This window comes from Anomaloglossus baeobatrachus, chromosome 4 (genome assembly GCF_048569485.1).
Source record: "Anomaloglossus baeobatrachus isolate aAnoBae1 chromosome 4, aAnoBae1.hap1, whole genome shotgun sequence".
Lineage (NCBI taxonomy): Eukaryota > Metazoa > Chordata > Amphibia > Anura > Aromobatidae > Anomaloglossus > Anomaloglossus baeobatrachus.
The window spans coordinates 455994856-456139034 of record NC_134356.1 but is presented as its reverse complement, the minus strand read 5'-3'; the positions used below and the strand labels follow the sequence as shown (position 1 = coordinate 456139034).

General features: G+C 46.6%; 1 protein-coding gene across 1 annotated transcript; it reads right to left on the bottom strand.

The window, feature by feature from the left end:
- Positions 1–32782: 32782 nt before the first annotated feature.
- On the bottom strand, positions 32783–127649 carry TERB2 (telomere repeat binding bouquet formation protein 2). The gene is made up of 7 exons (XM_075342688.1): positions 127576–127649; positions 124486–124570; positions 122134–122273; positions 64152–64213; positions 60449–60492; positions 50844–50923; positions 32783–33018 (listed from the first exon to the last, which is right to left on the bottom strand). Exons 1-7 carry the CDS (start codon positions 127637–127639, stop codon positions 32876–32878), a joined length of 618 nt encoding a protein of 205 aa, XP_075198803.1. The 5' UTR covers positions 127640–127649; the 3' UTR covers positions 32783–32875.
- Positions 127650–144179: the final 16530 nt, after the last annotated feature.

Here is a 144179-nt window from a genome sequence, read left to right as displayed (position 1 = left end):
GGGACGTCAGCATTTTTCTGGAAGATTTCCTGGATCACTGCTGGAGTTCCCCATTGACTTCCATTATAGTCGGGTACTCGAGTCGAACCCATTGGACCACCAACTGCTAATTGCGAGTACCGAGCACCCGAGCCTGGTAGTGCCCGCTCATTACTAGCCATGGCCCCTGGGGGCCCTCTTGAAGGAATGGTCCGGTCTCCTTGTCTGTGTGCGGACATGGCTTGGGGCATGGTGCACGGCACTTGCTGCTTCGGGCTGGTACTCCTCGCCCCCTGCTTTCAGTCATCGATGCCGTCGGGTAGTTAGACACTCAACACCAAAGTTTACTTGGTCAACCAGTTTCTGTTTGCCTTTATTCTTCACACCGCTATGGCAGACATGGCTTTCCTCTCTCTGTGGGGTACTGCTCTTCATTCTGTGCCCATTATTTCAGACCTAGTCCACAATACTCCAGGGTCTGCACCTCCTTCACCTAATACCACACACCTTCATCCGCTTCTGGGCCCTGATGACTTTTCTAGCCGGACGACTTTCAAAGCCCACCAGGGTGAGCCGTAGGTTAGCTTGCGGTTCCCTTACTGACCCTAGCACCGGGGCCTCGTGTTCTCATTCTGAACCCACTTCTTCCACTGGCTTCCTCTGGAGCTCCGTCTCCTAACCATACCCCCCTGCCATCTCTCACTCATCCCTTTTGCTACTTTTATCATGTGTTTGCTATCTTCTCTTCTAAAACTCGCTTCATCGCTGGCTAACACTAGATGGCAGCATTTTGTAACCTGATACAGTCCTAAGTCTGCTACATCTGGAACCTATTGTTCTCGAAATACACTTACATATCAAAACATACATTTGTAATATTCAACATTAGATAGTAAATACATAAGGCATAGCACAGATATATAATAGATGCACTGCCCACCTATTACAGATCTCCCCACATAAATATGGTCGTCTCCGAACATAACTCTCTAAAACACATCAAACGAATATGATTCTCAGGCAGTCCATTAAAAATCCACACACCTTGTGATCTGTAGGCCAGAATCCGCACATTTGCTCGAAAACTGCAGGGCGCACGCACCAGTTCTTGACCCGGCTGACACTTCGGGTCCTACTCACCTCTATGTAGTTGACAGTCCATTGTTTCACAAAGCATTGCCCAGGAACAATTCCTGGAGACACGGGGCAAGGACACAGTGTCTGGGGCAAAGGGCAGTGTCCATGGTGCAAAAAATAAAAGTCCATGGGGTAACAGGGCAATGTGTGAAGTCTTTGTGAAGGAATAGAGTCCATGGCAGAGGGTGGGAAGCTCTCCCACTGCTCACAGTCCTGCAATCCAGCCACGGGTTGCACACCATGAGCAGATCAACTTAACAGGTAAGAACAAAATTAAACTTTGGCTACTCCAAGCCAACTTCTTCGGGGAGTCAAGCCTCCTGACCCGCCTCCCTCTTTTTAAGACGCGGAACAGTCTTGATGGGCTCTATGCAACTGGCATAACTGGGATGGCACAGTGGAGCCAGCTCCTAGGTATAAGTACTACAGTGATCTTCCTGCGGCCACACTTTAACATATTCCACCTAGCGGGGGTTCAGATAACAACAGTCCGCAACACGATTACCTTCATTATATTGGAATGTCCACAATCCTGACCCTTCCGTCGACTGCGAGCCCGGTGCTGGTGCTATGGAAGCAGAAGACATGGCCTCCGAAGGTGAACGCTCTATCATAATGCTGGCCGTGTACAATCCCTGGGTGCCCTCTAGCCTTAAAAAAGCAACCTGGAAACCCTCCATGAAGGGGTTCTTCTGTCACAGCAGATGTCCTTGGTCCATTGCATTCTGCTCCACAAACACCCAGTCCTGGGTCCCGGACACCAGGATATACCCGGGTCTGCGCAGTAAGTCAAAGTAAATTACTTTACTTGTCAGCTAATGATATCTCGCCGGGAGCGAGATGCTTGGCTCCACTCCCGGTCTGTCTTTGGCCCACTAGCATTCAGCCTCCGCGAGACTGCAACCTACCAAGTCGCTCACTAGTCGTTGTAACTGAGCTTGCTGATCCCCATCTTCACGACAACCCGGCTCGGCACCGGCCGCTTCACCCATCAATTGCTAATAAGCCATGGTGCAGTCATTCTCCCTTCTTTAACCTTGGTTCAAGAGCAGTTCCTTACGGCATCTGCTTTTGAACTGGTGCCGGCCAGTACTGTTGAGGGAGACTCCATCTTCTGGATTGCATCCATCATTGTGGGGCCTCTTCCAGCTCCCTCGCCCTTTTTTTCAGACCTGCCACCCATTCTCCATCAGCTTCCTTGGAGGGACGGGCTCTGTCTCTCTATTCGGTAAACTCACCGAAGGCGAACACCACTAAACACTCAACGTTTCTTAAGCCCCAGCTTCTGAGCAAACAGCGTTCGACTTAGTGCTTTTTCACTGTACCACCCACGATGGTTGGGGCTCTTTTTCTGTCCCAGGCCATGTCCTGCCATCTTTGTTTTTGCGGCCATTAGTAGTTGCTTAAGCATCTTCCCAGCAGTCTTGTTTTTCAGGTTGTGTGAGGAAAGACCCTGCTCGTGGCGCCACTTGAAGGAATGAGCCGGCCCGGTGCCGTATGGGCACTACTCTCCCTCGCCAAAGATCTTCAGAGTGGGGACATGACTTTGCGTTGTGCACAACACTTTCTTGCTGCTTCAGGCTCTTGCTCATCACACATGCTTCCAGTCGTCAAGGCGTGAAGTAAGAGATGCAACACTAGAGTTCACTTGGTCAACCAGTTTTTGTTTGCTTTTATTCTTCACACCATTTTTGCAGACTTGGCCGTCCCCTCTCTCTGTGGTGAACTACTATTCATTTTGTCCCCCACTATTTCAGTCCTCAATACTCCAGGATGTGCGCCTTTCCTTCCCCCTAATTCCGCACACCTTCATCCGCTTCTGGGCCCCGATGGCTTCTCTTGCCGGATAACTCTCTAAGCCCACTGGGGTGAGCCGTAGGCTCTGGACCTCCAGAGGTTAACTCGGGGTTCCCTGACTGCCCCTAGCACCGAGGCCACGTCTTCTCACTTTGAACCCACTTCTTCGACTGACTTTGTCTAGAGCTCCCTCTCCTAACCATACCCCTCTGCCATCTGTCACTTCTCCCTTTTACTAATTTTATCATATGTTTACTATCTTTTCTTCTAAAACTCGCTTCATCGCTGGCTAACACTAGATGGCAGCATTTGGTAACCTGATAGACAGTCCTAAAGCCTGCTTTACACCTTACGATTTTGCATACGATAAAACTCGCTTCAAAACCGGCAGATCCAACAACTAGATGGCAGCATTTTGTAATCTGATAGACAGTCCTAACTCTGCTACATTTGGAACTTATTCTTCTCTAAAATCACATATCATCACATACATTTATAATATTCAACAGTAGATAGTAAATACATAAGGAATAGCACAGTTATATCATAGGGGTACTGCCCACCTATTGCACTATTGTCTGCTCTGTTCTTGTCTTCACTGTGGGCATATATGGCCAGGACATACCCATCAGCAGTATCTGGATGAATGTGGTTGGTGGGTCTCTGTGAGCGCACCCTGGTTAGCTAATAACAGTATCATTCTTAGAATATGTTCATCTTTCTTTTGCATAAGAGTATTCATTTCTTTACAGTAAAAAAAATTGTAAGCAGATGCATACCTGGGGAACTGAGGCCGGAGAGCAAATGTTAGGCTGTTATTACTGGTCCATGAGGGCTTTGTCTTCAGAAGACGTTTCGGCTGTATACGTCAGACTCGGTGCACACAGGCACAAACTGCTATTAGATTTTGGAACAAATTATGCTCCAAAAGCCATATCAAAAACGGCTTCCTTGAAGAAGCTACCCATTAATTTCAATGAGAAAACATATAAGGTGTACATGGCTTTGCTTTTTTTCATTTTTTTTTCCACGTGCAAAAAGAGCAACATGAATTTTTGGGGTGTTTTTGCGTGGAAACAAAAAGGATCCAAATTTGGCCGCCAATTCAAAATCCTCATAAAAAACATTTTTTTTTATGTTGCTCTTGATGTTGATTTTTCAGCCGAAAAATCCATGTAAAAAAATCCAAAATGTGAACATAGCCTTAAAAGAGTTGGCCACTACTTTTTTTATTGATGGGCTAGTTTTAAGATTGGTTATAAATATTTGATTGGTGGGCTTGCGCAATCCAGCCCCTCTCCGAACAGCTGTTACCAGCAGCGGCTGGAAGTTCTCAGATGCTAACAGATCGCAGAAGCTCCATCAAACAATGGTTGCCGCGGCCGGAGACTGCAGATGCACCTCTTATTCAAATAAATAATGGATCTGCAGTTGTTGGCAGTGGATATGATGGGGCCTCTATGATCGAGCAGCACCTGTGAACGTCCACCTGATTGGTGGGGGTGCTGGATATCGCACCCCCATTGATCAGATAGTGAAGGCCTATTCTAAAGGCCCCGTCACACACAACGAGATCGCTCACGAGATCGCTGCTGAGTCACAGTTTCGGTGACGCAGTAACGATCCCGTTAGCGATCTCGTTATGTGTGACACCTACCAGCGATTAGGCCCCTGCTGCAGGTTGCCTGTCGTTGCCGAATTGTCGGCCCATATTCTTCAAAGGCGATGTCCTGCTGGGCAGGACACATCGCTGTGTTTGACACTGTGTGACAGGGTCCCAGTGACTGCCGAGATCGTTGTACAGGTCGCTACTGCGACCTGTATCGTTACTGCGTCGTTGGTAAGGTCTGACTGTGTGACATCTCACCAGCGACCTCCCAGCGACTTACCAGCGATCCCTATCAGGACGTATCGTTGTCGGGATCGCTGGTAAGTCGTTGTGTGTGACTGGGCCTTAAGGATAGGCCATCAATAAAAAAAATAGTGGCCAACTTCTTTAAGGTTTTGGGTTTTTTTTAAAGCAGCCATAAAACAATCCACATAAAAAACCTCTTCAAACCTGCTTGTATCAAACGTCTTATTCATTTGGATGATACCACAGCCTACAGTGTACATGCTGAGTCTTTTCCCATTTGTTTTTTAACTCATCAAAGGAGAAATCATCATGCCAATTCTTTGGCCCATTTTCTGTGCATAGTCGTGCTAAACCACGTCTTTTTGCAACTTTTATTGCTTTATTTTAGAAAGATTTTTTGCAGGGAAACTACCAAAGAATACACCATTGCTACACCAAAAATAAAGTTCACCGATCATTAATACGATGAGTGTCCAAGTACAATGTATTCACAGAAAATACACTATAATAAAACATGACTTATTAATACCATTAAAATCCAAATAATAAGATAATTCACACTTATCCCCAAAATTGGTGGTCCAGTGGTAATACAGTTGAAGGTGTTCACCCTGCAAGTTCCCAGCTGTACGCCCTACCTAACCACGTAGGTTGGCATCCTATTAAATATATGGAGGGAGGCACTAACCACCCAAGGGATCACCTTAGGCACACTAGCACAGACGTAATAGGGAGAAGAAGAATGTGCCATACAAAAGAGATCACGCAAAAAAATAATTATAAATGTACAAATTTTATTAGACAAATTTGGACAAACAATTGAAGCCATATATTTTAAAAACACTTAAATAGCCAAAAGTGGCTAAGAACACACATCATCCCCAAAATCAAGGCTTATAATAAAGCTCACAAATACCAGAACTCCACCTCCCCATATAATATGTAAAAGCCACAATTATAGGATTATTAATCCAACAGTGTAAGAAAAAATGAAAAAATACAAATAACTTTATTAGACCATAACACCGGCTCCCTTCCTTCTATGGCTAAAAAAGCACAAGAAACATGCATGCATGTGTACCACCCCGTGCTCGGCAGACGAGCCGCTCGGATCCGGACCTTCAGTGGGTGGCTCGAGGGTCTCCGGTCCCGGGGATCCTGCAGTCACTTCAATCAAAAGGGGGTTTGTGGTTTGGGGACGTAGATGTACGGCCGGAGCCGTGTTAAGTTCGTGACGCCACCCACGGGATGTGGTGAAGGTGGACACTACCGCTGCAGTTACGGGGCACCTGGGGGAGATGTTTGGCAGCAAGTTGTTAACCCCTCCGTGGGCAGGGATGGTGGCCCCGGGACCCGTTGGGGTTGGTTGGCGGTGCAGGGAGATGGGCGACCGGAGGGTGCTGATGTACTCACTATTAGTAAACACGTGAGTCTCTGGTAAACCAAGGTGATGGTGGTCGGTGCCCGCAGTCTGGTCCCCCAGCCGGCTGGTGGTCTCTGTCTTTCTCCCGCACCTGTGTTGGATGGTGGACTGCCTGTGCTTGCAACTTCAGGAGTCCGCTCCCGGCTTGTGGTTGCCTAAGGAGCCCTTTGCCCGCAGACGCTGGCCCGTGGGATCTCTGAGCCGTGGCGGTGGCTGCTTATCCCCCTCGTTGGGCTGTTGCCTTCAGTCGGGACTTTGGGTGGGACAGGACCTCTAGTCCTGGCCGCAATCAGTTAATTAGCTAGCCCCCAGTAGCTTCTGGACCTAGCTTCAGGGTCTGAGTACCCACCTTTGTGCTCCAGGTTTCTGAGTCGGTTCCCCGGGTCGGTACCCGCGGGCCACTACCCTGTCCCAGTCCACCATGGTTCCACCGAGCCGTCTTCCTGGCTCCTGCAGACGGAGACCGCCGTCTGCCTCCTAGCCAGAGGTACCAGGGCTCCTACCACGGCACCTGCTCAGTTTGGGTTCTTGCCTATGCTGGAGCTGCACACAGTTCCAGCCCACACACCTCTCCACTTGAACTCTAGACTTGAACTGTCCTGTTTACTTTCCCATCTCAGGCTGTCTGAGACTCCTCGGTGGGTGTCTTCCAACCACCTGGTTCCGCCCCCTGGTGTGTCCATCAAGCTCTGAGGGGGGTGACTAGGGTTTTATGTGTTTGGCTGTGTGTTACCTATGAGGGTCAGGTGTAATGTGGAGCCCTATCTATGACTACTTGGCCCGGCGAGGGCGTCACACATGTAATACCCCGCAGTTTGCAACCTGGAAGGAGATGTTACACACTCATGTCTTCCTAAAGGGCTTTATTTTGCTCTTGAGGAAGACACAATTCAGTGTCGATATGCATGGGGCTTCATCCCCTTTTCTCCTCCCCGTCTTTTCTTCCCCCTTTAGCTGGATCTATGAAGGGATTTGATCACATATAGGCTTGCACCCTTACATGTCCTATGGACTTGCTAGCTGTGTAGGTATACAAAAAATATTATTTTTTCCATGATAAGTGTGTAACATCTCCTTCCAGGTTACAAACTGCGGGGTATTTCATGCATGTTTCTAGTTATTTGTATTTTTTCATTTTGTCTAACACTGTTGAATTAATAATCATCCTATAATTGTGGCTTTTACATGTTATATGCGGTGATCTCTTTTGGGCAGGTGAAGTTCTGGTATTTGTGAGCTTTGTGAGCTTTATTATAAAGCTTGATTTTGGGGATGATGTGTGTTCTTAGCCACTTTTGGCTTTTTTTAAGTGTTTTTAAAATATATGGCTTCAATTGTTTGGCATCCTATTAAACACAAGTGGCGCCGCTACTAATCCTTATTAGCCCTGTTATGCCCTGATGTGTGATGAAAGGGGAGGAGGATATTTAGCAGTGTTATCCCAAACATAAGTTAAACACCACAAAAAATGTACCAAAAAAACACATATATTCCAGCCAGAGGAGGCACGCACTGTGACCATAGGCAAATCAAATAGAAACCGGTATTATTTATGAGGCAGATTGTAAAGAATGCAAAAAAGTTATATTGGATGTACTACTAGAACTTTAAAAAAAATGCATTTCTGAACACATAGGTGCAGTAATTAATAAAAATACTAGAACCAACAAAGGTTTATCAGGTTTATCTAGACACTTCATTGAGAAACATCAAGGAAATTTATCAGCGTTATTCATTACGGGCATTGAAAAAGTTTTTAACCCCATCCGTGGGGGGGATTGGAGAAAAAAACTCCTACTGAGAAAGGCTCAGTGGATATTGCTCCTAAAATCCCGTGCCCCAGATGGACTTAATTACCGGAATGACCTACAATTCATTTTCTAGTGAAACCTCTGTATGCCCCCAGCCCCCCCACCAGATCTGTATGCCCTCAGCCCCCCCACCAGATCTGTTTGCCCCCAGCCCCCACCACCAGAACTGTATGCCTCCAACCCCCCCACCAGATCTGTATGCCTCCAGGCCACCCACCAGATCTGTATGCCCCCAGCCCCCCACCAGATGTGTATGCCCCAAGCTCACCTCCCATCAGATCTGTATGCCCCCAGCCCCCCCACCAGATCTGTATGCCCCCAGCCCCCCACCAGATCTTTATGCCCCTAGCTCTCCCACTAGAACTGTATGCCCCTAACCCCCCACCAGATCTGTATGTCTCTAGCCCCCCACCAGATCTGTATGCCCCCAGCGCCCCCACCAGATCTGTATGCCCCCAGCCCCCCACCAGATCTGTATGCCCCAAGACCCCCCACCAGAACTGTATGCCTCCAGCCCCCCACCAAAAATGTATGCCTCCAGCCCCCCACCAGAACTGTATGTCCCCAGCCCCCCCACCAGATCTGTATGCCTCCAGCTCCCCTGCCAGATCTGTATGCCCCAGCCCCCCCTCACCAGAACTGTATGCCTCCTGCCCCCCCTTCACCAAATCTATATGCCCCCAGCTCCCCTCACCAGAACTGTATGTCCACAGCCCCCCTCACCAGATCTGTATGCCTACAGCCCCCCACCAAATATGTATGCCCCCAGCCCCAGTCACCACTGCTCCTGTCAGCACCACTAAGCATAGACAGATGCTCAGTTCACCGCAATCCCGATGCGATAGCATCGGGCCTATTTCTAGTAGGACATGAAAAGGAGTACAATAAGCACTAACTGGTCACATGGAGAAAGTGGAGCTAAACCTTCAAATAGACGACATACGTAGTAGAGCCGAATGTAGAAGAAATAGGTGGCCCTCACCACGATCTATAAAAGTCCTTTATTTTGTTTGCTTAAAAATCATGGATGCAGGAAGATGAAGCAGAGCTGCCCACATCCACCTGCATCTATGGTTTTTAAGCAAACAAAATAAAGGATTTTTATGGATCGGGGTGAGGGCCACCTATTTCTTCTACACTCGGCTCTCTTTTATTACAATTATGGCCCTATCTGATGTTAGAGGAACATTACCTTCAGCTCTTTACAACTCTTGGGCTGGCTGAGAACGGTGTCACTGTTCCTGCCCTGGGCATGCACAGTAACTCAATGAAGCTGGTGAACTTACAACCTGTCAGGAGCCACTGGCTTAGGGGTGCTTCACACACAGCGAGATCGTTGCTGAGATCGCTGCTGAGTCACGGTTTTTGTGACGCAGCAGTGACCTCATTAGCGATCTCGCTGTGTGTGACACTGAGCAGCGATCTGGCCCCTGCTGTGAGATCGCTGCTCGTTACACACAGCCCTGGTTCGTTTTTTTATTGTTGCTCTCCTACTGATAAGCACACATCGCTGTGTGTGACAGCGACGAAATGAAGCGAGCAGGGAGCAGGAGCCGGCATCTGGCAGCTGCGGTAAGCTGTAACCAGGGTAAACATCGGGTAACCAAGGTGGTTACCCGATATTTACCTTCGTTACCAGCCTCCGCCGCTCTCACGCTGCCACTGCCGGCTCCCTGCTCTCTGCACATGTAGCTGCAGTAAACATCGGGTTAATTAACCCGATGTGTACTGTAGCTAGGAGTGCAGGGAGCCAGCGCTAAGCAGTGTGCGCGGCTCCCTGCTCTCTGCACATGTAGCTGCAGTACACATCGGGTTAATTAACCCGATGTGTACTGTAGCTAGGAGTGCAGGGAGCCAGCGCTAAGCAGTGTGCGCGGCTCCCTGCTCTCTGCACATGTAGCTGCAGTATACATCGGGTTAATTAACCCGATGTGTACTGTAGCTAGGAGTGCAGGGAGCCAGCGCTAAGCAGTGTGCGCGGCTCCCTGCTCTCTGCACATGTAGCTGCAGTATACATCGGGTTAATTAACCCAATGTGTACTGTAGCTAGGAGAGCAGGGAGCCAGCGCTAAGCAGTGTACGCGGCTCCCTGCTCTCTGCACATGTAGCGACGTTATGATCGCTGCTGCGTCGCTGTGTTTGACAGCTAAGCAGCGATCATAACAGCGCCTTACAAGGTCGCTGTTACGTCACAGAAAATGGTGACGTAACAGCGACGTCGTTGTTGCTGTCGCTATGTGTGAACCCAGCCTTACAGTCATAGGGGTATGGACGGAGCGATAAGTCATTTTATTTTACCTTGACATTATCATATATTTGTTTACTTTAAAAGATCAAGATTAAAATATACTGACTGTTGCTGGCATTTTACATGAAACACTTCTGCTGAACATGGATACACTGCAGTTAGTTGTTAGTAACCGTTAAATAGGTAACCCACTACTTGGACACCCCTTCTGAAGCCCTATGTTCCCCCTCCCACTAAGGAAAATAATAACACCTACACTCATTTTTGGTGCTGGCACCGTTTCAGTGGTGTCAGCTCTGCCTCTCCCGGGGCTCATGACTCGCCCACCCCAGGGCTATGGGACACCCGGTGCCGGGCCGGACTAGTCCGGTGGTAGTCAGTGGTGGCTGGGCCCGGCTCCGTGGCCCTGGTGGGTGTCAGTAGAATATGTGGCTTGCTGAATAAAGGTTGTGTTCGTGACGCCACCTGTGGTATGCGGCTATTAAGCCGCCGCTGCTGTGTGAGGCCTCCGGGGTGATGATATAGCAGCAATGGTGGTACTGCTCCCCACAGGTGGAGCAATGCCCGGGGCACAGTTGGTGCTTGTGAATGTCTATGCAGCTGAAATAACAGAGACCACTCCAAGGGTGCAGTTCAAGTTCTTTACTCACAATTCTTGTCGGATCCCGGGGACCCTTGGACTGCTGGGACCACTGTCAGGGACCTCCGCCGTTTCTGAGTGATTCTGAGAGTAAAAGCCGGTACCCTTCTCTTAGTGTCTCTATCTTCTGCTGTCTTCCTTAGCCTTGCCTTTGATAGGATGAACCTGGCTTGGCCTCCACTACAGCCTCCAGGCTGGGGGGTCACCTGTCGGCTGATTACCCCTTTTCTGGAAGTTCTGCTATAAGTTCTGGCCCGGGGAGTCTACAACGTTCCCTGGGCCTCGGTTTTTACTGTTTGGAGATGATCTTTGCACTCCTCCAGTCTCTAGGGACCGTCCCCTGTCGCAGCTTGATCCCTCCACCGATGTTATTGTGGACCAGGCCACCGCAGCTCTAAACTGCCCTGGACAGCTATACAGACTACCCGTGGCCCTGCGACTCCTTCTGTTCTCTACGTGGTGTCACCTGGACCCTCCGAGTCCCAGGATCTTCACCAGGAAGCGTCTCTCTGTTTCTCTGCTCCTGTCTGACTTGGAGCTTTCTTTTCTTTCTCTTCTCCTCCTTGCCTGCCTCCGGCAGGCCTCCTCCTCCTTCACCACTCTCCCTCTAACTTCGACTACATGCTGGCTCCTCACTCTCTCACTCCCTGAGGTAGACTGACTAAACTTGACCTTCCTCTCTGTGTCTGCTCTCAGATGGCTCCTCCCACCTCCCCAATTGCCCTGTTCTACCCTATAGGAGCAGGGATGGGTCTTACGACCCCTCCCAGCATGCAGCATGGGAGGGTTGTCTGCCACTTTCCCTGGTCCCAGTGTGTTCCTAGCAATGGGTGTAGTGTGGATTTACCAGGGGACCGGAGTTCACTCTCTTCCTCTCCCAGAATGGGGCATCACACCGCTGGATGGGGTGCAATGACCTGTGGCGACGGAAGCCTCAGGGGCGCCACACTCCCCCACAGCAAATCCCAGCACGTCCTCGGGCTGAAAAACAACAAAAACATGTGGAAGAACTGCAAAACATTTTTGTTATGAATAACAGTAAAACAGTAAACATCTCTTCCCTTTATGGGAGGCACAATGATTCAAACGTTACGAACTTCTTATAAAGAAAACTCTAAGTGTGCACTTCCAGTCCATTGCACGGTTCGGGCACATGCCCCATAATTCTGGTAGGGGGCACAACGGGTGCAACTATATACATTTCTTGGCTACAACAAGTCCAGTAGCCTGGCAGTTCGTTCAGCTTCATTTTAAACGTAAGACACATAAACAACATACCAGCCACTAAGTCCAGTGGCCTGGTAAGACATGACACAAAAACATTCACCGGGGACCACATTCCAGTTCCGTGGCCCAGTACATATAAACATGGGGGTGACATCTTCGAAAAGCATGAGGGGCAGTACAGCAGGAAAGGGTGTCATCTTCGAAAAGAACATTAGGGCAGAACACAAGGGACATCTTCAAAAAGAATGAAGGGCAGACAGGGGCTATATACAGTTCAGCTTCTTTTCTTACTTCTTTACATGTAGGGATTCTTCTCCGGCTCCCCACCTGGCAGCAGGTAGACAGCGGTCAGCACAGTCTGCGTCTGCTGGTCTTGGCGGGCCGCGCCTGGCATGGCGGCGGCCTGTATTGGAGTCGCTGCTGTGACTGATTCTTGACGGGCCGCACCTGGCGTGGCTGCGGCCTGGGCTTGGCGGGCCGCATGTGCGGCGTGGATTAACGTCGCCGCTGCGGCGGAATCTTGCTTGTCCGAGCGGGGTATCGCTGCTGGGACCTGAGCTGGACAGGCCGGGCTTGGCGTCGCTGCTGCGGTGTGGATGGGCGCCGCTCCGGCGGCGAAATCTTGGCGGGCCGCACCTGGCGTAACTGCGGCCCGGATCGGCGTCGCCGTGCCGGGCGTCTCTCCAGGGACCGCAGGAATGGCAGCGGGGGTTGGGGCACTCGCGCCGGCAGGGGCAGCATGGGACTCACCCAGATCTAGGCCGGAGATGCTCTGCAGCAGGATCGGCATCGCTGGTGTGGACTCTGGATGGACGTGGGCATCACCCCCACGCAGGCCTCGCTGCACAGACATCTGCAGACTCCTCATGGCCAGCACCATCTCCTTCCCCTTAGTGAACCTTACCAGGCTCCGTTCACTTTTCAAATTCCCTTCTGTGTCGCGCGGGGTTAACAGCGCTCTGCTCTGATGGCGCGCTCCCTTCGCGCTCTTTGTCAGGCACGCCCCCCTTCTTCCTGCGCTCGGCGAGGCTAATGGCGGCGGCAGTTTGCAAACAGTAACACAGTCTTTTAAGCACAGTTTCTGCAGGCGCACAGTACCCGGTGAAACCGGGCACGAAATCCTGTTCGTGACGCCAAAGTTGACTCGCCCACCCCAGGGCTATGGGACACCCGGTGCCGGGACGGACTAGTCCGGTGGTAGTCAGTGGTGGTTGGGCCGGGCTCCGTGGCCCTGGTGGGTGTCAGTAGAATATGTTGCTTGCTGAATAAAGGTTGTGTTCGTGACGCCACCTGTGGTATGCGGCTATTAAGCCGCCGCTGCTGTGTGAGGCCTCCGGGGTGATGATATAGCAGCAATGGTGGTACTGCTCCCCACAGGTGGAGCAATGCCCGGGGCACAGTTGGTGCTTGTGAATGTCTATGCAGCTGAAATAACAGAGACCACTCCAAGGGTGCAGTTCAAGTTCTTTACTCACAATTCTTGTCGGGTCCCGGGGACCCTTGGACTGCTGGGACCACTGTCAGGGACCTCCGCCGTTTCTGAGTGATTCTGAGAGTAAAAGCCGGTACCCTTCTCTTAGTGTCTCTATCTTCTGCTGTCTTCCTTAGCCTTGCCTTTGATAGGATGAACCTGGCTTGGCCTCCACTACAGCCTCCAGGCTGGGGGGTCACCTGTCGGCTGATTACCCCTTTTCTGGAAGTTCTGCTATAAGTTCTGGCCCGGGGAGTCTACAACGTTCCCTGGGCCTCGGTTTTTACTGTTTGGAGATGATCTTTGCACTCCTCCAGTCTCTAGGGACCGTCCCCTGTCGCAGCTTGATCCCTCCACCGATGTTATTGTGGACCAGGCCACCGCAGCTCTAAACTGCCCTGGACAGCTATACAGACTACCCGTGGCCCTGCGACTCCTTCTGTTCTCTACGTGGTGTCACCTGGACCCTCCGAGTCCCAGGATCTTCACCAGGAAGCGTCTCTTTCTGTTTCTCTGCTCCTGTCTGACTTGGAGCTTTCTTTTCTTTCTCTTCTCCTCCTTGCCTGCCTCCGGCAGGCCTCCTCCTCCTTCACCACTCTCCCTCTAACTTCGACTACATGCTGGCTCCTCACTCTCTCACTCCCTGAGGTGGACTGACTAAACTTGACCTTCCTCTCTGTGTCTGCTCTCAGATGGCTCCTCCCACCTCCCCAATTGCCCTGTTCTACCCTATAGCAGCAGGGATGGGTCTTACGACCCCTCCCAGCATGCAGCATGTGAGGGTTGTCTGCCACTTTCCCTGGTCCCAGTGTGTTCCTAGCAATGGGTGTAGTGTGGATTTACCAGGGGACCGGAGTTCACTCTCTTCCTCTCCCAGAATGGGGCATCACACCGCTGGATGGGGTGCAATGACCTGTGGTGACGGAAGCCTCAGGGGCGCCACACTCACATGACATTATGTCACAAAATCCCTGTGGAAAATCAGCGCTAGCTTCACTTTATCCCCTGTCGGAAAAATCAATACATCCAGTGGAAGTAAGAGTTGCTGCTCTCTCATTTCCTTCCAATGTCAATTACATCTGTAGGAGAAAAGAATAAAGCCAGCGCTGATTGGTCGCAGGGATTGTGTAACATAAAAATAGCACGTGAGCCCTGGGAGAGGCAGAGCTGGCACCACTGAAATGGTGGTATTTTTCCTGGGGTGTGTGAAAACAGGGATTCAGAAAAGATTGCCTGAGTAGTGAGGAACAGTTTTAAGAAGAATAGAAATGTGGTGAGAATGCTCTAAAAAATTCACTGGACTTGGCAAGTTATAGGTGTTATCCATTACCTGCCTTTTTCAAATAAGGTTGCCTCCCGTGTAAAATTATGACTATACTCATGTTGTACAGAGAGAGACAGACAGGGAATGAGAGAGACAAACAGGGAATGAGAGAGACAAACACGGAATGAGAGAGACAGAGAGGGAATGAGAGAGACAGACTGACGGGGAATGAGAGAGACAGACTGACAGGGAATGAGAGAGACTAACAGGGAATGAGACAGACTGAAAGGGAAAGAGAGAGACAGACTGACAGGGAATGAGAGAGACTGACAGGGAATGAGACAGACTGACAGGGAATGAGAGAGACAGACAGGGAATGAGTGAGACAGACAGGGAATAAGAGAGACAGAGAGGGAATGCGATAGACTGATAGGGAATGGGAGAGACTGATAGGGAAGGAGAGAGACTGACAGGGAATGGGAGAGACAGACAGAGAATGAGAGAGACTAACAGGGAATGAGACAGACTGAAAGGGAAAGAGAGAGACAGACTGACAGGGAATGAAAGAGACTGACAGGGAATGAGAGAGACTGCAGGGAATGAGAGAGACTGACAGGGAATGAGAGAGACTGACAGATAGACTACATGCACAGTTACACACACTATACATTACCACATCTTGCAGTTCCTGATCGGTGCAGAGCAGGAGAGGAGCCACTGGGACCTGCACAGAGGCTGTAGCAGCTACAGGACCTGCCACTTCACCGATCATGTGATCAGGCACATGATTAGTCAGATGACCTGAGAGGTCCTTCACCTTAGCCTCCGTTCTGGTCTAGTACATTTCCTCCCCTGCTCTGCGCCGATCACATAGATCAGTGCAGAAAGAGAGAAGGTAGCTGTCTGTGAGTGACCCGTCGGCAGGACTTGAGGCACACATCAGATGCTGTCTTCCCCTGTTCCAGCCCGGAAGCTGCGTAGTGTCATCAACAGCTGCGGCCTCACAAAGGCATAGTGCAGGTGGACTGCAACTAAAGGAGCCGGCGGCCCTGCAATCTTAGATAGCTGCTGGAGGACCGGCCCCGGAGGAAAATGCCATGCTGGCCCAGTCCGCCTCTGATAAAAGATCTGCATGTGCATCCTTGGAGTGAATGAGCGAGTGTCCCACTGCAGGCACCGGTCCATCTGGCATTTGCCAGAACTGCCCTATGGCCAGTCCGGCCCTGCAGCCAGTCATTGCAAACTGGAATGTTAGGCTGCCAGTTAAGTAAAGTTTGTCAGATAATTAAGGAACTTAGCACCAGGTGCCAGATTAACACCAATAACTTGCAGGTATCTGAATGTGTTCTCTAATTTTGATCAATGTTCTTTTTCATTTATCTCATTTACATTTTTATTATGTGCTTTACAAGAAATTTAATTTATGAACTAAGCTTAAAAAGCTGCTAGTTTACTCATGTTAAGATACAATCACATGGCACTACACAATGACCTTAACAGTTAGGAAATTGTGTTTTGTTATCTAATTTTGATCTCCAGTGTATATGTATAACATAGGAAACACTGGGACTGGTATGTATACATCACATAGAAGACACTGGGGACTGCTGTATATACATTACAAATACTACACTGGGAATGCTGTATATGCATCACATTGGATGAAATAAATAAATGAAAAAAAAATAATAACAAATGAAGTAAATAAAATGTAAAAAAAAGAGACACTGCTAGTTTGAATTGCTGTTTCTAGCCCAGCTTCCATCAGACAAAAAAAAAAATATGTCCAATATGTAAAAATATTTTCTTCGGAAAGAGGAACACAATATATGCTTTATAGCAGGCCTTTGTGGTCGTAAAAAAAATGTAAATTATTTTGTCACTGGTCTTGATGGGGCGTGGTGGAGTAGATGCTCCTGATTCATGAAGGGCTGCCTGCCTTTTCATGAATAAGTAGTGGTGTGCTGCGTGCACCTCTGTGCGCTATGCCAGAAATCTTACTCCAGTCAGGGATTAGAGAGAGATTATGGAATGCCACGGCTCATCATGAATTAGAAGAGCTGTGGCATCATACCCCGTCGTGCCCAAGCTCCACCCATTTCAGCAGAACTTCGAGAAACTAGCATGAAATCTAAAGCCTGCTTTACACGTTGCAATTAGTTGTACAATCGCATTTGCGATGTGACACGCCCAGGTTGCATACGGGATCTTATGAGATTGCACATAGGTCGTTCATTTGCTGTCACACGAGCGTTAGTAGTCTATGTTAAATTGATCAATTTTGTGTGCGATCCTTTAGATCATGTGTTCTGTGACGTATGCATTGGGCACCTTTTTTTTTTTTTTTTTTTTTATTTATTGACTTGACAAGCGTGTGTAATGTGTAGGGATGCGTTTTTACTGTCATCTGCCATTCAGCTCTGCTACATGGCCGCTGACAGCAGACACAGACAGCCATGTAGCAGAGGTGAATGGCAGATGACAGCAGACACAGACAGAGCCGCACTGTCAGAATGAACTCGGGTGAACTTCCCCTGACTTCATTGTCATGCTGCGGCTCTGTCTGTGTCGCGTCCTGATTAGCGGTCACCAGTGAAGGACTCACCGGTGACCACTAATCTCCTGAGTAACTGAATTGAGCAGCCCTCTCTCATATACTCACCAATCACCGATCTCCGGCGCTGCACGGCATTCACACTGCTCCGGCGGCTTTTACTATTTCGAAAAAGCCAGCCGCTCATTAAACAATCTCGTATTCCCTGCTTTCCCCGCCCACCGGCGCCTATGATTGGTTACAGTGAGACACGCCCCCACGCTAAGTGACAGGTGTCACACTGCACCCAATCACAGCAGCCGGTGGGCGTGTCTATACTGTGCAGTGAAATAAATAATTAAATAATTTTAAAAAACGGCGTGCGGTCCCCCCCAATTTTAAAACCAGCCAGATAAAGCCATACGACTGAAGGCTGGTATTCTCAGGATGGGGAGCTCCACGTTATGGGGAGCCCCCCAGCCTAACAATATCAGCCAACAGCCGCCCAGAATTGCCGCATACATTATATGCGACAGTTCTGGGACTGTACCCGGCTCTTCCCGATTTGCCCTGGTGCATTGGCAAATCGGGGTAATAAGGAGTTATTGGCAGCCCATAGCTGCCAATAAGTCCTAGATTAATCATGTCAGGCGTCTATGAGACACCTTCCATGATTAATCTGTAAATTACAGTAATTAAACACACACACCCGAAAAATCATTTATTAGAAATAAAAACACAAACATATACCCTGGTTAGCCACTTTAATCAGCCCAAAAAAGCCCTCCATGTCCGGCGTAATCCAGGATGCTCCAGCGTCGCTTCCAGCGCTGCTGCATGGAGGTGACCGGAGCTGCAGAATACACCGCCGTTGCTCCGGTCACCTCCACACAGCAACTGAAGACAGCCGTGCGATCAGCTGAGCTGTCACTGAGGTTACCCGCTGTCACTGGATCCAGCGGTGGCTGCAGGTAACCTCAGTGACAGCTCAGCTGATCGCGCTACTCACCTCAGTTGCTGCGTGGAGGTGAGAGGAGCGGCGGTGAGTATCGCGATCAGCTGAGCTGTCACTGAGGTTACCCGCGGCCACCGCTGGATCCAGTGACAGCGGGTAACCTCAGTGACAGCTCAGCTGATCGCACGGCTGTCTTCAGTTGCTGTGTGGAGGTGACCGGAGCAGCGGCGGTGTATTCTGCAGCTCCGGTCACCTCCATGCAGCAGCGCTGGAAGCGACGCTGGACCATCCTGGATTACGCCGGACATGGAGGGCTTTTTTGGGCTGATTAAAGTGGTTAACCAGGGTATATGTTTGTGTTTTTATTTCTAATAAATGATTTTTCGGGTGTGTGTGTTTAATTACTGTAATTTACAGATTAATCATGGAAGGTGTCTCATAGACGCCTGACATGATTAATCTAGGACTTATTGGCAGCTATGGGCTGCCAATAACTCCTTATTACCCCGATTTGCCAACGCACCAGGGCAAATCGGGAAGAGCCGGGTACAGTCCCAGAACTGTCGCATATAATGTATGCGGCAATTCTGGGCAGCTGTTGGCTGATATTGTTAGGCTGGGGGGCTCCCCATAACGTGGAGCTCCCCATCCTGAGAATACCAGCCTTCAGTCGTATGGCTTTATCTGGCTGGTTTTAAAATTGGGGGGGACCGCACGCCGTTTTTTTTAATTATTTAATTATTTATTTCACTACACAGTATAGACACGCCCACTGGCTGCTGTGATTGGGTGCAGTGTAACACCTGTCACTCAGCGTGGGGGCGTGTCTCACTGTAACCAATCATAGGCGCCGGTGGGCGGGGATAGCCGAGATTGTTTAATGGGCGGCCGGCTTTTTCAAAACAGTAAAAGCCGCCGGAGCAGTGTGAACGCCATGCAGTGCCGGGGATCGGGGATCGGTGACTATATGAGAGAGGGGGATAGACTGACATGGACAGAGAGAGAGGGACAGAGATAGTGACCGACTGACAGAGATTAGTGAATGACAGACATTGTGAGGCGCTTCAGAACGCAGCTTTTCAGCTGCGCTCTGAAGCAGACCTTTTTTAAGCTGCGGTGCAGAGCGCACACCTGCGCACATAGCATCAGACACCAAAATCGTATGAGGGATGTCACACGTTACAATTGACTAGGTTCGTGCAACAAAACGCTCAATTCTAGACAAAGATACGATGTGTTTGCGATCAACGGTTTTGCGTTCAATCCTGATCGCACGTAGATGTCACACGCAGATACCTCACAAACGATGCCGGATGTGCGTCACTTACAACTTGACCCCAACGACGGATTGTGAGATATATTGAAGCGTGTGTAGCGGGCTTAAAACCTGCGGGAAATGTTTGACATTTTTCAAAGCTTTCATGTCAGAATGGCGTAAAAGCTTTGATGAATCGGGACTAATGACATCAGACACTATAGTGTTCATTTTCTGACGTTACACGAGTGAAAATGTTTTCTAAAGAACCAAATTGTTTTTAAGACTTTCTAACTAGATTTAAATTAAGACTTTGTGTATGAAATGTTTGAACATGTAGTTAAATATTAGTTTTGTATTCATTATATTCAGGAACAAAGTCCTCATTTCCTACTTTTAAATCACCATTTTTATTATATAAGTAACTCATTATAACAGTATTCCCTTCCAAGATGAAAGCAGGGCTAAAGAATCAACACAGGTTAAAGAAAAAGTAAGCAAAAACTGTCTGCGAAAACTCAAGCCAGTCAAGTTTTATTGTATTTTATTGCTATATTCAAGGTGAATAAAGGGGTTTGCGGATTTTTACCTTTTCACAACACATGATGTACTGGGTACGTCATGGATTGTGTGAGGTTAATCCCTGCGGGCCTGCTGTGGGCAGGCCGTGGCGATCCGCACACATAGCTGTTTTCAACAGCTGACATGTGTGCTTGCTAGTCGCCAGTAGAATCGCGTTCCACCCGTGCCAATAAACCCCTTACATTTCGCTGCCAAAATCTGGCGTGCCGCCATTATGATAACTTACCCCGCCCCATCGGAAGTCACGTGACGTAATCACGTGACTTCCGGTGGTTGCCATGGTAGCACAGGGTCATGTGATGATGTGTCAGAAGCCGGGCTGCTCGGATCCGAATCCGCGGTGGCTCGAGAGGGCTCCGGACCCAGGGAGTCGTATGGCTCCTCAAACCAAGATGGGTTATGTACAAGGGATAGTGTGGAAAGTTTGTGACGCCACCCGTGGTGCGTGGTAAGGTGGCGTACCACCACTGCAATTGTGAGTACCCGGTGGCGATGGTGTGGGTAGCTAGATGTTTAACCCCTCCACGGGTAGGGGGATGCCCCGGGACTCGGTGAAGGTGATAGGGATGTGCCATTGGGACGGTAAGCGTCACTTGCGTACTCACTCAGTCCAATAACGCTGACACCGACAACTGTAGTAAACCAAAGTTCTGGACACCGCTGCTGCTTAGAGGGAGCACGCCAGGGTCCTGTGCCCGTTGGTGTTGCCTGCTGGCCTGTGACCTTTTCCCGTGGCACCTTGTCTTCTAGTTGGTCCCTTTAGTCTGAAACTAATCGGTTCCCTCTCCCCAGTATGGCTACCTGGGTGAGCTTGCTCTCAGGGTTCACGCTTGGGATTTTCTGGACTGTGTAGTGGAATGTCCTGTCCCCCTTGTTGCGTTAGTACCACGATTTTGGAGCGGGTGTAGAACGGATCTTGAAGGCTATTGTTCTTGTCGCGTAAATTGTGAGGATGCCTGAAGCTACTCCCTGACCTTGGGTCCACGTGCCCCATCGTGCCCTGGCCCCTGCCCGGTGATGGCACAAGGCCGCCGGCTGTCCTCCTCGACAGTCCGTGCCCCTTGTCACGATCCCCTGCGACCGGGGTCCAGCTCCAACCAGGTCCAGACCAACGTCTGCCACCTAGTAGTTTCAAGGAGCCCAGCTCCTGACCTCTCCTCTTGAGAGTCACCACTTAACTCACTTGTGACCTCTCCTCTTGAGAGTCACTGCTTAACTAACTGTGTCCTGACCCCCCTTACCAACCCCCCAAGTGGGCGACCCTATTCCACTCAGGCCGTCCACTGGTGTGTCTGGTGGGTGTGGTGCAGAGTGTTCCTAGGATTTTGATTAGCCTGTTCTTGGCAACACCAAAGGTGAGGGACCCGTAACCAAGGAGGAGATGGATATTGCACAGAAGGAAAGATTGCACAATACCCTGTGACGACCTGATAGGCCAGGGTGTCACAATGACGCCTGTAGCTATCATGAGCCACTTTTACACCCGGCAGAGTAGAGCTACTTTTCTCCAGATCTCAGCTGTGTAGCTGTAATCTGGAGATATGGCAGAGCGATCACAATCACATTGCTGATGGTTATAGTTCCCTAGGGGGACTAGCAAAATAAAAAAAAATGTTTTAAAAAATAAAAAAACCTAAAAATTCAAATCACCCCCCATTCACCCCGTATGAAAATTAAAGGGTTAAAAAAAATAAAAAATATACACATATTTGGTATCAACACGTTCAGAAATGCCCGATCTATCAAAATATAAAATCAATTAATCTGATCGGTAAACGGCGTAACAGCAAAAAAATTCCAAACGCCAAAATTTCATTTTTTGGTTGCTGCAAATTTTGCATAAAATGCAATAACAGGCGTTCAAAATGTAGCATCTGCGCAAACATGGCACCGTTAAAAACATCAGCTCAAGACACAAAAAATAAGCCATCACTGAGCTATAGATCCCGAAAAATGAGAACTGTACGACTTTCGGAAAATGGCGCAAAACGTGCGCCACTTTTTTTGGATAAGCTTGTGAATTTTTTTAACCCCTTAGATACAAGTAACCCTATAAATGTTTGGTGTCTACAAACTCGCACCGACCTCAGGCATCACATCATCTCATCAGTTTTACCATATAGAGAACATGGTGAATAAAATATCACAATAACTATTGAGCAATTGCACTTTTTTTTTCAGTTTTTCCACACTTGAAATTTTTTTGCTGTTTTCCGGTACACTATATGGTAAAACTTATGGATTAATTTAAAAGTACAACTCGTCCTGCAAAAACAAGCCTTCATATGGTAAGACTGATGGAAAAATAAAAAAGTGGAAGTAAGAGAGGAAAGAGAGGGAAATAAAATGGAAAAACTCCTGAGGGTGAAAGGGTTAAAAAGTTCTATACCAACAGCTCTCCTACTCTGTTGGCCTCCACCAGTCTGCGTTGAGTTATCCTGCATAAATGAGGTATTTGTGCATGTGACCGCGGCAGCCAAAAACATGGATCGGTGGTGTTGTGTGTAGACATGCAGTGATCACCGCTGAGATCAGAGATAGGCTGCAGCGTTCACCTGACATCCTAGATCCTGAGAAAGTAGGCAACCATGTGGATGACTTATATAATTTTATATAATTGTTACCTATTTTTTTAATGGCTTTGCAAACTCTATGAGCTCAGAAACATTGAATGTGAAGAGGTATTTGTTGTCTGACGATTAAATACTTCAAGTTCCTGTATTAAAGGCTGTCCCATGAGCAAAGTTAATTTTAATCAATAGATCTTGGCAAAATAATAAATTCCACGGTTGGATGTGTTTAAAAAAAATTGTTCCTGTGTCTGATCATACCACGTCTCTTGGGCAGGGGAGGCGCTAATAAAGTAAACAGACATGACAACAAAGTGTTATTTGGGTCGAGCCCACGTGGTGGCAATGGATCTACTAAGCCTGCTGATCAGGGCTGAAACCGCGTGTGCCAATGCAGCAGTCAAGGGGTCAAATGATACGCAGGTGTAACAAAAAACAAAATACCAATCAGACGACTGTTCCGTTTGTCCTGATCAGTTCCTGTTTTTTTGCGGAACTGCTGACAAAACCATCTTTTCAATGTCTTTTGTGTAGGTTCGTGTGGCACACGGAAGCACTTCCGTGTGCCATCAGTTCCTACAAAAAACATATCGGATGCCATATGTCCATTCCGTTATTATGGAACATGTCCTATTCTGTTCCGTAATTGCAGACCATAACACAACACAAGTCAACGGGTCAGTAAAATCCCTGGAAACCACACGAAAGCACTTCCGTGTGGCTTCAATCTATCGGGTGCCCCTGCAGTCTAATCTCACTCCCCACCAGCCCTGCAGCTACTCGCACAGCAGTGTGTCAGCATCTGCTCACACAGCAGTGTGCAAGCAGCTTCGGGGATGACAAGTGCTGCCGTCAGGAGGTTAGCTAAGTTCATTACCTGCGGTGATGACGTTCACTGCACTCCTGACGTCAGCGCTCGTCAATGACTTCAATGCCCGCCGCGTTCTCACATCAATCTTGCAAGCAGCCTGAGACTGTGACTAGCAGTGACGTCATGGGCTCCCGCGATACTTTCTTTGTGAACGCGGCGGACAATATTCATCACTGCAGGAAATTATCTGAGCTAACCTCTTGATGGCAGCACTTGTCATCCCTTGCGATGACCTGGGCTGACCTATTGATGTTAGCTCAGGTCACTGCACTGCTCTCCCAGCCAATGGGGAACATTCTGTTCTTCATTAACTGGGACAGGGAGTATGGATCGTCGTGGGACCCCCTTATTGGATTACGCCGGACCCAGATTTGAATTTTCATTCCAATAAATTGGTGAAAAAGGGAATGTTTTGGGGAGAGTTTTTTTAAATAAAAATTTCTTTTTCATCTATTTTTTTTTATTACAGACTGGGTTAGTGATGTCGGGTATCTGATAGATGCCTTGAGATCACTAACCCCAGAGCTTCATGCCAGGTGATATTACACAGCTGGTATCAACACCATATATTACCCCATTTGCCACTACCCCCGGGCAATGGGATGAGTTGGTGCAAAGAGCCAGGATTGGTGCATCTAATGGATGCACTACTTTTTAGGTGGCTTCGGCCTGCTATAGTTAGGCTGGAGAGTGTCCAATAACCTTGGACTTCCCTAGTCTGAGAATACCAGATCACAGCTGTCCGCTTTGCCTTGGCTGGTGATCAAATTTGGGGGGTCCTCACGTTTTTTGTTCTAAATTATTTTATTTAATATAACAGCTTGGGGTGCACTATGTCTTGGATTACCAGCCAAGGTAAAGCTGCCAGCTATGGTCTGCAGGCTGCAGCCATCTGCTTTACCCTAGCTGGCTACAAAAAACTGGGGGGGACTCCATGTAATTTGTTTAATTATTTAGTTATTCTTTGGCGAAGTACAAGGCTAAACACCCTTTAGTGTTACATCAAAGGCACTAAAGGGTGCAAGATTACAAGATGCAGGGAATGGTACATTATATATGTCTTTCTCATCTATCTATGATAATATATCTAGGCGCCGACATCATGAGGTTTTCTAAGTTCATTACCTGCAGTGATGAGCTCCGCTGAACTCATGACGTCAGCGCTCGTCTGTGACTAGCAGTGACGTCGCTCAGATGATGTGCGGTCACAGCTGGAGTCCTCCACCTGTGACCAGAAATCACCTGGTTGACGTCTCCGCTGACTGCGTGGCTCGCTTCACTTGCGGCTTGAATCTCACAGCAGACGATCATGTTCTATGCTCTCGCTGTGAGATTCAGATGTAGCAGGACTGGAAGCATCTTGAGACCTTGTGTGGATTACGTCTGACCTGGAGGGGTGTTTTTGGGGTTAATATATTGGTAAAAGAGGGTGCTTTTTTTGTCTTTTATTTCAAATAAAGGATTTTTTAGGTGTTTGTGTTTATTTACTTTCACTTACAGATTAGTGATGAGGGGGTGTTTCATAAATGCCTGCCATCACTAATCTAGGACATAGTGGCAGCTATGGGCTGCTATTAACTCCTTATTACCCTGATTGCTATCGCACCAGGGCAGTCGGCAAGAGCCGGGTAAAATCCCAGAACTGTCGAATCTAATAGATGCAGCAATTCCGGGCAGCTGCTGGCTGATATTTTTAGGCTTGGGGTCTTTCAATAACGTGGGTCTCCCCAGCCTGAGAATACCACTTTCCAGCTGTGAGCATTTATCTTGGCTGAGTATAACAATTGGGGGGACCACACATTTTTTTTTAAATGATTTATTTTACTGTACGATATAGACCCGCCCACCGATGGCTGTGATTGGTTGCAGTCAGACAGCTGTCACTCAGCATGGGAGTGCGTCTGACTGCAACCAATCACAGACGCCAGTGAGAGAGGGAAGTAGTGAATATGTATGAGCCTAATTAGCGGCCAGCTAGGGAAGAAGAAAGAGCTGCTGCAGCAGCAGTGTGAGCCGCCCTGGTGATCGTTGAGTATGTAGCGCTTGCTCCTACTCCTTTGCACCGGAATCTGTTTCCCATAGACTTTATATGGGGACCAGAATCTGGCCAGATATCGTGGACTGTATGTAACACTCCTTCCTTTTTTTTTGCGGTCCACAAAAAAAACGGAAGTCACACAGACCGTATATGGTATGCAATGGATGCGGTTGTCACACGGATGCATCCGTGGAAAAACAGAACTGTTTTTGCGGACCGCAAAAACTGAACGGTCGTGTGAATGTAGCCTAATAGAGAGTCAAGCAAATAATAAACAGAAAATGGACAGGAACAGAATGGCAGAACAAAATAAAGAGAAAACCTGAGAAGAAGCTGCAGGGGTACAGGCTTTTTTAACCAGGTAGCTGGAAGCCACTGTCAAACAGGTAACAGGATTGCTGATGGGCAGAATCTGGCAACAGGTAGACAGATAACTGCTGGCAGACAGGTGACAAGATGACTAGAGACCACAAAATGACAGGCAGCAAATTTACTGAGGGGTGGTAACAGGATGACTGGAGACCTCTGACAGGCTATTTGCAGAGTTGACTGGAGACCACTGGCAGGGGTAACATGCATAAAATTCACTGGAGTGACATGGAAGTCAGATAACGATAGAACAGATGATCCAAGACCGGGGGCTTGTTACAGACAGCACTCCAGATTTCAAAGCAGCCATAATGCAGAGTAACAAAAAATGTCCAGCTCAGTCCCTTAGACCTCAAACAAGTCTTCGTCAGTCAATCAATAACAGGGCCCAGGTGAAAGTCCTCCAAGCCTTCATATAACCTTGTATGCGGCTTGATTCATACGTCCTTCGCAAAGTTTAATCTGCCCAATTCTAACCTTGCTGAAGCATCCCCAGATCAACACCAATCCTCCACCAAATTTCACAGTGGGTGCAAGACACTGTGGGTTGTACGCATCTCCAGGTCTCCGTCTAACCATCAGAAAACCAGGTGCTGGACAAAGCTGAATATTAGACTTATCAGAGAAGATTACCTTACTCTAAATATTGGGCAGATTAAACTTTGCGAAGGACATAGGAATCAAGCCGCATACAAGGTTATCTTGGAAAAACAGTTGCTTCCTTCTGCTCAGGCAATGTTCCCCAACTCTGAGGACTGTTTTTTTCCAGCAGGACAATGTGCCATGCCACACAGCTAGTTCAATCAATGTGTGGATCAAGGACCACCACATCAAAACCCTGTCATGGCCAACCCAATCTCTAGACCTGAACCCTATTGAAAACCTCTGGAATGTACCGCATTTTTCGGACTATAAGACGCACCTTTTTCCCCCAAATGTTGGGGGAAAGTGGGGGGTGCATCTTATAGTCTGAATGTAGGGCATGGCTGCGGGGAATGAGGGTGCTGCGGTGGAGCGGGTCATCGGCGGCATGAGCAGGCTGTAGCAGCGCCTGCCGTGACCACGTGGGCCCGCTCATTTCATATGCATGCATCCTCCCGCCCATCATCTCTCAGCGCTGAAGCCGGCGCTGACAGGTGGGCGGGATGATGGGCTGGGGATTCTCGCATAATTAGCAGCCGGCCCGCATCATCACCCCTGGCAATTACAGCCTGGAGTGATCATGTGTGGCTATATTCACTGCCACCCGTGCATCATCATCAGCGCGGGGGGCAGTGAATAAGTACGGTATACTCACCGTTCCCTGCAGCATCGCGATGTCATCCTGTCTGCCAGCCCGCTGATCTGTGTAGAGAGCAGTGAGCACAGCGATGACATCATTGCTGTGCGCATCGCTCTCCACACACATCAGCGGGCCAGCAGACAGGAGGACATCGCGATGCTGCAGGGAATGGTGACCGGCTCCACACAGGTCAGCGGCGCTTGAAAGAGTTCGCAGAGATGCTTAGCACTTGTTGGCCCTTTTGCCTTCACTCTGCCATCCAGCTCACAACAAACCATCTTGATTGGTTTCAGGTCTGGTGACTGTGGAGGCCAGGTCATCAAGCATAGCACCCCATCACTCTCCTTCTTAGTCAAATAGCTATTACACAGCCTGGAGGTGTGTTTGGGGTCATTGTCCTGTTGAAAAATAAATGATGGTCCAGCTAAACGCAAACCGGATTTCCATGCCGCATTAGCATGTCGCTGCAAGATGCTGTGTTAGCCATGATGGTTGGGTATGCCTTCAATTGTTAATAAATCCCCAACAGCGTCACCAGCAAAGCACCCTCACACCATCACACCTCTTCCTCCATGCTTCACGGTGGGAACCAGGCATGTAGAGTCCATCCGTTCAACTTTTCTGCGTAGCACAAAGACACGGCGGTTGGATCCAAAGATCTCAAATTTGGACTCATCAGACCAAAGCACAGATTTCCAATGGTCTAATGTCCATTCCTTGTGTTCTTTAGCCCAAACAAGTCTCTTCTGCTTGTTGCCTGTCCTTAGTAGTGGTTTCCTAGCAGCTATTTTACCATGAAGGCCTGCTGCACAAAGTCTCCTCTTAACAGTTGTTCTAGAGATGTGTCTGCTGCTAGAACTCTGTGTGGCATTGACCTGGTCTCTAATCTGAGCTGCTGTTAACCTGCGATTTCTGAGACTGGTGACTTGGATAAACTTATCCTCCGCAGCAGAGGTGACTCTTGGTCTTCCTTTCCAGGGGCGGTCCTCATGTGAGCCAGTTTCCTTGTAGCGTTTCATAGTTTTTGCCACTGCACTTGGGGACACTTTCAAAGTTTTCCCAATTTTTCAGACTGACTGACCTTCATTTCTTAAAGTAATGATGGCCACTCATTTTTCTTTACTTAGCTGCTTTTTTCTTGCCATAATACAAATTCTAACAGTTTATTCAGTAGGATTATCAGCTGTGTATCCACCAGACTTCTGCACAACACAACTGATGGTCCCAACCCCATTTATAAGGCAAGAAATCCCATTTATTAAACCTGACAGGGCACACCTGTGAAGTGAAAACCATTTCCGGTGACTACCTCTTGAAGCTCATCAAGCGAATGCCAAGAGTGTGCAAAGCAGTAATCAAAGCAAAAGGTGGCTACTTTGAAGAACCTTAAATATAGGACATATTTTCAGTTGTGTCACACTTTTTTGTTAAGTATTTCATTCCACATGTGTTAATTCATAGTTTTGATTCCTTTAATGTGAATCTACAATTTTCAGAGTCATAAAAATAAAGAAAACTCTTTGAATGAGAAGGTGTGTCCAAACTTTTGGTCTGTACTGTATGTAAACTGCTCAGTCCAGTCCAATGGGTGCCCTAATCTGTGCCTCCTGTCCCTACTTTCGCCATCCTCCCGTGCCGATTGACGTGGCTGACACCTCCAGCGCCATTCACTTAGGCGGGCAAATTCTCGTGTTAGAAGGAAGGCCACAAAGCAGTGTTTTTGCTGCATCTTGGTTAAGAAATGTACGAATCTTGGAAATATTTTTGAATTGGAGTTGGCAGGAAATGAAGAGGGCTTGGATATGTGTCTTGAAGAAGAGAGCAGAATCGAGGGTTACCCCCAGGCAGTGAATGCTTAGTACTGAGGAGAGTGAGTAGCCATCAACTTTGATGGATAGGTCGGTTTGGGGAGGTTGAGCGAGGAGGAGGAAAGACAATGAATTCAGTATTGTCCATGTTAAGTTTTAAGCGGGGTTTACACGCTGCGACATTGCTAGCATCGGCTAGCGATGTCGAGCGAGATAGCACCCGCCCCCGTCATACGTGCGATATTGTGTGATCGCTGCTGTAGCGAACATTATCGCTACGGCAGCATCATACGCATATACCTGCTCTGCGACGTCGCTCTGGCCGGCGAACCGCCTCCTTTCTAAGGGGGAGGTTCATGCGGCGTCACAGCGACGTCACACGGCAGGCGTCCAATAGAAGCAGAGGGGCGGAGATGAGCGGGACGTAACATCCCGCCCACCTCCTTCTTTCCGCATTGCCGGTGGAGGCAGGTAAGGAGATGTTCGTCGTTCCCGCAGTGACACACACTGAACGACGAACAACATCGCTAATAACCATTAAACGATTTTTTGTTTCAGGACGACCTCTCCCCGGCAAACAATTTTGACTGCTTTTGCGATCGTTTAAGGTCGCCCAAAAGTGTCACACGCTGCAATCTCGTTAATGAAGCCGGATGTGCGTCACAAACACCGTGACCCCAACGATAATTCATTAACGATATCGTACCGTGTAAACCTCGCTTTAGGGTTAACAGGAAAAATCGAAAAATCCCTTAAAATCTAAATTTTAGTTAATTTTACTAAATTAAAACCATCCAAGTGAACAAAACACCATAGCAAACAAAACTTAACCAAGGGTTATAATATGCAGGGACTACAAACCGGGAAACGGATAAAATAGGCAGTGGGTAGCAGTAGAAGCAGAATCATTATATGCAGTGGAACCTTGGTTTAAGAGTAACTTGGTTTAAGAGCGTTTTGCAAGACAAGCAAAGGTTTGTACAAATTTGGAACTTGGTTTAAGAGCAATGATTTGCAAGAAGAGCAAATACTCACCGTGCACACTTCCGGTTCCTTCTTTTCACCACGCTCTGACCCGCTGTGGAGGTAAATTTCTGTACATATCTACTGTATACAGTATACCATTGCACAGTACAGTATATACTATGTATCATGTCTATCAATTTGCATTTGTGGATATAGTATTGTACTTTCTTTCTGCTAACCAGTGCAGCACATTACTTGCACTGTACCTCTCATACACCAACAATTCTATTGTAAGTTAAACTGCAGTTTAATTTGCTTTATATGTTTTTTACTGTACTGTACAGTATTTTGTATTAGTGTATTGTAATAATTTTATATGAATACAGTAAATTATTTTGTATTACTGTAATAAGTTTGTATAAATACTGTAAATATTTTTGGGTTGAGGAACGAATTGACTGCGTTTCAATTATTTCCTATGGGAAAATTCACTTTGATATAAGAGTAACTTGGTTTAAGATCACACTCCCGGTACCAATTATGCTCGTAATCCAAGGTTCCACTGTATATGCAAACACAGAGCCTTGATTGCGGTTGTGGATAAAAATAGCCCTATCGATACCTTAGGGCTCGCTCCTACTTTTCAACGAAGGGTATGACACCCTAACTTAGCCTGGCGCCCCCGTTCCTCGTTGACTCACCCTACTTTGCCCTGGTGTACCCTATAAAATATAATATACAGTAGTGCACTTGTGACGCCCTGGCCTATCAGGTCGTCACAGGTTGTTTTCCTTTCCGTGCAGCATCCATCTCTCCCTTGGTTCCAGGTGCCACCCAGTGATGTGCTAGGACCAGCATGCAGATCTCAGTCACACACCAGTGGGGAGGTCCAGGAGAGAAGGGGCCGCCCACCTTGAAGTCAGGCAGACTGTGTGGGAGGTGACTGGGCAGTCGTCAGCAGGGGAGCAAAGAGAGCAGAGGGCTCTCAAGTAGGTCTCAGGGAGGAGAGCAGGCTGGGGAGTTGGAGCTCCCAGACAGAGTGAGAGAGTAGCCTCAGAGAGTGAGGGGCTGTGAAGTGGAGGCTCCCGGAGGGTCGGACTAGACCAAAGAACACTAGTAACATCACTGGGAACGGTCACCAGGACGTGCTCCCCTCAGCGGCAGTGGTACTGCAGGCCGTTTGGTTGAATCACTGCCTGTGTGTTCATTGACCTCACAAATCAGCACAGCCTCATCCAGTACCACAATAACCACTGTAAGTTTCTCTGCTCCCTGTCTCCCAGGCCTACAGCCCACGGCTCCCCTTCTCCGCATAACCGGGCCCCGGGACACAACCTCCTATCCACGGAGGAGTTAAACACCTTGCTGCTATACCACCGCCACTGGGCTCCCCCACCATCAGCAGCGGTGGTATCCCACATTATCACGACCCGTGGGTGGCGTCACAAACTTCTAATCCCCCTGTACATAGTCCCCCTTTCATTGAGTGGCTGCACAACCCCCGGGTCCGGAGACCCCTCGGGCAACCGCGGATCCGGATCCGAGCGGCTCGGCCGCTGGCACAGGGGCGGTACACAATGAAACCTGAAATTCACAGTGGGCACAAGGGAGGAGGAAAAAAAAAGCCAAACAATTCTCTCCAACCGAGTGCCCTATAACGGATAAAGGTCAATGTTACAATAAACAAACCAGTGCACTTCCCCGATACACAAAGCCCTTCTGGACTATTGTGACTGAACAGACCAAAGATATAAAAAAAGGGGAACAACGCATGCTGAAGTTCCCAAGTTTAAAGCAGGATTTAGCAAATTGTGCATAATGATAGTAAACAATCACTAAATACATACTGCTACAAAGATATACTTCCCTTAAGGCTGGGGCCACACGGGCACTACTGCGATCCACTTGCATGAGACTCAGCTCGTGCTGGCAGTACAGCAAAGCCGAGTGTCATGCCTGTGTCCTTGCAACTGAGGTCCGTTCGTGCGAGCAGACCTCAGCTGCGGGGGGCGGGCCGGCACTCAGGAGGGGAGGGAGGGATTTCTCTCCCTCTCGCCTGTGTAGCCGGCTATAGACATTCTCGCATTGCACTGGCAGTACACCGGTGTACCGCGAGTGCAGTGCCATTTTTCTCTCGCCCCATTCACTTGAATGGGTGCGAGAGAAAGAGACTCAGCTTACAATCGCAGCATGCTGCGATTGTTTTCTCAGTCCGATTAGGGCTGAGAAAATAATCGCCCATGTGTGCTGACACACAGGCTAGAATTGGTCCGAGGGGAATGCGATGTTTAATCGCACTCCACTCGCACCGATTTTCTCGCCGTGTGGCTTAGCCCTAATTGTGGGTGCAAATATGCACGACCTCAATCCGTTTCCCCGCCCACAAAAGATCATCAGGAGGCCAAGGGAAAAAAGGAAGAAAAGATCTAGGTATCCTCAATTTTTATGCTAAGTTTTAGAAATCGAGCAGAAAAAAAGGATGAAATAGCAGAGAGACATTGTGGGATTCTGGTTAGTAAGGAGGTGATGTCAGGTCCAGACAGGTAGACCTGCATATTGTCAGTATAGAGAGGATACTGAAAGCCATGAGACTCTATGAGCTGACCGAGGCCGAAGGTGTAGATGGAGAACAGCAGGGAATTAAACCTTATTTGGGAAAAATGCACTATAAATAATGCAGAACAAGGATAATTTACTGCTAACTCTCATTTTTATTTTTATTATGTGTTGCACAAGAAAAGAAGGAAAATCAAATACATGAATGAACATTTATCATGAAGGGAAGATAATAAACCTATTTTCTGTCGTGAACACTTTTATTCCCTGGAAAGTCGCTGCGGTCCCCATGAACATATAAAACACAATATTCTGAGGCATCAGGTATAAAGTCATGCAATTCTCCAGAAAATTTCCTCAACTGGTCAATGGAGATGTATCCTAAGAAAGACCAAAATGAAAAAGAAAAAAGTACTGAATGGTATGAAAATATTGCAGTTTATTTCACAGTGATTTTTCTTTGAAATATTGGGAGCTGACAACTTATTCTACAGTATATTATCCTTTATGGGGGGCTTTGTTTGTTTGCTTTTGTAACATGTCGAGAGGTTTTTAAGTTATCAATAGTATTTTCGTGTCATAACTCATCCTCCTCTCTATAAGGCTCTGTGCGCACTTGTGCGTTTTACCCGCGGATTTACCCGCAGATTTGCCGCGGAAATTTCTTGAGAAATGTCTGCAATCTTTGTGCAGACATTTCCCAGCAAATTCTATGAGAAAAAAAAATAGCTGTGCGCACTGTGCGGATTTTTCTCAAGAAATTTCCTTGAAGAATTTCTCGAGAAAATTTCTTGAGAAAATGAGCATGTCAATTCTTTTCCGCAGGTACCCTGCGGATTTTGGCAGTACAGCCTGCAAAATCCGCAGGGAACCACCCGCGGGAAAATCGCGGCAAATTCGCGGCTATTCCGCGGCTAATCCATGGCAAATCCGCGGCAAATCCGCATGCGGATTTGGTGCGGATTTTTTCCGGAGGTCCGGAAATCTTTCACTCCCAGAAGTTTCTCAAGAAATTTTCTTGAGAAACTTCACATTTCTAGTGCGCACATAGCCTTAGATTTCAGTTGGTCTTGGCTGGTTGCAGGGACCTTACTACAGATAGAGGGAACCTGTTTTATTAAAAAATGCTATTATCCTGTAGATATGCGGTTAATCTGCAGGATAATAGTGTTTGAAATCTGCCTGGTGCCTGCAACAGTGAACCCCGCTGCCGACAGGAAATTAACTTTAATCCTCTCGTCAGCATGTGGCTTTCAGTCACAGAGGTGGTGCTGGTGGGAGTTCAGTCATCGCTATATATTTGGATATAGACAGCTTTAACTGCGTTCCCCGCACTGACGGACATTAGGTTTAAATGTTGAGTGGCTGTCAGTCATATCGGGACTGGGCAGGTTCCAATGTCAGACAATGTTGTAGGTGCCGGGCAGGTTCCAAACGCTATTACGCCTGCTTTACACGCTTCAATAGATCTTTCAATCCGTCGTCGGGGTCAAGTTGTAAGTGACGCACATCCGGCATCGTTCGTGACGTATTTCCGTGTGACACCTACGTGCGATCAAGATTGAATGCAAATACGGTGATCGCATACACGTTGTTTATTCCTCATACATTGGACGTTTTGTTGTACGAACCTAGTCAATTGAAACGTGTGACATCCCTCATACGATTTTGATGTCTGAGGCTATGTGCGCAGGTGTGCGCTCTGCACCGCAGCTTAAAAAAGGTCCGCTTCAGAGCGCAGTCGAAAAGCTGCGTTCTGAAGCGCCTCACAATGTCTGTCATTCACTAATCTCTGTCAGTCGGTCACTATCTCTGTCCCTCTCTCTCTGTCCATGTCAGTCTATCCCTCTTACCTCCTCTCTCATACTCACCGATCCCCGATCACTGGCGCGGTGCTGCACGGCATTTACACTGCTCCGGCGGCTTTTACTATTTTGAAAAAGCCGGCCGCTCATTAAACAATCTCGTATTCCCTGCTTTCCCCGCCCACTGGCGCCTATGATTGGTTGCAGTGAGACATGCCCCCATGCTGAGTGACAGGTGTCTCACTGCACCCAATCACAGCTGTCTTCAGCTGTCAGCGTGGAGCTGACAGGAGTGGCGGTGTCTTTGGGAAGAGCCGGGTACAGTCCCAGAACTGTCGCATCTAATGTATGCGGCAATTCTGGGCGGCTGCTGCTGGCTGATATTGTTAGGCTGGGGTGCTCCCCATAACGTGGAGCTCCCCATCCTGAGAATACCAGCCTTCAGCCGTATGGCTTTATCTGGCTGGTTTAAAAATTGGGGGGGACCGCACGCCGTTTTTTTTAATTATTTAATTATTTATTTCACTGCACAGTACAGACACGCCCACCGGCTGCTGTGATTGGGTGCAGTGAGACACCTGTCTCTCAGCATGGGGGCGTGTCTCACTGCAACCAATCATAGGCGCCGGTGGGTGGGGAAAGCAGGGAATACGAGATTGTTTAATGAGCGGCCGGCTTTTTCAAAATAGTAAAAGCCGCCGGAGCAGTGTGAATGCCGTGCAGCGCCGCGCCCGTGATCAGGGATCGGTAAGCATATGAGAGAGGGCTGCTCAATTCAGTTACTCAGGAGTTTAGCGGTCACTGGTGAGTCCTTCACGGGTGACCACTAATCAGGACGCGACACAGACAGAGCCGCAGCATGACAATGAAGTCGGGTGAAGTTCACCTGGGTTCATTCTGATCGTGCGGCTCTGTCTGTGTCTGCTGTCATCTGCCATTCAGCTCTGCTACATGGCTGTCTGTGTCTGCTGTTAGCGGCCATGTAGCAGAGCTGAATGGCAGATGACATAGTAAAAACGCATCCCTACACATTATACACGCTTTTCAAGTCAATAAATAAAAAAAAAAAAGGGGTGCCCAATTCATACGTCACAGAACACATGATCTAAAGGATCGCACACAAAATTGATCAATTTAACATAGACTACTAACGCACGTGTGACAGCAAATGAACCACCTACGTGCAATCTCATTCAATCGCATATGCGACCTGGGCGTGTCACATCGCATACGAGATCGCACACCTAATTGTAAGGTGTAAATCAGGCTTTATCTGCAGGTTAATAGCATTTTTTCAAGTGATAGGTTTGACTCTTGCTCCAGTCCTATGGTACAATTCGATGTTTTAGGCGGGCTTTGCACGCTGCGACATCAGTAACAATGTGTTACCGATGCTGCAGCGATAGTCCCGCCCCCGTCGCACGTGCAATATCTAGTGAAAGCTGCCGTAGCAATTATTATTGCTACGGCAGTTTCACACGCACATACCTGCCGTGCGACGTCCCTCTGGCCGGCGACCCGCCTCCTTCCTAAGGAGGCGGGTCGTGCGGCATCACAGCGACGTCACACGGCAGGCGGCCAATTGAAGTGGAGGGGCGGAGATGAGCAGGATGTAAACATCCCGCCCACCTCCGTCCTTCTCATTTCAGCCGGCGGCAGGTAAGGTGAAGTTCCTCGCTCCTGCGGCTTCATACACAGCGATGTGCGCTGCCGCAGGAGCGAGGAACAACATCGCACCTGTCGCTGCACCGGCATTATGGAAATGTCGGAGGCTGCAGCGATGATACGATAACGACGCTTTTGCGCTCGTTCATCGTATCAAAAAGGATTTGCACGTTGCGATATCGACTGCGACGCCCGATGTGGGTCACTTTCGATTTGACCCCACCGACATCGCACGTGCAATGTCGCAACGTGCAAAGCCGCCCTTATAGTATGAGTTCCAATTCACCCAAAAAAAAAACATTAAAATCTGTCAAAGTTGTCTCAGATCTAATGGGGTTTTCTGGTCTTCTGATGAAAGACTAGTCACTGAGTGTGGCTGTAGATTTCTAAACCCTTAATTTTTTGTTAGTATTAAAGCTGGGATTTGTATTTCATGTATATTATATTATATATTGTATATTATTTTTATATATATATATACTGTATATAAAAATATATATATATATATATATATATATATACATACATATTAAATATATTATAAATTGTATTATTAATATTGTATATTATATACATTTACAATTTTTTACATTATTTACTGATCTGTAATACTTATGTATTACAGAGTAATAATAATTTTTATTTATATAGCGACAACATATCCCGCAGCACTCTATTCTTTCCGCTGTTAAGCCTACTTTACACGGGACGACCGATCGTGCGATTTCACGATTGATCGTACCCGCCCCCGTCATTTGTGCATCACGGACAATTGATTGCCCGTGGCGCACAAACTCGTTAACCCCCCCGTCACACGTACTTACCTGCTGTGCGACGTCGCTGAGGGCGGCGAACATCCACTTCCTGGAGTGGGAGGGACGTTCAGCGTCACAGCGACGTCACGCGACAACCACCCAATAGAAGCGGAGGGGCGGAGATGAGCGGGATGTAACCCACCTTCTTCCTTCCACATAGCCGGCAGGAGCCACGGGACGCAGGTAAGCGATGTTCATCGTTCCCGTGGTGTCACACGGAGGGACGTGTGCTGCCACGAGAACGATGAACACCTGGCGCCATGTTTCATAAGCGATTTTATGAAACCTAGCGACGAGTACACGACTCACGATTTGTGAGCGATACTGCGTTGCTAGGAGGTGTCACACAGGCCGACGTCGCAAGCGATGTGCGTCACAAAAAACGTGACCCCGACGATCTATCGCACAATAGATCGTCTCGTGTAAAGCACCCTTTAGTTTGACTGACAGATAGCCAATCAGGCTGTGCACCAGTGAGCTCTGATTGGCTGAGGGATATGGCAGAGGGAAGCCTGTGTCAGGCCTTCCTGTTCCCATTGCAGTCTCCGACACACCCCATCATGTTCCGGGGGTGCCCATGGGTTAACAAAGTCAGCAATCTCTATCTGTTTAAGATTGACATCAGGATGTAACTAGTTAACAGGTGCGCGTAGATCTTTGATCACCTCGCTCCTCGTAGAGACATAGGAAGGGAGCGACACAACCTATGTCGTGCCGGTACATCATAGGTCATGAAGGGGTTAAAGTGCTGAGATTAGTGGTACGTTCAGCCTTAGCTTATGTAACAGCCAGCTGCTGCTGCAAATTGCATAAGCACAAATCCCTGTGCTGGTGCCATATCTCTTACTGTAATTTGATGTACAGTTACGTCAATCACCTACCATTTTGATGTATATTTACATAATTTTGCGGGAAGGAGTTAAAGAGGCTGTCCCACAAACAAAGTTTTAATCAAAAGATCTTGGAACAAAAACAAGTTCCACAATAAGATGTGTTAGAAAAAAATGTTCCTTTCCTTAGATAATCGTAAATGTGTCTCTGCTATGTGCTGTGTAATGGCTGTGTCTGACCATGCAGGAAAATGATCAGCACATACCACAATTCCTGCCCCAGGAGGAAACAAGAGACTATACAGAATATATAGACAGGACAGCACAATTGCATAGAGTTTGTCATGGCAGCGTTGGGCTCTGCTCAGATTGCAAATTCTGACACTCCCCCTGATGGTTTCTCTGGTGTCTGGGATCAACACAGGCAGACTCGGGCGTCGACCAACTGTGTGCTGATTCATATGCAGGCTAGCAGGAGTTAATCAATGTTCGTTTGCATGCTCCTTTGATCACGTGTTGTGGGAGGTGTTACGGGGGGACCGGCAGATTAGGACCAGGGGGTATATATCCTAATCGCCAGTCGGGGCCCACCGTGCTCCAGATGACAAAGGAGCTGCTGGCACCTGAGGGTTAGGCGGAGACTATAGAGCTGGATGGCTCTGAGATAACCCAGGAACTCTGGGAACCGGTCACGTGTGTTGGGACACGTCAGACTGGACGACAACCCGATTAGCGTTTTGGTGCACCTAGCGCTACACCAACCACGTGTGCAGGAAACACGTCAGGCCGGGTGGTAACCAGGTAGCGTTGACCGGAAGATCGCCACGAAAGCGCCCTGTCGGCCACGTGCGTAGGACACGTCAGGCCGAGCGGTCCTCCGATTAGCGTTTCTGGCCACCTCTTGACTGGCCACGTGTGTGTAGGACACGTCAGGCCAGATGGGTACACCAGTAGCATTGACCGGGAAGCCGAGGAGGATAAGGAACACCCTGTTAACTCCACAGGGGTCCTGGGGTACGCTGTCCGTGCGCGTAGGGGGCACAACCGGACAGGTGGCGCAGCAGGTGCGTTGTCCGTGTGCGTAGGGGGCACAATCGGACAGGTGGCACAGCAGGTGCGTTGTCCGTGTGCGTAGGAGGCACAATCGGACAGGTGGCGCAGCAGGTGCGTTGTCCGTGTGCGTAGGGGGCACAATCGGACAGGAAGCACAGCAGCCGCAGCCCAGTTAACGCCACTGGGCTGCTATAGCAAGACTGGAACGGCAGGAGGGAAGCACGGCGCCTGACCCTGATGTGCCGAGCCACAAATCTTGGCGTGACAGGCACCGTTCGCCTAACCCTACCTACCGCTTCCCAACATAGGCTTATGCCGCAATGAGGCTCTAACATGGAGGTGTGCTCTGACTGAGCAAAAGTGAAGACTGCGCACCTCCATGTTGTCTCCAGCCCCTTTTATAACTTGGGTCCGCCCCAAACCCAGGGTGGAACCACCAAGGTCCAATAGCAGAGTGCCATGTCATCAGTGACGTCACATGCGACCTATCCGGAACCGCCACGTCATTGATGACCTCATGGCAGCCAAGCCCCAAACACTTCACCAGTCATCGTCTGACGACCAATACTGAGGTGCCAGATCATAGGGGCAGGCCTCTGCGAGCCAGTCCGGAGTTGCCACGTCATCAGGACACCTGACACCCTCTGCCCTATCAGGGCCTGCCACATCACGGACATGCTCAGTGAGGTCCTTACCGGACCTAGCCTCTGGTGCACTAAGTGCCTGAGCATGCCCAGTAGCCTGAGCAACAGGCTCAGAAAGCAGACTATCAGTTTGAGCATGCTCAGTAGGCACATCCCAGCACTTAGACACAGCACGAAGTCAAAGTACCTGTGCAAAGAGGCTGTTAGGGTTAATTGTGGGAGCATGCTCAGTAGCCTGATCTGAGGACTTAGTCTCAGACATAACACAATCAGGCTGAGCATGCTCACTAGGCAAAACACCGGGCTTAAACTCTGGCTGGGGTAAATCGGCGCACGCATGCGCACTAGCCGCCTCTCCACACTTAGACGTGGTGGAAGGAACAGCCAACTGGACGACCCGAGGCACGGCCAAGAACGGCAGCCGGCGCCTGGGCACAACAGGAACCGCAGCAGGCTGCTTGCGGCTATGGCGGCACCGGTTCGTAACAGTACCCCCACTCTAGCGGCCCTCCCACTCGAATGGTCTATAGTTGCCACAGATACCACTGAGCGACGGGCGGAAGATGGAGACATGCAGTGGGAGCTACAAGACTCGCTCCACCGCGTAATCACCCCAGACGACCAGTCGATATGTGGGGAATGCCGCTTCAACCAAAGAATACCCAGCAGAATATCATCTGCACCCTTAGGGAGAACCAGAAATGAAATGGTCTCCCTATGCCCAGATGACATGGCAAGGGTAATGGGCACTGTCCGCTGGTGAATTACCTTGGGCAACAAGGACCCATCCACCACACGGACTCTCACTGGCCTTGGCATTTGCACCAGCGGGATGGCATGCCGCCGGGCAAAAGAGGAGGAGATGAAACTATCCCCAGCACCTGTGTCCACACTTGCCCTTGTGGACCATGTTGACCCCTTAAAGGAAATGGACGCGGGAAACGTCACCCTAATGGATGACACAGAGTCCAGTCTACTTCCAGCTATGGTCACCAATTGTGGTCGCTTATCCTGACGCTTTGGGCAATGGTTGGCATAATGACCATACTGCCCACAAGCGAAACAGGAAATGCCCTTGCGACTCGAAGACCTAGCAACACCAACCCTAGAGATGTCCATAGGGACAGAGATGTCCTCTAAGGGAGGTGCAGTAGGAGAGACCACTACTGTGGCTGAACGACCCTCTGACCTGCGCTCCAGCTGACGTTAGGAGGTCCGCAGGTCAATGCGGGTAGCCAGAGTCATGAGGCCCTCAAGGGTAGTTGGTACCTCACGCGACGCTAATGCGTCCTTCACGTGCGAGGCTAATCCCCTCCAGAACAGTGGAATGAGAGTCCTCTCTGACCACCCCAGTTCTGCAGCAAGTGTCTGGAAACTCACAGCATATTGACTTGAGGAGGTACGTCCCTGCTCCAAAGTCAGTATCTGTAGGGCCGAGTCGTGAGTGACCTGAGGCCCCAGGAACACTTGTCGCAAGGACTCCAAAAACTCCTTAGAGTCCTGTACTACGGGGTCATTCCTCTCCCACAATGGTGTAGCCCACTCCAGTGCTCTATCGGAGAGCAAGGAGATGATAAACCCCACCTTCGACCTCTCTGTAGGAAACCGTGCAGCCAACAGCTCTAGATGGACTGAGCACTGGTTCACGAATCCCCTACATGCCTTGCTGTTCCCCGTAAACTTGTTGGGCAGCGAGAGGTGAGGGAGGGTTGGAGTAGGCTTGGTGACGGACACCATTGCAGCCGCTTGAGCCACCACATCATCCATATCAGCAGCAAGAGCAGACTTCTCCAGAGACCTCACTCTGGCATCAAGCTGCAGCATGAACTGACGTAGCTGCTCCATCTCCGCCATGCCAGCCAGACCCTGGCGCAGTCTTACTGTTACGGGGGGACCGGCAGATTAGGACCAGGGGGTATATATCCTAATCGCCAGTCGGGGCCCACCGTGCTCCAGATGACAAAGGAGCTGCTGGCACCTGAGGGTTAGGCAGAGACTATAGAGCTGGATGGCTCTGAGATAACCCAGGAACTCTGGGAACCGGTCACGTGTGTTGGGACACGTCAGACCGGACGACAACCCGATTAGCGTTTTGGTGCACCTAGCGCTACACCAACCACGTGTGCAGGAAACACGTCAGGCCGGGTGGTAACCAGGTAGCGTTGACCGGAAGACCGCCACGAAAGCGCCCTGTCGGCCACGTGTGTAGGACACGTCAGGCCGAGCGGTCCTCCGATTAGCGTTTCTGGCCACCTCTTGACTGGCCACGTGTGTGTAGGACACGTCAGGCCAGATGGGTACACCAGTAGCATTGACCGGGAAGCCGAGGAGGATAAGGAACACCCTGTTAACTCCACAGGGGTCCTGGGGTACGCTGTCCGTGCACGTAGGGGGCACAACCGGACAGGTGGCGCAGCAGGTGCGTTGTCCGTGTGCGTAGGGGGCACAATCGGACAGGTGGCGCAGCAGGTGCGTTGTCCGTGTGCGTAGGGGGCACAATCGGACAGGAAGCACAGCAGCCGCAGCCCAGTTAACGCCACTGGGCTGCTATAGCGAGACTGGAACGGCAGGAGGGAAGCACGGCGCCTGACCCTGATGTGCCGAGCCACAAATCTTGGCGTGGCAGGCACCGTTCGCCTAACCCTACCTACCGCTTCCCAACATAGGCTTATGCCGCAATGAGGCTCTAACATGGAGGTGTGCTCTGACTGAGCAAAAGTGAAGACTGCGCACCTCCATGTTGTCTCCAGCTCCTTTTATAACCTGGGTCCGCCCCCAAACCCAGGGTGGAACCACCAAGGTCCAATAGCAGAGTGCCATGTCATCAGTGACGTCACATGCGACCTATCCGGAACCGCCACGTCATTGATGACCTCATGGCAGCCACGCCCCAAACACTTCACCAGTCATCGTCTGACGACCAATACTGAGGTGCCAGATCATAGGGGCGGGCCTCTGCGAGCCAGTCCGGAGTTGCCACGTCATCAGGACACCTGACACCCTCTGCCCTATCAGGGCCTGCCACCTCACGGACATGCTCAGTGAGGTCCTTACCGGACCTAGCCTCTGGTGCACTAAGTGCCTGAGCATGCCCAGTAGCCTGAGCAACAGGTTCAGAAAGCAGACTATCAGTTTGAGCATGCTCAGTAGGCACATCCCAGAACTTAGACACAGCACGAAGTCCAAGTACCTGTGCAAAGAGGCTGTTAGGGTTAATTGTGGGAGCATGCTCAGTAGCCTGAACTGAGGACTTAGTCTCAGACATAACACAATCAGGCTGAGCATGCTCACTAGGCAAAACACCGGGCTTAAACTCTGGCTGGGGTAAATCAGCGCACGCATGCGCACTAGCCGCCTCTCCACACTTAGACGTGGTGGAAGGAACAGCCAACTGGACGACCCGAGGCACGGCCAAGAACGGCAGCCGGCGCCTGGGCACAACAGGAACCGCAGCAGGCTGCTTGCGGCTATGGCGGCACCGGTTCGTAACAGTACCCCCACTCTAGCGGCCCTCCCACTCGAATGGTCTATAGTCGCCACAGATACCACTGAGCGAGGGGCGGAAGATGGAGACATGCAGTGGGAGCTACAAGACTCGCTCCACCGCGTAATCACCCCAGACGACCAGTCGATATGTGGGGAATGTTGCTTCAACCAAGGAATACCCAGCAGAATATCATCTGCACCCTTAGGGAGAACCAGAAATGGAATGGTCTCCCTATGCCCAGATGACATGGCAAGGGTAATGGGCACTGTCCGCTGGTGAATTACCTTGGGCAACAAGGACCCATCCAATACATGGACTCTCACTGGCCTTGGCATTTGCACCAGTGGGATGGCATACCGCCGGGCAAAAGAGGAGGAGATGAAACTATCCCCAGCACCTGTGTCCACACTTGCCCTTGTTGACCATGTTGACCCCTTAAAGGAAATGGACGCGGGAAACGTCACCCTAATGGATGATGCAGAGTCCAGTCTACACAATCAGGCTGAGCATGCTCACTAGGCAAAACACCGGGCTTAAACTCTAGCCGCCTCTCCACACTTAGACGTGGTGGAAGGAACAGCCAACTGGACGACCCGAGGCACGGCCAAGAACGGCAGCCGGCGCCTGGGCGCAACAGGAACCGCAGCAGGCTGCTTGCGGCTATGGCGGCACCGGTTCGTAACAGGAGGCCTATCAAATCTGCTATCCTCCTATTTATACTGGTTGAATCTTTCCACCCATGCCAGCTATAGTTGTCTATGTTGGTGTCCCAGACTAAAGCCCGCTTTACACGTGTCGATATGTCGTGCAATCGCATTTGCGATCGCACCCTCCCCCATTGTTTGTGCGATACGGGCAATTTGTTGCCCGTGTCGCAGAAAGTCGTTTACCCGCGTCACACGTACTTACCTTCCAAACGACCTCGCTGTGGGCGACGAACATCCTCTTCCTGAAGGGGGAGGGACGTTCAGCGTCACAGCGACGTCACACAGCGGCCGTCCAATAGAAGTGGAGGGGCGGAGATGAGCGGGACGTAAACATCCCGCCCACCTCCTTCCTTCCGCATTGCCGGCGGCCGCAGGTAAGCTGCAGTTCATCATTCTCGGGGTGTCACACGGCGCGATGTGTGCTGCCTCGGGAACGATGAACAACCGGAGCACAGAAGGACGTTCGATTTTTTGAAAATGAGCGACGTGTCAACGAGCAATGATAAGTTGAGTATTTTTGCTTGTTAACAGTCGCTCATTTGTGTTACACGCTACGATATGTCAAACAAGGCCGGATGTGCGTCACTAACGACGTGACCCGGACGACATATCATTAGATATATCGTAGCGTGTAAAGCAGCCTTTACTGGTGAAAGTTGTGCAACTTGCTTGACGCGGTTGTGGAGTTTACCCCTGTTGTTTTGTAGCTTCCTTGCTGCTCTTGTTTTTTTCTCCTGAATTTATTTTTGTCTTAACATTTGTGTGTGCATGCTGTGTGACAGTGTTTTGGTTTTCCCCTGTCTGTCTTTATCTGTGGGTTTCATGACATGCCTGTCCCGACCCTTCCTGAGGGGAGGGGGAATCAGATCAGGACTGGTCAGGAGCAGGGACAGGAAGGAGACTCAGGCCTCTCCACCATCAGAAGTATTCCTGAGGTTAGGGATAGCATAGTACCCCCTTGCTTGATCGACAGTTTAGGAGCTCCAGGTCACTATCTCATAGTCATCATGACAAGAACAAGATCACAGCTGATTCTTTCTGTGAGGTAAAATATTTCCCTGACAGTTATTAAATATGAAAAATGTGCTAATAAGTTCTCTTTAATCCTGTACAAATCAGGTGATTTTCCTTTTTTGCGCTTTCATTTTTTCCTCCCCTTATTCCAGCCATAACTTTTTTATTTTTCTGTCTACATAGCCATGTGAGGGCTTTTGTGGAAGGAGTTGTAAAAAAAAATCCAAGTGTGGCGATATAGCAAAAACAGCGCAATTCCACAATTGTTTTTTATTTTTATTTATAGTTTTCATTTTACGGTAAAAATTACCTGGTAATATGATTCTGCAGGTCAGTACAATTATGGAGATTACCAACATGCAGTTTTGTTTTATTTAACTGGTGAAAAAAAAATCTGAATTTTGTAAAAAGAAAAAAAAATGTGCTTATTGGCACATCATTACACCATTTACAGATCAAATAAATCTATTTTACATTTTTATAGATCGGACTTTTCCTGAGGCCCCCTTCACACGTCTGTGAAAAACACGCACGTGTGTTACGGGCTGTTTTTCGGGTCCGTGTCCCGTTTCTGTGTCCGTTTTTATGGTCCGTGTGGCATCTGTGTGAATTGCGTATGCTAGCCGTGTTTGTGTGTAGAACGTCCGTGTGTGCGTGTGGAATTAACGTGTATGTGTACGTGGAATGTCCGTGTGGAATGTCCGTGTGTGTGATGCACAATGTCGTTTATAAATGTCGGCTGACAGCAGACAGAGTTGCGCGATGAGAATGAACTCGGGTGAACTTCACCCGACTTCATCCTCATACCACGGCTCTGTCTGTGTCGAGTACTGATTAGCGGTCACCTGTGAAGGATTCACCGCTGACCGCTAATCCCCCGAGTGACTGAAGTTTCCCCCCCTCTCTCATACTCACCGTTCCTCGATCCCCGGCGCGGCGCTGCACGGCATTCACACTGCTGCGGTGGCTTTTACTATTTTGAAAAAGCCGGCCGCTCATTAAACAATCTCCTATTCCCTGCTTTCCCGCCCACCGGCGCCTATGATTGGTTGCAGTGAGACACGCCCCCACACTGAGTGTGGATTTTTTATGGTGTGTGTGTGTTTATTTACTGTAATTTACAGATTAATCATGAAAGGAATCTCGGGGAGATGCCTGACATGATTAATCTAGGATTTAGTGGCAGCTATGGGCTGCCATTAACTCCTTATTACCCCGATTTGCCAAAGCACCAGGGCAAATCGGGAAGAGCCGGGTACAGTCCCAGAACTGTCGCATCTAATGTATGCGGCAATTCTGGGCGGCTGCTGACTGATATTGTTAGGGTGGGGGGCTCCCCATAACGTGGAGCTCCCCATCCTGAGAATACCAGCCTTCAGCCGTATGGCTTTATCTGGCTGGCATTAAAATTGGGGGGGACCGCACGCCGTTTTTTTTTAATTATTTATTTATTTATTTTACACCACAGTATAGACACGCCCACCGGCTGCTGTGATTGGGTGCAGTGAGGCACCTGTCACTCAGTGTGGGGGCGTGTCTCACTGCAACCAATCATAGGCGCCGGTGGGCGGGGAAAGCAGGGAATAGGAGATTGTTTAATGAGCGGCCGGCTTTTTCAAAATAGTAAAAGCCGCCGCAGCAGTGTGAATGCCGTGCAGCGCCGCGCCGGTGATCGGGGAACGGTAAGTATGAGAGAGGGGGGGAAACTGACCGACAGACTGTGAGAGAGGGACAGAGAGACCGACAGAGAGACCGACCGACGGACTCAGGGAGATTGACCGACATACACAGAAATAGAAAGAATAGAAATAGAAAGAATAGCCGACATCACTAGAAATAAAAACACCAAACGGACACGGACTATAGGTAGATGCATACGTGTTTACTAACGAGTGTGCACATACCCATAGACTTTCATTGTGTCCACGTGTGCGTGCTCCGTGCAGATAACGGACATGCATCCGTGCAAAACGCAAACACATACGGATCACGGACACGCACACACGGACATAATGAAATAACAGACGTGTGACCACAATCATAGATTAACATTGGTGCACGTTTGGCCGTGTCTCCGGTATATACGGAAACGGACCAAACACGCACGTGTATCACGCATGTGTGAAGGGGGCCTAAAGCAGCAATATCAAATATGTGTTTTTTAAAAAAATATTTTTCTTTTCTAATTTTTAATGGGAGAAAAAACAGGGTGATTTGAACTTATATATTTTTTTATTCTTGAAAATATTTTTTTTACATTTTCACTGTATTTGTTAGTCCCCTTTTGGAACTTGAACTTGCAATTATCTGATCACTTGTACTATATTCAGCATCGCCAAAGTATTGCTGTATCTAGCAAAAACTATGGTCTCCTATGAATACCAACCACAGGCTGGCTTTCACAGGAGTACTTTCATGACATGCTCAGGGGTCTTCAGCAGACACCTGGCTGTCACAGCAACCCATTGGCTTCCCGCAATTGTATTGCAGGAGCGCCGATGAGCAGAGGGAATGTCACGCCTCTCCTATCGGTGTGCTTAAAGCTGGTGTCACACACAGCGACAACGACAACGACGTTGCTGCTACGTCACCATTTTCTGTGACGTTGCAGCGACGTCCCGTCGCTGTCGCTGTGTGTGACATTCAGCAACGACCTGGCCCCTGCTGTGAGGTCGCCGGTCGTTGCTGAATGTCCAGCTTCATTTTTTCGTCGTCACTCTCCCGCTGTGACACACACATCGCTGTGTGTGACAGCGAGAGAGCGACGAAATGAAGCGATCAGGAGCCGGCACTGGCAGCTGCGGTAAGCTGTAACCAGCGTAAACATCGGGTAACCAAGGGAAAACCTTTCCCTGGTTACCCGATGTTTACGCTGGTTACCAGCCTCCGCCGCTCTTGCTGCCAGTGCCGGCTCCTGCACTGTGACATGTGGCTGCAGTATGCATCGGGTAATTAACCCGATGTATACTGTAGCAAGGAGAGCAAGGAGCCAGCGCTAAGCAGTGCGCGCGGCTCCCTGCTCTCTGAACTGTGACATGTAGCTGCAGCACACATCGGGTTAATTAACCCGATGTGTGTTGCAGGAGAGCAAGGAGCCAGCGCTAAGCGCGGCTCCCTGCTCTCTGCACATGTAGCACAGCGACGTTATGATCGCTGCTTCTGCTGTGTTTGACAGCTAAGCAGCGATCATAACAGCGACTTACAAGGTCGCTGTTACGTCACCGAAAATGGTGACGTAACAGCGACGTCGTTGTCGCTGTCGTTTAGTGTGAACCCAGCTTTAGATGCCGCTGTCACAGATTGACAGTGGCAGTTAACAGATTAATATCCTTGGGTGGAGCAAATCTGCGGGTCTTAGAGACAGATGATGGCTGATTATCACAACCATCATCTGCCGGCAAAGTTGCGGGCTTGGCTTGGCTTGCAAACCCGCAAAGTACTGCATTGTGGTTTCTGATTATAAAAACCAGGACTCAAAGTCTTACCAGTACTAATCTTAACTAGTTTTTTGCATGTCATCTCCATTTAATAATACTGCATTATCTAAGATCAAATTTTAAAGTGTAACCTTCTGTGAGTAGGGCTCACACATTCTTTGTACTCCATCACTTTATAACATGGAAACACCACTTCAACTCTTTTTTTGTTTTATAAATATATATATATAAAAAAAAATACATGTATAGTGGCTCGTAAAAGGTTGAGCACCCCTGGTCAAAATTACTGTTGTTTGAACAGCTAAGCAAGTTGAAGATAAAACGATCTCTAGAAGGCATAAAGTTAAAGATGAGACATTTCCTTTGTATTTTAGGCAAAAAAAAATATTTTCAACTTTTATGTTTGAAAATTTACAAAAATTAAAATGGGCGGATGCAAAAGTTTTGGCACCCTTGGAGATTAGGGTGCTCAGATAACTTTGAACAAGGTTTCAGACCTTAACTAGCCTGTGAGGGTTATGGCTTGTTCACTGTGATCGTTAGGAAAGGCCAAGTGATGCAAATTTCACAGCTTTATAAAAATCCAGCCTCCTCTAATCTTGTGCCAAAACGCAGCAGCCATGTGTTCTTCTAAGCAGCTGCCTAGCACTCTGAAAATGAAAATGGTGGACATCCATAAAGCAGGAGCAGGCTAAAAGAAGATAGCAAACCATTTTCAAGTTGCTCTTTTCTCAGTTTGAAATGTAATTAAGAAATGTCAGTTAACAGGAATAGTGGAGGTCAAGATAAGGTCTGGAAGACCAAGCAAAATTTCTGCGAGAGCTGCTCATAGGATTGATAGAGAGGCAAATCAGAACCCCCCGCTTGACTGCAAAAGACCTTCAGGAAGATTTTGCAGACTCAGGGGCTCTGGTAGATAGTTCTACTTCTCAGGGACACCTGCACAAATATGGCCTTCATGGAGGAGTCATCAGAAGAAAACCTCTTCTGCATCCTCACCATAAAATTCAGCATCAGACGTATGCAAAAGAACATCTAAACAAGCTTGATCCATTTTGGAAACTAGTCCAGTGCACCGATGAGATTAAACAAGTACTCTTTGGCCGCAATGATCAAAGGTATGTGTGGAGAAAAAAGGGAACAGAATTTCAGTAAAAGATTATCTCGCCAACTTTTAACCATAAGGATGAATCAATCATGCTTTAGGATTGTGTTGCAGTCAATGGCACGGGGAACATTTCATGGGTAGAGGGCAGACTCAATTCAATGAAATTTCAACAAATTCTTGATGCAAACATAACACCATCTGTAAAAATGCTGAAGTTGAAAAAAGGAAGGCTTCTACAAATGAATATTGATCCTAAACATACATCAAAATCTACAATAGATTATTTCAAAAGGTGTCAGCTGAAGTTTTTACAATGGCCCTCACATTCACCTGATCTGAACATCATTGAAAATCTGTGACTACAGCTCAAAAGAGCAGTTCATGCAAGACGATCCAGGAATCTCACAGAACTGGAAGACTTTTCTAAGGAAGAATGGATGAAAATCTCTCAAACAAGATATGAAAGACTCCTGGCTGGCGACAAAAAGTTGTGATACTTGCCAAAGGAAGTGCTACTAGGTGCTAACCATGCAGGGTGCCCAAATGTTTGCATCAGTCCATTTTCCATTTTTGCTAATTTTAAAATGTTAAAGATAACCCTAACAGGCTAATAAAGGTCTGAAACCTTGGTCAGAGTTATCTGAACACCCAACTCTCCAAGGGTGCCCAAACTTTTGTATCCGCTTATTTTCCTTTTTTAATTTTTCAAACCTAAAAGATGAATTTATTTATTTTTTTGCCTACAATACAAAGGAAATGTGTTATCTTTCACTTTATGCCTTTTAAGCCCGCTTTACACGCTACAATATATCTTACGATGTGTCGGCGGGGTCACGTCGTAAGTGACGCACATCCGGCATCGTAAGTATGATTGTAGCGTGTAAAACCTCCGTGCAATTGCGATTGAACGAAAATCCGTTCATCGCATGCACGTCGTTCATTCCTCAAAAAATGAACGTGAGGTTGTGCAATGTTCCCGAGGCAGCACACATCTCAGTATGTGACACCCCGGGAACATTGAACGACAGCTTACCTCCATCCGCGGCTGCCGCCGACAATGCGGAAGGAAGGAGGTGGGCGGGATGTTTACGTCCCGCTCATCTCCACCCCTCTGCTTCTATTGGCCGGCTGCCGCTTGACGTCGATGTGACGCCGAACGTCCCTCTCACTCCAGGAAGTGGACGTTCGACGCCCACATCGAGGTCGTATGGTAGGTAAGTACGTGTGATGGGGTGAATCATCTGTGCGGCACGTTCAACAAATTGATCGTGCCGTACATACGATGGGGGCGTTGCAAATCGCATACGATATTGTATGCGAAATTGCAACGTGTAAAGCAGGCTTTAGAGATCATTTTCAACTCAGAGATCATGTTAGAGATCAACTTCAACTTGCTTAACTATTCACAATAACAGTAATTTTGATCAGGGGTGCCCAAACTTTTACATGTCTTTGTATATTATAATATACAACAGTTTTGGTTGATGTTTTCTTCAAGCTGAAGTCGTATGATCATAAATGAATATTTAGCTTTTTAATAATATTTTCAATAAAAATTGCAGCATAATATATTTATTATGTTTTTTTTTTATTTTAAAACAAAAGGTTTGAGTGATCAATTCTAATATAACTGTCCTTTACCTGAAAACATGTTATTTTCGGGGTACTTATGAAGGGGGTGCAATTGCAGTTCCTCTGGTTCTTCCCAATCAGTCATATATCTTAACAGAAAATAATATCAGTATTAACACAAAAGATGATCTAAAATGTTGCACAAGATATCTTCATTTTTACATATGTTGCATGCGTGTTAAATGGTTGTTGCAATTTTCATAAATGGGTATAATTGGATAGTGCTTGGAAATACAAGCAATGGTGCAGTTTTATGATTTTTACTATTATTTCTAGTTGTTCTTGACATATTGGTAGTCTTCTTTTGCTTACAGCCTTCATGAACACATCTTCTAGACAGCAAAAAATGTGCAGTGCTTACAAACTCTTTTCTATTAATCTTGTAAGCGTTGTTTTGAAACTGGCCAGGATTACGGGAGCGTGGTGTCACCTCCTTACCCCGGCCAGCTGACGGCTCTTCTTTACACTATTGAGCCTGTGTGTCTGTCAACGCAGCAGGCACGATTACGTCAGTTCATCATGCCAGCTGTCTCCGTATATACTACAGATCGGAGTTGAAAGGGAATGAGGTAAGGTGATTTTTTTAAATGAGAAGCAAAGGGACATATTACTGTGCAAAGGTGCTATGTGGGGACATCATTCGAAGTGGGGGCTAAGTGGTGACATCATTCTGAATGGGACAAATAATTATGTGCAAGGGGGCTGTGTCGGGAGACATAATACTATGCAAGGGGGACATCATTCTGAATGGGGTCCCCCCTGTAGTCCAGTGGGTCTACCCTTCCTGGCCGCATCAACACCGGCAGCGAGCGTTACAGTGGGCACATCATTCTGAATGGGTGTCTATGTGGGGATATAATACTGTGTAAGGGGGCTGTGTAGGGACATTTTGCATGTGGGGCCGTGTGGGGGCATCATTCTGAAAGAGGGACTGCTGTCAAAAGAGGTTTTTGCAAACATTACAGACTACCGACTGGCAAGGCAGCATCAGGATTTGTGGAAACTCCAGATTCTTATACTCTACTTTCTATCTTCTCTGATGTCAGTGAACAGTGCATGGAGACTCGAGCGTTGACTCACAGACTTGTAGTTCCTAGGTAGGCTAGTGTAGCGCCCCTGAGACCATCAGGGTGCTACAAGGTTCTGCATCCCCACCTGGATGCAGGGCCTACACCCTTAGGGACCCAGAACCCGAGTGCCGGTAACACCAAAAACTCAGGTAATCCCAGTTTTCCCCAACAATCCCCCAAACAATGGTACCTAGCTAGGATAGGACCATGGATTGCCGCATAGAGGTGGAGCCACTCCAGTCCACTAGTTGACCAGGTGGGAGGGGCAGACTGTGGAGAGTCGTCGGGAACACAGGAACTCAGAAGTCAGAGAGGAGAACTGCAGTGACAGTGGAGAGTTGAGTAGTGACTGTAGAGGTGTGAAGAGGGAAGTGAAGTGACACCTTGACTCGGGTTAATGGTGACTTGGTACCCAGGAGAGGTAGTTGCCGGTGGAGTATGGTGGAAAAGTCCCGGAACTATGCACCAACGGGGTACAGGACCCTAGGACAGGAAAGAGCTTCAAGCTGACCTGTTAACACCTGCACAGCAAAGGGGACCATCAAGGACCTTGCTGACCCTAAAGAATCCGAAGACCCAAAGAGAAAGCCGGGGACAGGACTAGAGAATCCATCCCCACAGGGTTCACGCTACCGTCAGGCGGACAGAAGTGGACAAACCACAGACCAGGGACCCCCAGTGTTCCATACCACGGGGACCCACTTACCAGAGACATGTGCAGGGGAAGAAGGTACCAGAGAAACCAGACTGGCACTGGGACGATGGGGACCTGGAGGCGAAACCAGCCACCCTCGGGCAACTAGTTAACATCCAAGTGAGTAAACCAGTTGCACTGAATACCTGTCTGGACTCCTTCTTCCAATGCCCACTGCACCAAACACCTGCTGGGGCAATACCCTACTTGTGGAGGGACTACCATACTAGCTGCTAATACCATCAGCCCCAGTAGAGACATTTTGTAGCGGCGGCTAACTACATATAGCCACAACCCCGCAAGTGGCATCACGAATAAACTTTATTCACAAATCCCCTGTAAATATCCCCATTACAAAAAGGGCCCAGGGCATGGAACCGGGTAACGGCCACCATCATGACATTCCCAATAGAGACACTGCCCGGGACCAAGTACCCTATATCCCTGGGTGCTACACTAGCAAGAGTTTATCTCTGCTGGTCTGGTTGATAATCTCCTTTAGTCACATCCTATACATCCTGGCTGAACTGTTATTATAATGCCAGCTATAGCTTGTCTATTCTGGTTTGGAGAGGTGGATTTAGCCAGGCTTGCTGGTGTAATGTTGTGAGCGGTTTGGTGTTAACCCAATATGTCTTTGTGTTGCTGCCTTGCTTTACTTGTTTTTTCACTTTAGTTTCTTACTGTTTATTCCTGAGAGTGTGACTGAGCTTCTGTTATTCCTGTCTGTCTAAATCTCTGTTTTCTTTTACATCCCTGCCCCTTCCTTCCCTGGGGCTAAGAGATCAGCTTTATTTAGGAGTATAGCAAGGCACGCAACTCAGGCATCTTCACCTGATAGCCTAGATTTCCTTAGCATGAAGGACAGTATAGGATATCCTACAGTCACATTGTAAAATTATAATCCACAAAATGATTGGCACTGCACCCCATCTTGCGTGGTGCTCATAGAATAGATCCAAAATCAAAGAAAATCCCGGCATATTTGCTGATAAAATCTCAGGACAAGCTGAAACATCCTGGAGTATCAGGAAAGTGAATAAAGGACCAAAAACACATAAATCCAGTGAGTGCAGGGATTTTTTTTTATTTAACATTGTGAAATTACAGCTGGCCGTACTTTCACTATACTCAAGCATGGATCCTGTTATGTTCAAGGATGGATCCAGTTGCTGCACTTGCGAAACAATTGCAGGCCTTGTCTCTTCAGGGTGAATTAAAATGGGTGGTACCACAGCATGCTCAGTCTGCCATAATCTGTCTTGGTCTCTGAATCATCAGAACCCAAACTTTTCGGGGGAGTGCAGCTGGTTTTCTATTTTCAGAGAGGCGTGTAAGGTATATTCCCATTTACATCCCCACTCCTCTGGTGGTGAGGAACAGCAGGTTGGAATTTTGTCTCTCTCCTGAGTGGGGACCCGCTGCCTCGCTAACGCCCGGGTCCGGCGCTGCTGCTGCTGCTGCTCGGTGGCTCGAGCAGTGGGCCCGGAGCCGGGGACTCGAGCGGCGCTCCTCACCCGTGAATGAAAAGGGGTTGTTTGTTTGGGGATTTAGTCCGTGACGCCACCCACGGGTTGTGGTGAAGATGGGCACCACTGCTGCTGGTGACGGGGATCCCGGGAGCGATGGTAGGGAGCAGCTGGGATGTTGTTTTCCCCCTCCGTGGGTAGGGGTTGGTGGTCCCGGGGCCCGGTGGTGTGACGGGGAGGCAGGGTTGGTGAGGTGCAGGGTTGTAGGGACAGCGCGGCGCGGTGCCGGATGGCACTGGTGTACTCACTCAGCAAAAGATGCACAAAGTCTCCGGTAAACCAAACGGCTGGATGGACGGGTCCCGCAGCCGGCTGCAGTGTCTCTCTACCCGGACAGGTGATGGCGGCTGTCTTTACCTGCAGCTCTGTGTACTATCTTGACTACGATGGATCCCCAACGGTAGTCCGCTCCCCGGTGTATGGATACCGGAGGAGCCCGTTTTGCCCGCAGGCGCTGACCCTCGGGTCTCTAGCCTGTGGCGGTGGCTGTATACCCTCATGGTGCGGACGGTTGCCTACTGACGAGACTTGGTTGTTAGGGAACCCCGGGGGTTCTTGTCACATTCGGATTTGACTATTGAAGGCGGCTCCAAGCCTGGTCGGGGTCCGATGGCCCTGCCTGTGTGCTTAGCTTCACTCCGTTCCCCGGTCCGGTACCGGTGGGCCACCGCCCAGCCCCGGTCCTTACGGCTCTGCGGTGTTCCACCACTCCTGCAGACGGCCACCACCATCTGCCAACCTTGCTCTCAGTGCCTGGGCTCCAACCCAGACACTCGCAGTACGTGACCTCTCACTTTCACCTCCTGAACTAATCTACTCCAAACTCTAACTGACTGCTTTTCCCGCCTCCAGGCCTGTGAACTCCTCGGTGGGCAGGGCCAACCGCCTGGCTCCGCCCCACCTAGTGTGGACATCAGACCCTGGAGGGAGGCAACAAGGGTTTTGTGTCTGGCTAATGTAACTGCCTGGGGGTGGGGGTGTGTGAGTGTTGTCTGTGGCTACCTGGCTAGTCCAGGGCGCCACACAAGCATGGGCCTTTTCCTTGCCCTCTGATTCACCTGTTTTTTTATGGTAGATGGGGTTTTTCTCAGCATTCGGGTTCATCTATGATAATCCAGATAGAACATCGTTAGCCGAGTTTAAGATCTGTTCCCTGGAACAGGGGGATCGGCCTGCAGAGGATTACTGTGCTGAATTCCAGCGCTGGTCCACGGATATACAGTGGAATGAGGCTGCGCTGATAAGCCACTTTTTCTACGGTTTGTCCAAGAGGGTAATGGAGGCTTTGGTGATGTATGAAACCCCTCCTGCTTTACAGTGTGCTACGTCTTTGGTAAAACGTATTGATCAGTGATTTCGGCAGAGGTCCCATAAATTTAAAACTTTCTGGGAAACGGTTTCTGTACCTGCATTGCCATCTGAGGCCTCACCTGAGCCCATGCAGCTTGGAGGGATGTTGTCACGGGTGTGTCAAGGATGACAGACAGTCCTGTGGTGTCCAGCTGTAGAAGGTCGCAGTGTTTTGTGACGCCCTGTACACCCCAGGGGTCACAGTTCAATACACCACACACACACCCCCCACACTAGGCAGGTAACACCAGTCAACCACAAATACCTGATTGCCTCCTCAGTGTTGGACAGGCACACCAGGTGGGCGGAGTCAGGTGGAAAGACACGCCCATCGAGGAGTCTGCTGGCCTGAGGAAGGAAAAACACGGGGAGTTGAGTTCTGCCCTGTGCAGAGAAAGGAGAGTACAGTTGAGGAGTACTGGAGTGAAGTGCAGTTCTGAGCGGGGCCTGGGTTGGAGCCTAGGACCCCCAAACAGTCAGGCAGACGGCAGGGGCCGCCTGCAGGAGATCGGGAACACGACCGGTGGAACCGTAAGGACCGAGACAGGGTTGAAGCCCGCCGGAACCGAACCGGGGAGCCAACAGTATACCGGAGCACCAGGACGGGTACTCAGACCCTGACTAGGCCGTAGGCCACCACCATAGTCAAATTCACTGATTGAGGATCTGGACCTCCCGGGGTTCTTTCTCACCAAAGTCCCGATTGAAGGCAACAGCCCAACCCGACCGGATAGTAGCCACCGCCAGAGGCCAGAGATCCAAGGGCCTGCGCCTGCGGGCAAAGGAGCTCCTTCGACACACCCGCCGGGGAGCGGACCACCCGTGCTTAGGCACCGTGGTCCATTTACACTTAGGTGCAGGAGAAAGGTGGACTCTGCCAACCCGTCTAGTGGACTGCAGCCGGCTGCGGGCCTCCCGTCTATCACCACGTCTGGTTTACCAGTGACTCTGTGTGACTTAATCGTGAGTACAACAGTGCCATCCGGCACCACGCCACACCGCAGCATTGCGCCCTGCACCAGCTCCCCGCAACCGGGCCCCGGGACACACCGCCCCTACCCATGGAGGGGTTAACACCAAAGCTGCGCCCTGACACCGCTGCCTGGAGTCCCTCACCTCTACCGCAGCGGTGGTGTCCACCATCACAACGATCCGTGGGTGGCGTCACGAGCAATCACCCCGACACCCGAAATCCCCGCATCCCCCGCGTGTAGCGCCAGCCTCCCTTACAGAGCGAAGTGACCCCTGGGTCCGTGAGAGGCTCGAGCCACCGACCGCAGAACGGGCATGGATACGAGCGGCTCGGCGGTCGCAGCAGAGGCTGCACAAACTGCTCCCTGACATTTGGTTCTTCCTACTGTGTTGTAAATGATATCCTATGTAGCTTATCTTTTTGGGGTTAATCCCTTTTCTTTTAGGACCCTGCGAATATCTCCAACTTCAGCTGTTAATCACCATCACTTCCCCTGGTGTCCTTAAATACTCACATTTCCTCCCGGTGTTTGCTGGTGATAGCAATATTTTCCTACACAAGCCTTGAATGCAAGCAGTTAGCTTGTATAACTCTGAAGTAATAATGTTGTTCGTTGCTGTACCTCTCCCAGAGTCATCCTGGAGTGAAGTTATTCTCATACTTTTCCTGTGTGTGCTCCCTGTATATTCTTTAGAACTTAGTGGGGTTGACTAAGTGCTCATCCCATCTGTTCCCTACCTAGAGCCCAGCACAGGTTCAGCCAGGGCCAAGTATCCTGCATGGCGCATAGGTCCAGAGCATATCTACTATGGCCAGGGCAGCCAGGGGCCAGTGGAAGGTTTGGTTAGGGGTCATCATTTCCCCCTTACCTAGGCACAGGGTTTCCTCTTCCCTTTCCCGACGCTAAACACGAGGTATTTCCCATGCATAGCGTGACAGACGTCCCATGGAGGGAGAACCTCCACCCCACTAAAAAGTGGTGGAGTCTGTTTTTTTATGGCAAAAAAGGAGACTCTATCAGTGCCTGTCTCTCTGTGCTCAGGGGAAACACGGCAGTCAGAAAATTCCTAAACCCAGGTTGTTTGGAGGAGCCCAACCTGTGTCTATGTATGGAGAAGCCCAACCTGTGTCTATGTATATCTTCTACAATGGTGTCTCAATGTTTACTACCTGACAGGGTTAAGGTTGGGTGCCAAGAAATTTCATTTACTTGACAATGATTCAGGGGCAAACATGATAGATGAACAGTTTGCTCGTTCCTCAGCGTTGGATTTCAAGGAGTTATCAAATCCTGTTCAGATATTTGTCATTAATTTTTCACCTCTTAATGTGGCTTTTTTGAGTGTGTACAGGGGCTGGTACTCCTTATAGGGTTACTTCATTTGGAGCAGATATCATGTTATGTTCTCAAGGGCCTTCCTGTACAAGTAGGATTGGGGTTTAGTTAGTTAGCCTTACATAAACCCACTGTTGACTGTCATGGTGGAGTCAGGATCTATGGAAACTCCAGATTCTTGCACTCTGCCTTGTAACTTTTCTGATGTCTCTGATCACTGCAGGGATATTAGGGTGTTGACTCACAGATTTGTAGTTCCTAAGTAGATTATCAAGAGTTAGGGGTACTTTGCACGTTGCAACATCGCTAGCCGATGCTAGCGATGCCGAGCGCGATAGTCCCCACCCCCATCGCAGATGTGATATCTTGTGATAGCTGCCGTAGCGAACATTATCGCTACGGCAGCTTCACACGCACTTACCTGCCCTGCGACGTCGCTCTGGCCAGCGACCCGCCTCCTTCCTAAGGGGGCGGGTCATGCGGCGTCACAGCGACGTCAGACGGCAGGCGGCCAATAGAAGCGGAGGGGCGGAGATGAGCAGAACGTAAACATCCCGCTCACCTCCTTCCTTCCTCATGCAGGCGGGACGCAGGTAAGGAGATGTTCCTCGCTCCTGTGGCTGCATACACAGCGATGTGTGCTGCCGCAGGAACGAGGAACAACATCATACCTGTCGCTGCAGCGAAATTATGGAAATGACCGACACTACACAGATCACCGATTTTCGACGCTTTTGCGATCATGTATTGGTGCTTCTAGGCTTTACACGTTGCGACGTCGTTACCGGCGCCGGATATGCGTCACTTTTGATTTAACCCCGACGAGATCGCAGTAGCGATGTCGCAACGTGCAAAGTACCCCTTCATCTCTGCTGGTCTGGTTGTTTACCTCCTTTGTCACATGCTATGGGAGAGCCAGTCATATTCACTTCTCTTTCTATATATGCTGGCTGGACTGTTCTTAACGTCTCAGCTATAGCTTGCCTATTCTGGTCTGGAGAGGTGGATTTACCAGAGCTTACCGGTTGTTGTTGTGTGTAATATTGCTGTGAGCAATTTTGGTGTTAACCCTTTTATTCTTTGTGTTGCTGCCTTGCTTCATTTGCTTTTCACTTTAGTTTCTTACTTTTTATTCCTAAGAGTGTGCAATGTGACTGATTTTCTGTTAAGTCTGTCTGTCTAAATCTGTGTTTTCTCTTACACTCCTGCCCCTTCCTTCCCAGGGAGGGGGGACAGATTGCTTTATTTAGGACTATACCAAAGCACGAGACTCAGGCATCTCCACCATCCGGTGTAATCCTCAGTACAGGGGTAGCCTAGGGTCCCCTAGCTTGAGAGACAGTATAAGAGCCCCTTGTTCCTTGCTATTCTAGAGTCACATTGTGATAACTGTGTGGGCCATCATGCTGTGTAAAGGGGCTGTGTGGAGACATTATTCTGCATGTGCAGCTGTGTTAGAACATCATTCTGAGTGGGGGGTTGTGTGGGGACATAATACTGTGTAAGGTTGTGTGGGGAACATAATACTGCGGAAGGGGGTTGTGTGGGAACATCATTCTGACTGTGGGGGCTGTATGGGGACATAATACTGTGGAAGGTTGTGTGGAGAACATAATACTGTGTAAGGTGGCTGGTGGGGACATAACACTATGTAATGATGCTGTGTATGGACGTACAAATTTTAGGGGGCTTTGTGGGAAAATAGTACTGTTTGAGGGGACATCTTACATTATGAATTAAAATCATTCTGCAGGGCAAGCAAGGTTCCCCTGCTCATGGCAGAAAATGTCCAGGCCTATTTGATGTTCACCAATAACCATCTGGTTGATTCATAGGAGGCATGGGAGCAAGTTATATGGTCAGACGAGACCAAAATAGAACTATTTAGTATCAACTTCTGTTGCCATGTTTGGAGGAAGAAGAAGGATGAGTACAACCCCAAGAACACAGTCCCAACTGTAAATCATGGTGTCGGAAAAATCATACTTTGGGGGTGCTTTTCGGCAAAGGGGACAGGATGACTGCACTGTATTGAAGGGAGGATGGATGGGGTATATATCTCAAGATTTTGGCTAAGAGCCTCCTTCCCTCAGTAAGAGCATTGAAGATGGGTCGTGGCTGCATCTCCAGCATGACAATGACCTGAAACACAAAGCCAGGGTAACAAAGGAGTGGCACCAAAAGAAGTATTTCAAGGTCCTGGAGTGGCCAAGCCAGTCTCCAGACCTGAACCCAATGGAAAATCTTTGGATTGAGCTGAAACTCAATGTTGCCCAGGGACAGCCTCCAAATGTGAACGATCTGGAGAAGATCTGTATTGAGGAGTGGGTCAAAATCCCTGCTGAAGTGTGTACAAACATCGTGAAAAACTAAAGGAAACCTCTGACCTTTGTAGTTGCAAACAAAAGCTTCTGTACCACATACCAAACATTAAGTTTTGCTCTTCTATTGTATCAAATACTTATTTAATGCAAAAAAAAAAGGAAATTATTAATTATTTAAAAATCATAAAATGTGGTGATTTTATATATATATTTTTATATATATATATATATATATATATATATATATATATATATATATATATATATATATATATACACACACTGTATGTATATGAAAAGTAGAACACACCATATTGGTGTTAGCATGCTAAATCTACCTCTTGTATTCAGAGCTCGATGGCTCCTCCTCTAGATCTGTATGCTGAAAAAAAGAAAAGTGATTTCTCTAGTTACATAATTTGTTTGTTTGTTAGTTTGCTGTTTTGTCAAATGCAGTATTAATATACTATATTTAGCTGCAGTCTGTGAGTCTATAAATGAACAAATACATTAAAACACAAACGGTAAAAACATAATTTTGGTCAGTTTTTCCACCACTGTGCAAAAACATTTCTTAGAAACAAGGAAGGAAAAAGAGACGACCAAAAGCCCAATTAGCAAAGTGATTATTTTATTAGGGTATTGGTGAGCGGCACAATAGCAAGAGGAACACTGGCAACAGGAAAAACCCGGGAAAAAACAAAGTGATTCATCACTGAAAATATTACAATTAATAAATCCATATACACCATGTAAGGAGATGATACAATTGTACCTAGTATGGACATAATTGGTAATGATAACAGGTGTGGGTGAAAACAGCCATAGGGGTCATAGATATAGATACCAGAATGATAAAAGCTGAGTTGTCATAGAAGATTCTGAGGAACGGTGGCTATTACACCCACAGCCCAAAACCATATAATCAAGGAAAGTCCAAAGGGCAATTGCCCCTCACCAAATGTACATACCAGGGAAATCCGGGGAAGACCGGGTGCCAGCGTCCATCTTTTATGGAGTTATGGATTGGTTGTTAATTTTGTTTAAAAACATTTCTTAGTGTTTGGTTACAGTATGTTCATATCTTGTTTTTCTACATTTCAAAAGTTTAAAGGGAACCAAACATCAGCATTTTCCTATATAAGGTGCAGCCAGTGCAGTACTGGCACTATCAGGCACATTGTGTACATACCATTAGTGGTCAGCTCGGATGTTTAGACTGTGAAATTCAACTTTATAAAGTTTGAAAATTCATGCACTTTTTGATTGACGTGTGCACCTCGCTGCTAATGTCCGGGCGGGTTATGCACGTGTATCACCGCCCCCCCCCCCCCCCCGTCGCCTGTTCCTCCCTCTCACTGGCCATATGTAAATTTCTAATCTTTAGTTACACGGCGTCGGAGTTAGCGCCTGCGCATAGCGCTCATCTCCGGCGCCATGTTTCTGAAGCCCACAGTATTATGATGCATGAGAGGGCGGTGCATGAGAGGGCGGCGCATGCGCCCTCGCTTCTTCAGATCTGTTGTGACCGCGGGAGCGCGCGCGGTCACAACAGGACTGGAGAACAGCTGATCTTACCCTGATTAGCTGCAGCAGACGTCTCCTACGATATTGTCTGCTGCAGCTAATCGGTAAGATCAGCAGAGAGCTCCTAAGTGTGTGCTGTGCCACAAATGAATGAAGTGTAGTAAAGCCCTGCCGGCGCTGACCCCCTGCATAGTACCGCAATCATCACAGGGTCTACAGGTCTGCAGGCCACAACAAGCAGTTAAGAGAAAACAGAGGGAACGGAGGAAAGGTGAGAAGAATCTTTTTTTTTTTTTCTGTATGTCAAGAATAATAGGGAACTAGGATGAGGACTGGGGACATTACTACTTGGGCACAATGCTACAAGGATGGGCACAATGCTACAAGGATGGGCACAATGCTACAGGATGGGCACAATGCTGCAAGGATGGGCACAATGCTACAATGATGAGCACAATCCTGCAAGGATGGGCACAATGCTACAAGGATGGGCACAATGCTACAGGATGGGCACAATGCTGCAAGGATGGGCACAATGCTACAATGATGAGCACAATGCTGCAAGGATGGACATAATACTGCAAGGATGGGCATAATGCTACAAGGATGGATACAATGCTACAAGGATGGGCACAATGCTACAAGGATGGGCACAATGCTACAGGGATGGGCACAATGCCACAAAGATGGGCACAATACTGCAGGATGGGCACGATGCTGCAAGAATGGGCACAATGCTTCAAGGATGGGCACAATGCTAAAAAGATGGGCACAATGCTAGAAGGATGGGAACAATGCTACAAGGATGGGCACAATGCTACATGGTGGACACAATGCTACAAGGTGGACACAATGCTACAAGGATGGACACAATGCTACAAGGATGGGTACAATGCTTCAGGATGGGCACAACGCTGCAGGATGGGCATAATGCTACTGGGCACAAGGATGGTGGACATTACCACAGGGGACAAGGATGGGCACAATGCTACAAGGATGGGCACAATGCTACTAGGCACAAGGATGGTGGACATTACCACAGGGGACAAGGATGGGCACAATTCCTACAAGGGTGGGCACAATGCTACAATGATGGGCACAATACTACAAGGATGGGCACAATGCCACAAGGAAGAGCACCATGCTACTGGGCACAAGGATAGGCACATTACTACTGGACAAGAAGGATGGGTACATTACTATTGCGCACAAGGATGAGTACATTACTACTGGGCACAAGAAAGAGAGAAAAAAATGTTTTAGCATTAAAAATGCTTTTTTACATATAAACATAACAAAAAAGTGCAGGTTTGTTTTAATAAACAAGCAAAAAATGTTCACAAAAAGTGATCCAAAGAAGAAAATACATGGAATCACTAAAATGTCACTTATGACCACAATTGTGAATACACTCATTTTATTGAATGTTTAGATCAAAATGCATCATGCTTCTCTCAAATGTTTTTGGGATACAGATGAATTAAAACAATTGTGAACGTGTAAGAGGTGGTTGTGTCCCTACACTGTTTTATGCTATATGTCGTCTACTTGTACCACGAAAGGTGTGTTTATACTTAGCATATTGTATATGATGTTGATTGTTATAAATGTGTGTTAACATGTAAATGCTGCTAGCAGATTGTAGGTTCTCGATGAAGCAGAGCCGGGGCAGTTTACCAGCAGGCGCCACCTAATGGGTGGGCTGGAGCAGCGGTAGATTAGATATTAGTTAAGTCAAGGTAGAAGAGGAATGACAGGTGGCAGGAGGGTTGGCTAGTAACACTGGTCTCGAGGGGTGCCAGTTCTGGATAGGGTTCAAGTTATAGAAGATGTGGTTATGGTGTCAGGGTAAGACAGGGAACCCTGAGGTAACCTGGAGGGGTCCAAAGCCTACAGCTTACCCTGGCGGGCTTAAAGAGTTGTGTGATTAGAGAGCCGTCAGGGCCCAGAAGCGGACACAGGTGTCATACAGAGGGAGAACAGAGACACAGACCCAGCAGTTTGAGGTTGAGGTCTAAGATAACAGGGGACAGGTTGAGAAAGAGTACCCCAGAAACAGTAAGAACAGAACCAGGAAAAGTTGAGGCCATATCTGTCATAACTGTGTGAAAAATAAACTGAATAAGTTTGGTTGCCAAGTGGACTCTGGTGTTGCGTACGTTACTACTTTGTCTACAACGAGGACCGACAGCAGGGTGATGAACATCAGCCTGAAAGAAACCAGTAAGTGTCATGTACCCCACCCGAAGTCACACCCATGAGTTTCCTTGGTGAAGGAGCGCAGAGCCTGTACATGCCCGGCATCCGTGTCTTCCTTCAAATCAATACTACTCTGCAGGATATTTCTGTGTGAATGTAGTATCGTTTGGTGTATCTTGCAGGACAATTTTGTTGATGGTGATAGCTGATCCATTTGTAGTTTTATATTATTCAATTATGAGTCCTGAAATCTGTTTTCAGGTTTTTTTGTTTGCATTTTATTTTACCTAGAATAATTTTAAAGTTTTTACTGACCTGTTGGATATGTGATAACTTATCTTGTTCCCAAATAAAGTTGCCAATTTTCATTTTGATTTCTGCCATGAAAAATAAATTGTTTTAATATTTCATTATAAAACGTGACATAGAAGTAAAGACAGTTTTGAAGAACTGGCGTGTGCTGGTGCTGAAAACAGCTGCAGATGGCAATTGCAAGATTTATCAGATTCTACTCTATCACATGGAGGACACCTGTAACGTGGCACACGACGGTAGCCATGGGTGAAGTATTTGTCTCTTACACCCCATGGTGCTGGCTGGGTGTGTGGTCTTGTGTTATGGGGGCGCTACCCCCTTGCAAGCAGTTTAATGCCGGTGACGTCAGCTGGCAAGGACCAGACGTTGAACAGTTAAATGAGAGTGACCACCACTCAAAAATAAACTTTTACTGAACAGTAATCTTCACTAATGTTTCCTTTGCAACATGGATCATTTTCATACACAGTCTCTTTGCTTCTGTACACACAATCTCTTTACTTCCTCAAATACACTGTCTCAACAAATCTCAGTTCCTTCACCATAACCCAGCTCAGTACTATAGTCCAGTTAGTGAGAGTCCTATTCTCAATCCGTGGTTCCGCATCTTCTTCCCTCTTAAATGATCAGGCTCTGTTCCATCCTCGCCGATTACCTCACTGTGTTTTAAACTCGGATCTGTGCTGCTAGGTGACCCACCCCGAGACCCGTCTCCACTCAATCACTCTGTCCTTTGTTCACTTTTCTCTCTTTACTGAGGAACAGGCTATCCACTGTCCCAGTCTCCTTCTCCTCTCATGTCAGGGACACCCAAGTCATGCAGAACTGCTTACTATGGCACAATAGGCCATATTTAACCTCCTGACAGGAAACTGTCTCTATCCTTTCACTATAGCGTCTCCCATTCTGGGCTAGTCCAAATGTGAACTCTAACTCTCCCTACTCTCAAGTAGAAAACAATGTAACACTAAAAACGCATGCCATAATACCCATTTTACACCACAACAATAATCATGTTTTCAAGGTGGAACATGGCAGTATATCCATCTTCTTACACACCAACAGAGCGCAGTGGATATTACTGACATAAAACAGGGGGCATCAGGTTTTCATCACGGTGGAGGAAGGTTGAACTAGATGGACCTAGGTCTTTTTTCAACCTATGTAACTATGTGTCTATCATTTCACCAGAAAAATATGAGATTCTGTGATGAAGGCCCCAAATGGAGACTCTGACATCCTGAACATATATTGTTTTCTGTCTTGCTTCCGTAAAGGTGGCTAACATTTTAGAAGAAATATATGATCAAATCTGCACCACAAACTTAAATACAGATACATATTTGGCCTGAATTTTATGTCTACAGAGTTGTATATGTTTGCCATTAACTATTTAACTATTGTTAAAAAATATGATATACTGACTTATGACAAACTTATGCCATATAAATTGAAACACTCTACAAATGTATTCTCCAAATTTAAATAATTTTATACTTTAAAGTATAAAAATATAGCCTAGTAAGGATATTTAAAAAAGTAGTTCACTTTCGGTCCATACTGGTACCCTAAACGGACATTGCGGTAAATCCACAGAAGAATCTCCTACCTGCTGAGACATTTCAGGGAGGAACAAATTGCCCACACACCTAATTGGTCACACAGGTGGCAGGGCATCTTGTTCCTCTCTGCAGAGTCTCAGCATATGGGTGCACTCACACGAGTGATGATTCTTCTGAGAGAATCGGATCGATTATGGTAAGGACACTCGGCACAAACGGTGATCTAAGTTTGAGCCAAGTGTCAGTTTACTGTGATCTGATTCTTAATTTCTCTCTCTTCTCCCTTGTGTCTGTGTAAATTGGATAGCACTCGGATGTGATGTTTTGCATGTACCCATAGGCTTGAATGGGTGCGTGTCGTCTCACGCTGCCACTCGCAGCATGCTGCGATTTTTTTTCTAATGCTGTATCGGCATGAAAGAAAAAACGCTGGTTGGCACTGCTCCATAGTATAATATTGGTCCAAGAGCTATCCAATAAAACATCAGAGAGCCTTCGTTCGTGTTATTTGCCTATATGAGCGCAACCTATAGGAGTTTCTCCTGTGGATCTACAGCAATGTCAGTTTAAGTGAGCAGTATACACTGAAAGTGAATTACTTTTTGTATATATCCTTGCTGGAATGTATTCTTGCACTTTTTTGGATAAAAATATTTCTATTTGAAGAAAAGATTTATCTGGTGTTTCAAAATTATATGGGATTTTAGAGTGTGAGACCGGTCTGACACACCAAATTGGACTTGTTGAGCTAGTTGCTGATTTTTTTTTAAATGAGCCATTCTTGTGTCAACATCTTTTGCCATTAATGTGGCTAATAGCAGCCTATGGGGACATCAACCTGTACATTAAAGGGAACCTATCAGCTTCCCCAGAATCTCCCAAATGCCCCCATGTCTTTATTCAAGTTTTAATATGTTTTTAAACAAAACCCTTTTTGGTAGCTTATTGCTTGGTCTATCACAATAAAATCATTTTATAACTTGGCTTGTGATAGTCTAGTAACTGGATGACTAGTCGTGGGGGATTTGCTTAGCTATGGACTAATTGTCCTACTAATCATGTTTTCACGTCTGTGTGGGCATGAGTGGACATTGCTGCTAGCTCTACAAATCTTGCAACTGACTGTGTCCTATATCACTGCTTAATCCCTGGGCATGTACTGTACAATGCATCAATGAAGCGGGGGGGGGGGGGCATATACCCCGCATCAGTATGCATTGTCAATCAGGCAGAAATTTGTCAAGTCAGTGGTGACATGACTCTTGCAACTCATGTCACTTTTACAACCACAGAGGCATGATAACATTATTGAAGGAATGATTAGCCTTGGGAAAACAACACCCACACAAATAGTCACCCATTAATTAGCATATCACAGGTCAAATTATAGAAAGGATTTTATGATGATAGATAAAAGAATAAGCCAATAATAAGGGCTATAGAGACACCAAAGCACTTGGCGAAGCCTGGGGCCTGACCTTCTTTTTAATCATTTTTTCCAGATGTATACATTTAATGTTCATAAGAGATGTAATGTGATGTGAAAATCAGAGCTCCCACAATGCACTGCTTTTTGTAACAAAAATTAGGAATAAATTAGAATTTTCTGTTTTAAGAAAACCTAATGTACTTAAGATGTAGAGCTTAATACATAATGCATACTTTAACGATATTCATCATTTTATGTAGGTGCACACAGAAGAATGTTGTGCAGCTTCCCACTCATCTGATATTTTATACCCTTGTGCTTGCAAACTACTGAATAAGCATCAAACCATAACTAAAATGTACTAGCTATAAATATGGAGTAGAGCAGACGTTGATTGATGACAGTGATTGCAGCCTGACTGTTTCCAATAATCACTCATGTGCAGTACTAATTATACCATATAGCATAACACAAGCCAAGGGAAGAAATCTACCTTATTTGGCCATTTCTGTGCTTTATGTTATATTACATAATTATTGGTCAAGAAATTCAATCACATTTTCATTCCAGCCTCAATAACTTATGCTCTCAAATATCTATAATTGGTTTGCCATGTACAGAACAACAGAATAAGGTTCTCATGTTATAATAAAAAGCTCATGTAAATTAGCATTGTAACCAGAGGTCAATTGAATTTCCATCTTCAATTTTACTGAATCCCCAATTATGTATGGACCGGTAGAAGTGCTTTTGGGCACGAAACGTCCGTTGTCGAGGAGGGGACCCGCACCCAGTTCTCCTCCCATTTTTTACCTGCACCGTTGTATGAAATAAAGAACATTAATATCTGGATTTTCGTTGTTATGTGCCGTTGTTTTTCTATCTATTTGCTGGCTAAATTAGCATTGTAACCAGAGGTCAATTGAATTTCCATCTTCAATTTTACTGAATCCCCAATTATAATGGTACGTAATTACAAAAGCATAAAAATAGACAGAAGTGTATAAACTGAAATGCACAGGTTAAGATCTAGAAATTGTAAAAGAATCACAAATGTTGGCAGGTTTTTTGGCTCTGATGTTTGACTATAAGAAAAAAAGACTGTAAGAAAACAACTAAGATTGTTACTAGCAAGGAACGGGTAGCAAGAGGGATCACGCAGTCCCTCCATCAAGATTGTTTGGCAGACAATATTTACTTCTGAATTATACTGTAACATCTGGAGACACTTGATCATCATATTGGTAGGTAACCTCTCCCCCCCATTACAGCGCTACCACTGGTGGTCCTGGCTGTGGCTCTCCTCCTATCTGCTGATGGCTACATCAGGGCAACTGACACTCCTGTATATTGCCAGTCCTAGGGGAATCCATCCTTACCACCTACCTATTAATCTAGATTTTAACCCTCTGTCCCTCTTTAACTGTTTTATCATCAAAAGTTGTCCCATCCTGATTGTCCCAGTGGTGACTAATCGTCTTTTCTGAGTATACTGCAGTTCCCTCAGTGCATTTACTGTCAGTTGGTGACTATTCTCAATACTGTGACTGGGGGATCCAAAGCCATAGTTCCTTAATGGATTTCAGGATGAAAAAAGGGAGATTTTTTTAGATTATGCATTCTAGTCAGCTAACACTAAACCAACTGGCTTTGGTACTCTACAATACCACACAAACGTTTTAGGCAAGTGTGGAAAAAATGATGCAAAGTAAGAAAGCTTACAAAAATAGGCATCTCAATGGTTTATTTTTATCAATTTATAAAATTCAAAATGAATGAACGAAAGATAATCCTAAATCAAATCAATATTTGTTGTTATCAGCCTTTGCGTTATAAACAGCATAAATTCTTCTACGTACACTTGTATTAAGTTTTTGAAGGAACTCAATAGGGAGATTGTTCCAAACATCTTGGAGAACCAACCACAGACCTTCTGTGAATGTTGGCTTTTGCAAACTCATCTGTCTTTTCAAATAATCCCAGACAGACTTTATAATGTTGAGATCAAGGCTCTGTGGGGGTCATATCCAGGACTCTTTGCCCTTCTTTAACCTGAAGATTTGGCTGTATGTTAGGGGTTGTTGTCCTAATACAGAATAAATTTGGAGCCTATCAGGTGCCTCCATGATGGTATTGCATGATGGATAAATACAGTATCTGCCTAAAGTTCTCAGAATTGAAGACACCATTAAAGGCTATACTCAAGTTTGAATGTTATCCCTTATCCATAAGATAGGGGAAAGCTTCTTGATGGCGGGGAGTCCGACCCTTGTGGCCCAAAGTGATCAAGAGAACAGTGAATGTATCAGTGGTCAATCATGTGCAGTGCCACTCCATCCACTTTTAATAGGAATGCTGGAGATTGCTGAGAGCTGTGCTCAAGTATGCTTCACTCTTTGGATTGAGCGTGATCAACCACTGCTAAATTCACACAGATCTCTTCCGAAACCCACATCTCAAAATTACTGGGGCCCCAGTGTGAAGACACATGAGGACATGAGGGTGCTCTCATCCGCTGACCTGACTGTCTTTAGAAAACCTGCACGGACCAGGGCTCATCCCACTGAACAACTCACACTCCATCCCCGAGGGCAGACCATTACACAGGTTGAGGGAACCACACATTGGTAAGACTTTATTAGTTCACCAACAGGAAAAAACATATTGTACATTCCCAGCAAGAACACAAGTTGGTACAAGAGACAGAGTCTCACCCTTCCACTGGCCCGCAAGGGATTAGAATCTTTGTGATTTTGGGGCTTCCAGGGATAACTATCCCAGCCAGCAGCACCCTGATTTTGGTGGGAAACCACTTAGAGAAGATAGCAGCAAGCATAGGAAGCTGACCAAGCACAGGCGATCAAATTATCCCACCCTGTGTTCTCCAAGAAAATTTGTGGGCTCAGCATTGAGCAGTGAAACTGTTCTGTGATCCTTCCACTGGAACCATGGATCTTAGGCTGAAGTCCTGTAGAATGAATGAAGTGAAGCAGTTCTGTAATCCTCCAGCTGAAACATTAGATCCTAGGCTGAAGTTCTGTAGAAAATATATATATATCTCTGGTGACAGTAGGAAGGCCCCTTTTATACCCCTCAGGTCTCATTTCATGGTATGTGATCTTATAGGATTGGTAGGAGATGGCTGTTTTCATATATTTTTATTAAAATAAGGTTAACAAAATAATATATCAAATCCACACAATCAAGATATTATCATGCGTAGCATACCATTATCTGAATACATGTGGGGATCTATTGTATGAATAAAACTTTTCATCTGGGGGGGAAAGGTATAGGAAAAGAGAAAGGAGAGGGGATGGGGAGGTAAACAATTACTTTATTGGGGATGAAAAAGGGGAGGAAGGTGAAGGCAAGGAAAAAGAAGGTGAAGAGGGAGTGGGTAAAAGGAAGAACAATGAACGTAAACAAATCTCAACCATGTTAACAGGCTTCCATTCTAGGAATATAAGCATATTGTCAAGAAAGCATAACTGAAGGTTTGAATAAAAGGATTCATATTATATAAAAGGTTTTTAAGTAGTTATAAATATTTATTTATGTAATACCTTGTATAAAAATATTCCAGTGATCCCATCTTCGGTAATAGGAGGCAAAGGCATTGTTAATGGTAGCAAAGTACTTCTCGAAGTTGTTGTGAAGAGAAGTAGTCTCTATGACCTCAGAGATAGTGGGCACCGCAGGTTTCTTCCAATTAGAAGCTATAAGATTTCTAGTAACTAGAAATAAATGAGTTAGGATAGGTTTATATATAGGGTCAAATTTTTCCAAATTAAGTGAAAGCAGGGCCATTTGGGGAGTTACCTGAATTGTGGAGTTAGTAATCTGATTAATCAGACTAGAAATATTTTCCCAGAGACTCTTCAATCTGGGACAACTCCAGAAAATGTGAAGTAGAGTACCTCTCTCATCGCAATCCCTCCAACATAAAGGGGATGTCTCTCTATTAAATTTAGCAAGTCTACATGGAGTGAGATACCAACGCGAGAGAATTTTGAAGTGAGGTTGATGGAGAGAGGCACATGCATTTGAAGAATAGGTTAGTGAAATGGTTTTCTGCCATTCCTCATCCGTAAAGCTCTTACCCAAATCTTTTTCCCATTCTAGCATATATTTGCTTTTGTGGAATGTTAGATCGTTATTGAAGTGGTTATAGATATTTTTACAACAATAAAAAAAAGCAACAATAAGAGGATAATGTCCTCCAAAAATCAAGTATTACTCACAGCAAGTTGGGCTGCAGTGTGTACATCGCCCTGGCCAAAAACTGATGCTCTAGCAGGATACAGCTGAACCCCCACTAAGTGGAGGCATCACAGGTGCAGGAGAAGCAGATCACACACACACACCTTCATGGAATGGAGGGGAGGTGACTGCTAGATGATAAAACTGCACACAAGTGGCTTGCATAGAGCGCTGTTCACATGCAGATGACACAGTCACAAACCCGCAGCCTATTAGGTAACGCCCTTCTATTAGATCAGGCGGGCTGCCAAGCCGTACTCCACTGTATATCATGCACGGACAGACACTCTACAATGCAAGGCCCAACAGAAAGGGGCCTGGCTGTATCCTGTACAAACAAAAAAATATGAGGTTTTTGTTGGCATTTATGGCCATAAAACGTAAGCCTACACCCTCGTCAAGGGACCTCATGTCTGTAGGTCCCTACACTAAATATAAAAAAAAGCAACAATAAGAGGATAATGTCCTCCAAAAATCAAGTATTACTCACAGCAAGTTGGGCTGCAGTGTGTACATCGCCCTGGCCAAAAACTGATGCTCTAGCAGGATACAGCTGAACCCCCACTAAGTGGAGGCATCACAGGTGCAGGAGAAGCAGATCACACACACACACCTTCATGGAATGGAGGGGAGGTGACTGCTAGATGATAAAACTGCACACAAGTGGCTTGCATAGAGCGCTGTTCACATGCAGATGACACAGTCACAAACCCGCAGCCTATTAGGTAACGCCCTTCTATTAGATCAGGCGGGCTGCCAAGCCGTACTCCACTGTATATCATGCACGGACAGACACTCTACAATGCAAGGCCCAACAGAAAGGGGCCTGGCTGTATCCTGTACAAACAAAAAAATATGAGGTTTTTGTTGGTATTTATGGCCATAAAACGTAAGCCTACACCCTCGTCAAGGGACCTCATGTCTGTAGGTCCCTACACTAAATATAAAAAAAAGCAACAATAAGAGGATAATGTCCTCCAAAAATCAAGTATTACTCACAGCAAGTTGGGCTGCAGTGTGTACATCGCCCTGGCCAAAAACTGATGCTCTAGCAGGATACAGCTGAACCCCCACTAAGTGGAGGCATCACAGGTGCAGGAGAAGCAGATCACACACACACACCTTCATGGAATGGAGGGGAGGTGACTGCTAGATGATAAAACTGCACACAAGTGGCTTGCATAGAGCGCTGTTCACATGCAGATGACACAGTCACAAACCCGCAGCCTATTAGGTAACGCCCTTCTATTAGATCAGGCGGGCTGCCAAGCCGTACTCCACTGTATATCATGCACGGACAGACACTCTACAATGCAAGGCCCAACAGAAAGGGGCCTGGCTGTATCCTGTACAAACAAAAAAATATGAGGTTTTTGTTGGTATTTATGGCCATAAAACGTAAGCCTACACCCTCGTCAAGGGACCTCATGTCTGTAGGTCCCTACACTAAATATAAAAAAAAGCAACAATAAGAGGATAATGTCCTCCAAAAATCAAGTATTACTCACAGCAAGTTGGGCTGCAGTGTGTACATCGCCCTGGCCAAAAACTGATGCTCTAGCAGGATACAGCTGAACCCCCACTAAGTGGAGGCATCACAGGTGCAGGAGAAGCAGATCACACACACACACCTTCATGGAATGGAGGGGAGGTGACTGCTAGATGATAAAACTGCACACAAGTGGCTTGCATAGAGCGCTGTTCACATGCAGATGACACAGTCACAAACCCGCAGCCTATTAGGTAACGCCCTTCTATTAGATCAGGCGGGCTGCCAAGCCGTACTCCACTGTATATCATGCACGGACAGACACTCTACAATGCAAGGCCCAACAGAAAGGGGCCTGGCTGTATCCTGTACAAACAAAAAAATATGAGGTTTTTGTTGGTATTTATGGCCATAAAACGTAAGCCTACACCCTCGTCAAGGGACCTCATGTCTGTAGGTCCCTACACTAAATATAAAAAAAAGCAACAATAAGAGGATAATGTCCTCCAAAAATCAAGTATTACTCACAGCAAGTTGGGCTGCAGTGTGTACATCGCCCTGGCCAAAAACTGATGCTCTAGCAGGATACAGCTGAACCCCCACTAAGTGGAGGCATCACAGGTGCAGGAGAAGCAGATCACACACACACACCTTCATGGAATGGAGGGGAGGTGACTGCTAGATGATAAAACTGCACACAAGTGGCTTGCATAGAGCGCTGTTCACATGCAGATGACACAGTCACAAACCCGCAGCCTATTAGGTAACGCCCTTCTATTAGATCAGGCGGGCTGCCAAGCCGTACTCCACTGTATATCATGCACGGACAGACACTCTACAATGCAAGGCCCAACAGAAAGGGGCCTGGCTGTATCCTGTACAAACAAAAAAATATGAGGTTTTTGTTGGTATTTATGGCCATAAAACGTAAGCCTACACCCTCGTCAAGGGACCTCATGTCTGTAGGTCCCTACACTAAATATAAAAAAAAGCAACAATAAGAGGATAATGTCCTCCAAAAATCAAGTATTACTCACAGCAAGTTGGGCTGCAGTGTGTACATCGCCCTGGCCAAAAACTGATGCTCTAGCAGGATACAGCTGAACCCCCACTAAGTGGAGGCATCACAGGTGCAGGAGAAGCAGATCACACACACACACCTTCATGGAATGGAGGGGAGGTGACTGCTAGATGATAAAACTGCACACAAGTGGCTTGCATAGAGCGCTGTTCACATGCAGATGACACAGTCACAAACCCGCAGCCTATTAGGTAACGCCCTTCTATTAGATCAGGCGGGCTGCCAAGCCGTACTCCACTGTATATCATGCACGGACAGACACTCTACAATGCAAGGCCCAACAGAAAGGGGCCTGGCTGTATCCTGTACAAACAAAAAAATATGAGGTTTTTGTTGGTATTTATGGCCATAAAACGTAAGCCTACACCCTCGTCAAGGGACCTCATGTCTGTAGGTCCCTACACTAAATATAAAAAAAAGCAACAATAAGAGGATAATGTCCTCCAAAAATCAAGTATTACTCACAGCAAGTTGGGCTGCAGTGTGTACATCGCCCTGGCCAAAAACTGATGCTCTAGCAGGATACAGCTGAACCCCCACTAAGTGGAGGCATCACAGGTGCAGGAGAAGCAGATCACACACACACACCTTCATGGAATGGAGGGGAGGTGACTGCTAGATGATAAAACTGCACACAAGTGGCTTGCATAGAGCGCTGTTCACATGCAGATGACACAGTCACAAACCCGCAGCCTATTAGGTAACGCCCTTCTATTAGATCAGGCGGGCTGCCAAGCCGTACTCCACTGTATATCATGCACGGACAGACACTCTACAATGCAAGGCCCAACAGAAAGGGGCCTGGCTGTATCCTGTACAAACAAAAAAATATGAGGTTTTTGTTGGTATTTATGGCCATAAAACGTAAGCCTACACCCTCGTCAAGGGACCTCATGTCTGTAGGTCCCTACACTAAATATAAAAAAAAGCAACAATAAGAGGATAATGTCCTCCAAAAATCAAGTATTACTCACAGCAAGTTGGGCTGCAGTGTGTACATCGCCCTGGCCAAAAACTGATGCTCTAGCAGGATACAGCTGAACCCCCACTAAGTGGAGGCATCACAGGTGCAGGAGAAGCAGATCACACACACACACCTTCATGGAATGGAGGGGAGGTGACTGCTAGATGATAAAACTGCACACAAGTGGCTTGCATAGAGCGCTGTTCACATGCAGATGACACAGTCACAAACCCGCAGCCTATTAGGTAACGCCCTTCTATTAGATCAGGCGGGCTGCCAAGCCGTACTCCACTGTATATCATGCACGGACAGACACTCTACAATGCAAGGCCCAACAGAAAGGGGCCTGGCTGTATCCTGTACAAACAAAAAAATATGAGGTTTTTGTTGGTATTTATGGCCATAAAACGTAAGCCTACACCCTCGTCAAGGGACCTCATGTCTGTAGGTCCCTACACTAAATATAAAAAAAAGCAACAATAAGAGGATAATGTCCTCCAAAAATCAAGTATTACTCACAGCAAGTTGGGCTGCAGTGTGTACATCGCCCTGGCCAAAAACTGATGCTCTAGCAGGATACAGCTGAACCCCCACTAAGTGGAGGCATCACAGGTGCAGGAGAAGCAGATCACACACACACACCTTCATGGAATGGAGGGGAGGTGACTGCTAGATGATAAAACTGCACACAAGTGGCTTGCATAGAGCGCTGTTCACATGCAGATGACACAGTCACAAACCCGCAGCCTATTAGGTAACGCCCTTCTATTAGATCAGGCGGGCTGCCAAGCCGTACTCCACTGTATATCATGCACGGACAGACACTCTACAATGCAAGGCCCAACAGAAAGGGGCCTGGCTGTATCCTGTACAAACAAAAAAATATGAGGTTTTTGTTGGTATTTATGGCCATAAAACGTAAGCCTACACCCTCGTCAAGGGACCTCATGTCTGTAGGTCCCTACACTAAATATAAAAAAAAGCAACAATAAGAGGATAATGTCCTCCAAAAATCAAGTATTACTCACAGCAAGTTGGGCTGCAGTGTGTACATCGCCCTGGCCAAAAACTGATGCTCTAGCAGGATACAGCTGAACCCCCACTAAGTGGAGGCATCACAGGTGCAGGAGAAGCAGATCACACACACACACCTTCATGGAATGGAGGGGAGGTGACTGCTAGATGATAAAACTGCACACAAGTGGCTTGCATAGAGCGCTGTTCACATGCAGATGACACAGTCACAAACCCGCAGCCTATTAGGTAACGCCCTTCTATTAGATCAGGCGGGCTGCCAAGCCGTACTCCACTGTATATCATGCACGGACAGACACTCTACAATGCAAGGCCCAACAGAAAGGGGCCTGGCTGTATCCTGTACAAACAAAAAAATATGAGGTTTTTGTTGGTATTTATGGCCATAAAACGTAAGCCTACACCCTCGTCAAGGGACCTCATGTCTGTAGGTCCCTACACTAAATATAAAAAAAAGCAACAATAAGAGGATAATGTCCTCCAAAAATCAAGTATTACTCACAGCAAGTTGGGCTGCAGTGTGTACATCGCCCTGGCCAAAAACTGATGCTCTAGCAGGATACAGCTGAACCCCCACTAAGTGGAGGCATCACAGGTGCAGGAGAAGCAGATCACACACACACACCTTCATGGAATGGAGGGGAGGTGACTGCTAGATGATAAAACTGCACACAAGTGGCTTGCATAGAGCGCTGTTCACATGCAGATGACACAGTCACAAACCCGCAGCCTATTAGGTAACGCCCTTCTATTAGATCAGGCGGGCTGCCAAGCCGTACTCCACTGTATATCATGCACGGACAGACACTCTACAATGCAAGGCCCAACAGAAAGGGGCCTGGCTGTATCCTGTACAAACAAAAAAATATGAGGTTTTTGTTGGTATTTATGGCCATAAAACGTAAGCCTACACCCTCGTCAAGGGACCTCATGTCTGTAGGTCCCTACACTAAATATAAAAAAAAGCAACAATAAGAGGATAATGTCCTCCAAAAATCAAGTATTACTCACAGCAAGTTGGGCTGCAGTGTGTACATCGCCCTGGCCAAAAACTGATGCTCTAGCAGGATACAGCTGAACCCCCACTAAGTGGAGGCATCACAGGTGCAGGAGAAGCAGATCACACACACACACCTTCATGGAATGGAGGGGAGGTGACTGCTAGATGATAAAACTGCACACAAGTGGCTTGCATAGAGCGCTGTTCACATGCAGATGACACAGTCACAAACCCGCAGCCTATTAGGTAACGCCCTTCTATTAGATCAGGCGGGCTGCCAAGCCGTACTCCACTGTATATCATGCACGGACAGACACTCTACAATGCAAGGCCCAACAGAAAGGGGCCTGGCTGTATCCTGTACAAACAAAAAAATATGAGGTTTTTGTTGGTATTTATGGCCATAAAACGTAAGCCTACACCCTCGTCAAGGGACCTCATGTCTGTAGGTCCCTACACTAAATATAAAAAAAAGCAACAATAAGAGGATAATGTCCTCCAAAAATCAAGTATTACTCACAGCAAGTTGGGCTGCAGTGTGTACATCGCCCTGGCCAAAAACTGATGCTCTAGCAGGATACAGCTGAACCCCCACTAAGTGGAGGCATCACAGGTGCAGGAGAAGCAGATCACACACACACACCTTCATGGAATGGAGGGGAGGTGACTGCTAGATGATAAAACTGCACACAAGTGGCTTGCATAGAGCGCTGTTCACATGCAGATGACACAGTCACAAACCCGCAGCCTATTAGGTAACGCCCTTCTATTAGATCAGGCGGGCTGCCAAGCCGTACTCCACTGTATATCATGCACGGACAGACACTCTACAATGCAAGGCCCAACAGAAAGGGGCCTGGCTGTATCCTGTACAAACAAAAAAATATGAGGTTTTTGTTGGTATTTATGGCCATAAAACGTAAGCCTACACCCTCGTCAAGGGACCTCATGTCTGTAGGTCCCTACACTAAATATAAAAAAAAAGCAACAATAAGAGGATAATGTCCTCCAAAAATCAAGTATTACTCACAGCAAGTTGGGCTGCAGTGTGTACATCGCCCTGGCCAAAAACTGATGCTCTAGCAGGATACAGCTGAACCCCCACTAAGTGGAGGCATCACAGGTGCAGGAGAAGCAGATCACACACACACACCTTCATGGAATGGAGGGGAGGTGACTGCTAGATGATAAAACTGCACACAAGTGGCTTGCATAGAGCGCTGTTCACATGCAGATGACACAGTCACAAACCCGCAGCCTATTAGGTAACGCCCTTCTATTAGATCAGGCGGGCTGCCAAGCCGTACTCCACTGTATATCATGCACGGACAGACACTCTACAATGCAAGGCCCAACAGAAAGGGGCCTGGCTGTATCCTGTACAAACAAAAAAATATGAGGTTTTTGTTGGTATTTATGGCCATAAAACGTAAGCCTACACCCTCGTCAAGGGACCTCATGTCTGTAGGTCCCTACACTAAATATAAAAAAAAGCAACAATAAGAGGATAATGTCCTCCAAAAATCAAGTATTACTCACAGCAAGTTGGGCTGCAGTGTGTACATCGCCCTGGCCAAAAACTGATGCTCTAGCACAGGGGTCTCAAACTCGTCAGAGTAAGTGGGCCGCACATAAAAAAAATTTAAGGCAGAGGGCCGCATTCCTTTCAAATTTAATACAATACAATATAATTGTTAATTAATTATTTCAACTGTTATAACAATGCTACATTAGTATGCGCTGAGAATCAAAAATACCGTGAAGCAAAACGTCATTTTTTTATATTATTTATTTGTCAAAGAGAGTGGGCATCTGTGATTGGCATCAGCATCAAAATGTATAAGCAGATTCCAGGTTATTCCAACAGCCAAGCACAGACACTCATTCTCTGTCACAGCATTCAAAAAATTACATAGAGCTCCGCAGTATTTTTGATTCTCAGAGCAGATAAAGCGGACAGCTACGGGCTGCCACCCCCAGCTGCCTGGCTTTTACTTAGCTGGCAATCAAAATATAGGGAAGCCCAATTTTTTTTAATTAAATAATGAAAAAAAAAATGCGTGGGCTCCCGCCATATTTTGATCACCAGCCAGGTAAAACCAGACAGCTGAGGGCTGGGATTCTCAGCGTGGTAAGGCCCAAGCATTTTGGGCCCCCCCCGCAGCCCACAACCGCCCCTGGAAATGGCGCATTCATCACAGCGCCATTTCCAGGTGCTTTACCTGGCTCTTCCAGCATCCCTGGTGGCAGTGGCACGCTGGGTAATAATGGGGTTAATACCAGCTTTGTATTCTCAGCTGGTAGTAAACCCGAAATTCATGGTGTCATGTCAAATTAGATGTGACCACCATGAATTTTTAGTAAATAGTAAAAAAACACAACACAGAGAAAAATATTTTTATTAGAAATTAAACAAAAAAACACATTTAGGGACTCCCATCTTTTTTAGAAAAAAAAAGCTTCCCTCTGACGTAGTCCAAAGTCAATGTCAGCTCAGCTTCATCGCTCTGAACAGATGAGCGTCTGTCCAGACCGACAAGAAGGCTGAGACTGAAAGTAACATTTTCCGGTCTTCCAGTCACCATCATCATCAAAATCATTTTTATTATCATCATGCACACACAGCCACCATCATCATCATCATCGTCACTCACAAACAGCCACCACCACGATCATCATCAGTCACACACAGCCACCACCGCCATTATCATCAGTTGCACACAGTCACCACCACCATTAGTCACACACAGCCACTACCGCCATCATCATCATCAGTCACAAACAGCCACCAGCGCCATCATCAGTCACACACAGCCACCACTGCCATCATCATCATCATCAGTCGCACACAGCCACCATCACCATCATCATTAGTCACAAACAGCCACTACCGCCATCATCATCATCAGTCACACACAGCCACCACCGCCATCATCATCATCAGTCACACACAGCCACCACCACCATCATCATCAGTTGCACACAGTCACCACCACCATCAGTCACACACAGCCACCACTGCCATCATCATCATCAGTCGCACACAGCCACCATCACCATCATCATTAGTCACAAACAGCCACTACCGCCATCATCATCATCAGTCACACACAGCCACCATCGCCATCATCATCATCAGTCACACACAGCCACCACCGCCATCATCATCATCAGTCACACACAGCCACCATCGCCATCATCATCATCAGTCACACACAGCCACTACCGCCATCATCATCATCAGTCACAAACAGCCACCAGCGCCATCATCAGTCACACACAGCCACCACTGCCATCATCATCATCATCAGTCGCACACAGCCACCATCACCATCATCATTAGTCACAAACAGCCACTACCGCCATCATCATCATCAGTCACACACAGCCACCATCGCCATCATCATCATCAGTCACACACAGCCACCACCGCCATCATCATCATCAGTCACACACAGCCACCACCACCATCATCATCATCAGTCACACACAGCCACCACCTCCGTCATCATCATCAGTCACACACAGCCACCACCGCCATCATCATCATCATCAGTCACACACAGCCACTACCGTCATCATCATCATCAGTCACACACAGCCACCACCGCCATCATCATCATCATCAGTCACACACAGCCACCACCGCCATCATCATCATCAGTCACACACAGCCACCACCACCATCATCATCATCAGTCACACACAGCCACCACCTCCGTCATCATCATCAGTCACACACAGCCACCACCGCCATCATCATCATCATCAGTCACACACAGCCACTACCGCCATCATCATCATCAGTCACACACAGCCACCACCGCCATCATCATCATCATCAGTCACACACAGCCACCACCGACATCATCATCATCAGTCACACACAGCCACCACCTCCATTATCATCATCAGCCGCACACAGCCACCACCGCCATCATCATCATCATCAGTCACACACAGCCACCACCTCCATTATCATCATCAGCCGCACACAGCCACCACCGCCATCATCATCATCATCAGTCACACACAGCCACCACCGACATCATCATCATCAGTCGCACACAGCCACCATCATCATCAGTCACACACAGCCACCACCGCTATGAGAATCATCAGTCGCACACAGCCACCACTGCCGTCATCATGATCAGTCACAAACAGCCACCACCGTTATCATCATCATCAGTCGCACACAGCCACCACCACCATCATCAGTCGCACACAGCCACCACCGCCGTCATCATCATCAGTCCCACACAGCCACCACCGACATCATCATCATCAGTCGCACACAGCCACCATCAGTCACACACAGCCACCACCGCTATCATCATCCTCCTCATCATCAACACAGCCATCATCATCATCATCCACACACACATACAGCCATCATCATCATCATCCACACACACAGCTATCATCATCCACACACACATACAGCCATCATCACCATCAACACACACAGCCATCATCATCATCATCATCATCATCCACACACAGCCATCATCATCATACACACACAGCCATCATCATCACACACACACACACACACACACACACACAGCCATCATCATCACACACACACACACACACACATACAGCCATCATCACCATCAACACACACAGCCATCATCATCATCATCATCCACACACAGCCATCATCATCATACACACACAGCCATCATCACACACACACACACACACACACACAGCCATCATCACACACACACACAGCCATCATCACACACACACACACACACACAGCCATCATCACACACACACACAGCCATCATCACACACACACACACACACACACACACACACACACAGCCATCATCATCATCATACACACACACAGCCATCATCATCATCATCCATACACACACACAGACACCACAGACGTTCTAACGTGCCCTATGCTCTTGTTCCTTCCGCTGCACCCGCCGGCAAAGCAGCTGACGTCAGCGCTGCTCGGGTCGCTCTGCTGAGCTCGAGTTGAACGCCGCGGTCGATTGCTTTACCCTGACATCTGATTGAACTCCGCATTTTATTGCTTCTCCCTGCTTCTCCAATGCGGAAGTGCGGCCGGCCGCGGCTGCAATGTGAAAGTGCGGCTGGCGACAATGACTGGAGGCAGTGGAGGGCAAATATCAAGTGCTCTGCACTGTGTCTGCGGGCCACATAAATCAGACTGGCGGGCCGCATGCGGCCCGGGGGCCGCGTGTTTGAGACCCCTGCTCTAGCAGGATACAGCTGAACCCCCACTAAGTGGAGGCATCACAGGTGCAGGAGAAGCAGATCACACACACACACCTTCATGGAATGGAGGGGAGGTGACTGCTAGATGATAAAACTGCACACAAGTGGCTTGCATAGAGCGCTGTTCACATGCAGATGACACAGTCACAAACCCGCAGCCTATTAGGTAACGCCCTTCTATTAGATCAGGCGGGCTGCCAAGCCGTACTCACTTGCTGTGAGTAATACTTGATTTTTGGAGGACATTATCCTCTTATTGTTGCTTTTTTTTATATTTAGTGTAGGGACCTACAGACATGAGGTCCCTTGACGAGGGTGTAGGCTTACGTTTTATGGCCATAAATACCAACAAAAACCTCATATTTTTTTGTTTGTACAGGATACAGCCAGGCCCCTTTCTGTTGGGCCTTGCATTGTAGAGTGTCTGTCCGTGCATGATATACAGTGGAGTACGGCTTGGCAGCCCGCCTGATCTAATAGAAGGGCGTTACCTAATAGGCTGCGGGTTTGTGACTGTGTCATCTGCATGTGAACAGCGCTCTATGCAAGCCACTTGTGTGCAGTTTTATCATCTAGCAGTCACCTCCCCTCCATTCCATGAAGGTGTGTGTGTGTGATCTGCTTCTCCTGCACCTGTGATGCCTCCACTTAGTGGGGGTTCAGCTGTATCCTGCTAGAGCATCAGTTTTTGGCCAGGGCGATGTACACACTGCAGCCCAACTTGCTGTGAGTAATACTTGATTTTTGGAGGACATTATCCTCTTATTGTTGCTTTTTTTTATATTTAGTGTAGGGACCTACAGACATGAGGTCCCTTGACGAGGGTGTAGGCTTACGTTTTATGGCCATAAATACCAACAAAAACCTCATATTTTTTTGTTTGTACAGGATACAGCCAGGCCCCTTTCTGTTGGGCCTTGCATTGTAGAGTGTCTGTCCGTGCATGATATACAGTGGAGTACGGCTTGGCAGCCCGCCTGATCTAATAGAAGGGCGTTACCTAATAGGCTGCGGGTTTGTGACTGTGTCATCTGCATGTGAACAGCGCTCTATGCAAGCCACTTGTGTGCAGTTTTATCATCTAGCAGTCACCTCCCCTCCATTCCATGAAGGTGTGTGTGTGTGATCTGCTTCTCCTGCACCTGTGATGCCTCCACTTAGTGGGGGTTCAGCTGTATCCTGCTAGAGCATCAGTTTTTGGCCAGGGCGATGTACACACTGCAGCCCAACTTGCTGTGAGTAATACTTGATTTTTGGAGGACATTATCCTCTTATTGTTGCTTTTTTTTATATTTAGTGTAGGGACCTACAGACATGAGGTCCCTTGACGAGGGTGTAGGCTTACGTTTTATGGCCATAAATACCAACAAAAACCTCATATTTTTTTGTTTGTACAGGATACAGCCAGGCCCCTTTCTGTTGGGCCTTGCATTGTAGAGTGTCTGTCCGTGCATGATATACAGTGGAGTACGGCTTGGCAGCCCGCCTGATCTAATAGAAGGGCGTTACCTAATAGGCTGCGGGTTTGTGACTGTGTCATCTGCATGTGAACAGCGCTCTATGCAAGCCACTTGTGTGCAGTTTTATCATCTAGCAGTCACCTCCCCTCCATTCCATGAAGGTGTGTGTGTGTGATCTGCTTCTCCTGCACCTGTGATGCCTCCACTTAGTGGGGGTTCAGCTGTATCCTGCTAGAGCATCAGTTTTTGGCCAGGGCGATGTACACACTGCAGCCCAACTTGCTGTGAGTAATACTTGATTTTTGGAGGACATTATCCTCTTATTGTTGCTTTTTTTTTATATTTAGTGTAGGGACCTACAGACATGAGGTCCCTTGACGAGGGTGTAGGCTTACGTTTTATGGCCATAAATACCAACAAAAACCTCATATTTTTTTGTTTGTACAGGATACAGCCAGGCCCCTTTCTGTTGGGCCTTGCATTGTAGAGTGTCTGTCCGTGCATGATATACAGTGGAGTACGGCTTGGCAGCCCGCCTGATCTAATAGAAGGGCGTTACCTAATAGGCTGCGGGTTTGTGACTGTGTCATCTGCATGTGAACAGCGCTCTATGCAAGCCACTTGTGTGCAGTTTTATCATCTAGCAGTCACCTCCCCTCCATTCCATGAAGGTGTGTGTGTGTGATCTGCTTCTCCTGCACCTGTGATGCCTCCACTTAGTGGGGGTTCAGCTGTATCCTGCTAGAGCATCAGTTTTTGGCCAGGGCGATGTACACACTGCAGCCCAACTTGCTGTGAGTAATACTTGATTTTTGGAGGACATTATCCTCTTATTGTTGCTTTTTTTTATATTTAGTGTAGGGACCTACAGACATGAGGTCCCTTGACGAGGGTGTAGGCTTACGTTTTATGGCCATAAATACCAACAAAAACCTCATATTTTTTTGTTTGTACAGGATACAGCCAGGCCCCTTTCTGTTGGGCCTTGCATTGTAGAGTGTCTGTCCGTGCATGATATACAGTGGAGTACGGCTTGGCAGCCCGCCTGATCTAATAGAAGGGCGTTACCTAATAGGCTGCGGGTTTGTGACTGTGTCATCTGCATGTGAACAGCGCTCTATGCAAGCCACTTGTGTGCAGTTTTATCATCTAGCAGTCACCTCCCCTCCATTCCATGAAGGTGTGTGTGTGTGATCTGCTTCTCCTGCACCTGTGATGCCTCCACTTAGTGGGGGTTCAGCTGTATCCTGCTAGAGCATCAGTTTTTGGCCAGGGCGATGTACACACTGCAGCCCAACTTGCTGTGAGTAATACTTGATTTTTGGAGGACATTATCCTCTTATTGTTGCTTTTTTTTATATTTAGTGTAGGGACCTACAGACATGAGGTCCCTTGACGAGGGTGTAGGCTTACGTTTTATGGCCATAAATACCAACAAAAACCTCATATTTTTTTGTTTGTACAGGATACAGCCAGGCCCCTTTCTGTTGGGCCTTGCATTGTAGAGTGTCTGTCCGTGCATGATATACAGTGGAGTACGGCTTGGCAGCCCGCCTGATCTAATAGAAGGGCGTTACCTAATAGGCTGCGGGTTTGTGACTGTGTCATCTGCATGTGAACAGCGCTCTATGCAAGCTACTTGTGTGCAGTTTTATCATCTAGCAGTCACCTCCCCTCCATTCCATGAAGGTGTGTGTGTGTGATCTGCTTCTCCTGCACCTGTGATGCCTCCACTTAGTGGGGGTTCAGCTGTATCCTGCTAGAGCATCAGTTTTTGGCCAGGGCGATGTACACACTGCAGCCCAACTTGCTGTGAGTAATACTTGATTTTTGGAGGACATTATCCTCTTATTGTTGCTTTTTTTTATATTTAGTGTAGGGACCTACAGACATGAGGTCCCTTGACGAGGGTGTAGGCTTACGTTTTATGGCCATAAATACCAACAAAAACCTCATATTTTTTTGTTTGTACAGGATACAGCCAGGCCCCTTTCTGTTGGGCCTTGCATTGTAGAGTGTCTGTCCGTGCATGATATACAGTGGAGTACGGCTTGGCAGCCCGCCTGATCTAATAGAAGGGCGTTACCTAATAGGCTGCGGGTTTGTGACTGTGTCATCTGCATGTGAACAGCGCTCTATGCAAGCCACTTGTGTGCAGTTTTATCATCTAGCAGTCACCTCCCCTCCATTCCATGAAGGTGTGTGTGTGTGATCTGCTTCTCCTGCACCTGTGATGCCTCCACTTAGTGGGGGTTCAGCTGTATCCTGCTAGAGCATCAGTTTTTGGCCAGGGCGATGTACACACTGCAGCCCAACTTGCTGTGAGTAATACTTGATTTTTGGAGGACATTATCCTCTTATTGTTGCTTTTTTTTTATATTTAGTGTAGGGACCTACAGACATGAGGTCCCTTGACGAGGGTGTAGGCTTACGTTTTATGGCCATAAATACCAACAAAAACCTCATATTTTTTTGTTTGTACAGGATACAGCCAGGCCCCTTTCTGTTGGGCCTTGCATTGTAGAGTGTCTGTCCGTGCATGATATACAGTGGAGTACGGCTTGGCAGCCCGCCTGATCTAATAGAAGGGCGTTACCTAATAGGCTGCGGGTTTGTGACTGTGTCATCTGCATGTGAACAGCGCTCTATGCAAGCCACTTGTGTGCAGTTTTATCATCTAGCAGTCACCTCCCCTCCATTCCATGAAGGTGTGTGTGTGTGATCTGCTTCTCCTGCACCTGTGATGCCTCCACTTAGTGGGGGTTCAGCTGTATCCTGCTAGAGCATCAGTTTTTGGCCAGGGCGATGTACACACTGCAGCCCAACTTGCTGTGAGTAATACTTGATTTTTGGAGGACATTATCCTCTTATTGTTGCTTTTTTTTATATTTAGTGTAGGGACCTACAGACATGAGGTCCCTTGACGAGGGTGTAGGCTTACGTTTTATGGCCATAAATACCAACAAAAACCTCATATTTTTTTGTTTGTACAGGATACAGCCAGGCCCCTTTCTGTTGGGCCTTGCATTGTAGAGTGTCTGTCCGTGCATGATATACAGTGGAGTACGGCTTGGCAGCCCGCCTGATCTAATAGAAGGGCGTTACCTAATAGGCTGCGGGTTTGTGACTGTGTCATCTGCATGTGAACAGCGCTCTATGCAAGCCACTTGTGTGCAGTTTTATCATCTAGCAGTCACCTCCCCTCCATTCCATGAAGGTGTGTGTGTGTGATCTGCTTCTCCTGCACCTGTGATGCCTCCACTTAGTGGGGGTTCAGCTGTATCCTGCTAGAGCATCAGTTTTTGGCCAGGGCGATGTACACACTGCAGCCCAACTTGCTGTGAGTAATACTTGATTTTTGGAGGACATTATCCTCTTATTGTTGCTTTTTTTTATATTTAGTGTAGGGACCTACAGACATGAGGTCCCTTGACGAGGGTGTAGGCTTACGTTTTATGGCCATAAATACCAACAAAAACCTCATATTTTTTTGTTTGTACAGGATACAGCCAGGCCCCTTTCTGTTGGGCCTTGCATTGTAGAGTGTCTGTCCGTGCATGATATACAGTGGAGTACGGCTTGGCAGCCCGCCTGATCTAATAGAAGGGCGTTACCTAATAGGCTGCGGGTTTGTGACTGTGTCATCTGCATGTGAACAGCGCTCTATGCAAGCCACTTGTGTGCAGTTTTATCATCTAGCAGTCACCTCCCCTCCATTCCATGAAGGTGTGTGTGTGTGATCTGCTTCTCCTGCACCTGTGATGCCTCCACTTAGTGGGGGTTCAGCTGTATCCTGCTAGAGCATCAGTTTTTGGCCAGGGCGATGTACACACTGCAGCCCAACTTGCTGTGAGTAATACTTGATTTTTGGAGGACATTATCCTCTTATTGTTGCTTTTTTTTATATTTAGTGTAGGGACCTACAGACATGAGGTCCCTTGACGAGGGTGTAGGCTTACGTTTTATGGCCATAAATACCAACAAAAACCTCATATTTTTTTGTTTGTACAGGATACAGCCAGGCCCCTTTCTGTTGGGCCTTGCATTGTAGAGTGTCTGTCCGTGCATGATATACAGTGGAGTACGGCTTGGCAGCCCGCCTGATCTAATAGAAGGGCGTTACCTAATAGGCTGCGGGTTTGTGACTGTGTCATCTGCATGTGAACAGCGCTCTATGCAAGCCACTTGTGTGCAGTTTTATCATCTAGCAGTCACCTCCCCTCCATTCCATGAAGGTGTGTGTGTGTGATCTGCTTCTCCTGCACCTGTGATGCCTCCACTTAGTGGGGGTTCAGCTGTATCCTGCTAGAGCATCAGTTTTTGGCCAGGGCGATGTACACACTGCAGCCCAACTTGCTGTGAGTAATACTTGATTTTTGGAGGACATTATCCTCTTATTGTTGCTTTTTTTATATTTAGTGTAGGGACCTACAGACATGAGGTCCCTTGACGAGGGTGTAGGCTTACGTTTTATGGCCATAAATACCAACAAAAACCTCATATTTTTTTGTTTGTACAGGATACAGCCAGGCCCCTTTCTGTTGGGCCTTGCATTGTAGAGTGTCTGTCCGTGCATGATATACAGTGGAGTACGGCTTGGCAGCCCGCCTGATCTAATAGAAGGGCGTTACCTAATAGGCTGCGGGTTTGTGACTGTGTCATCTGCATGTGAACAGCGCTCTATGCAAGCCACTTGTGTGCAGTTTTATCATCTAGCAGTCACCTCCCCTCCATTCCATGAAGGTGTGTGTGTGTGATCTGCTTCTCCTGCACCTGTGATGCCTCCACTTAGTGGGGGTTCAGCTGTATCCTGCTAGAGCATCAGTTTTTGGCCAGGGCGATGTACACACTGCAGCCCAACTTGCTGTGAGTAATACTTGATTTTTGGAGGACATTATCCTCTTATTGTTGCTTTTTTTTATATTTAGTGTAGGGACCTACAGACATGAGGTCCCTTGACGAGGGTGTAGGCTTACGTTTTATGGCCATAAATACCAACAAAAACCTCATATTTTTTTGTTTGTACAGGATACAGCCAGGCCCCTTTCTGTTGGGCCTTGCATTGTAGAGTGTCTGTCCGTGCATGATATACAGTGGAGTACGGCTTGGCAGCCCGCCTGATCTAATAGAAGGGCGTTACCTAATAGGCTGCGGGTTTGTGACTGTGTCATCTGCATGTGAACAGCGCTCTATGCAAGCCACTTGTGTGCAGTTTTATCATCTAGCAGTCACCTCCCCTCCATTCCATGAAGGTGTGTGTGTGTGATCTGCTTCTCCTGCACCTGTGATGCCTCCACTTAGTGGGGGTTCAGCTGTATCCTGCTAGAGCATCAGTTTTTGGCCAGGGCGATGTACACACTGCAGCCCAACTTGCTGTGAGTAATACTTGATTTTTGGAGGACATTATCCTCTTATTGTTGCTTTTTTTTATATTTAGTGTAGGGACCTACAGACATGAGGTCCCTTGACGAGGGTGTAGGCTTACGTTTTATGGCCATAAATACCAACAAAAACCTCATATTTTTTTGTTTGTACAGGATACAGCCAGGCCCCTTTCTGTTGGGCCTTGCATTGTAGAGTGTCTGTCCGTGCATGATATACAGTGGAGTACGGCTTGGCAGCCCGCCTGATCTAATAGAAGGGCGTTACCTAATAGGCTGCGGGTTTGTGACTGTGTCATCTGCATGTGAACAGCGCTCTATGCAAGCCACTTGTGTGCAGTTTTATCATCTAGCAGTCACCTCCCCTCCATTACATGAAGGTGTGTGTGTGTGATCTGCTTCTCCTGCACCTGTGATGCCTCCACTTAGTGGGGGTTCAGCTGTATCCTGCTAGAGCATCAGTTTTTGGCCAGGGCGATGTACACACTGCAGCCCAACTTGCTGTGAGTAATACTTGATTTTTGGAGGACATTATCCTCTTATTGTTGCTTTTTTTTATATTTAGTGTAGGGACCTACAGACATGAGGTCCCTTGACGAGGGTGTAGGCTTACGTTTTATGGCCATAAATACCAACAAAAACCTCATATTTTTTTGTTTGTACAGGATACAGCCAGGCCCCTTTCTGTTGGGCCTTGCATTGTAGAGTGTCTGTCCGTGCATGATATACAGTGGACTACGGCTTGGCAGCCCGCCTGATCTAATAGAAGGGCGTTACCTAATAGGCTGCGGGTTTGTGACTGTGTCATCTGCATGTGAACAGCGCTCTATGCAAGCCACTTGTGTGCAGTTTTATCATCTAGCAGTCACCTCCCCTCCATTCCATGAAGGTGTGTGTGTGTGATCTGCTTCTCCTGCACCTGTGATGCCTCCACTTAGTGGGGGTTCAGCTGTATCCTGCTAGAGCATCAGTTTTTGGCCAGGGCGATGTACACACTGCAGCCCAACTTGCTGTGAGTAATACTTGATTTTTGGAGGACATTATCCTCTTATTGTTGCTTTTTTTTATATTTAGTGTAGGGACCTACAGACATGAGGTCCCTTGACGAGGGTGTAGGCTTACGTTTTATGGCCATAAATACCAACAAAAACCTCATATTTTTTTGTTTGTACAGGATACAGCCAGGCCCCTTTCTGTTGGGCCTTGCATTGTAGAGTGTCTGTCCGTGCATGATATACAGTGGAGTACGGCTTGGCAGCCCGCCTGATCTAATAGAAGGGCGTTACCTAATAGGCTGCGGGTTTGTGACTGTGTCATCTGCATGTGAACAGCGCTCTATGCAAGCCACTTGTGTGCAGTTTTATCATCTAGCAGTCACCTCCCCTCCATTCCATGAAGGTGTGTGTGTGTGATCTGCTTCTCCTGCACCTGTGATGCCTCCACTTAGTGGGGGTTCAGCTGTATCCTGCTAGAGCATCAGTTTTTGGCCAGGGCGATGTACACACTGCAGCCCAACTTGCTGTGAGTAATACTTGATTTTTGGAGGACATTATCCTCTTATTGTTGCTTTTTTTTATATTTAGTGTAGGGACCTACAGACATGAGGTCCCTTGACGAGGGTGTAGGCTTACGTTTTATGGCCATAAATACCAACAAAAACCTCATATTTTTTTGTTTGTACAGGATACAGCCAGGCCCCTTTCTGTTGGGCCTTGCATTGTAGAGTGTCTGTCCGTGCATGATATACAGTGGAGTACGGCTTGGCAGCCCGCCTGATCTAATAGAAGGGCGTTACCTAATAGGCTGCGGGTTTGTGACTGTGTCATCTGCATGTGAACAGCGCTCTATGCAAGCCACTTGTGTGCAGTTTTATCATCTAGCAGTCACCTCCCCTCCATTCCATGAAGGTGTGTGTGTGTGATCTGCTTCTCCTGCACCTGTGATGCCTCCACTTAGTGGGGGTTCAGCTGTATCCTGCTAGAGCATCAGTTTTTGGCCAGGGCGATGTACACACTGCAGCCCAACTTGCTGTGAGTAATACTTGATTTTTGGAGGACATTATCCTCTTATTGTTGCTTTTTTTTATATTTAGTGTAGGGACCTACAGACATGAGGTCCCTTGACGAGGGTGTAGGCTTACGTTTTATGGCCATAAATACCAACAAAAACCTCATATTTTTTTGTTTGTACAGGATACAGCCAGGCCCCTTTCTGTTGGGCCTTGCATTGTAGAGTGTCTGTCCGTGCATGATATACAGTGGAGTACGGCTTGGCAGCCCGCCTGATCTAATAGAAGGGCGTTACCTAATAGGCTGCGGGTTTGTGACTGTGTCATCTGCATGTGAACAGCGCTCTATGCAAGCCACTTGTGTGCAGTTTTATCATCTAGCAGTCACCTCCCCTCCATTCCATGAAGGTGTGTGTGTGTGATCTGCTTCTCCTGCACCTGTGATGCCTCCACTTAGTGGGGGTTCAGCTGTATCCTGCTAGAGCATCAGTTTTTGGCCAGGGCGATGTACACACTGCAGCCCAACTTGCTGTGAGTAATATTTTTACAACACCATAGGGACATTTTGGTTGGGTTACAGAATAACATGCAGGTTATATCGGAAAGGGGGTTTGTAAATAATAATTTTGTCTTTAAAATTTCCCTAAATTTGATGAGGGCCTTAAAGTCAGAGTCTGGGAGCTTGTGTTTGATCTTTATATCCAGGAAGTTTATAAAGTCTTTTCCGTTAAAGATGTCTGCAACCGTTTTTAGATTTGACTCCTGCTATGTTGAGGGAATTTCTGAGTTATCCAGAATCGCCAAAATTTTTAGGGGAGTATTTCTAAGAAGATGATTTTTATTAAGATTAGTCAGAGTTTTGACCAAAGTTTTCCATGCTCTTATTGTAGCGTATAAAGTAGGGGAGTTTGGAGGTGGGATAGAAGGGTTGATTAGGTGAGTTAAAATTAAAGATTTTATGGGTTGGTAATTAACAGAGGACATCTCTAAATCCATCCAAGGAAATAAATTGCTTTCCTCTATTAGCCTCTGACTCTGTTTAATTAAGTTAGAAAGATGATCGTTTTTAATATTGGGGAGCCCTATACCTCCCATTTTTTTCTGTTTGAGTAAAATGTTTTTGTTCACTTTTCGCCTTTTATAGTTCCAAATAAAGTCACTAAGTACTTTTTGGAGTTTGTTTAATTGATTTGCCAGGATCATTAAAGGTATGGATCTAAGGATATATAAAATTTTTGGTAATGTCATCATCTTTAAGAATACCACTATACCCAACCACGACAAATCCTTATTTGCTGTGCGTGTCAAGTCTTTTTGAATATTTTCAATCAGAAGACTAATGTTATTGGCAACCATTTTTGTTAAATTTTTATTGAGGAGCACTCCAAGATAAGGCATAGATTCATTCTCCCATGAGAAAGAAGTGGAAGTACCTATCTGTTCGATAATATCATTGTTGAGGTTGAAGTGCATCATTTTAGTTTTGTTTTTGTTTAACTTGTAATAAGATATTTGAGAGAACTTTCCTAGTATCCTAATAACTTCAGCAGGTGAGGTAATGGGTTCTGACAGGGATAATATCACATCATCTGCGAAGAGCCCTATCTTATGATGGGTGTTTCTAGTGTGAATACTCTTAATGTCTGGGTTACTTCTTATGTGCTCAGCAAGAGATTCAATGGATAAGACGAACAGCAGAGGAGAGAGGGGACACCCTTGCCGTGTACCATTAGAGATGGAGAAAATCTTAGACATCTGATTGTTTGCAAATATCCTGGCAGTTGGATCTACATATAAGGCCATAACTCTATTGATGAGCTCATCATCAAAACCAAATTTTTTAAGAACTGCTTTCAGATAAGACCAATTTACACGATCAAACACCTTTTCTGCATCCAGAGAGAGGAGAATTGCTAGTAAACCCTTGCCCTCTATATGATGGATTAAATCAATTGTTCTTCTTGTGCCATCTGATGTTTCACGTCCTTCAACAAAACCTAGTTGATCTTTCTAAATTATAGTTGGGAGTAATGCTTTTAGTCTATTGGCGATTATCTTTGCATATAGTTTTACATCAGAGTTGATAAGTGATATGGGTCTGTAATTACCCACAGCTTCCTCATCACCTCCCGGTTTATGAATTAGTGTGATAGTCGCCTGGAGCATTTCTTTGGGAAATTTCCCTGCAGACGAGGACTCGTTGAAGGATTTGACTAGATACAGGGCTAGAAGGTGTGGAAAGGACTTATAATAGTCGTTTCCAAAACCATCAGGTCCCGGTGACTTTTTGGGCTTTAGTGTCGAGATAGCACTAATTATTTCAGACTCAGTAAATGGGGCTTTTGAAGATCATCTTCTGATATTTTTGGCAACTCAACCTCAGATAAAAATCTATTAATTGAGTCAGGATCTGGTTGGGGCGTACTTGGGTCATCCTTCAAATTATATAATACTGAATAGTAATCATCAAAAGTATCAACTATATCTTTTGGATGATGAACTAGAATTCCATCAATTCTCCTCACGGCGTTGATTCTTTGTCTGATTCTTGTTGATCTGATCCTACTTGCCATAAATTTAGTTGGTTTATCAATAGAATTATAGTAATTAATTTTTGATTGCCTAATGTATTTATCAAACTCGTCCACCAACAGGGCTTTCAATTGTACCCTTAGATTCAATAGGTCTTTCTCTATGGTACTTGAAGGGTTGGGTATGCTCTGTAATATCCTCTCCTTATCTCTAATTTTCCCCTGTATCTGAACAATCTCAGCTCCTCTTTGTTTTTTATGATGGGAGGAAAGCTTAATCAGCTCACCCCTCATTATCGCCTTATGCGTGTTCCAAAGTGTATTGGAACTAATTGAATCATCTTCGTTGTCACTGAAAGAATTTTTAATGTGTTGTTCTATCTGAGATCTATATTCAGGTCTGTTGATTAACATGGGATTGCATCGCCAAATAAAATTCCCTTGGGGAAATTGACCTAACATTAGATCACAAATGACAGGAGCATGATCCGAAAAAGTCCTATCTCCTATGGCAATTTTTTTTTAAAACTGCTGATAGACAAAAAAATCAGTGTTAAATCAATTCTTGAAAAAGTTTTGTAAGTACCCGAATAATGAGAGTATTCATGTGAGGATGTATTCTAAAGATCTAAAGATGTCCAAAAGTTCTTGACGAACCAACCAATTGCCGAGAGAGTGTTTCACTCCTCTGTTTTGTGCCGTAGAATCCATATTTCCATTGGGGACGATATTAAAGTCACCTAACAGGATCAAGGTACCCTTTTTGATGTCCTTTAAGATGCGCATGATTTTGTTAAGGAATCTAATCTGTCCTGTGTTGGGGGCATAGATGTTAGCAATTGTGCACAGCTGATTATTAATCAAACAGGTAAGAATATGATACCTACCCTGGTTACCCACCAACTGAAATGACACTGAGTTACTAATGAGAGTAACAACACCTTCCTTCTTGCTAGTGTTTAACCCCTTCCCGACCATGGACGGAAATATCCGTCATGGTGCCCTGGGCCTTAAAGACCAAGGACGGATCTTTCCGTCATGGCGGAATCGCGGCACCGGAGCCTCCAGTGATTGCAATCGGATAACACAAACCGCAGATTCGGGGAGGAGGGGACCTGTACCTGACCTCAGGAGGGGTGGTGCCTCCTCCCTGGACCTACGGAGGCTGTGATTGGCTGACGAACGCCGCTCAACCAATCACAGCCACTGTAATGTTCCAGCCATTTAAAAGTGACTGAAACATTGAAATCCAGCCCTGACCAGTGCAGCTATAGCACTGGCCATTGGCTGGAGCTGGGTGACCTCACTGGATCACCCTCCCCCAGCTCCAGTAGCTCTGATTGGAGAGATAGGCTTTGTGACCGATCTCTCCAATCACAGTGGACCTGTTGCCGGTGACCGCCCCATCAGCTTCACTTGTCGGCCCTGCAGCACGCCAGCACAGTGAGTGTATACAGTGCAATGGCAGGGCGACAAGATCCGGTCCCATGCTGTTACGTGACCGGAGCATGGGACCCGGAAGTTGCCGCGCTGCCATTGCACTGTATGAAACCGGCGAAAAGCCTCCCGATCCGCCGCCACCCTCCGTGATCTGCCACCTGTCTCCCCGATCTGCTGCCCGCACCCCCACCCCTCGTATCTGCTGCCTGCACCCTCACCCCCACACCTTCCGATCCGCCGCCGCCGCCACCCTCCATCTGCCAAAGTGCCACCGCTCCCCCCGATCTGCTGCCCGGCCCCTTTCCCTCGTGATCGGCTGCTCGTCTCCTCACCTCCGTGATGTGCTGCCAGCCTCCTCCACTCGAGATCGGCTGCCCGCTAAATCCTCCGTTATGTGCTGCCCGGCCCCGCCCCCTCTCCTCCGTTATGTGCTGCCCGGCCCCGCCCCCTCTCCTCCGTTATGTGCTGCCCGGCCCCGCCCCCTCTCCTCCGTTATGTGCTGCGCGCCCCCTCTCCTCCGTTATGTGCTGCGCGCCCCCTCTCCGTTATGTGCTGCCCGCCCCCTCCCCTCCGTTATATGCTGCGCGCCCCCTCTCCTCCGTTATGTGCTGCTCGCCCCCTCACCTCCGTGATGTGCTGCCCGCTCCCCCCCCAACTCTCACCCCCGTGATCGGCTACCCGTCCCCTCCCCTGTCACCCCCGTGATGTGCGCTCCCTCCCCTGTCACCCCCGTGATGTGTGCTCCCTCCCCTGTCACCCTCGTGATGTGTGCTCCCTCCCCTGTCACCCCCGTGATGTGTGCTCCCTCCCCTGTCACCCCCGTGATGTGTGCTCCCTCACCTGTCACCCCCGTGATGTGTGCTCCCTCACCTGTCACCCCCGTGATCTGCTGTCCGCTCTCCCTCACCTCTCCCTCCCGTGATCTGTGCTCTCATCACCTGTTTCCTCCGTGATCTGCGCTGCGCTCCCGCTCCCACCTCTCACCCTCCCCGATCTTCTGCCTCCTTCATCTCCTGTGATCCAGCTGCCTAGATCCATCCTGTAGGGTAACTATCCCCAATCTCACCTCCCACTCCCCTTCCCTCCATCCCCCCCATCCCCCCTTCCCCCCATCCTCTGCCGCTCCAGCATCCACTGCGCCCTCTCCCATCCGCCCCCACCCTATCCCAGCCGCCTCCACCCTATCCCAGCTGCCGCCGTCTCACAATCACAGATGCTCCCTTTATATGCCGCTGCCCCCCCATCTGCCGCCCCCCCCATCTGCCGCTGTTCTGATCCATCCTATAAGTATTGTTCGTGGCTCTTTTCTAACTATCCCCAATCGCATCTCTCACTCCCTCCCCCCCCTCCTCCCCAAACCTGCTTGCCGCCAAGTACTGATCAGCTACGTGATTGGCTGATCAGGTACGTAATTGTTGCTCTAGTTTTTGCTTTTTTTGTACACCACAAATAAAAAAAAAACAAAACAAAACTTGAACAATTAGGTACCTGATCAGCAATCGTCCTGCAGTCGTACTCGACTTTGGACAGGACTTCTTTTTTCCATTCCACCTAGTCCCCCCCCTTTTTTGCAGAACATTCGTGCGTGCGCCCTGTTTTTTTCTATGCCATGGGGGTCTAGTTTCCAAAATGGGGTCACATGTGGAGGAGCTCCACTCTTTCGGCACCTCAGGGGGTCTCCAAACACAGCATGGAATACGCTAATTACCCCAGACAATTTTGCGTTTGAAACATCAAATGACGCTCCTTGCCTTCCGAGTCCTGCTGTGCACCCAAACATTTGATTTCCACCACATATGAGGTGTCTGTGTACTCAGACGAAATTGCACAATACATTTTATGGTGCAATTTTTCCTGATACCCTTGTGAAAATAAAAGCTACCTGGTTGAAGTAACAATTTTGTGGTAAAAAATTTTTTTTTATTTTCACGGCTCAACTCTATTAACTTTTGTGAAGCCCCCAGAGGCTCAAAGTGCTCAATAAACATCTAGATAAATTCCGTGAGGGGTCTAGTTTCCAAAATGGGGTCACATGTGGGGGAGCTCCACTGTTTCGGCACCTCAGGGGCTCTCCAAACCCAACATGGTGCGGCTAACGATTCCAGCTAATTTTCTGTTCAAAAAAGTCAAATGGCGCTCCTTCCCTGCCGAGTCCTGCCGTGCGCCCAAACAGTGTTTTTTTGCCACTTATGAGGTATCTGTGTGCTCAGTAGAAATTGCCCAACAAATTTTGGGGGTTCATTTAATCCTGCTACCCTTGTGAATATGCAATATTTGAGGCTAAATTAACATTTTTGTTGCAAAAAGTAAAATGTTCATTTTTTCCTTCCACATTGCTTTAGTCACTGTGAAGCACCTGAAGGGTTAATAACCTTCTTGAATGTGGTTTTGAGTAGCCTGAAGGGTGCCGTTTTTGGAATGGTGTCACTTTTGGGTGTTTTGTGTCATGTAGACCTTTCAAAATTGCTTCAAATGTGATGTGGTCCCTAAAAAAAAGTGGCTTTGTAAATTTTGTTATAAAAATGAGAAATTGCTCATAAACTTTGAACCCCTATAACTTCCTTAAATTTTTTTTTTTCCCAAAATTGTTCTGATGTAAAGTAGACATGTGGGAAATGTTATTTATTAATTATTTTGTGTCATAGGTCTCGTTGGTTTTAGAGCATAAAAATTAAAAGTTTGAAAATTACAAAATTTTCAAAATTTTCGCGAAATTTCCGTTTTTTTCACAAAGAAATGCAAACAATATCGGCCTAAATTTACCACTAACATGACACCCAATATGTCACGAAAAAACACTCTCAGAATCACCGGGATCCGTTGAAGTGTTCCAGAGTTATAACCTCATAAAGTGACACTGGTCAAAATTGCAAAAAATGTCCTGGTCTTTAGGGTCAAAATAGGCTTGGGGCTGAAGGGGTTAATGAAGAAAATACATGTGGATAATTCTTGTCACTAAATTTTGGAAGTGAGTGGCAAACTTAACCTCTTGAAGGCAAACTATGTCCGCTTTTGAATATCTAATATCCCTCCATGCCAGAAACCTTCGTCTAGGGCTCTTCAAACCATTAACATTGTAGGAGAGTATTTTTGAATACATTCTTAAATTACAGGAGAGCGAAAATGACAAGAGGGATTTCTATCACTGGAATGTGAAAACTTAAAAGAAGACCACTTGTTTGATTATTATCCTAAAAGGAAGGAAAGGGGTTAACAAAGTAAATTAACAAATAACCAGAAAAATAAAACAAAATCAACATTCTCCCCGAGTAACCACGAAGGAAGGTTACTTTGCGAGGGGAAAGTTCGTGCAAGGGTATACCTCCACACACAGCATCCAAGGCGCCGGAGATTTCATATATTGTTCATAGCAACAAATCCAGGCAATTTACAAGTTAAAATGAAGGAGTAAGTCAAGTAGCTAGTTGTTTTTGCTCAACCGGTGTTTCCGAGCTGTCTAGAGAAGTAAGAAAGTTAATTCCTTCTTCAGGTGTAAAAAATTGGCTTAAATTTCCCTTTAACAAGGATCAGGAGTTTCAGAGGAAAGCCCCATTTATGTGTAATGTTCCTCTGCCTTAATTTCTCGGTGATTACGGAGAATGACTTCCTGAAGGTCATTGTGTCTTTAGAGAAGTCTCCAAACACTTTAATATTTTTGTAAGGTGTTTGGAGTGTCTTTTTCCTTCTCATATATTGAAACAGCTTATCTTTCGTGGAATAGAAATGAAGCCTTAGAATAGTATCTCTTGGGATTTGTTCAGACAGGAAAGATGGTCGTGGCAATCGGTGAAATCTGTCAATCGAGAGTTCCAGATCTGATATGTTTGGTATGGTCTTAGAGAGAAGAGATTTCACATAGCCCATTAAATGGTTTGACGTAATGCTTTCTGGTATACCCCTGAGCTTCACAATATTCCGTCTATTTCTGTCTTCTGCCTCTGTAAGTTTCTTTCGAAGATATATAACCTCTTTTTCCAAAGTCTGATGCTTGTGTTCAAGTAATATGGTTCTGTTTTCAACTGTAATAATTTTTTCTTCATTAGAGGTAATACGACCCATAAATTGATCAACTGTTGCTTGCAGAGTTTTTGCTTGTTTTTCAAGAGCTAGTTCCAGGGTTGTATTAAATGCACTAATCAATTTCTGAATGAGTGGGTCTGAGAGGTGGTCTCCCATTACACTGGTAAGCTCTGTCCTCAGACATGCCTTATCTGGACTTTGCATGAAAGTATCATCCTGTGGGGCGGGTCTGAATTTTGATGCCTGAGCCCCGGGAGGGTTTAATTTTTCCGGCATCTTTCTTTTAACACTTGCAGTAGTGTTGGGTATATCCATAGACGAAGAATGCTGAGTTTGTAGGGTATCCTGAGAAGGTGAAACAGGCTCTGTGAGATTTGAGATTAGTGGTTGATTTTTCTTCATCTCAATGTGAACTTTCTTAACTTTAGTTGTCATTGTTGCCATGCCAGTAAACGGACTAATACATCTTGTATGAGATTTTTGTGGTTTGGGTATATTTTTTCCATTTATCTGTTTATGAGTAGTTTTTGCATGGTTGTTAACACCTTTTTCCATTTTAGCTTGTTTAATGCCTTTATAGTTCAATATCAGTTGAGTATAAGAAAGTCTCTTTAAGAGCGTTGTATCTCTGTAAGGAGAATGAGTATTTGGTATGTTATTATCCAATTAAGGGTTTTGCTCTGCTCAAGTCATTAATTGTTAAAGTTATAAATGTCAATGTTGACTTTGCAAGAGGTGTACTTATTTTGACACTTATCTCTCAATCTTGGAAATTTCAGAGCGACAATATTATTTGCAAAAATGTTGGGGGTATAACAGTTTATAAAATAAGTTTTTAATAAGGCACAGTCTGCTTGAATGGCGCTGTATATGCCCGTAATCAGAGCATAATTCAGTGTACAGGGAATTTCCACGGCAACCTCCAGACAACGCTCTGCTCTGCTCTCTCTTCTTCTCTGTCAGAGAAATGGCGACTTCCCCTTTTATTTTGACACAGCTTTTTAATAGTATTTTATTTAGTTAGTTAAAGGGGTGAACGCCTATGGTGTGTAATAAACTCGTATTTTACATAGTGCAACATCAAAAGACCGCAGAAAGCTGTCAGATGCCACAGTCACTTAACAGACCCGTAGTTCCTGATCCTGTCAGTTTTATTACTTAATATCTCCACTTTTAACCAGATAGAGGGCTGGGGTTGATCTTAATTTAGTTCATAGTTTTATCCAGAACTATACAATACTTTGTAGTAGGGATATAACTCACCCCTGGGAAACCATGATCACCTCAGAAGGCCTAAGCTTTTCTGCTCACCAGCCCTACTGTTTAGTAGTTTTACTTTTTCTTCACCAAAATGGGCAAAATTAGTCTCAAAATGATCCTATAGTATTTCTGGATTGTATTTAGAAGTTTTCTGTGAGAAAATAATCCAATTTGTGGCTTATTTAGTTGTTTTCCATGGATGGCGGTTGGAGCTTACTCTTCCTGCGTCTTACATCTTCAGCAGGCCACGCCCCTTCTCAGGAGATGGCTGTTCTCTCATCGGTCACTAATTCAATCTGACTGCATAATTTTCCTCTGAATTATGTTGTCAGAAGGACTGAGGCAGTCCACATTTACAGACAATAGGGCTTTGGTCAGTCTGACATGAAACAATGGCTAACTTTTGTTTCTTTACTAAACAAAGGAACCATACATCTGGCCTAATTAAGAACAGTTCACCCCCCACACAAGTAGCCACATATTGATTCATCACACCCAGCGTTCAGACCTACAGTGATCAGAAAGTTATAATTTACCCTAGGGGATAACTTTCAAACTTGAAATTTCAAAGAAACTCTAAAATGGTTCACTGTTGCTTGCAGACACTCATTATTGTAACACTCTCAGGGCCTTTGGCGAACAAACTACCTTCTGTTACACCCAAATATTTCACATTTTGATTCATCAGTCCAGCGCACCTTTTACTATTTAACTGCTCTCCAGCTCTTATGTTTTCACACATAGTTGAGTCACTTGTCTTGTTTCCATAGACGAAGATATGTTTTTTGGCCACAATTCTTTCATAAAGAGCACATCTGGCCAGACTTCACCAAACAGTAAATGGGTGTAACTTCGTCCCGCTGGCTGCTCCCAATCCTGAGCTGATGGCACTGCTGGACATCTTCCGATATTGAAAGGATGTAAGTGTGATATGTCTTTCACTTTCTGTGCTAAATTTCCTTGGCCCACCAATGCATCTACAGTCCTCAACTCTATCAATTTTTTAGTGCCAATGCTGAAAAATACAGGCAGATACTTATCCATCATGCAATACCATCAGAGAGGCATCTGATTAACTCCAAATTTGTTCTATAGCAGGACAATGACCCAAACATACAGCCGATGTCATTAAAAACTATCTTCCATGTGGGATTAAATGAAGAGTCAGGAGGATTTGCACAAAACTAATTCACAGAAGATCTGTGGTTAGTTCTCCAAGATGTTTGGAACAAGCTTTCCTGCCAAATTCCTTAAAAAACTGTGTGCAAATATATCTAGATGAAATTGATGCTTTCAAGTCAAAAGATAGTCCCAGCAAATATTGATTCGATTTACATATCCCTTTTGATTATTAAATTTGCAGTTTGCTAATTCATAAAAATAAACTATTAACATTTCAATGTTTTCAACGCATTCTTACTTTCCAGTAATTTTTCCACCCCTGCCTAAAACATTTGCAGTACAGTGCGGTACTTCTGCCCTTTCTTGCAGTAAGAAACAAAACGCACAGTCTGTCTATTTCTGTACTAATTTACCACAAAGCTAGAATTTATATTCTTGTTATTGTGCTATAAATATCCAGTTTGACAGTCTGCTGCTGCTAATGCAGATAATTACGGCACAGTGATTCAGGGATCCCCTTTTGAAAAGTCCCAAGTCCCTTGAGTGGGTTCAGGAAAAAAACTAAACACTATGAAGGCCTAACTTGATGCGTCTCATCCATCTTAAAAACCCAATAAGGCTATGTGCAGATGTAGCACCCCACGGGGCAGGTGTATTAACTTACTCGTTGCTGGGCCGGGGGTGTAGATCCTCTGCGGTGTCACGGGGTAGCCTGGCCCAGTTCCGTTACCCCGAGATGTACAGGAAGGAGGGTTTGAGGGTGACAGGGAGGATGGAGGTAGTAGTTGGACGTTAGAAAAGTCTATTAGATGATTGTGACGCCACCTGTGGTGCGCAGCCAGGGATGGGGACCGCCGCTGCAGGGTTTCTCACCGGGGCAGAGGTTGGGTGCAGCCGGGATGGTGTCGCTCCCCACAGGCGGAGTGGGATTACTCCATGGAGGATGATGGGAGTAGTGGTAGTCCCCGTTGGCACCGCAGCGCTGGGTGACGGCACCGGTAAAGGAGAGGCAGAGACAGGGGCTGCGGTTCCAGGTCTTTTTACTCACAGGTAGTTCAAGCGCCAGAGTACCAACCTCCGCCATGATGGGCTCCAGCTGATCCCGGATCCGTGAAAGGTCAAGTCCGGTGTGTGTGTCAGCCTGTGAGCCCTTTCCTCCTTTGATGAGCTAAGTATTGGACCTCCGTGGCATGAACCACTTGACGGTCCCGGTGTCAGTAAAGTGTCCTGTTCTGTATGCTGATAGCGCGATTCTGTTATGGGGCCGGTCCTCAATCCCGGATCCTATATGGTAATTGCGCAGACTTGGTGGGACGGGTCCGGTGACTGTTCTAGCCGTTCCCCACGACCCTTGCAGAGTTGGTAGATAACATGAACTGTATCTGCCTTAGGATTCTGTATCCCAACAGCGCGGGTCCCGTGGAAGCAGCCGTCTGCTTCTCCGCAGCGACCGTGTTGAATGCCTTGGCCCACAGAGCTGCTTGCGGCACGTCCGCTCTGCTCTGTGTCTGAAACTGTTCTCTCTTGTTTTAATTGTGTTGTGTGATCTGAGCTGTTGCCCCCAGCCGCTGCCACCGGCTGGTTCACTACATTAACTAGGTCAATCTGCTCTTCCCACTGTGTGCTCCTGACTCCCCCTAGTGGTTGCTCCTCCCTGACCCTGAGCCCTGGTTCCAGTGGATCAGGGAGCCCCTGGTGCGGTAGTGTCCTGTAAACCCACCTCTGTAGCGACACCCTACTGTGATCTGAACCTGGCCCAGTCCCCATTGGAGAGGGCAATCCACTGACTGTATGTTTGTGTATGTGTAAATCAGTATCGACCCGAGATAAGTACTACACCCTAATGGGGGTGCAGTACCCTGTGGCACCTGAAGCCGCAGGGGCGCCACACACACACGTGACTTTTTTTTCTATTTCTTCATGTTTTTTCTTGTTTTTTTTTTAAATCAATAAAAGCAAGGAAAAAGCATCCCATTACAGTCTTTGAGAATCGTGACTAGCTGTGCACACGCTGTTTCTTTTTTCCTTGCAGATTTTGTTGCTGTAAAAAGAAGCAGCATGTCAATTGTTTTTGCGTTTATTTTCTGTGTTTCTATAATCCAGTGCAATGCTTTATCACTAGAGGGGATTATAGTGCAGCATGGTGTGCGAGGCTCTCCTCAGCTCAGTAACCTGGGGTCGGCATGGTGACGACCCAGGGTTACTATGGCAGCGATTGTGTCCATGTGATCGCATTACAGGGACCTACTCGCCAGGGAGAAGTAAGCGATTCCTCTCCCTACCTCCTGAATGCTGCAATCGCACTGATTGCAGCATTTAGGAGGTTAAACTGCCGGAAGCGGATTGGGCACCGCTCCTGGCAGTTAGAGCCAGGTCCCGCAAGCAACATCAACCAGAGACCCGGCGGCAATTGCGGGGGTACAACGCCTGAACCCCCGCGATCGCCATGTTTAAAAAAAACAAAAGGAAGCAGGAAAAAACGTGCAAACGCAATAGAAAATGTACGTTTTTTCAGCTGTGTTTTTCCTGCCAAAACATGCTTTTTTACATCCAGAAAAGAAGCACATAAAAAACCAACGTGGGCACATAGCCTAAGTTCACTATCTGAACTTTGAACAGAAGGACCTCAAAAAATTTGGAAAGGTTTTATTTTCTTTTCTGTCAAAATGCTTAAAGCAAATCACACAAGGAGATATAAAGATACAGAAATTTCTACCTTAACCCCTTTTTGACAGATGACATACTCTCGTAATATGTTGGGTACAATTCTTTCCCAGCAGATGAGTTATTCAGCCGTTATCTGTCTCTAACAGATCTGTTTCACTTGTGGTTATTAATCTGCTAAATGCCACCGCAAATCTGTCAATGCGGCACTTACAGTGAGCGACCCAGGGGCACACCTTTCTAACCGCCCATTGGTACTGCCATGACGCAATTGCGGTGCAATGTACAGTTGCCATAACAATGATCTACTGAGTATGCTCTTTCCTGTCATGACAGTAGTTCTATGAAAGCTAGCCTGTTATTTTTTCCTGTATACAGCTACACTTTGGTATTGCTGTATATAGCAGAAGCGATTAGACAATTGTAGGTTCAAGTCTGCTAAGGAGATTACAAATACAGTGAAAAGTAAAAAAAATTAAATTAAATAGTATGTAAAAAAGAAAGAAAAAAAATGAGCCTTTAGTTAACAAAACATAAAAAGTTTGCATTATCCCACTTTTTTTCCGATTAAAAATAAAGCAATTACTTTTAAAAAATATGCCCATATGTGGTATTTCGTTGTTTGTAAAAGTTTGACTTATCGCAATATAAAATTAATTAACACAATCGGTAAATGCTGTAATGGGAACAAAATCAAAACGCTAGAATTGCGTTATTTTGGTTGTTACCTGAAAATAAATACAAAAAATGGGGTTTGTTTTATAATCCGGAGGTGTCTTACCAGGGAGAGGGAGCAGCAGCAGAGCGGGGGCCAGAGGAGGCAGGGGCAGTACTAGAGTACGGCGATGTTGCGAGTGGTACAGAGGGGCCCAGATACTCACTGCAGACGCTTCTCTGTGCTGGGGCTGTGGATGTAGCTCTGCTCTGTGCGAGGCTGCACCGTGTCGGGGCTGTGGACGCGGCTCTGCTCTGTGTAGCGCGGCTCTGCGTGGGGCTACTCTGTGTGGGGGCGGTTAGGCTCCGGCCATTCTGAAGATGTTGGAGGTGGGGGCTTCAAATAATGGCGTCGCATGCGCAGATGAGATCTTGAGCTGAGAGCTCCATCTGCGCACGCGCCAACACTAGGCGCCATTATTTGAAGTCCTCACCGCCAACATCTTCAGAATGGCCAGGGCCTCACCACCCACCACACAGAGCAGAGCAGCCCCACACAGAGCAGAGCAGCCCCACACAGAGCAGAGAAGCCCTGCACAGAACCGCACCTCACAGAGTCACGCCGCACAAAGATAAGCCGCGCCGCACAGAGCAGAGCCGCACTGAACCGCGCCACCGATGCACAGAGCAGACCTGCACAGAGCAGAGCCAGCAGCACACTGCATAGCATTGCCCCTGCCTCCTCCCTGGTAAGCTACATTCGGATTTTAAGACAAACCCCTCCTTTTACTCCCAACTTTTTGGAGGAAAAGTGTGTCTTATAATCCAGTAAGTACCTTCAAATGGGATCAATAAAAATTTTACTTGTGGTGCAAAAAAACAGCCCTCACACAGCTGTATCGACCAAAAATTAAAAACTGATCTCAGAAAATGGCGACATAAGGTAAATGTTTTAGTTTTTTTTTTTCTTACAAATCTCTGAATTTTTTTCACCACCTAAATAAAAAAAAACCCTGCATGTTTGTCATCACTGTCATACTGACCTGCTGTAAAATACTACCAGGTCATTTTTTTTATCTTCAACTTTTTATTTTTGAAAAGATTTATACAATTATAATAACAATGACAGGAAATAATGAACAGTACATTTCACAGATATGCAGAATCATATATCAAAACAGTACATAAAAAAGAGTGAATCAGCTCACCACCATGTAGTCATTCCAGGAAGGAAAATGTGGACGGTGCTCATGGGTTAAGAAGGCTGTAGTCAATCAAAAAAAGGCGGATCCCCAGCACAAAGAACATCCATAGAAATTTGAAGTAAAGTTAAGATTTCATTTTATTCCTCTAATGGTTAAAAAGGGGGGAGAAGGAATAAAACATAACTCCTCCGATCTACGCGATTCAGACGTGATCGTCCTTATGCGGGCGTCACACGAGATGATATGTCGGCGGGGTCACGTTTGATATATCGTAGCGTGTGACAGCTACGAGCGATGGTGAACGAGCAAAAATACTCACCTTATCATTGCTTGTTGATACGTCGCTCATTTTGAAAAAGTCGTTTCTTCTTCTCTGCGCCGGTTGTTCATCGTACCCGGGGCAGCACACATTGCTCCGTGTGACACCCCGGGAACGATGAACACAGCTTACCTGCGTCCCGCTGGCTATGCGGAAGGAAGGAGGTGGGCGGAATGTTTACGTCCCGCTCATCTCCGCCCCTCAGATTCTATTGGCCGGCCACTGTGTGACATCGTTGTGATGCCGAACGTCCCACCCCCTTCAGGAAGTGGATGTTCGACGCCCACAGCGACGTCGCTCAGCAGGTAAGTGCGTGTGACAGGGTTTTAACGACTTTGTGCGCCACGGGCAACTAATTGCCCGTGACGCACAAACGATGGGGGCGGGTGCGATCGCTCATGCGATCGCACGATAGATCGTCTTGTGTGACGCCCGTCATGATCATTATTTTTATTATTTTATTTCAAGTTTCTATGGACATTCTTTGTGCTGGGGATCCGCCTTTTATTGATCAAAACAGTATAGTCTCAGATCTTAGAACCAGATTCTTATTAATATTGCACCATACAAGAGGAAGCGAACTCTCCTACCAGAATTCAAAAAGTATCCCGCAACCAAATAACCCCTCCCTAAATACAGACCTGCACCCAGGGGTCTGTGCGAAACCCTCCTGAATGACCCGTCAAATCTGAAGATTATCCACATGAGTATCCCAAGCACTCCATGTCAGATTAAACTTATCCACTGTATCATGGAGCTGTGCTGTCCACCGCTCCATAACTCTAATGTCCTTAACCCTGGCATATAAATCTGAGACTGATGGAGGGGCCACCCTCTCAAAATAAGGATATTACGCTTTTAGCGGCCGTAAGGATATGTAGAACAAGTTTTATTTCCCACCTGCCTAATGATGATGTAATACATTTAGTAGATATGCCACCGGGTCTCTGCTAATCTCTCTATCAATTACCTCTCGTATTAAGGACTACACCTCAATCATCCAGAAACCCGTAATCCCCGGACACATCCAAAAAATGTGATATAGAGATGCCCCCCCTCCACCACAACTCCAACATCTATGTAGAAGGTCCGGGGTATGATACCATGTCATAAGAACTTTAACGTGATTCTCCTTATAGAGAGTGCTCACAGAAGACCGAAACGCTCTAAACCACACCACAGACCAGACTGATTCCGGTAAAGAAAGACCTATCAACCAACCCTCCCATCTCTTCATGTAAGAGTGTGGAAATGATCCTGGCAAGTTCCCACTATTCAATATAGTGTAAATCGCAGAGATCAAGCCCTAGCAGAGGCTCGTCTAGAGCAGAGAGTCTCAAACCCTGAGGGACAAGTTGGCATCTCCCTTCTTATAGTGTCTGAGAAATAGTGAGCTATTTGTTGATAAGAGAAATATAAGTGGAAGGGCAACCCGTGCTGAGAGCGTAGATCTGTGAATGATTTCAATTTTAGCGTGACTGGATTTACTATGTCCCGAAAGCAAAAGAGACCGGCTTTTGTACATTGGGCCGTCACCCCTGGGCTCATGCCCTCAGTGATGTGTGGGGTAAACAGGAAAGGGGTTATAAGAGAGGCATGAGTCACCAACTGGAACTTCAGTCTACACTGCCGCCAAATATACCTTGTGAGTGCCATGGGTCCCAAAAGATCTTTAGAGGGTATATTATACGGGTGACCCCATATTAGAGAGCTTGGATGAAAGGGTGCCAACCAGAGCTTCTCGTTATCCGTCCATTTGTTGTTAGCCGTCATAGTTTTCCACGAAGCCAGACTGCGTAGCTGCGAAGTGAAATAATAGAGAGCGAGGTTCGGACACGACAAGCCCCCCCTCGTCTGAGCTGCACAAAGGACCGAATCGGGAATGCGATGCCTTCCTGAATGCCAAATAAATTGCATGACGGTTGACTGTGTAGCACCCAGGGATATAGGGTACTCTGTTCCCGGGCAGTGTCTCTGTTGGGAATGTCACAATGGTGTCCATTACCCGGTTCCATGCCCTGGGCCCTTTTTGTAATGGGGATATTTACAGGGGATTTGTGAATAAGTTATTCGTGACGCCATTTGCGGTGTTGCGGCTAAGTATAGGGAGCCGCCACTGCAGTGTGTCTACTGGGGCTGGTGGTATGGCAGCTAGTATGGTAATCCCTCTGCAAGTAGGGTATTGCCTCAGCGGGTGTATGGTGCGGTGGACGTCGAAGAAGGAATCCAGACAGGTATTCAGTGCAACTGGTTTACTCACTGTTCTCAAGGTGTTAGCTTATTGCCCAAGGCCGGCTGATTTCACCTCCAGGTCCCCTTCGTCCCAGTGCCAGTCTGATTCTCTGGTACCTTATTCCCCTGCACCTGTCTCTGGTAAATGGGTCCCCATGGTATGGAACACTGGGGGTCCCTGGTTTGTGGTTTGTCCACCTCTGTCCGCCTGACGGTAGCGTGAACCCTGTGAGGATGGAGTCTCTGGTCCTGTCCCCGGCTCTCTCTTTGCTACTGAGTCTTCAGATTCTTTAGGCTCAGCAAGGTCCTTGATGGTCTCCTTTGATGTGCAGGTGTTAACAGGTCGGCTTGAAGCTCTTTCCTGTCCTAGGGTCCTGTACCCCGTTGGTGCGTAGTTCCGGGAGTACTCCATAGGCAACCACCTCTCCTGGGTACCAGGTCACCATAAACCCGCGTCAGGGAGTCACTTCACTTCCACCTTTACACCTGTGCTGTCAACTCTTGTCTCTTCACAGTCACTACTGTTCTCCTTTCTGACTTCCTGTGTTACCAACTACTCTCCACAGTCTGCACCTCCCACCTGGTCAACTAGTGGACTGGATTGGCTCCACCTTTAGGCGGCCATCCATGGTCCCACCCTAGCTAAGCACAATTATATGGGGGATTGTTGGGGAAAACTGGGATTACCTTTGTTTTTGGTGGTACATGCACTGGGATTCTGGGTCCCTAAGGGGGTAGGCCCCACATCCTGGTGGGGATGCAGAACCTTGTAGCACCCTGATAGTCTCAGGGGCGCTACAATTGAACTTTTTTTAAGACTAGTCTCTTCAGAAAGCCGTCAGCCACCAATGCTTTGTTGCATGCAACATCTTCCCATCCGAAGTTTATGATTAATGGTATTCCCACCGGACAATTTCTGCGTTTAAGACGTATTTGTTCCACTGATAGTGATTTTGAGTTACAATCTAAGGATCTGATGTTAAGGTTCAAGAAACGTGGGTATAGTGGTAGAGTCCTAAAAAAGGCTTACCACCGTGCTAAATATTCTGTAAGAGAGTCTCTGCTATACCCAAAGAACAACAGAGACACGCAAACCAAAGAAGTGATAAGATTTATCACTACCTTCAATGTCGAGTCTGAACCTGTCCGAAGGTGTCTGGAGCGAGCGTGGCCGATTCTTCAGGCCGATTCAACCTTGGCTAAAATATTACCTTCCAAACCTAAAATTACTTTTCGGCGCTCCAGGAACCTTAAGGACCTTTTAGTCCACAGCCACTATGATGCTAGTGGTCAGAAAACCCTTTGGGATTTGCCTCCCAATAACAACCAAGGTGGCTGCTCCCCATGTGGCTCCTGTATAGCTTGCCCTAATATTCTGACATGCCAAGAATTTGGTGATTCCAGTGGCAATAAGAATTTTAAGATCCGTAAACGGATTAATTGTAACACTAAGGCGGTAATATATCATGCGACATGCCCCTGCCCAAAAATTTATATTGGTCTTACAACCAGGAAATTAAAGGCTAGGGTTAGGGAGCATGTCCTTGGTATTTTGGCAGCTCCAGAAGAGATTGATGTATCAAAATTGAAATCAATCCCCCGCCATTTTCTTCAGCACCATAATTCAGATGGGACTCTGTTGAAGGTGAGGGGGATTGATGCTATTGACCCGGGGATTAGGGGAGGCAATATCAGCAAACGTCTTGCCCAACTTGAGACCAGATGGATATGGACTTTGTCCACCATGTATCCATCTGGTCTCAACGAAAATATTAGCTTCGTTCCATACCTTTAGTCTATAGTCTAATCTAGTTAATTTGGTGATCCTTTCTAATTTTAATTGTTTTTATTTTTATAGGTTGGTACAATTAATAACACCTTTATTGTGATCTGTTGATGCAGTCTTTATGGGACCATATCTAACAAATCGATATGAATGAACGGGACAAATATGACAAGGATTTCCTCGCTATGCAGTTCAGCATCTATGCGTATTATTTTTTCTTGTTCCCTTTTGTTTCTATATTTTTTTGGGACAGGATTTGTTGATCATGAGACGCTTTGTTAAAATATGGACATGTATTTCTTGTAATACTCTCATGTTTCCTTAGTATATGTTTTTGTAATTCCATATTTATGTAAATTATGGTGTATTGATTTTGTATATCTAATACACATATTATTTCCTGATTTGAGGTTCATGTCGGTGTTATATGTATGTCCATTCCTGTTATCCGCTGCATTGATCAGCTTTATGCATTATATACCCTGCTGCATTTTTACTTACGATCCCTGTTCTTACTTTCATCCATTCTTCTGCATCTACGTGTTTGTGATCTGTACGCATGCGCACCACTCTTCCCTCGTCTCCACTCGGCCTCCGTATCTTCATGGCGTGGGTGTTGGCTGATCATGTGATCAGTCCGGCCCCCCTCTTCCATGACGCGGCGGTCGATTGTTGATGCTGGTTGTTGTGGTTACGCATGCGTCACCACCTTGATCACTACACACTGATTGGCTGCATTTTTGATTAAATACCGGCTGTTACCACCTATATCCCGCCCCTGGACGAAGGCGTGTGCCGAAACACGTGTAGGGCGTCCTGTGTATCCTGGACACACTCTGAGTTTTTGTATATCTGCAAAGCCTTCAGGTAATATTGGTAATCTGCCTTTTGTATGGCGACCCACCAGGTTGTTCCATGGTTTGTGATGGGCTATATTCTCTAGCATTCATTGTCACATTTGTAATATGATTAATACACCAATTGCTGGTGATCTGGTCGATCTAATGGTAACTACCATCCTTATATAATGCATATCATTACGCTGTGTTAAATCCCATATTGTCTGGCCTTTTTTTGCCATAATTATAGTGAACCGCCTTTTTTGATTGCTTTAAAGAAAATATCATATACCGTTGTGCTATCGGCTGGCTGTTCAATCAAATGGTGACTGCATATAATAATGGTAAATAATATAATCTATTCATATATGACCCTATTGGGGTTTGCAGCCCGTTTTTTATTGATCGATTGGTTTTTCGGCGGTGATTCTATTGCCATCAACTAATACTGACAGGCTGTGACAATCATGGGTTTGGGGCCCCATCATCACCATTGATTCTTATGGTCAATTGCTTGGGTTTGTGGAGATATCGATTGTAATATATGGTATATCATCAGCTGAATTCTTGAATATCTCCATAGACCCTGCTGACTACATATATATATATTTATTAAATTTGATTGGTGATCTGGGACTCTATCCTTTATGTATTATATTACATGGCAAATATTTGATATACGTCAATATGGTCGCCGTATATGGCAGTTGTTCCTCTATTTTTATACCATATGTATGATCTATTATAGTCAGTTATGTGTTCGGATACTTATGATGTTTTATGGTGTTTTTACTTTCACTTGATCAATAAAATTTTGCACATAATTGGACTGTTTGATCGCTTCTTCTTCGTTTTTCCTCTTGAATATTGCGATTGTCCCTGATGGTCCAGATAATCCACATAACATGTTGTATGGTATTCCATGTGATATGGACTTATTATAAAATAATATATGGTTATTATTTGTGTGGTTATTCGTTATGGTCTCTATGCATGTACGCCACTGCAGTGTGTCAGGGAGTCACTTCACTTCCACCTTTACACCTGTGCTGTCAACTCTTGTCTCTTCACAGTCACTACTGTTCTCCTTTCTGACTTCCTGTGTTACCAACTACTCTCCACAGTCTGCACCTCCCACCTGGTCAACTAGTGGACTGGATTGGCTCCATCTTTAGGCGGCCATCCATGGTCCCACCCTAGCTAAGCACAATTATATGGGGGATTGTTGGGGAAAACTGGGATTACCTTTGTTTTTGGTGGTACATGCACTGGGATTCTGGGTCCCTAAGGGGGTAGGCCCCACATCCTGGTGGGGATGCAGAACCTTGTAGCACCCTGATAGTCTCAGGGGCGCTACAATTGAACTTTTTTTAAGACCCCCATAGGTACTGATAGTGTTTCAAAAAAATAGATGAATCTAGGGAGAATAGAGACATTTTGAAGTGGCAATTTTACCAAGGAAAGAAATCTGTAAAGAGGACCACTTCTTGAGTTGATTTTTTACTTCACGTATTAAGGGAGGAAAGTTTGCCTTATAACTGTCTGTCAGTTATAACCACTGTCTTATAACTACAGGTAATCTTAACTCCTAAGTATTGTAAAAAATCCGCACACCAGGTGTATTTAAAATTTTGTTTGAGCTGCTGTAATTTAGATTCTGGTATATTAATAGGCAACGCCTCAGCTTAATCAGAGTTTAATTTATACCCTGAGAATTCAGCATATTGGGCTAATACCTCATGTAAATTTGGAAGAGAAACTATAGGGTTTGTCAAAAACAGTAAAACATCATCTACAAACAGAGCCACCTTGAAGGATGTAGCCCTAAAACGCACCCCCGTAATGTCAGGGTTCAGTCGAATTTGAGCAGCCAGTGGTTCAATACTAAGTACATACAATAGCGGGGATAATGGACATCTCTGCCGTGTGCCATTTCGGATGGGCAAAGAACCTGAGTGGGCATGAGGAAGACATATTGCTGCAGAAGGGGAGGAGTACAATCCCCTCAGCGCTAAAATAAAAGGCCCCAACAGGCCGAAGTGACCCAGTACAGCAAACATAAATGACCAATCCAGCCTGTTGAACACCTTTTCTGCGTCTAATCCCAAAAGGAGGGCCTTCCGTCACTCCCTGTTCACCACTTCCACCAGATTCAGAATTCTGCGAGTGTTATCCCTGCTTGCCGATATCAGACAAACCCCACCTGATCTTTAAGCACCAAGTGGGGAAGCCAATTATTCAAGCATTCAGCTATTAATTTCGTGAATATTTTGAGATTAGAATTTAAAAGACTAATAGGGCGATAACTTGCGCAGTCCATCTGGTCCCTACCCGCTTTAGGGATAACATTTCTAAATGAGTGAAGAAATGTGTTCGGCACGTCTTCTCCCTCCATAAAGAGGTAGAAGATGCGTGTCATATGTGGAGCCAGGTCCTCCACAAATGTCTTATAATATAGGTAGTTAAACCCATCTGGGCCGGGTGATTTGTGATTCGGAAGCTCTTTAATAATCTGGTGGATCTCTTCTGGGTGGATTTTTTGGTTAAGGTCCTCCAAAGCCTCCGAGGATAATTTTGAGAGATGGCAGGTGGTCAAATACTCATTCAACACCTCAGTTCTATCTGGCTGAGACGTCAATGATTCCGGTGTTATGGAATATAGGGAAGCGTAATAGGAATGGAAAAGTTGGGCAATTTTTGCAGGGTCATAATGTGGTGTTCTCAATGAATCTCTAATGGGACACGGGGTGGAAGCCACCGTTTGGTCTCTAAGCTTTCTGGCTAGCATCGAATGCGTTTTGTTACTGTATTTGTAAAACTTCTGGCGCGAATAGCGAAGTAATTTCTCTACCTTCCCATGTAAATTCTGTTTCAACTTGCATCTGAGATCAATTACAATTAATAAATAATAATATTAATCTATATATATAATTGCCTTATTCTGTCTGTCTGTCTGTCTGTCTGTCTGTCTTGCTCCAAAATTGTGTCCTTACGGTGACACAAAGCTGATTGGCCGCTGGGCTCGCCATGGCCCCGCCCCCCGCACGGATTGGCCGCTCGCCTCGGCTCCGCCCCCCCACGGATTGGTCGCTCGCCTCGGCCTGGCCCCTCCCTCCGCATGGATTGGCCGTTCGCCCCGGCCCTCCGCACGCATCGCCAGACATAACCTTGCGCTGCTGGGATCGTGACGGAGCCGGTGAACGCTGGTAACCATTATACACATCGGGTAACTAAGGTCCCTTGGTTACCCGATGTGTATCATAGTTACCAGTGTACACCGGCTCCGTCACGATCCCAGCAGCGCCAGACATAACCTTGCCATGCTGGGATCTTGACGGAGCCGGTGAACGCTGGTAACCATTATACATATCGGGTAACTAAGGTCCCTTAGTTACCCGATGTGTATCATAGTTACCAGCATACACCGGCTCCGTCACGATCCCAGCAGCGCCAGACATAACCTTGCGATGCTGGGATCTTGACGGAGCCGGTGAACGCTGGTAACCATTATACATATCGGGTAACTAAGGTCCCTTAGTTACCCGATGTGTATCATAGTTACCAGCATACACCGGCTCCGTCACGATCCCAGTAGCGCCAGACATAACCTTGCGATGCTGGGATCTTGACGGAGCCGGTGAACGCTGGTAACCATTATACACATCGGGTAACTAAGGTCCCTTGGTTACCCGATGTGTATCATAGTTACCAGTGTACACCGGCCCCCGGTACACATGTGCAGGGAGCCGGCATTATACTCCTCTCCCCCCAGGACTACTCCTCCTATTATAGTCCTCCTATTATACTCCTCTCTGAGTATAATAGGAGAACTATTATAGCATGGGGGATGGAGCACGATGGGGTGCGCAGCATGGGGGATGTAGCAGGATGGGGGTGCGCAGCATGGGGGATGTAGCACGATGGGGAGTACGCAGCATGGGGGATGGAGCATGATGGGGAGTGTGCAGCATGGGGGATGGAGCACGATAGGGGGTGCGCAGCATGGGGGATGGAGCACGATGGGGGGTACGCAGCATGGGGGATGGAGCACGATGGGGGGTGCGCAGCATGGGGAATGGAGCACGATGGGGAGTGCGCAGCATGGAGGATGGAGCACAATGGGGAGTGCACAGCATGGGGGATGGAGCACGATGGGGAGTGCGCAGCATGGGAGATGGAGCACGATGGGGGGTGCGCAGCATGGGGGATGGAGCACGATGGGGAGTGCGCAGCATGGAGGATGGAGCACGATGGGGAGTGCGCAGCATGGGGGATGGAGCACGATGGGGAGTGCGCAGCATGGGGGATGGAGCACGATGGGGGGTGCGCAGCATCGGGGATGGAGCACGATGGGGAATGCGCAGCATAGGGGATGGAGCACGATGGGGGGTGGGCAGCATGGGGGATGGAGCAGGATGGGGGGTGCGCAGCATGGGGGATGGGGCACGATGGGGGGTGCGCAGCATGGGGGATGGAGCACGATGGGAGGTGCACACCTCCCCCCAACACACACACACAACACACCACACACACACACTGGGAACCGCAAACACCGCCCTACACAGACACCCGCACACACAGACAACGCCGCACACACACAACACCCAACACACAAACACCGCGGAATACATAAATATACGCACATACCGCACAACACACACATTGCACAAAACATACCTCCCCCCAAAACACACCACACCCACACAAACCGCGCAACACACACACACAACGCTACAGACACACAGCGCTCCACAAACAACGAAACACACGCAACACACATACAACACCGCTCTCACCCCCCGCCACACCCAGACAACACCCAGAACATGTACAGCGCCCTACACAAACACTTGGTAACTACAGACAACAACATCTATATATATAACAAAAATCATACATTAACTACACAATACGTAAATTCTAGAATACCCGATGCGTAGAATCGGGCCACCTTCTAGTAATAATAATAATTACGGTCTTCAGATGGCCCCTAGTGGGATGACTCCTAAGGCGTTCTTCTGCTATGTGGAGGGCACGTTTATATTGGTCATAACACTGTCGGTAATCCTTTTTCAGTGTAGAAGAGAGAGCAATACATTCCCCTCTGAGAACAGCCTTATGGACCTCCCATATCATCGGAAACGAGGGGATAGATTGAGCATTCTCCTCAAAGAATGTCTGGAGGGCCTTACGAAGGGATTCTCGAGAGGAGGCATTAGTCAACAGAGACTCATTTAATATCCAGTGAGTATGCTTCACGGGACTTATCTCTAGGTCTAGAGTTACTGTTAAGGGGGCGGGGTCCGTCCATGCGATACTGCCAATATGAGCATGTTGGAGCGCTCGAAGGGAGAGAACATTACCAAAAAAATAGTCAATTCGACCATGTGACCTGTGGGGGTGTGAAAAAAAGCTGTATTATCTTGCTGTCTGGTTGTCAATTCTCCAAAGATCATATAACTAGTGTTTGCGGATGAGTTTGCGAAAATTGGCGGATAAACAGAAAGGCCTGTGTTGGCCAGCAGAATGTGAAAGAGCTAACATCTTGTCCGCCTTGTCTGAAAATACCATATTAAAATCTCCCCCTATGATGTGTGCAACCCCTCGATCCAGCGGGATACGGGACAAAACAGATGAAACAAACCTGATCTGGTTAGAATTAGGGGCATATAAGTTACACATGATCACCTTTTTTCCACACAAAGTACCCCGTACAATAAGAAAACACCCCAAAGGGTCTGCCTCCCACTTAGTCACCTGAAATAGGCAGGTGCGGCAAATTAATATGGCCACTCCTGCTTTCTTATTAGTGCTTACCGCTAAGAATGATTGGGGAAACCAATGGCGGGCACAATTAAAAGAGCTTTTCTCTGTGAAGTGCGTCTCCTGCAGGAACACAATCCCAACCCTGGACCTACGCATCTCTTGAAGGGCCAGCCTCCTCTTCACGTCTGAATTCAGCCCTTTAACATTAATACTCAATAATTTACCCATATTGCAGCGTTTAAGTACGCAAAACAGAGATCATTGCCTGAAGACTCCTGCTATTATACATATTGCTTAATGTCCAAGAGCCATAAAAAAAGAAAATACATCTATAAATGAGTGAAGAGGTTGAAGAGGTGTGTCATATGTGGAGCCAGGTCCTCCACAAATGTCTTATAATATAGGTAGGTAAACCCATCTGGGCCGGGTGATCTGTGATTCGGAAGATCTTTAATAATCTGGTGGATCTCTTCTGGGTGGATTTTCTGGTTAAGGTCCTCTAAAGCCTCCGATGACAATTTCAGGAGATGGCAGGAGGCAGGTCATATCCTGCATACCTGTGAGTAGAACATGAAAACAAAAAACAAATTTAAACATATCCAACTTCAAATATGAGGTGAAGAATAAGAATATGGTACTCAATACCAAACTCCCACTGTCCTAGTACAGTCGCCTAATATTTGGTCGTAATGGAGACTACCCCCCTATACAAGATCTGCACTAAGAAAAGTTAAGTGCGAATAAGTTAGCACGACTCTACTAGTGGGAGAGCAGCAAAACTCCTACAAAGAAAAAATTATCCCACCCCCAGGAGTTTTTAACCAGGAGAAGATCTCAATAAACAGATATAAAGATCCAGATAGACCTATCAGTAGGCCAAAATAAAAAAAACAGCCATGATATCATCCAAGGTCATCCTCAGGTAGGCCCCACATCTCTCGAACTTCTGGGGCGCTGCTTACAAGAGGAGTTAGCTGGCTGCCACGTCTGTCGGAGAGGCGGTGCCAGCGGGGGATCAGACCACTATGGGAGGTCCGGAACCAGCACATCCAAGGCACAACAAAAGGATATCAAATCTGTGGGAGTTCTCAAGCTCGCTGATGTTTCTCCTCGTCTTGCAGAAAGGCTGAATGGGAACCCCCATCTGTAGGGTATGTATTATCCCTGAATATCGACAGAAGTGGGCGAAGAGCTCTTCTTTGCTGTAAGGTGATCCATGAGAGATCTTGGAATAGTTGGATTTTGGTGTCCCGAAACATCACTTGGTTTGGCGGACGAGCCTTGCTCATTATTTCCTCCTTAAGTTGAAAATCAGTAATGTGACATATAATGTCTCTCGGGTTGCCTTTCAAATTCTTGGGTCGCAGAGCCCTGTGCACTCTATCTATAGATATAGGGTGATCCAAGGGTCTCCGCAGGAGCGAGTTAAAGATGTTCTGCAGTATGGTCACTACATCTTCTTTCGCCTGGGCTTCCGGTACACCCCGGACCCTGATATTATGCCGACTCCCCCTATTGTCCAAGTCCTTGATATGATGTTGCAATTCTGTAATGACCTCCGCCTGCGAGGAGGTCTGGGATTGGAGGCGGCGGATGGCAGTCCTGTCTTCCATATGGTCATCTTCCAACTGGCTTATTCTTTTAGAGATGGAGGCGACGTCCTGTCGAACTTGTGCGATTTCAGACCTGAAGTCATCCTTAACTTCAGAGACAAGAACCTGAAAGTCCATTTTTGTAGGTAATTGGCGTACATAATCGCACCAGTCCATAGGAGGGCATGGGGGCTGCGGGCAGGTCGACCAGGTCACCGAGTCTCCAGGACCTTTACACATGTTGGCCATCTGAGCAGGGGTTTCCATATACTGATTTATTATCTCCTGCTCGTTGATTGCCAGGCACCATCTCCTGCCCTGTGTCTTCCCTAGGAGGTTTATGGGCTCTCCATGGTCTGGGGGGAGACTCCCTCCATGCTGCATCACTGGAGTCCCCAAAGGAGAGGACACACAGGTGGCCCGCTCCATATCTGTGATGTCCCTGATGGGCTAGGGGACTTTATTCTTCTGTGGGCCTGCTATGCTATCCCCTGGAGACACATATGGGGCCTCTCCAATGCCAGGCACGTCTTGCTCCTCATCCTCCTCCCAGGGCCAAGGAGTCGTTAGGTCAGAGCCAAGCGGATCCCCCGGGGAGGCAGCTGTTTGCATGGTCCCTAGATCAGCATTCTGGGTCCTGCATGTGTGCATGTTGTCCATAGGGGAGGGGGGTGCCTCATCATGCCCCGCATCGTGACCGTGGGATCCGGTGGAGTGAGATGACACCCCCCCGCTCCAGCGCCCCGCTGCTGTGATGACTCACCACCGTCCTCTGCACCAGAATCCAGTTTCATGGGAGATAGTGCGCCGTCTCCTTCCTCCAGCGCCGCCATCTTGGGCATGGGAGGATCTCGGCTCCCGCCGAGCACACCCGCTCCATGCTCACCGCCACCTCCCCCAGACGATCCACCGACCGGGCCACTGTTGTGAGGGGAGTACACCGCCACCGCCAGAGATGCCTGTCTCCCGTCTGGGAGCAAACAGCTGCCATCATGATCTCCAACCGGTAAGCCCTCTCGCAGCTCTTGCAGCTCCCAAACAAGGTAGGCATCCATGGTGAGTGGCACAGGGGTCCCTGTGTCCTTGGGGGTCTTTTCTTCCCCATGTTAGGTCTTCGCCGCTAGTTTTAAGTACTTATTATACTCCTGGGTGACGGAGCTCAGGCCCTAGACGTCCATCCTCATGGAGTTCCGGCCACGCCCCCTACCAGGTCAATTTTACCGTGCAAGGAACACTGCAAAAATAAACCGAAAAAAACCAATTCCCGAATTGCGCTTTTTTCACAGTTTTATCGCAATTGGAATTTTTATTCCATTTTCAAGTATATCGTAAAATGAATGGAGTTACTTTTTCACTGCTAGATTGGTGCTTTAATCGAAGCTCACTGCTCCCAGTGTTATACTTAACCTCAGATGTATAGAGGTCCCGCAGCGCTATCTTGTGATGTAACTTCTGACTGGCCGGAAGACAGAAGTTACATTACAAGCTCTCAATGCAAGTCTATGAGAGCCAGAAGAGAACATAGACTTGTACTGAGTTGTGACCTTTGTATCAGTTCATAAAACACTGGAGCTGCCAGCAGGTCACAAACTGCAGGAGACCGACAGGAACAGTAGCAGGTAAATATGCTGGAGGGTGAGTCCGTTTTTTTTACCTTCGCACAGATGACAAAGGCCAATACAAATTTATGGTTCAGTGAAAAACACGTGCAGCACACGGATGGGGTATGTAGAATATTGAAAAGGATAGATGAAACTTTGTAATTTCTATATACATTGATCAATCCATATATAACACCAGTGGCATAACTAGACTTTGATGGGCCCCGATGCAAAGTTCGGACCTGGGCCCCCCTCTACGTACACCGACACTTAGGGTATAGGATAATGACGCTGACACTTGGCTCTTTCCCTTAGCACCCAGCTTCCCCATGCTCTGCTATACATCTTTCCCTCAGCACCCAGATTTCCCATATCAGAGCATGGGAAAGCTGGGTGCTGAGAGATGTATAGCAGAGCATGGGAAAGCTGGGTGCTAAGGGAAAGAGCCCTTTTCCCTCAGCACAAAACGTTCCCATCCACTGCTTGTATCTTTGTCCCCCCTTGTATATAGTTTTCCCAAATACTATAATGGCCCCTGCATAGCCTTCCATATTGTATAAAGGGTCCCACATAACCCTTCATATATTAGAATGCAGCTCTATAGTCCTCCATGTATTATAATGCATTTCCCATAGTTCTCCATGTATTATAATTCACCCCAGGCCTCCATGTATGATGCAGCCCCCCCATGCTCCATGTATACTACTGGCAGCCCCCCCCATGCTTCATGTATACTGCTGGCAGCCCCCATGCTCCATGTATACTGCTGGCAGCCCCCATGCTCCATGTATACTGCTAGCAGCCCCCATGCTCCATGTATACTGCTAGCAGCCCCTATGCTCCATGTATACTGCTGGCAGCCCCCATGCTCCATGTATACTGCTAGCAGCCCACATAATCAATGTATACTGCTAGCAGCCCCCATGCTCCATGTATACTGCTAGCAGACCCCATGCTCCATGTATACTGCTGGCAGCCCCCATGCCCCATTTATACTGCTGGCAGCCCCCATGCTCCATGTATACTACTAGCAGCCCCCATGCTCCATGTATACTGCTGGCAGCCCCCATGCTCCATGTATACTGCTGGCAGCCCCCATGCTCCATGTATACTGCTGGCAGCCCCCATGCTCCATGTATACTGCTGGCAGCCTCCATGCTCCATGTATACTGCTGGCAGCCCCCCATGCTTCCCCCCCCCGGCCCCCAGGTATGCACTGATTTAAAAAAAAAAAAAAAAAAAGTTCTTACCTGTGTCCTCGTTCCCCCGCTGCTGTCCTTACGTGTCCTCGTTCCCCCGCTGCTCCGTCATCTCTCCTCTGTTCCCCTGCAGCTGCGGTTGGCGTCCTCCCGCCCTGTGCTCTGCGTCTGAGCACAGCGGGCGCACAGGAGTGACGTCACCGCGCAGGCACAGAGGGAGAATGAAGGAGCGTGGGTGGAGCTACACGGGACGCTCCACGCTTCTTCATTGTTGCTGTGCATGATGACGGGGGAGGGGGACCCGGCGTCATATAGCGGCCGCGTGGTCTGCGCCAGATCAGCGCAGCTCCTCTCACAGAAAGGAGCTGCTTGCTGATCTGCAGAGCGGGCCCCTAAGCTGCTGGGCCCGGTCGCAGTCGCGACCTCTGCGACTACAGTAGTTACGCCCCTGTATAACACTGATAACACCGATGGTTAAAAAAGGACACACTTATGACACATTGATGCAAAACACTGATGTCACCAATAGCCTTTTTTCATGTACAGACATCTGAATGAGGACTAATAGAATATACAATTTATACTGTGAAATCTGTTGAAGATTCTGCTTTTAAATTATTATTTTTTACAAAGAATGATTAATACTAGTACTTTCATCAATCTGTCTTTTGTTTTCTCTTGTGCTATTTCTTGGGACGTCAGAGCTTACAATGTGAATTTACAAAGAATTTACAAATAATAACCCACAGCATAATTAATGAGTCAGATACAATGTTACCTTGAACATGTAATGGTTACAAAGGACAGTCACCAACCTTCATGAAGAGAGGGTGGAGGGAGAATAAAATGCCCAAGCGTCATCATACCATTGCTTTCCAGTTGGGTATGTAATCTTAGGAAACTTGCATGAAAAACAGTAGCTTTGTTTTCAACGTACTCCAGACTATTATATATTCTAAGGAAAAAAAGATAAAATCAAAGAAACTGTAAACCTCACACCTTAAGGTCTCATTCAGAAGTCAGTTTATTTTACATGAGTGCTCCCTGTGTTTTTTATGGATAACACTCTTATTGATAATAGTGAATGTCCGTGATTTTTCACAGACCGAGTACAAAATTATGGGGACATGTTGTTGGAAGCCAACATGAACAGTATCTAAATTAGTGTATTATGAATGTCACAGCCGTCTCCCTGTTGGAGACTAGTAACAGCCTTTGGACTGTTGCCTCTCATCTCCACCTAGCTCTCTACATTTAAATGTGTTTCCTTTCTTTTAGCACTGAAATGGTTGATGTCAGTTTTGCTGCTGGCAGCTTTTTCAGCAGTTCCAAGCTGAGAGTGTTTCAGCTGCAATTACTTTGTAGTCATGCCCTTCAGGTTTAAATAGAGGTGTTACCCAGCAATCCATGCTGAAGATACAAATCAATTTGTATACTGGCCCCCTTGGTGGAAGGAGCTGAGTTGAAGCATTCCAGAAGCTGGACTTTATCCTTTATGATGTTTATCCCCTGTTTGTCTCCCCTACCCTCTTGTTTTATTAGTGAAGCAGTGGCTATAGTGAACCTCACCTGCCTCTCACTAGTCAGGGCATCTATAGGGTCTTCCCAGGGTCTCAGGGTGCTGCTTGGTGACAGTTGCGGAGACTGCATAGGGACTGGCTAGGAGAGTAGGGACAGCTAGAGGTGAGGATAGGTGTGCTATCACTAGCACCGGGGCCCACCGTTGTTATTGTGTCCCCAGTGTCCCTCCTTGTTTTTGGTGTTGTTTTGGTGATTCTTCATTGTGCATTAGACCCTTTTTGGTCTGAACACACTCGCCACGCTTATTGCATGACGTTGAATCACTGAACTCACAATTACATCCATGAAATCTAGATAGCACCAAGGATAATGGGAAGACCTTTATCAAATACATAGACCATGGGGGGAGGGGGTGGTCAAAAAACCTGTGAGACAGGAGGGCAATTGTGTGTCTGGTGGTGTATTGCCCATTAACCTGTTGGTAGATTAAATAGTTGTCAAGCTGCCACCAGGGGGAGCTGGAGGTCTGCAGGAAAAGACACTACACGGAGCAACAAGAACCAGGAAGTGGATACACAGTGTTTGCTAGTACACTGCCTCACAGCACAGCTGGGGAGCATAGATGCGGGACGTGCGAGGAATGGTCGGGTAGGCCGGGTCAAGCACAGTATGGGCAGAAGGAGGACCGAAGGAATGAGCAGAAGCGGGGTCGAGGTCAGGCCGAGGTTTAGTACCATATAGCTTATAGCTGGCACTGCTTCACCGGAGCTGATGGTATTTAAAGCATTAGCTCCGGAAGTGATGCCCGAGAGAAGGCGCCGCCCCCTAGCCATGTGGATGCGGAAGCGAAACCATGACAAGAGTGCAGTACAAAAAAATGGAAATTCCAGCACCACTCAGTAAAATTTAAAACATAGCTTTATTAGGAATAAAAGTGAAAAGCTATGGAAAAAGCGTCCATTTAGCTCCATAGGTAGACCTCTTAAGTGTCTGCATCTACGCATTTCATACCCTCTCCTACCACTCTTTTTACCTTCCTTGTACTCTTGTTCCTTAGTTAGGTTTCCCTTTCTTATGTCCAGTAATTGTAAATACCCTATTTGTAATAAAGATCCAGTAGCTTTTGTTAATAATTATTAACTGGCACCCCAAAACTCAGCAGATTCTACACCTGTGTGATATTGACCCGAAAGTTCAATCAAAAATCAGCAATGTACATCTTCAGGTCTGTAACAAAATTGGACAGCACTTAGATGACATCTGAGCGCGGTCCAATTTTTACAGACTGCTAGACATAAGAAAGTAAAGAAACCTATTTTTCTCACAGATAAAGTGGACCAAACAATGGTGAAACTCGGATTATACGAGACGTTTAAATGAGGCCTAACACTCACTTGTTAAATTTCAGTATTATACAACTTAATAAAACATTACAGATCTTATCAAGGCTACAAGCACACTTCAGACATATTATTAGACATATTACTCCAAAACTCAATGGATGCTTAATAAAAAAAAAATGTTAAAACCAAAATGTACAAACCATGAAGCAATTCTTGGCCCATTTCCATACAGCAATGATCCTGAACCCCTTCTGGCATCACTTTGAATGTCAGCATGTAATGATTTACTATAGTCATACATACCTCTGGGTGTCGCTATGAGATGCATCACTACTGAAGAGATAATCGGCTTGATAGCTGGTGTTTGTAATGACTCCACCTTCAGATTCTGTAAAGTAAATAGATTTATATCAATCAAATGAGTTCTCCAGCCATAAACATGTATCACATGTCTAATAGGTGATAAATGTTAGAATAGTGGGGGCTTGAGCGCCACTGCGTGTCTGTAAATACAATAAGATTTGAATGGAGCCATAGCATTAATGCTCGTATGCTGCGTCATTCAAAATCTTCTTGATTGTGAGGGTCCCAATATACCCCTAAGGATCTAACATCAGTGACTAGAAAATGTGGTGGACAATAAAATGAGTTGTCATACATAAGGGTGATTTACACGCTGCGACATCGCTAGCGATTGCTAGCGATGTCGAGCGCGATAGCACCCGCCCCCGTCATACATGCGACATTTGGTGATCGCTGCCGTAGCGAACATTATCGCTACGGCAGCATCACACGCACTTACCTGTGCAGCGACGTCGCTGTGACGGCCGAACAATCCCTCCTTCAAGGGGGAGGTGCGTTCGGCATCACAGCGACGTAACTGCGGCGTCACTAAGCGGCCGGCCAATAGAAGCGGAGGGGCAGAGATGAGCGGGACATAACATGTTCGTCGCTCCTGCGGTGTCACACATAGCGATGTGTGCTGCCGCAGGACCGACGAACAACATCGTACTGTTCCCACGAAGCTCAGAGATCAGGGGCACTAGTGCAATGAGGAGGATAGGGCTTTCCAAAACAAGTGGCCCACTGAAATCCCAAGCGTGAGCTCCTGAGAGCAGGCTCCTTCACTTAGCCATAGTGAGGAGCGGGGCCTGGAAAGCTCCAAGCTGACGGGCCACAAAGGACACTCTAAATTACTGTGCCAGGAGGCAGGCCACAGACCACCAGGCAGTGCAGCAGGGGACGGGACCCGGATGAGCTCCCCTCAGGAGACAGCGGCAGTCAGAGACTTGGTTCACCCTGTTGTCAGCGTCTGCTTTATTGCTGAGTACCTGATTAACCCCTGCAACCAGAGCCTGCGCTCACCCTGCACTGTCCCCACCATCCAGAGTCCCGTGGCCTTCCCCTACCCGTGGAGGGTGACGACATCTAGCTGCCGCACTCCATCACCCCGGGTACTCCCAACGGCAGCGGCGGTACTCCCAATTACCGTACACCACGGGTGGCGTCACGAACTATATATATATCTCCCCTGTAAATACCTCCTTCTTCGTTTGAGTGTGGCCCCTAGCCTCCGGGTCCAGAGACCCTCGAGCCACGAGAAATCACCACCCCCGGATCTGAGCGGTTCGACCGCTGCAGGGGCGGCACACATCCCCATCGTGTGGTCTCCCTTCTTTCTGCAACTGACCCCTCCATTCACTCCCTGGGGCCCAGCCCTACTTGCGGAAGGCCTACCATCCAGGCTGCTACCACCATCAGCCCCAGAGGTAATAGACTGTGCAGCGGCAGTTCCATCACCATAACCGCAACCCGCAAGTGGCATCACAATACAAACTCTTTCATTCCCCTGTATATAACCCCTTTTAAAACATGTGGCCAGGGTCACGGAACCGGGCAATGGTCATTACACAACCGTGACACAGCATCCCCGTACATATATGGCCTGGGACCGAGTACCCCATAGCCCTGGGTGACACACAGGCACCCCAGTTAGAACCATTTGCAGTCTCTGAATGGCTCTCACTGGGGGGGTTAAAACAACATTTTGGCTGTACTGTGTCCAACAAAATAAAAAATCACACTCTCTCCTCGGAAATGCTCTGTATATGGCTGGCTGTATGTGGGTGTAGAGCCAAATTGCCCAATCATTGACTTGCATTATACTCGTTACTTGAGTTGAGCCTTTTCAGAGCATCTGACCAGCTCGACTCAAATAACGAGAATTTTAGTGCTTGCTCATCTCAAGACATGACATCAGTGCTTTAGGCAATAACAGACACCAGGAGCAAAGATGAAGATTCAGTGCTGGACCTTTAGTGGGTGAGTAAAGAACAGTTTATTGTTTTAAAACAAACTGCAGATTTTTTTAAACTGAAAAACCCCATTAAAGGTATGGATATGATGTAAAAGCAAGAAGTCAATGATGTCTATGCAGCAAGTGAGGCAAATCATGACTGAAGAAGTCTTAAAGGGGTTGTCTGGTCTTGGGGTACAAATCTGCAGTCACTCTGTGTCACTCTATGTGGCTCCAGACTTGTGAATCTTCATATTGCTGCGCTGTGAGGATTCTCCGATGAAATTTGCATACATGCGGTCACCAGCCCACTAGATGAGCGCGGCCTCAATGCAAGTATAGTGAGCAAGACCTAGTCAGAATGTGGCTGAAAGTATGTAAATCGAATACTTGCGGTCACATGACCGCCATCTCCCGGCGCTGGCACTGCATTGCTCACAATGTGAGGATTCCCAAGGCTGCAGTCACATAGCGTGACACAGAGTGACTGCAGATTTGTACCCCAGGGCTGGACAACCCCTTTAATTAAAAGTCTATATCAAATTAAGAATACAGTGAAAGTGGATGACTACAATCAATCTGTGACTACATGGAGGAATTACTGTGCCACTGAATGGTGGTATTATTCAGCCTCCATAGTGGCATCATTCAGTCACGCTGTACAGATAATATTTTGGATGGAATTGTGAAAACATTCACTATTTGGCGGTATTATTAGGTCACTGTGGTAACGTTTGATCCCTAGTAATATCCCTGTATTTGTTACTGCTATTATTATTATATATATATATATATATATATATATATATATATATATATATATTTCACTGTTGTTGAGGGATAATTGTAATGTAATAAATAATAATAATAATGATAATAATAATAAAATAAATCCTATTCCCAGATGGCGCCTTTCAGTCCAAACCTTCCCCAACCCTGAAGCAGTTATAGTCAGGCTAGGGTCTCCACTTTCATCCCCTCTCCACCTCTTTACTGCTATGTGAGGATTTCTTCATGTCTGCCGTCAGTTTGTCAGACACGTTATCATGGCCGCCTCACTACAGCAGACACATTATACAAATAATGTTTATCCGAACCCCAGATGTGGACGAGGCCGCTGTCAACACTCTGGGAAAACCAGCCTCTCCGGCCTGTGTACATCTCCACAAGCCTTGTAGGGTACAGCAACAATAACTTTATTGAGGGAAACACAACATATCAGAATTGAACTGCTATATCAAAAAGGGCCAGCAGATGGCAGCAAACGTCGCCATTTGTGTGACTGAATATCCCTATATTCATGGGAAATTAATAACAGTAACATCATTTTTATTAGGCATGGATTCATTAAAAATAAACGATACCTGTCACGTCACCGCTCCACTGCGGCTGGTAATTGGTGAGAGCGCTGCAGATGAGGAGGCTCCATTCATTATTTTTAATCGATCTATACATAAAATATTTTACTGTTGGATGACTCCTTCACTGCCCAGATTTTTTAGGCTTTAAATAACGCTATATGGACAAAATTATTGGGACCCAGACACATTACATATATTTAGTAGCATGCAAAAAATTACAAACCTTACTTTCTAATTCTAATCCTCATTCTATTGAAATACTATGTCCCAAGAATGGCAAATGTATATTAGAAGTGGTACCTTTATTGGCTAACCAGAAAAATTATATTAGCAAGCTTTCAGAGCAACATCCTCATTCTAAAATCCATAGGCAGTAACTGCTGGTGCCCTGTTTGCAGCTTTACCAGCTTCCTCTCTTCTCAGAGGCTAAAAGAAGGTGTAAAACACTGACCTCCAGCAATCAGTTGTACTCGCATCTTTTAGGCATGAGTACAATTGAAGCCCTGACCACTGGGTCAGGGCAACGTCAGCAGCGTGATCAATGGAGTTAAATACACTGAAAATTTATTGTAATGGGGGATGGTGATTTGAGGAAACAGTATGGGGAGCAGGGATGGTAGGGAATGGCTGAAGACATAGTATGGGGATCGAGGAGGGGTAATAGGTGCATTAGCAGCAAGGGGAGCATAGCTATGAGAGAAACAGTATGGTGACCAAGAGTGGGGGTTGAATGAGTGCAGACACAATATGGGGAGCGAGGGAGGATGTATGAGGAGACAGTATGATAAGCAAGGGGGTAACGGTTGCAGACAGAGTGGGGAGCAAGGGGGGGAAATATGTTAGGAAAGAGTATACTGAGCTGTGGGGGAGGGGCAATGTGTGAGGAAACAGCATGCGCAGCGAGGGATGAGGGCTGTATGAGGAAACTGTATGATAAGTGAGGGATGAACAATGGGTATGGACACAGTATGGGGAGTAAGGGGATGGGAATGTGTGAGGAAACAGAATGAATAGTGGGGGTGTTGTCTAAGGAGACGTTATGCTGAGCGAATTGGTAAATATGTTAGCAGAAAGTATGGTGAGCTGGGAGAATGTGTTAGGAGGCAGTATGAAGGAGAAAGAAATGTATTATTGACTATTGTGACTATTGAGGGGAATAGTATAAGGAGGCAGTATGGGGGAGAAAAGTGTGAGGGGGAACAAAATAGAGACTGGGTACTGTGTGTGTGTGTGGGAGGGGGTGGTATAAATCGGGGGCAGCAATAGGGGCACAGTAAAAGGGCACAGCAAGGATGGGATAGTATGACAAGGACCGGGAGTGTGATGAGTGGGACAGTATAGAGATTAGACAGTATAGATGGGACACAGTGTGAGAGGATAGTGTGAAGAGGAGCCCCAGGTTGGAAATTAGAGAGCAGTGTGGAGGGCATGTTCTATAAGAGGGAAAATGTGTCAGTCATATTTTGTGCAGAGAACACAGTAAGGGGTAATTATTTATTCAGGGGAACAGGGTAGGGCAGATATTTTTTATTCAGGAGCATTATAGTGTCACTGTTATTTTTAATTCTCATCAACAATGTGGTTCCTGCATGCTCTGCAGTCTGGTGATAACTGAAAACAACAACTCCCAGTATCTCCTTACCATTGTTGAGGTTAAGGATATACTGGGAATTGTAAGTTCATTCAATACAAATGAAAATATGGGTCTGACCTTGCATTACAATTGAAAATATGCGGATATAAAGTCGCAGCATATATGTTGTGTGGATACAACCTTACAGACAGACACGTTTGGCAAAATGTCATTTAAAAAACCTCCTGCTCATCTTGAAAAAAAAAAGAACACATTCAGAGAAGCTAAACTGAAAAAGTTATAAATCTACAACTATGAATGAATGAACAAAAAATAAATCCATACGTCCCAACCATTCGGATACAGTGGGACAATCTCGGATTTGGGTCTATATCCTGCTTTCATGGACAGTCTCCTGAATGCCTCACTGCCACAATTCCCCCTATGACAACTCCTCCTGTCAGGGTAAAAACAAATAGTAAATGGATGTGGCTAGGGATGTGGTTATCGGCAGGGCCAAAAATTTGCTGCAACACATTTTTTCTCCCTTTTACTCTTCTGCAAAATTCGAGAAATATGCTGTTGCTAAAGCCATGCTACTTATTATTAATATTTATTATCTTCGACTTAGTGAAAAAGACTGGAAAACCATGTGCTGCTAAAGACACAATTTTAGTCTTTAACAGCAAAGGGAATAAAAACGACCTCTAAGTGTCCGAAAGCAGTTGTTTATTGCTTTCGTGTTATTCAAGGTTGTTCACACAGTGCTTTATTGCAGAATTTCTTTCCGCATGAAGAACGCAAAGTGCTTGCAAGAAAAATGTTTGCATACATTGTTCACATTAATTATGCATTTTTATGTATTTTTTGCATTCTATTGAACAGGTAAATAAAAAAAAAACAACAACTCTGAATTGATATGCTTTGGTTTAATGCTGCATTAATTCTGCATACAATAAAAAAAAAACACATGCAAATTCAGTATACTAAGCTGTCCTGGTCATGTGATGATCACAGAGGTTCACCTGATATTTATAGGTTCACAGTATAGTTATCTGAGCAATGTCTTATAATAAATCATATACCAGTGCTGACATACTTATACAGTGTGCCCACCCATATCCTGTCCCCTGCCATTAACTTGAGAACGGCGGCAGCTATAGGCATAGAAGTGGTGTCTAGGTATAGTAAAGTAGCCATGCGCTACACAATGAAACCACCTATAGCGCCACCTGGTGGAAAACAACAGAGTTAGCATTTTTATCTCGAAAACGGAACGAGATAGAGAAAAAAAGTGAATTACAAAGTTGTAGGGCACCATCAATTCAATACGAATCGACACCTTGCATGCTAACTCCGTTGTTTTCCACCAGGTGGTGCTATAGGTGGTTTCATTGCGTAGCGCATGGCTACTTTACTATACCTAGACACCACTTCTATGCCTATAGCTGCCGCCGTTCTCACATTAATGGCGGTAGACAGGATATGGGTGGACACACTGTATAATGACCAGACTTGTCTTTTCAGTCTATACATAGGTCTACTTTTTGGAAGGCAGTGTGTAAAGTAAATGTAACCTGGAACCATACAGTTTTTAATAGCATCTTCATTGACAATATAGTAACTAAGAACTGGATGTTTAATAACAGGTTTTCTATTCTCAAGTTGCTTTATAATGGCTGAATGTACATTATACTCCCAGACACTGTCTATATCAGCAAATGTAGTAGTTATTAACACGGCTGTAATTAACATTGAAAATATTGGAAACATATCATATGTGTTGCTTATTTAGCTTCACAGCAATTCCTTCTATTGCAGTTTTTTATTTGTACACAAGATGGCAGCAAAATATTTTCCTAAAAATCACAGTTGCATGAATATTGAATATTGTGCGTTACAGTGAGAGCTGATGAAGAGCAATGCACTATATCTAAATTAATAAAAATAATATAATTATATTTATTCTCTTACATAGCACCATTAATCCCATAGTGCTTTAAATTAATTTATATAAGCAACATTCCATTAGGCAGGATAACAATCATGGTGGAAGGGTGTGTGATCCCAACTGGGCCCGTGCAGGAGGGAAGGGAGGACCAACAACACCAGCCCCTATTTCAGCTGGATGTGTATGAAATGCATTAATTCACGTCCAATCAGAGGCTGGCAGCTGATATCGGTGTGCTCATCACAGGCTGTACATGGCACTGACGTTATGCGCAGCCCATGGCTGACATGTCGAAGTCAGCTGCGTGGTGTGCACAGTCCCTGGGAGCCGGCGGCAGGGACCGGGGAGACGGAAGCCACCATTGGCGGACGGGAACGTAAGTGTCTCGGTGTCTCCACCCTGGAAAGTAGTGATGGGCAGTCCGGCTCTTTTTGGTGATCCTGTTCCCATGGTTCCGCTCACCAAAAAGAGGCGGCTCATTCGGATCGTTCTTCGCTCCCTATTAAATATGTGTTCACCCCAGGTGAACACATATTTAAGATTATAGTAACTCCGATGAAACCCAGCCCACCCGTGACTAAAACCCCGCCTACTTACAAGGGACCAATTAGATTGTTGAGTGGGCAGGGTTTAGCCACGGGTGGGCAGGGTTTCATTGGCGAAAAGAGCCATTTAGGGAATTTAGTGGCTCTCACTGGAGATCTGGCTCCTGTCAGTCACAGTGTAGTGGGTGAACAAACCCCCTACCAATAAAAAGTATAGTTAGCCCGGAAATGCTGTTAATAAAAATGTTGTATTTCTTTGTGTAGTGTGTTAGGGCACCCCTAGTGGCCGGGTGGGACGGCTGTCGCCACCGTGAAGGAGGAGCCGGCTGAATCACTGGGGAATGAGTGTGTGTGTGTGTTAGTTGGATCCGGGACGGGAGAGTGAGAACATCGAGGGGCAGAGTGTGTGAGCGGGACCAGCAGGGGGCGCCGGTGAGAAAGGAGTGGAACGTAACCTCAGGGTGTGAAGCAACTGGTGTGGGTCCGGTGTGCGTGTCACCGAAGAGTGGGAGCCCGGCGAAGTCGAGTACCCCGGGCATATCCCCACCAGAGGGTGCGTTAGGGCAGGCTGCCCCCAGCTCCACCGAAGGTGCCTGATTCTGCTGCCGGATGATTATGTACAATAAAGGATGTCTTTTATTAGCACCACCCTTTGCCTGAAGATCGTTTGTACACCGTCCGGCGAATGCACCATCACACTCTGCCCCACCAAGTCAGCTCCCGACCTTGAGGTAGTGGTGAAGCCAGGGACAAGCCTGAAAACTACAGCCACGACTACAAGGCCGGAGGCTCCCCTGGCTCATCATTACAACAGCAGGGAGCCGGATCTTTGTTCGCGACCAACACATCACTAGTGAAAAGGGTGCCGGACAGTGTGGGGATGCCAGTAAAGGCGTTACAGTACCAACACCTTACACCCTTTCTTTTCCAGGCCTGAAAGGAATATTTTAATATTCTCCTTTGGCTCCAATGACCTCTCCTCAGTACCAAACCCCATCTCTAGAACAACTGTTAAGAGGAGACTTTGTGCAGCAGGCCTTCATGGTAAAATAGCTGCTAGGAAACCACTGCTAAGGACAGGCAACAAGCAGAAGAGACTTGTTTGGGCTAAAGAACACAAGGAATAGACATTACACCAGTGGAAATCTGTGCTTTGGTCTGATGAGTCAAAATTTGAGATCTTTGGATCCAACAACTGTGTCTTTGTAGAAAAGATGAACGGATGGACTCTACATGGCTGGTTCCCACCGTGAAGCATGGAGGAGGAGGTGTGATGGTGTGGGGGTGCTTTGTTGGTGACACTGTTGGGGATTTATTCAAAATTGAAGGCATACTAAACCAGCATGGCTACCACAGCATCTTGCAGTGGCGTGCTATTCCATCCAGTTTGCGTTTAGTTGGACCATCATTCATTTTTCAACAGATCAATGACCCCAAACACACCTCCAGGCTGTATGACTAAGAAGGAGAGTGATGGGCTGCTACGCCAGATGATCTGGTCTCCACAGTCACCAGACCTGAACCCAATCGAGATGGCAGAGTGAAGGCAAAAGGGCCAACAAGTGCTAACCATCTCTGGGAACTCCTGCAAGACTGTTGGAAAAACATTTCCGGTGACTACCTCTTGAAGCTCATCAAGAGAATGCCAAGAGTGTGCAAAGTAGTAATGAAAGCAAAAGGTGGCTACTTTGAAGAACCTAGAATATAAGACAAATTTTCAGTTGTTTCACACTTTTTTAAGTATTTCATTCTACATGTTTTAATTCATAGTTTTGAGGCCTTCAATGTGAATCTACAATTTTCAGAGTCCTGAAAATAAAGAAAACTCTTTGAATGAGGTGTGTCCAAACTTTTGGTCTGTACTGTATATATATATAATTTTTTTATTTTTTTTTAAGATTAATTCAATAATAAGTAAGCATCAGGAAACAATGCTTCAAGTCTACTTAATTCCGCACCTTAATATCAAACTTGAGAAAGGGGAACCTCCCTGAAATGACGTGCGACAGGTGTATAGCAGGAGATTGATGACAGCCTGCCAAGTCAGTTTCCTCTTGGACATGTAACAAACCGTAGTCACGAATGATCCACATTGCAGTAAGGAGATCCGCATCAGTGAATGTTCAGAGTATGACGGCCGTAGTGAATTATGTGTGTGCACTAAGCACTTTATTATTTCTACCTAAAAAGGAGAACATATATGCAAATTTTTATTGTATCCCTAGAAATCTATGGAGAGCACTTCTACTTGAACCAGTTTATGGACTTGATATTTAGCTGCTGAAATATGTAGATCTGAATTAGTTATTTTCCTTGCACCAGGAAATGGACTTGACATTTAGATGTGGAAATAAGTAGATTTGAACCATTTATTCCTGATGTTTAATCCAATATTAATGAACTAATCTGAAAAATATATAAAAAAATAATTATGCAGAGATATATTATGTGAAAGTAAATGTTAACAATTTTTTTGCACTAGTATTGCTACCGTTATCTTTTTTGTCTTGGTTTTTATCGCTATTTGAAGAAAGCTGTTTAATGGTAAGGCACTGTGGATCTAAACCTATTGATTGTATTTTAAGGATGGTCTTTACCTCTAAGACGTCTTCTGCCCTTACCGGTGAAGATAAAGTATCACAATCCCTAAAGTAATGGCTCAGTATGACAGGTTTGAGGAGAGACACATGGGGATCCACAAGGAGGCCGGATATTTCAGTTTAAAGGGCATGGATGTGAGCTGGAGTGACTGAAAGGAACTTACATGTTAGCGCACACTGACCTTTTCAGAATAGGTGTGAGTGCCGTAAGCTCACTCACAGGAGACCTGCGTAGTGTGCACAGGCCCTGGGAGTGGACGATTGGAGCCGGAAACATGGAAGCCATTGTTGGGGAGCCGAAAGGGTAAATGTGCTGGTGTAAGGTGGCCAAACAGTGCGGGTACGCAGGTAATGGTGTTACAATGATTCTACTCCTAACATTAGATAACGGTCACGTCAACAATGACTTATTCCTAATTCTCCAACCATGGAAGTGTCAACTATCTAACTAACATGAAACAGTACATGGGCCCTAACAGAAATTAACAACACTGCCCACTAGGCCACAAGTCCAAGTTGGTGGGTAACTTCTCACACTCTAGCATACTGACTGCCTCCGTTCACTGAAGCGCAACCCCAGTCACCACTTAGTACTGTATGTCTGTGTAGCGCCCAATGGGGCAAGTGGTTAACCTACTCGTCGCTGGGCCGTTTCGGGTCGGGTAAGGCATTGTCACGGGCTGGCCTTGCCCCGTTCCATTGCCCCAAGGCGTACAGTTAATGGTGGGGGAAGTGGGGTATAGGGAAAAGTTTGTCATGACGCCACCTATGGTATGCGGCCAGGGGATAGCCGCCATTACAGAATCCCTCGCCGGGGCAGGTGTTAAGGCAGCCGGGATGGTATCGCTCCTCACAGGCGGAGCGGGCCCTGGGTGGATGATGAGGGGATTAATGGCCATTGGCACTTAAGCGCTGGGCGGCGGCGCTGGAAAGGACAAACCAACACAGTCTCTGTGGGTTCAAGGTGTAGTTTACTCACAACTTCAGCTGCCAGCCCGGTCACTGCTGTAATTGGCTCCGGTCAATCCCAGATCCAGTAAGGGGTCACCACTGGTGTTTAGAGAGAGAAGGAGTGAGAGTCCTATTTATAGGGTGTCCCCCTCTGCAGTTAAGTACCCTGGCTGAGCTCCCACTCCTTGCCCTGGGCCCAGTATAGTCCATGTTTTCCAGAGATGTTTTGCCAGAACTATAGTCCTGACGGGTCTGCTTGATATGCGTGTGTTGCGCCTATTTCTACCCCAGTTGGAACCCACCCCTCCCAGGTGGCTGGCTTCAGTAATCGGGAAGTCCCATGACCGTTATGGCCACCCCCCTGCCTACCCTGAGCCAACCCACCCTATGTGAAGGCTCCTAAGCTGTATGTAGTGTGTGAATATGGAACACCGGTGATTACCTCCCCCTTACCTGAGATAGATACCGCACCTTAATTGAGACGCAGTACCCTGTGGCAACCAGAGCCTCAGGGGTGCCACATTCCCCCACGGCAAATGGCAGCACTACTGGGGCTGCAACAAAACACAGTTAACTCCGCAATTTTTATATATGCATGTAACAGGTTAACAAGAAAAATCATCTTTTCCCCTTCTTGGGAAGCAGCATTGACTTCAAACATGTTCAACATTATCGATCACAGGTCATCAACACATTTGTAAGCAGCAATTATCAGCAATGAGAAAACATTCTGCATATGAAAAACATTAACAATTATTCTTGCTTGGTTGCTGGTGTTTCCAGAGGGCCGGTCCCAACCCCCTGGTTTGGCACAATCACTGGACATCTTCTGGCATAATGTCCTGGTTTGCCGCAATGGCGGCAAATGGACTGCCCGTCAGCATCGTAATGATAGGTCATGGGAGGCGGCGGGTTCTTTCCGCATCGCCGCCAAGGGAGATCCTCGGCACTGGAATCCAGTTCAATGGTCACTGGTCGCTGGGTCCTGGCTTGGTCTGCATTACCTTGGTCAGAGCAGCCATGCCTTTTTCTCAGTTCCAAAATCTAGAGTTGCAGTTCAAATAAGCTGTACAGTCTATCTTAGAAAATAGTTCCCTCTCTTGGCTGGAGACACGGGGTTTCCTGGTAATTTCTGGCAGAGGGGCTCTTCTTCACGCACTTATCTGTGCTCCGCCCATGAAGACACGCCTCCTCTTTTCCCGCACTTTGCCGATAATGGCAACTGTCGTTTTTTGTCAACGCCAAATTAACCAGTTTAACGCAGTTCTGTAAGCGCACAGTAACCGGTTTAATGGGCACAATATCCTGTTCAGGGATGCCGAAATGTAGCGCCCCATGGGGCAGGTGGTTAACCTACTCGTCACCGGGCCCTTCATTGCCCCGAGGCGTACAGTTAATGGTGGGGGAAGTGGGGTATGGGGAAAAATTTGTCGTGACGCCACGTGTGGTATGCGGCCAGGGGATAGCCGCTGCTGCAGAATCCCTCGCCGGGGCAGGTGTTAAAACAGCTGGGATGGTATTGCTCCCCTCAGATCGTCTCTTGGAACTGGTCATGGATCTTTGGCTGTAAGCCGGATCCGCTACTCACATGACCATCCTACTAATGGTTCAGGCTCCAACTCCTCCCCTTCTCTGCTCTCAAGGGCTTTTATAAATTATTACATTAGCTCCACAGCTATCACCTGACCTGGTGTCTACTCCAATCTTCTCCCTAGGGGATGGATACTTTGCTCTTCAGTTTCTACTATTGTCATTCTCTTCTCTATCTCCATTCTTAACATCTTTGGGCAGCAGATGGCGATGTTTACTTGTAGACACTTGGTTTAAGCACTATTGTGTATATCCCTTGACGCCTTCATTCCATTACATGTGTGGGACATTATACTCAGAAGTGGCCAGGATGGGGACATTATAACAGGAAGAGGCCCAGTAGGGGACAATATACCAAGAGGAAGTCTGGAATTGGGTACTTAATAATAGGAAGGGATCCAGGATGGGGGATATTATTACAGGAAGTGGCTCAGGAGTGGCAATATTATTACAGGAAGGAGCCAGGATGGTGGACATTATTAAAGGAAGGAACCCAGGATGAGGGACATTATTTAAGGAAAGCGTCCAGGAGTTGGACATTGTGACATTTGGGGTGATGTTTTTATAGGATATAGAATGCCGCCACATGTGCCCATACATCTGTCCAACATGCAGATGGGGTCCCAGATCCAAATTTTGCAACAATCCTATTGGACTTTAGTTATGCCTCTGCCATTAAGGGTTTGCTCATATGACCTCATTTTCAGTGCATGTTTGGTCTGTAAGAAAAACGGACAGCACTCATTGTTGTTGGGACAGAGCAGACAAGACCGAATCTGTTTATGATAAAAAAAAATTACAACATGCAGTTTCTCCTTAAAAATGGATGGCAATCACCCATTCAAGCATATGGGTGCACAAAAAATAATATGCCATACAAAGCCACAGTATAGGATCCAGTTTTTATGGATACATTGGAATTCTTTAACATAGGAAACAGTAAATGGTCTTCCAAACAAGAGCTGCTGCTGTAAACAAAGACTGAATGCACATGGATGACAAGTGAGAAAAAACATCATTTGAGTTTTCTAGATGAAACAATTTTTTATATGCCTATAGGGACCTGGCCTTTGTAATATATATATATATATATATATATATATATATATATATATATATATATATATATATATATATATATATTTATATATATATATATATATATATATGTATATATATATATATATATATATATATATATATACACACACACACATAGTGACATTAAAAGTAAAAGCTTCAGACACTATTGCTGCATTAATAATAAGTACCGTAAGTACTGTGCGTCATAATGCTAAACTCTATATTTTTGAAAAATAGCTTTCAGAATTAAACCGCTATTACTGTAAAAAACCCTTTTTACGCTGATAGAGATATCTGTGGTCTTTTGACTAAGTGTTAGGTACATTACCTGTAATAAGTGGTTCATATCGCAATTCGTTTTATTGTACCAGCATACAGTTTTTTTTTGTCACTTCTTGCCAGTGAAATGTTCCAGTCATAGGCCTCTTTCACACATCCCTGAAAAGCATGCACGTTTTTCACGGACGTGTCAGAGGTGCGTATTGCCCTCGGTGTGCTGTGTGCATGGCCTACGTGTGTTCTCCGTGTGTTATCCGTGATAACACACAGAGAATGGGAACTTTCTACTCACTTGTCCCTGGCGTTGCTGTCCGTGGTGCTGATCTTCGGTCTCCGGTCCTGCTGACTCCCCGTTGCTGCTGCTTCCGGCCGCAGTGAAGTGAATATTCAATTAGCATAATGAGCGGCGGTTGGCAGCAAGTGACAGCAGCGGCAGAGACAGGAGGGCTGGAGAAGGTGAGTAAAGTTTTTTATTTTTCTCGCTGACACATGTCTTTTCTCCGGCGCTTGGCACACGGAACACATCCGTGTGGTCCGTGTGTGTTACGTGTGACACGTTTGAGTTCTGTGTGACATCCGTGATGCCAGAGAAAAACGGACATGTCAGCGTGAGAGACACACGGACACACGTAAGTACGGAACAGACACACGTTCCGTTCGAAAATACTTAAGTGTGTCCAAAACATTAGGAATACATAGGTCGTCCACGTGTGTACGTGTCTCCGGTTCGTGAGAAAACTGCCAAACACGTATCGGAGGCACGTACGTGTGAAAGAGGCCTTATACAGTGTAAGACATGGCCAATCTACACTATAGCTTTTTTTTTATACTTTTTTAACTTGTAACAACCAAAATGTGACACTATATTGCTGCATTTTTACAGCAGCCAAAAACCTGTTCTCTTGCACCGAAAATCCCCATCTTTTAGCGTTTCTGCGCTTTTGGTGCATTTTTTGAAATGTTTTTCAGATGCGGATTACCTGTGTGCTTTGTCTACAGTATATGTTTAATAAAGTTAGTTTCCCTCACTAAAAGTGGTTCAAAAACGTGGTGAAAATGCAGAAAGAATTGACATCTGCAGATTTAAAAAACGCCGGAGGTTTCCAATTCAGTCTGGAACAAAAACACAAGTGCATGCATATTATCTATGAAATCTCATAGCTTTTTCTTGCACTGTAAAAAGCAGCTATTAATTTGTATTAAAAATATTTTGAAAAAAAACGCTGCAAAAACGTGACGTGTGAACATAACCTTGAAATATTCTGGTACCTCACATTTTATGCACCATAGGAATTTTATTTGGTGGCAGGTTCTCGGAATTGTTATGCTATTTACCTTACTGTAAACTGATATATTCAGTTAGACACACGGTATACAGGCAGATACCTGCCAGATGGAGCACGAAAGAGGCCTACTGGAATGTTACAGTGTAAGGGGGGTGTAGGGCTCTGCCACTCCCATAGGTAAAGTACTGTGATATGTTTGACAAAGAACTGTGTTATATTTGGTACAGCCACTAGATGGCCATGATGTAGTGATCGCTTCCCTGGTACCTTCTGGAAAGTAAAGAGTTAATTGCAGGGAGGATTATAGTTAATAAAAAGGCAAGTAACTAGGAAGTGACTAGGAGAGTCCCCAGTGAGGAGAAAGAGTTAAGAAGCTGCGTGTACAGGAGACGCAGCAGGCAAGAGTCAGACTTGGATCCCGGAAACGCAAGGTCCTGGCGTGGGAAGGACTGATTGCAACTGCGTCCCTACGAGTGGGTTAAGTTCATGTGGTCTGAGTGGTGTCCATGTCCCTGGAAAGATACCCGAAGAACCCCCTCAAAGAGAGGGTGGATATCAAATGGGAGAGCAGAGGAGTGTTGTCTTAATAGGCTCCATCACTGGCGAAAGCTAATCCCTGTGGGTGGGACGAAGTGTGCTAAAAGGACTAACGTACAATGACGTCCTGAGAGGAGTTGAGGGTCTTAGACATCATCAAGGAGATTCAAGTACTAAGGAGCGGTCAGCCTGAAAAATGTATACAGAAACCGTTGCTATTGGAAACCCCTTTGGGAGTCTATTCTGGGCCCGCATACTGCGTGATGAAGATATCTGTTTGGTGCTACAAAGTAAAGTTTCAGTGACCAAACAAATATTGCAAGTGTCTGTGTCAATGTGTCAGCAAGTAAATGGACTGTTATTGCTGTATTGCACTGGAGAGGCGACTGGGGCACAAGGTGTTAACATCGGGCTTTGCTGCGGCCAAGCCTCTACTGCGACTACAATGGCCCCTGTTTGCCCCCCTAACAACAGTATACATTGGGAAATGCTCCAGATGTACATGGTAGGCAAAGTCTACAGACGCATTGTGCACCTAGCCTTAAGGTCCTATATGGAGCCACCACATAACAGCATTCAGGCCTATACTGATTACTAAACTATCTTAGAAGAAAAATCCCTATAAATGCATAAGCAATCTTTTATATTTAAAAGGGAAAACCCCTATGTCAAATATCGGGCCAATCAGATAATGAAAATGTAATTATCTGATTGTCCCGACATTTGACATAGGGATATTCCTTAGCAGGACTTAATAGGGTAAGAGTAGATTTAAATAGAGCACCCGGTGCTACATCCACCACGGAACATGTAGTAGCTAACCCTTGTATATGAAACATTTTTTACTTAATACCAGTTTTTAAGGACCTAATAAAAGGGATATTATTCTCGGTGATTATTTATACTGTATACATACCAAAAAAGGAAGGAAAAAAAAAACCTCATTCACAAATACAGGGCACACAGCTACCATCAAGTACAAACATTATAATGTTTATATAATTACATAGTTCATACCACTGCAATAACAAGAATAAAATAATGCAAATCACAAAAGAAGCATCAAGCGGATGGAAATGCATACAGATAAAGTAATAACTAGAGCTTAAGTCCAAAAATCTTTTGTAAAATTTCACAAAGATATAATACAGTCATGGCCAAAATTATTGGCTCCCTTGAAATTGTATCAGAAAATGAAGTATTCCTCCCAGAAAATTATTGCAATTACATGTTTTGGTATGCACGTTTATTTACTTTGTGCGTATTGAAATAACATAAAAAAAACGAAATAAAAAACCCAGAAAAAAGTCAAATGGGACATAATTTCACACAAAACTCCATAAAAAGGCTGGACAAAATTGTTGGCACCCTCAAGCTAATATTTTGTTGCACACCCTTTGGAGTAAATAACTGTAATCAATCACTTCCTATAACTATCAACAAGCTTCTTACATCTCTCAACTGGAATTTTGGACCATACTGCTTTTGCAAACTGCTGCAGGTCCTCCTCCCAACAACAATTTTAAGATCTCTCCACAGGACTCATTGCTGGTCACTTCAGAACTCTTGGTTTCCATCCATTTCTGGGTGCTTCTTGAATTATCTTTGAGGTCATTGTCCTCCTGTAAGACCCATTAAGATCCTGTGTTTTCCCGAAAATAAAACCTACTGCCACGCTGGTGACTATGATGTGTCTAGATAGGGCCTCCTAAGCTGGCCGTCAGACTAGGTAGAACCCTGAGCTGATCCTCAACCCAGAGGTACATTTGATGGTAGTGAGGTCTGGGCCCCCAGCGTGTCCCTATCTCCTGTCCAAGACCCTGATGTAACACTCTCTGTGACAACATGGACTCTGTCAGTGCCTAGCATGGGTTAAATTTCTTAAAATTCAGCCAGACAAGAAGATATTTTGTTTATAGATGGGGGATAAGCCCCTCATTGTTTTTACAATACTCATGTTGACTCATGTAATTGCCTTGGCTAATAAAGGTCAGACACCCAGATAAATCAATTATGCAAACTCCCCATTGTATTACTAAGTGAATTGCTAGATGTGATGTAACTTACCTCTTTCTCCCTCATCTCTGGATATTTTGTATACGGCTTGAAATCTAGCCAATAAGAGCCCAGTCTTATCCACCAATTGTGAAGACCCCAATGGTCTGAATGGAGGGTTCAGGGGTATAAGAAGGAGGACTGTCAATTGACCGGGTAGACTATTGCTACATGCTACCAATCTAGGACCTGCGGATCTGATTGGCAAGCCATAACCGAACCTGGATTATAATAATATATGGATTTCAGCATCGAATTCAAGGATTCGGCTGAGATATCAAGGACTACCTTGGAAGGAATCCAGCTTGGGACAATCCAGTCACCTGACTACAGGCTTTGCAGTCCTCAGACAGCTTCCTAAATCTAGCGTTATTCCATTTTTGGTGGGTGCCCGCCGAAAGCGGGGTGCTGCTGGTTTGGAGTACATAACCCTGGAAGCTCTGAGGCACGGACATTCTAATCCCTGGTAAGCCAGCGGAAGGGTTGCCAGTTACATTTTGTGGTTTTGCTGGTTTTTCCCTCACCCTGTGTTGTCTGAGTAGTGTTCCGTCCATGGTTAAGGAGGTCGGGTGTTCAGTTGGGATGAGCCCTGGATCATGCTGTCTTTCTAAAGGCGGCCGGGACGAGAGCACCCACTGACCCCCGTGTCTCTACACTCTCAACATCCACTACTCAAGGGTCGGACAGGGACAGTAGTCACAAAACCCCACGACAAACAACACAGACAGGGGCAACAATAAAACTCACGCACAGTTAGGCTAGTTTCACACTTGCGTTGGACGGGATCCGTAGCATTGCGTTGTGTGACGCATGCAACGGATGCGTTGCACATAGTGGCACAACGCAATGCTACGGATCGTACAAAATAACGCAATCCATTATAGGTTTTTTTCCTTGACTTTACACATCTGGGCATGCGCAGGTGTGTAAAGACGGATGCGTTAACGGAATCCGTCAAATGACGCATTCCAACGGAATCCGCCACCATAGGCGTCCATTATAAAAACAACGGACGCCTAACGGATTCCTGCAGGTTGCGTTTTTTTGACACTCCGCCAAGCGCAGAAAAGCGCTACATGCAGCATTTCATCCGCCCGATGCAGCGTCAAAATAACGACGCTGCGTCGTCCAGCGGATGCAACGCAGACACTTGCGTTACAGTGCGTCGTCCATACAACTCTATGGAGAATAGCGCAGTCCGTTAACGGACTGCGCTATTCTCCATAGTGACGGAATGCGCTGAACGCAAGTGTGAAACTAGCCTAAGGCAAACACCAGGGGGACTGCAAAAGGTGCCCAGAAACTAAATAAGGTAAAGGATAGGTAACAAAAACACAGAGTACATCCACACTAAACAACAGAAGATGACAGCAGTAGCAAACACCTCCTTCCAGCGCAAGACCAAACTCCATAATGAAATCTGAATAACCGGCACCCTCTGCTGGGAGCAGAGGGTATATATCCAGGTTGGAAGTGGTCATCAGCAGAAACACCTGATCAGGGGTAAAACTGACATTAACCCCGTGCATGCCAAAAGGAAAAAACACATTTAATGTTTAGTCTCAGATGGTAAAAAGAGACTCAGAGCCTGACCCTGTCAAAGGGAGATGACCATGACACCTATCCCGAAAATAAGCTATAGCGGGATTTTTTGGCCTTTTTGGAGTATGCATAAAATATAAGCCCTACTCCAAAAATAAGCTCTAGTTGTGGTTCATCATACTAATAGCATCCTGAAATAGGTCTTGTACAGTCATATGAAAAAGTTTGGGCACCCCTAATAAAGTTAACCTTTTTTCTTTATAACAATTTGGATTTTTGCAACAGCTATTTCAGTTTCATATATCTAATAACTGATGGACTCAGTAATATTTCTGGATTGAAATGAGG

Coding starts and splice junctions, on each gene's coding strand:
- TERB2 (XM_075342688.1), bottom strand. CDS start 127,639: ATGTACACAGGCCGGAGAGGCTGGTTTTCCCAGAGTGTTGACAGCGGC. Junction 64,214..122,133: donor TCCACCCTCTCTTCATGAAG/GTTGGTGACTGT, acceptor TTTTCATGGCAG/AAATCAAAATGAAAATTGGC. Junction 33,019..50,843: donor CGAAAATAACATGTTTTCAG/GTAAAGGACAGT, acceptor GGTCTTTCTTAG/GATACATCTCCATTGACCAG.